Genomic DNA, 102,684 nt, shown 5'->3' with positions numbered 1-102,684 from the left:
CCAGGAATACTTACATTTAACTCGCTACATTCCAACTCTTTTTCTGCTCGTTTAGATGGCAGTTCCATTTGGAATTTACCACAGTATAGCAAATTCTATGCAAAGGTAGAGTACAGACTTCTCACTTCTTCCATAAAACATTTTTAGTGGCTTCTTCCGGATGACTGGAATCCTGTTTCAGCCTTAAGGTTTTCCTGAAACTTAAATTTATGCAAGCATCCAAATACATTTGCAATTCCAGAAATTGGTAGGCACATAATACAGAAAGTAAATAACATTCTCAAGAGGGAGTTGCTTTGTTATTGAGGGGATGAAAAGGAAGGCTGGAGCTAGTAGAACTAGGAAAAAATATTTGATTTCACACAGCTTTTAAGAAGCTCAAAGTACCCATACTGAGATCTTCAAGGTAAAAGTCCCAGTGACCGGACTTACAAGCCTGATAGTTATCACGCCATATTTCATAGGAGTTCTAGTATTTTAAGGAGTACTGGAAAATGCTACTGAAAATTATTTTTATTTCACCTTGAAGTTCAGTTATTCTCTCCCCTCACTGCCTGTGTAGAGGCTTCCAGGAGGCTGGAGAAGCAGACTGCTGGTTTCACTTCCGTCCAGGTCACTTCCATGTTCTGCTGGAGTGCACTTTGAAGCCTGTGTCCTTGTCTTTCTCTATTCTATCTGACAACTTTCCTCCCCCAAGTCTGTTTTTTTGGCAAGCTGCATTTATGGAGGGCCAGTCAAAGACCTCAGGCTCAGACAAAATTCATCTGCTCTGTTGTGCTTACGTGTGCAACAGATGGAAGCAGCAAATGAGTCAAGTAGTAACTTTTGAGCTGCCCAGTTTTCAGAAAATCAAAATTCTTGCCAGATGAACATATCATCATATCCAAGTTATACACTGCCCCTCTGGCATTTTCTAGTCTGAAAAACAATTTCTGGTCCCTTGCATGAACCTCAGCTCTCCACCTTGTTCAAGGAACAGTTCTAGATATGAGACTAATTGAGCCAAGCGACCCTTTCCTGCCTCAGCCACAACACGACCTCTGAAGACTTTACTGCCCTGAACAGTATGTAAACAGCCAAGCTCCAGCCCTGCAGTCCTGCCTAACTTGCCTTTGCTTCCCAAACCTGAACCTTTTTCTTTGCTGCAGGATCCTCACTCATGGAACCCTGAATGCAAAAATCTGATTTGGCAGATAAGGCCATTTCTTATGCAAAAGCTTCACCAAGGTTTCTATTCTGATTTCAGCCTTAAACACTCCTGTCCTGCTCAGCCAGTCCCTATCTCCAGCCTTTAGCTGTAGATGCTTGCTGTTCTATAGCTACTACTTGCCACCCCTCCAGATTAAGTCTCTTGATACGCATTTACATCATTCCCTAAACACATCCTCGTGACCCTTCCCAAATTCAGCCTGATCTCCAGACCTACAACCTCTCCCTACAGATGAGGGACTACCCCCGAGTCGGACTGCTGACACACCTCTGCCTGAGCACAGCTGTACAGCCCATGCTAATCCCAGCCCAAACCTGTTCTTTAAACCCACTGGTATTTGGGCACTGGAGCCCCAGTTACAGTAACCCCTGTGGTGGTTTCACTTCAAGGCCATATGTGAGTTGTGGTCCTCTACCTTACACTACTTCGGTAGGAAATGCATTCGTTTCTTAAAATAATTTTTTCATTATATGTATAAATTAACTACAGAAAGCATTCAGAAGGAATGGATTTAATCCAAAATCACATCTTTAAAACTGTAGTTCTCAATGTTCACTCTTAGTTTACACAATTATTCCACAGAAAGCTTTCCTTTGTTTTTTCCCAAAATTTCAAGTGTGAAATAGAGCTCTTTGTCAAATCTTCCTGCTTTCCTGAGGCATGGGATCACAGAAGGAGAGAGGGTGGATGCTGCCAAGAGATGGGATACCAGGACCACTTCCTCAGCACAGCCTCCCGAGAAGGGGATGTTCCCAACACTATCACTTCTTTGTCATCACATGTCCAAATGCCCTGTGCCCCATACTCCCATGATCCTTGCTCGGATCAGCCCAGTGCTAGCTCACACACTTGGAGACACAGTCATTGCAGAGCCTGAATTCCAGAAGTCTGGCGTCGAGGAGTCCAGGTGATGTGCAAGTACAGTGTGTGAACCCAGGAGATGAGGGCCGGTAAGGCTGAAGTAAAACCACAACTTTTTTCACTCTTGATGCTGTAAACCAAAATCACCTCTCCTCCTTTTCTTCCTCCTCCCCCAGTCCCATAGTTATTTTAGCTGGAGTGCAAGGAGTGCATTTTAAAGCCTGACTAATGGCAGTTTATCTTCCTCCCACAAGGAATACTAGAGCCTGTCGATATGGAAGGACCTGTCCACAAGGCATTATGAGCACCAGGGGTTTGAGTCAGAGCATGGTGTGAGTCTGGAATTGGGCTGCATGCCCAGGTGCTGAAGATGGGTGGAAAGATCAGAAAAGAAGGGAAGAGGACAGAAAAGTGTGGAGGTCAATGAGCAGGCTGTGAAGAGCTAGAGGAGGTATGTGCTGAAAGCAGCTCTGAGTATCTATTGCGATACTTGAGATATCTTCTGTGGTCTGAAATCCTTCCCACCTTCTACACATGGAATAATCTTCAAGTATCATCCAGTCTGAGCTAGTTTGACACAGTCACTGAGTCACAGAATTTACCAGGAAGCCCTTACAGTCCTGATAGGAAAAGCAGGCACTTAGAAATGCTGCAATATTATTTTCAAATTCTGTTATTTGCTTCTAATTTCACAGTGCTCAGGTTGAATTAGCCTGAGGTCTGGATCTCAAAACTATTAACTTTCACTGATTAGATATTGATATGAGCTACTCTTTTCTGAAACACTACCAGTTTTCTATGCCTTTGCATACCTAACTCAAGAGACCTTGAAGCCTGATGTTTTCAAGGCTCTTGGAAAAGCCACAGCTTTTTCAGTGTTTTGACATTGATTCTGTGGCTTTAAAAAGCTTCAGTCTTGAATTTCAAGTACATAACCATTAGTCATTTTGGAAAATCTTAGCTTAAATACTTATTAAAGGGGAACAGTGACAACAACCCATCAAAGGCAGGCTCATACACCCATAATAAAGCACTTTCACAAAGGAGTTGATTTCCAAGGCTGTGGTCCACCCAGCCACTCTGTCCTAATGTCCTTCCTAAACTGAGAGGCAAGACACATAGTCTTTCCCATGTATCTTTGAAGTGCCATGTCAGGAGTTGACCAGGGATGACTTGGGTGCTTTAAGAGGGCAAGAACAACAAAGCCAGGACCTTTCCCTTGGAGCATTTGTTCTGCCTCCACCTTAGGTCATGTTTTCTCTTGTTTCCAGCAGTAAGCTCTGTAAGATGGGGCATGCCTCTTACTTCATGTCTATACAAGTGCCAGGTGCACTGCTAGAAAAAATAATCTGTGTACAGGAGAAGTGCCAGCAAGACTGGCAGCATTCAGGAGGGTGAGGAGTGGGGACTTTCTGCCGCGAGTGGTGAGGAAATGGAGTGAGGTTTCATTCCAAATGAAACATGAGGAGATTGGCTTTACAGACTTCATAGGTCACATCTTCTGTCTTGGTCTTCTGACTGGTGTTATGACCCTTGGTCAGGGTCTCTATGGTGTTATGACTAGTTTGGTCAAGGAGCAGCTCATGAACACAAAACTCAAAACTTGTTCAGATGAGTTTGCTCTCTCTGAAGCGAGTCAAAAAATGGCAGAAAACAGCAAATATTTCCCCTTCTTCTAAACCTGCTGGGTTAAGTACAGCACTCAATATTCATTCAAACTTCTACTTACATGCACGAGAATGTTTCCTAACTCTGGCTCACAGAACTGGTCCTCTCAAGTTCAAATTACAGCACACTTGAAGATCTTGTTAGATCTTATTATCCATAGCACCTTGTGACAACTTACAGCCTCCAAAACACATTTAGAATTATAAAAAAACTATGGAACATGCTTCTCTACAATTATTTTCAGCTTGTATCCATAGAAGTAGAGCTTGGATTGGGAAAAATGTGCTGTTATTTTAAATAATCACCATATAGTGATTACTATAAAGTGCTATGTTTTAACTGGTCTGACACTCATTTCCATAGAAACAGAGAGGATAGCAACCCACTTGTTTGAACTGTCCTGTAGATTCTGTCTGTGTCAGAATGCAGGAATATAAAGCTTTTAAAAATGTGGGAAAAGTCTGGGGTTTTGTTCTTAGATTTTATTAATTTTTTTTGTTTTAATCCTCAAAAGCCAAAAAGAATGTTAGAGAACTCCTTTGGAACTTTATTCTGGGAGAATAGAATGAAAATTACATATATCAGTTCCTAAAAAAATTATAGGGGAGAAAGCAGGAAGAAAAAGCAGTAAGGGATATAGTGGGGAGAAGTGTACATACACACAGACGTGTGCATGTATGTGTGTGTGCATATGTGTGTGTGAAACGGTATTTATGAGATATTTTTCTGACAATTTTTGTTATTGTACAATGGATCTAGTGATTTTTTTCACTAACAGAAAATTTTAGGCCATCTAACTCAACTGTCTATTTTATTTTGCATTCTTTTTCTCCCATTCACTTTCTTTTATTTCACATTGTTTACTTCTTAACTGACAGCACTAATTTTATTGGAATTTCCATACACTAAGCCATCATATGAATTCCAAACTGGTAGTTTGGCTGAAGTTCAGGGAAAAATTAATAATATGGAGAAAAAGAAGTTAAGTGCTCAGATTTTGGCTTTGCCTTTGCAAAGCTTCCATGCAACAACACAATTCCTGCATTTCTGACACTGTGAAATGATTTCTTTTCTCCCCAAGTTCAGAAGAGGGAAACTGTCTGAAGCAGACATGATATCTCTCCTGGATTCTAACTTATGGGCTTTCATGTGATTTTTTTCTTTGGGGAAAAAAAAGAATCTAATTCCTGTTGCTTGTGAGGAAAGGACAAGGCTGAGATTCTGTAATTCTACATGCTGAGCATGTCTGGATTAGTTGTATTGTCTTCCAGCTACTGAGCATTGCCAGCTTTTAGGAGCTGCTTTCCAGGCTGTGGCAAAGAGACACATTCTGCACATCATGGTAAACATTTTCTCCCTTCCTGCCTTTGTGTTTTACACTGCTGTCTCCACGTTTACTATTTAAGCACTACCCATCACAGGGAATAGCAGAGATTTGCAAAAATACTTTTTATACTTTAGGTTTCTTGGGCTTAGGTTAATGTTGAATAGCAAAGTAGCCCCCATTCAGAGGGGGAAAAATATATGTTAAAAAATGTCAGCACCATTCTACTGAAAGCATGTCTTGAATTCCTGTCAGCCAGTGTCCGTAGGCTTTCCTCCTCCATAGGAAGGCTTCCCTAAAAAGCAGATATCTACAAGCAGGAGCACCCAGCTGCCTCTTGTGCTGTCATTCAACCCTCACTGCTTCACCTCCCTGGAGGTTACCTACATTTTGAACTTCTCCCAGTTCAGTCATTCCACTTGGAAACTGCCCTTGCCTTTGGGTTATACCTGCACAGTGCCAAGAGCATACCAAGCTCATTCCTGCACTTTGGGACGGTCTTTTTCTTACAGCACCACCCGGCTAGAAAAAGCTATGTTATCTTACCGTGAAGAGAAGATTCACAAGTTCTCATCTGCAGACCTTCTGATTCAAAGTCTTTCAAGCACAAGTACGGGATACTTCCCAGTTATTTTTGATGCTTTATATATTCTTCTGCATTGATGGTGTACTTGTCACAGACCCATGAACTCAGTCACTCATAACAGAGTGAATTGTCATTATTGACATCTACATTCCAAGGATCAATGAGCAGATCTGAGAGAAGGAGGCAAAACACTTCTTGTTAGAGCTGTAGCAGGTGGCCTGAATATGAGAAATCTCTCCATTGGCTGTATAGGGAGTGGAGGTTTGGCATCCTGAAGCCACAGATGGTCTGACTGCACTCACCTAAAGTTATGGCAGATACGTAGTTATGGCAGGTAGGAAGTTGGGATAGACAGGTAAGTTCACCCTAATCATCCAAACACCTTTCTAGAGGATCCAAGTATGGCCTCCAAATGCTTTCTTTGTAAAAATCTATGCTACTTGTTCCCCAGCACTCATTTCTGCCTTTGGCGGGACTGACCTGAGACAGCAAATGCAGGAAGTGTCAGATTGAATGATCAGGTATGGCAAGGTCAAGGGGGAAAAGTAGGGGAGTAGGGGGAGGCTCCCACAAGTCTCCTTCCAGTTATCCAGCTGGAAGGCAGAGGGTTGAGTTCAGAGGCAAACACTGTCCTTATCTGAAGCAACCAGAAGCAAGGGCTTCACCTGCAGAGCTACTGTTCTCTCTCCCCATCTGTGTTTGCAGTTGCAGATGTTTCAGGGTGATTTTATACTGTTATTTCGGCATCTTTGATCCCATTTATCTGAGCTCAGTAAAAGTTGATGGAATGCCCCTGACCTCAGACAGGTTCATGTGAAACCTGTTTTGCTCTTATCTGCCCAAGACTAAGGAAGCATACTCTAATATATGTGCTACCCAGTTGTTTTTTTGTGTCTGAAGAGGGAGAGGGTCAGGAACAAAAGTGGACTCAGATTCAAACGTGAAGACCAAGTTGGTCAAAGTTCAGTGTAACCTCTGAAAAGGGGTGCCAAAGTTTGGAAATTCAAATCTGGATGCATTCCAACTTCAGTTGGAACAGGAGATGAATAGATCTAACACAATTAGTTTGGTTCCATCGTCTTTCACCTACTCACTCGTGAGGATTTTCTTCCGGAGAAAGATCAGTATGAAGATGCATGGCAGGATGTAAACAGCTGGATATTTATGTTTACCCATTTTATACCCCAGCACAGCCCCAGGAAAAAAAGATGCTTTCATGCCCCATTTTCGGTGTTAGTTCTAAGCTCTCTTTCCTGGGGAGAGCTCTTATAGGAACTGGGAAATGAGTGTCCTGATATATTCCCTTGAGTCTCTCATATCGTAAAAGAAGCACCAAATTATATTTGAAGGTAGTTTAGCAGGTTGCAATGACAATTTGTTTGAACTTTTCACTGGTTCACTTTTCCATATCGCAAAAGATTTCAGGGAACAACTTGAACTCTCTCAAAGTAACTTCAAGATGTTTCCTCACTTTGCAGTGAAAACTTTAAGCTAAGCCTACACACTTCAAACTCAAGGCATGCTGAAGTAGAGTCGTAAAACTGCGGGGCTGCAGTAAGATGGTGTCACACACCATCAGAGTGAGGAAACAGAGAGAGTCCTTTTGCAACATGGAAGAGTCAGTGCTGTTTGCCCACTGAAATCCCTCATCCAGAGATCCTGCCCGGCGTAGCTCCCACCTGGGTTCCCTCAGAGACCCGTGAGCCGAGGTGTAAGGGCAGGAACGGCACAAGGGTCTGGCAGGAGGGGCGACGACGTCTGCAGTAGGGAAAGCAGGGAAGTTGGGCTGCGGGGGACAGGGAGTGATGGGGAGCACCTTGCACCTGTCTGGGGAAAAACACAAGCGGGGAAATGTGGCCACATGAGTCGCGGTGTGTGTGTTAAGTCCGTGACAGTCCTCCAACCCTTGCCAAGCAAGAATGAGGGGGGAGACGGTGAAATCGAGCCTCTTGACCAGGAGGGAGGCGCGAACTGCCCGGAGAGGGGTGGGGAGAGCCGGGGAGGGCGGGCGAGGTGCAGCCGGGTCTGAGTCAGCCCGGCCACACGATGTGCGCCGAGGGCAGTGCCCGGCACGGCGCCGCCAGGAGCCCGCGTTCCTTCCCGTCCCTTCCCCGCCGCCCCCGCGTCCCAACTGCCCGCGCCGGCTGGACCCGCTCCCGCCGCGGCCTCTGGCAGGGCTGCTCCGCCCTCGCTCTCCTTCTCCCCCTTCTCCTCCTCCTCCTTCTTCTCCCGCGCGGGGCAAGGGCAGCCCCGAGGGCGCCCGGCGGCCCGGGGGGGCCGCACCGCCAGCCGGGAGCGGCTGCACCATGTGAAGCGGCGGGGCTGCCCCCCCGCCCCGAGCCGCCCTCTCCCGCACCATGAGGGACGGGGATGCGGGGCAGCACCCACGCCGCGCACAGGTAGAGCCCGGGCGGCTCCTCCGCCTCCTGTCCTGCGTGGTCCTTGTGTGCGGAGCGGAGGTCGCGGCGCTCGCCGACTTCTCAGGTACGGGGCGGGCACCGCGTGACGGGCTCCGGGCTGCGGGGGGCTGCGGCGCTCCGAGGGGCCGGGCGGAGGCGGGCACGCCGCGGGCAGGGTCTGGCGGGGGCTGCCAGCTCCCCGCGATGCCCCGCGGGGACCCGCCACATCCAGGGCAGGGGCCGCGGGCTCCCGGCCGGAGCGCCGCACGGAGCCGCGTATTCCCCGGAGCGCTCCGTGTTCCGTATCCCCTCTGCGGGGCCGTGTCCCGGGCCTGCACCCCGGGGAGCGCAGGTCGGATGAGCCCTGAAGAAGGCAGGGAGGAGGAGAGGTTTAAGGCTTTCCAGAGGGGCCAGGTGGGAAGGGACACGAGAAGCTGAGCTGTCGCTGCGCGGTGGGAACGCTGTGCGTGGATCGGCCAGGGCCTGACCAAAAGTGCGTGGAAGTCCCTGGAAAGGTTCCCACTTTCTCCTGGAGACTTGGAGTCGGGCCCTGAGGGAGCGAACAAGTGCTGCACTTCCCTCTGCTAGGAGGGAAGCCTCGTAGCACCGGTATGAGGGGAGTCCCTTCGCAGGGAGCACAGGCACCAGAAATCACAGACGTGATCCTTGGGAGGGTGCTGCGTCAGTGCAAAGTGAAGTGACTGGAGGAACTGGGAAAACATCCTTGTTTCCATCAAGATGAGGAAGCAATCTCTGTTCTTTGTTTGTGAAAACTGCACTCTTGTACCTTTTCTACTGCTCCAGGGCATCCCACTGCTGTTAGAAAGTTATTTAGAAGAGCTGCTTCTCTCCTTCCTACGTTATCACAGCGAACACAGCATATTCCTTAAGCTTAAGGAACTGCCTCTAGGGCAGAAAGCAAACCTTACCCGTATTGAACAGAGCAGAACTTCCCAAAAGCCAGTTGAGTGCACTGCAACAAAGTTAATATATAATTAATAGCCAAAATGTGTTGTTATGCATTTTAATGTAGTTCGTGCTGATACAGTTCAAAATGCTGGTCATGGCTCTGTAGAAACTATTTTCCCAGCAACAGAAAAATACAGTTTGTAATTTTTAAAATTGCGTTTGGCTCCACAAGCCTGAAAATTTCTAAGCAAGCAGCCATGAAATTTAAAGACCAGAATTACGTACTTGGATAAGCTACATTTCTCATATTAAATTCCTTTCACATTTAAAAGGCTTTTAAATGCTTGCTGTCTCATTCTTTGGTGGTTTTTTTTTGCTTAACTGCTGGTTTGGGATGTTAGTTTTGGAATCACATGGTGGTTCTCCACAATAACATAAAACAAATGTTGAAATTTTCCCTTTCAACTAGCCACTGAGTTAAAAATTATTCCCTTATCTAGGAAAGTTCCTCTCACAAAAGTCTGTTCATTTTTCAAATGATGTTATTTAGATAAGGTTATCCAAGATTAATTTCAGAAGTACAGCTGTCTTCAGTATTCATTGTGCACTGAGCTTTCCAAATAGGTAAAATGATCAGAAAAAAAAAGCTATCTCACCCCAGAGATCAATATTAAACATGACATGCAGACATTTCAGTAAATAAGGCGTAGAAAAGAAAAGCAGATTCCAGAGTTCTTACCAGACTGGGAAGTTCCCAGGCCTGAACAAATTCTGCTCACATTTTACTTTTAACATGGAGATCTAATCCAGAATAACAGAAGAGATCAAAATGTTACTGGAACCTTTAAATAAATGTATCCAGAGCATAGGGAGAAGTTTTTACCTGCTTCAAAAGCAGGTACTGCTTCAAAAGCTGCCAGAGGTGAGACGACACCCTGCAGTGCCATCCCCAGGCTGTTTAATACTGTTGAAGAACTACAAGCTCCGTAACAGCAGCTTTGAGATGAGTTTGTGCAGTTGCTCATTTCCCTTATTTGCTCCCTCCCTCGGCAGGAACAGCAACTCGATTTTCCTAAACTCTGCTGAATATTTGTGGCCACAAACCTGTCCCATTTAAAGGGGCAGTGCCCTGCAGCTGCCAAGTGCAATCAGGCCTCTACCCCTACAGCCCAAACTCTCTTCCTCTCTCCTCCTCTACCCACCATTCTGACAGCTTTCCAGAGTTCCTTCCTAGACTGCTGCCACGTTCCAACACCTGCCCATGTAATCTCTGTTGTTCCCTTAATGCAAGTGTTAAATCGTGCCAGCAGTTCCACCCTGCTCAGAGCCCATTTGTTCATCACCAGACCTTGCTGTTGGCTTGTAACAACCCAAAGATGCACCCTCGTGGGATCTGTTTGATGTTTTGGAAAGGGGAGCCGGGAGCAGTGTATAGTGAAGGGTTATTATTACTTTATTTATAAGTTTGACTTGTATTTGTGGTCTGTATCCTTTCTACTGTCGAGAGCTGCAGGTTCTTGCTCTCATCTGTCCAGCTTTTAACTGTGAGAAAAAAATTTCTTGCTCTATTTTTTTTTTTTTTAGAGAGGCATTTCTTCACTGTGCAATAACAATTTGTGGATTGGTATTTGCTAGGGAAGAAAAATGTTCTGAAATAAAGACACCACCAGCAGTTCAAAATTCAGCTCTGTGAGAACAACTCAATCATGTCTCTTATTGGAAGTAATGTTGATACGATAAAAATCTGCATAATCTATGTTTTTCTAGAAGTTTGGAGAAACAAACAAGAAATTCAAAGGTTGGACTTGATGATCTTGCAGGTCTTTTCCAATCTTAATGATTCTATGAATCTATTAGTTTCATTGGTTACTGAAAGTGGAGGTGTGCTCTGAGGTCTGCAGTCCTCTGTGTAATTAATTTTTCAAAGTGGAATCCAAGTATTCTTGCCCAAATTTAAACTGAAAGCTGAAAGTTTTGGAAGAAGAGAGATTTAATCCACAGTCCTTTCCTTAGATCTTCATGAATATAAGAGTGATCCTACAACTAGAGAATTTTCTTCCCCTCATGCCCATTCTTCAAAAGACACCTTTTAACTAAAATATATCTTTATCTTCTCAGTGATCACTTGCAGCTTTCACGTTTTGGATCAGGTCCCGTTCCAGGGGGCTGCTGTGAATTTTGCTAGTTCTCCAGTCTCTGGGAACTAAAAACCTGAATACTCTGGGCTCCCAGGAGACTGTCAGAAGGGCTGTTTTTCAGGACATCAGGGCTTCATGACAGCCATTTCCTCACAACTCCTCTATGTTCAAGGACTGGTTCTCAAAACAGGTGAAATAAGAGCTGGCAAAATCAGCAAACTTCTTTACAGTATTTCACACTGTAGGTGTTCTGGTGCCATAGAAAGCCCAGCTGCTGAGGGAGAGCTGGCTTGGCTGGGGATGGTGGCATTTTGAGGGTACCTTCCCCACAGCAGGGATCACTGCTCCTCATCTCCTCTCATCCTCTTGCTCTCCATGCTGGCGGAGGGAAAAGGCCTCAGCTCTCCATCCTATCCCCATGGCTCCTCCCACCTCTTCCCTGTCTGTTGACAAAGTGAACTGACCCCTTATCCATCTGGGAACAAACTCCTTCTCTCTGGCAACACTGAGGAACACTCATTCACCCTTTTTTTATGCTTCCTTCTTTTTCTGTTCTCCTTGCTGCTCTGAGCTCAGGCTTGACCGCACATCCTTGGCTCACCCACCAGTCAGTCTTCCTTTCTTTACCTGAGTCCCAGCCAGGTTTTCTGGGCAGCTTCCAAGAAATGTGGCTATAACTGAAGATTAAAAATGAAGTAATTGTGGTTGCATAACTGGGGTGAGGAATGACTTTCTGGATGTGAACAGAAAGCAGCCGCTGCTTAGGGAGAACCTTTTAATCTCTGTTCTCTGGTGTCAACTTTTCTGTCTTTTCTTCCAAAACAGTTCAGACAGAACTGTGCATCACCTTAACTCCATAGACTTGGTCTCCTGACCCAACCATAGAAACAAGTGGATCTAATGAAAAAGCAAACCAGTTCACCCAAGAAATATAATCTGCTCCTGTGACCTTTCTGCATTAAAAGTTTCCATTAAGTTCTGTGGCATTCACCCATCCCAGATTCCCCCAGGTAAACGGAAAGCAAACAAACGCTTTGAGCAAATGCTTTGTTTGTAGTAACGTGGCAGGATCAATCACTACCAACCACAATGATGCAGAGGTTTTTTTGTTGGCCTTGTGTTGGCGAGATAAAAGCCTATATAAATTTCCTTGAGTCAGTTCTTTTGACTCACTGTGGCAATTGCAGCGTGTCCTTCAACCAGGATATTTAAAGAAGTGCTAGCAGGAGTGATGCAATAATGCATCTTCTCTATACTGCCTTGTAAAAGTCAAGTGAAAGTGTTCATTGCTTTATTTAAAGAAAAACATTTAATTTTAGAAATATGTTTCATTTCAGTAATATGCGAGTTAAGCCTCAAAGTCAGGTTTAAAGTTTCTCCAAGTGAAGAGGGCTCTGGTCTGGGATTTGTTCTGTGGAACAAAGAGGCGTGTGTCAGAACTGAGATTTTAGCTTAGATCATGGTGCTGAGACCCAAGGTTTTGTTTCAGGCCTGTCCCTGCAGCTCTTTTTGCCTTTCTGAGGAAGTTTGACTTATGAAACCACATTTTAGATGTGCTAATATTTTTTTGTTAAATCCTCTGATGAGATTTAGTTATCCTTGTTAGAGAAGTAAAAGCTTTGCTCCTGTCAAGTTCTTACAGATTTTGTGAGACCTTTACAGTTACAGTAAGCTAGGTCTTCATATCCCCAAGAAGGGATGCTGCCCCCAAAGCTCTCCCGAAATGAGTTAAGGGGTAGCATGACGCTCTTGCCCCTATAGATGTTGGGGAATTCAGACACGAGACACAAAACTTGAGTCCCTGAGCTCCACCACTCAAGAGACCACCATGTTTGAGTCTGTCAGATTCTCATAGCTTTGGGGCAGGAAGTTTGGGGCAGAACTCTCTCTGTTCGCTCTGGGCAGAGTGCTGGCACCTGACACACCATATGCTATTTTTATTCAAAATAAATAGCAGGGATTAGCTCTCCCCTGCCTTCCTGTTCCATCTGCTGCTGCTATCCTTCCCAGTAAGGCAGAGCTTCCAGTCTCAACTTTATTAGAGAAAGGGGTTACAGACTTGTTCCAAATAAATACTCAGCTTTTGTTGGAAGTGTCCCCAGACAGAGAAGGCACTGTCTGATCAGTCACCACTTACCAGAATTCTGTCATCTGCCAGCCATAATCTACAACTAAAATTGAAATATTTTGATATATTACCCAACACAGAGAAAATAGTGTCTTAAGGGAGCCGAAGAGCAGAAGGAGGCATGGTTGTGCCTTATTTGTCCAACATTGGTGAGTCATTTAATCTGAATTTCTAGGCATTTTAAGAGTTTTGCTTCAAAGGTCTATTGTGTGGCTTCTGGCAACAAATTAAATACCAGTGAGGTTTGGCTCTTAATTTAGAATTAATTTTAAAACATCACTCACTATATAAGACCTAATTGAAAGCCTATGGTCACTGGAAGGATTCCCAAGGATTTCACTGGGCTTTGGATGAGGGTCTCAACCCACAAATATCTGTTCATTTTTCTTCATTGTATTTAATCTTGGATGGGAAGACAAGAATTATTCTTTCAGAATAATTTTGCAGTTTTTTGACTTTTCATTTCTTCAGGCTAGAACTGAGTTGAAGACAAAGAAATGTTGTTGTAAAGAAAATCATCAAGCGCTGAGAGTGAAGTGGGGAGTGTATTTGTGCTTTTCTAGCTTGGACTTACTGTACTATAAACCATCATAGCACTGCAGATGTGAGCTGCCAGATTTCTGATTTTTACTGATTTTTTCAGATTTTCTCAGATTTTCTGATTTTTACTGATTTTTTCAGATTTTCTCAGATTTTCTGATTGTTTTCTGAATGTCAAATATAAGTGGGCTTACAAAAAAAAAAAAAAAAAAAAAGCAGAGTTTGAGTCAAAGTTCTGTTTGCAAAACAAAACCTGTGTTTTGTTTTCTGAGTTGGCAATGAACAGCCCCCTGGCTCTCTTGGGGAACACGAACATGGAGGTTCATGTTCATAAATTTGAGTTTTCAGGGAAATATTTTCCTCTAGTCACCAGGGTTCTCCTACTTGCAGTCTTTGGGAACATTACAAGTGTTTTGTCTTAGGGCATAAAGAGTCTCTCATTCGGTCTCCAGAAACAGTTGCTGCCCACAGAGCCTTTCTCTTGTTACTTCTTGTTAATGGCACTAGAAGAGGCTACTCTGTCTCCAGTTAAACGGGGGATTTTTGGCAAGGGCAGAAAAGAGCCTTAAAGTCACCCGTAACCCATGCCTCTTGTCAGCTTCTTTAGATGGGATGGAGAAAATCTTCCTTTTCTACTGCAGTAGTTCCATATTAGGTCCTGGGACACATGTTTGCCCTTCTAACTTCATGGAACAGCTGAGAGAAGCATAACTGACTGTAGGGTGGTGTTTACTGCAGACCCAAGATTTCAGGGATCAAGAACAACTTGCCTCTTCCTGACACAAGAAGGAAATAAAAACAGAAAGCGAGTGAGCAAACAGTAGTGCATAGGGATCTCTCCAGTTTCCTCAGAAAGCCATTGGGATACAATAAACCGGGCATCACTCCTAGGAGACAACACAAGGGAGTGTGGAAGCATAGATCTGAAGGACAGAGAACGCCCGTGGGAGGATGTGAGGAACAGAGAACAGGCATGTAGGTGTGTGAGTGCAGGATTCATGGGCTTTCCCACTCTGCAAAAATGTAACTCACTTAACTGCAAGTCTGAGCGGAGTAGCACAGGGAGGAAGAGGTTGTGTCCTTCCTGGAGAAACTGTAACCAAAAAGTTACAGGCCTGTTCTTTTATTCATTGGCTTTGTTTTTCTAGGAAGAGTTCACGACTTGGCTTCCTGTGTGTGCTGCTGCTCTCTGAAGAAACCCTGCTTAAACTGGGCGTGAATGAGGTTTTGCGTTGAATTATCTGCTGGTTACCTGGCCTTCTCTCTGGCTTAGGTGGAACCAAACTCTTCCTTAATTTGACCCTCAGATTTAAGACACAGCGATAATTAGATTCAGTAAGACAGTTATGATTCATGTTATGATCCATGAGGGGAAAAAAATGAAGACAACCTCCTCAGGAAAGCATACATGTGGATAAAGCAGTTCATGAAAAACCTGACTGATGTCTCAATCACTGCTTTGATTGCCATACTATCCCAAAAGCATCCTCACTACTAACTGAAGCATTTTCTTTCAGACTTAATCCTTTGTCTCTCAGTAAGGCCAGCGGTAACAAATTGCTGCACTGGCATCAGGCTGATGGCTCTCCAGGATAACCATCCTGTCTCTCCAGCTGCCAATTCACTTGCAGCATTAGTCATTGAGACTGAGTTGAAAGTGGCAGCTCAGGCTTCAATTTCCATGAAACTTGTAGGAACTTTATTTCTTCGAGCCCCACACCCTTCAGGTTTGAAACTGGCCATTAAACTTAAAAGGTGTTGAATTGAATAAGGGAATGCAGATGGACAGAGGTCAGGATCTCATAAGCTTCATCTCCTTTAGAAATGGGCAACTGACAACTCTCAAGGACTGAAAAAGAAGAAGAAAAGCAACAGCTTTGGGTGCTCTGAAACCAAAGAAGGCATTTGGAAATGGAATGGGGTTTTGTGGTCACTATCTTATTAGAGAAACTAGATGATCCTTAGTTTTTCCAAGTAAACAGCTATCCTTGCATAAAAAAGACTTAGATTATACAAAAAAATAGAGTGATTATATGAAAAACATTTTCCTTGCACAGAAAACCAACCTTTTATGCTATCTCTGCAGTACAAGTGAAAGGTTGAAGTCGGTAGGATGGTAGTCACTAGCAAAGAGAGCAAGGGTTGAGAGGAACAGTGGAAAACAGCACGCTGAAAAAAACAAGCCATGGAGGGAAATTAAATCAGATTGGTGACTATGCAAGAAAGCATATATTAAGAAGTTACAGATTTTAATGTGCATCTGCTGGGTAAAACTGTTGTGCTAATTTCTGAACAGCAAAAAGAATAAACAATGATTCTGCCTAAGTGTATTTCTTACTGATCAAAGACATGGAGTGTGGCTAGAATGAGTCAAACAGGATGTTTACAAGGCACTTAGATAAAAAAGAATAAAATGATGAAGCAAGTAACATAGTGTCATGAATTTTAGAAACAGTGTCTTTCCTGGGTAACATTTTGCCCTCCGCAATTACTAGTCCTAAAAACCAGCTGCCACAGACAGAATTTGCAGACAGCCAAGGTGAAGAGGCAGATCCTAGTCCCTGTGGACAGAGTAACTCTGGCACAGCATGATCTGTGGCATAGCTGCCTCTGGAGACCACCAGAGGGTATGGCAGATGGGATGGGGATCGAAACTCAGGAGTTAATTTCTCAATGCTTCCTTCACAAAACAACAGAGAAAATATTGCTGGAGAAGTACTGCAGCTGGATCCCCAACACCAATCAATATCAGAGTTGTGCTTCTAATGGTGTTTGTAGTAGAGTTTATTAACAATTCTGTTATCACTGCATGAAATCTCTTCCTTCAAACTCACCAATCTGGCTTGTGTATTTTTAATGAGTGCTGGCACAATTCTTCACATCACTGTGGGAGCTGATGGAGATTTACCAGATGGACTAGCCTTTTGGGACTCCCACAACAATACGCATGCTATTTGGATTTATTTTGATCTAAAATAGATTGGTATGTCTTTAAAGTGATCCAGCAAATTTCTATGCTAATTAAACCAAATTGAACAATGCACAGGAACTGATGTTACTAAATCTGTGTATGAAGGCCCAATTCTGAGGACCCTCATAGCTTGTGGACTACGCAGCCTCAGCCTCTAAAAATATTGCATTGCAAAGCTGCTCTCTTACCCAAAAGACATTACCTGAGTCAATGCTGAGATTGCTTTTAGTGTGTGCTGGGCATTGGGCTCACAGCCTGAAATGCTCTTCTCCTTGATCCTTCCATCTGGGGACCTCGTGCCAGGGCAGACAAGATGAACTGAACACATACAGAACTTTCCCAGTTCCCAGATTTTCAGAGGTTTTGAGTGAAAAAAAAAATCTTTCTGGATTTCTGTACCTTCAGGTCCACTGCTACCCTTATTGCTGCTATTCAAAGTGATTATGCCAGGAGCAAGTGGTTACATATGAGATGCTATAACCTCTTAAAGAGTTATTTTTCACACAAGAAGTATCTGTTTATTCTCCTATGCCAGTTATTTTTGTCAGTAATTTTTTTTATCGTTTATCAGTCCTCCTTTTCAGTAAAAACTAAGGCTCAAAGCTTTGTTCAGCTGCTCAGCCTCAGTGTTTTGTGTGGTTCTCTGGTGCTATGGTTTTTTTAGCTGAAGTTCTTTGTCAACAGAGTGGATGCTGTGACTAATTTGGCTAATTCTGGAAGAAAGGATTATGCTTGGATTCTGCACTGGTGTTTTGAGTCTCAGTAAAAGATTACAATGAGTGAGTAGTCTGGGTTAGGCAGACAGTTGGGTGGGATGATACCTTCTGGCCTCCAAATCAATGGGATCTTTTTGTTCCTGTGTGCTTTAGGCTTAACTTCTGAGCCAGTCTCTAACGTCTCCTACATGATTCTATATGCAGAGCACCCCATACATTGCTTATGAATGTGTGCCCTAGATAAATGGGAAAGTGCCTAGTGGGGCTTTCACACAGAGGTATAGAGATGTTGTTGAGACACGGCAGTATTGCCAAGGTTTTCCAATTTAGACAATTCTCATGGTAGTTAACTTTTTTGGTATAGTTTCATATTGTTTTAAAGAGTGATATTTATTATTTCTGGAAAAAGAGGAACATTATAGTCCTCCTCATTGCAGAATGACACTTGGAAAAGTGACTGCTGCAGCTGGACACCATCTCCCCTTCCATTACCCAACCCAGAACACAATGAAAGAAAAACAACATTAGGTTTAAAACATTAAGTCATTGAAGGTTTTTATAGGGTCTGGTTATGATTCTCTTTGCTCAGGTAAGAAACCCCGCTAACTCACAAGTCTTCTGATTGCCCAGCCCAAGTGCACACAGAACTGTGACCTCACTCCATCCATGCTGGCTGTGCTCCAGCCATCCCTCTGCCCTGCTCTTCAGGGAAAGGGAATCGCCTTGGTCATCAAGGAGCTAGCGAGGACTTCCCTGACAGGCAGGGGACCAGGACTTGGAGGTCTGCCGTAGTCCAGGAACAGCCTCCAGCTCCCATATTTAGACACTAAAAAAATGTTTTCCCCAAATTCACAACTAACAGATATTGATGAAGTAAACACAAAAGGAAAAGACAGGAAGCTGCCCCAGGAAGAGTCCAACCCTCACGATGCCCTCACTCCTGATCACTATGGCTGTCATTACTTGTAGAGATCACACTGGATTTTCCCCAAACTTTACACTGTTGTTTGGCTGAACTTGCTCCATCTGGGAAAATGTGTTTCTGGACAGAAGTCAGTACACAACAGAGAGATACTCATGGTCTCAAGAAGGTGAAGCTTCTACCAGGGTGACTACAAGGCCATACTACTCAGGAAAGGAGGAGAAGCAGCAGCTGCTGAGAAAACTGCTGAGTGCAGGGCAGGCAGTGCCCCATTATGAGGAGCGGGCCAGCATGAGGACAGGAAAGAACCTGGAGTTCTTCAGAGAAGGATAAGAGGAAATTATGACTTTTGGAGTGGGAATCCTTCCTCAGCATGGGCTGTGAGCTGCAAAGGACTGACTGCTCCACGTGTGTCTGTGTGTGCAGTAATGAAAAATGCAGGTTTACGTGGTCTACCATGTGAGATGAGCAATTTAGATACTACGTCACCACTCCTGTTATCAGAGAACATTAGGTTTCAGCAATTTCCATTACTATTTTTATCCTTTATTGTGTGCAAATACACAAGGATTTTAGTAACAGCAGAGTCATGTTTAAGCTGCTTGGAAGGCTGGAGAGCAAGATGTCTTATTTTCACCAGTCCATTTAATGTCATTTTTACAAGTGAACCATATTGCTCGTACAGAACCAGAGCAAGCTTTTTATAAAAACATTTTTTAAAAGGATTGAATAGTTGCAATTGTTGAAGAAAGGTGCTTAGATGCTGGATTAGGAATTTGCAGGATCAAAGTAGCAGTTAAGATGCCAGGGAACTCATCCAAATCGCAGCATAGCTGATATTCTTTAGGGAATACTGGACTGTTTTGTATACAGCACTCTTGGCCCCACGTAACTTAAAACCTGAAGCTGAAATGATTAAAAACAGTGGGTCCTATCTTTGAGGGTGTTGAGTGCCCACAACTCATATAGGGCTGAATACTCTGACACTGTGGCCCTTTATGCCACGATGGTGATGGCAAGGCATTCAGCAAATGCCACAGGAGGCCCCTCTGCAGCACTGGCCATAGCGAAGTCACTTGGGTGCAACTGGGCATCCGGCCCATTTTTCTGGCAGCACTCAGCATGTCTCAGGAACAGGCTGAGAGAGGAGGGGCTCCGGCAGGGAACTTCAATTATTTGTGATCTCAATTACACAGAAAATGCAGGGGATGGATTTGGTAGTGGGTTTGGTTATTCTTTTTCACCTGTGAGAAGCTGTGGGGATTGCTGCTGGACTGGTCTCCTTGAGATCCAGACTGCAAATGCAAGGCATGAAACTTCTTCCGTCCCAGCTCCAGTGCCAGTGCGCAGACTGAGGTCACTGAGGTGGGGAACTCGCCTACAGCTCTGCTGTGCTGGAAGGTGCATCCGCCTGACTCTCGTCCTCCCCTGGGCTCTGGACATAGGTAACAATGGAGCAGGCTTCTCCTTCCTCCAGACTTAATAACTGATAGGGAACCTGATTTTCGTTATCCAGATGCACAGCTGGAGCTGGAAAAGATGCCAGAGAACTGAAATGTTTGACCCATCCCTGGAAGTGTTCAAGGCCAGACTGGATGGAGCTCTGAGCAACCTGTTCTAGTGGAAGGTGGCAGGCGGGTTGGAACTGGGTGATCTTTAAAGAACTTTCCAACCCAAACCATTCTATGATTCTATGATTTTCCTATCTTTTGCTTGGAGTATTAAAGTTTCTATTTAAAAACCTTTTTGAAAATCGCTTGTCTTTAGGGAAAGTTTATGAAGGGCAGAAGTGTGAAAATTAAATGGCGCATTTTATTTAAAGGGCAAATTTTAATTAATTAAAAGGAGTGAACTCTTTCTCAGTATTTTCTTTGAGAAAATGAATTTTTGTTTTAATGATACAAAAAAGCCCCCGATTCAGCCACAATAAGAAAATGTTCCCACAAGAAAATGTGAGAGGTTTTTTTTCTCCTTTTTACTTAAGAGCGTGTGAAACACAACTGCCCACGAGCCCAAAAGTGCAGCACAACCTTTTAACAAGAGGTATAAGGAGTACCTTAGGCAGATGGAATGCAAGAACCTGGCCCACAAAACCCAGTAATACCCTTCTGACTGCTGTAGACATGCCCTGGGATCATGAGCAGCCACGACTGGCAAGGGCCTGAGCGCACATATTGTCCGTACAACACATCCTGCTGCTGCTGGAGTGCTGGGAGGGCTCGGACTCCCTGCCATGAGACCTCGTGTTTTCCAGCCCGGAGCGCTAAGAGCATGCAAGGGGTGACCCATTCAGAGAACCGGGTGGCTGCGGGCCAGACGTATAACCTTGATTACAATGCCCTTTCCGGAAACTGATTGTGGTTTTCTTATTATCTAACGAGCTTGTCATTTCCTGTGCTAGTTCTAACAGAGCTGAATATTTTCTAGGTTACCTAACGAAGCTCCTGCAGAATCACACCGCCTATGCCTGCGATGGGCAGCACCTGAGCCTGCACTGCCCTCGGCACTCAACCATCAGTGTTCAGTCAGCATTTTATGGGCAGGACCCCCACATGTGCAGTACTTGGGAGCCTGAAACCAGGATGACAGAACCCAGGAACTGCGTGGCACCCACCTCTTTGCAGGTACCACACGTTGTAAAGGTTTCTCAAGGTACAGAATGTTTTTGACAGTTTCCCTGCCGTTTCTGTGCAAGTGTTCTCAACCTTGAATGAGATGACACTGTACCTATGGCAGTTTACCACCAAAAGAGTTACAGCTGGAAGGATTTGTCTGGACAGCAGGGTATTACCATAGGATTGTGAGAACTTTGAAGATTGCCTTCCGTTGTGATGAGCCTTGCTTTGGAAACCCCATTTTTAAAGTTTCCTAAAATAGTCAGCTCCTTTCCATTCAAGGGCTGGTCATAACTGAGTTGACCAGTCTTAATCTATCACACAGGCTCTGCTTGACCCCAGGGGAGGACACAAGCATTGGACAGAGCTGGGTTACAAATCCAGTGAATAAGATGACATCCCTGGTTGGCACTGTTCCATGCCTGTCCTCCCTCACTGAAAAGGCACAGCAACAGCTAAACAGCAAATCCCAAGCATTTCTGCAGATGTCTGCATTTCTGTGACTACCTGATTTGTATCAGCAACACCCTACAGTTTGTTTGCTGGGCCTGCTTCAGTATAGCTTAAAATGATTTATACTTCATCAGTTATTACTTTCTGCTGTAGAGACTATTGTAACAAGGTCTGACTTAAACTGCTGTCAAAGGCTTGTTTCATCATAGTGAAAAATACCCAGTGTTGTTACAAATTCAGTAAATCATTGCAAAAATGAGCAGTCAGTGGAATCTGAATACGTTCTGTCGGCTAAACTGTTGTAAATGCTCTACAGAAGCTCTGATGAAGTTTGCAACATTTGTGTCTGTAGACTACACGTTCCTTCTTGGCATCAGGGAATGTCTGTTTCCACCCTTTCTGAGTTGAAGGGTATTATGAAGTGGTTTGGCAGTAATATCCTCTCTCCAGAAACAGTATTAGGGCAATTTTGTAAGTGTGGCTCGTCCATGATGTACTGCAATTTTTGAGGACATTCCAGACATGACCTATGGGCCATATGAAAGTACATCTCTCCACCAAAACCAGCAGTCCAGATGCATCCTTGATGTTATATGACTGACTGCAGCAAAGTGGCACCAATGATTATTTTGGGCTTGTGAGTGCCTTTGTGAGGCAGTTTTTCCCCCTGAATATAATAAACACAGCATGGGGTAACTCTTGTATAAACCACCATCATCATTCGGGCACTGTGGCTGATCAAAGGCATGAAAGCATTTTGTCAGGGCCATCAGTGTGTGAGATACAAATGCTGTGCATCTCAGGAAGTTCCAGTTCTGTTAAGGAGAAGGGACACATCTTGTAAACTGGTTTCTTAGAAAAGAGTACCAGTGACCTCATCCCTCCTCCCCTTCCCTTTGGAAGTAGATCTGCAGTCTGCACAGGCAGGCAAGATGATGCCCTGTAGCTAGGAGGAAGCATCACAGGCACGTATTACAGAGACCTCCTGTTAGAGGGACCACTGCAAAGCTGGATCTGGCTAGAGACAGTAACTGCCCGGTACTATTTTGAGTATCATTGTTTGCTTTTGTGGCTGCGTGCTTTTGCACAGCAACATGAGAGAAAATGGGACTGCTGTTTACATTCGGCAGCAGAAAACACAAACAGATGCTCAGGAGATGATTCAGCTCAGGTGCAAACAGAAGGTGACTCAGTAGGGGACAGCTATCTCCATTTACTTAAGATGTAACCGTTTCACTGGTCCCTTCCAGAACTATCCCAACTTAGGAGGAGTTATTTGTTTGACTTGCAACTCTGTAAAAGGAGAATGGACTGATAAAATTAAGTCTGCTGTACTTTCCTTCCCTTTTAAACTCTTCAGAGTGCATTTAATGCTCAAAAAGTGTTGGACGCATGTCCTCTTCCTCTGACAATGGGAGCTGTAGGATCACTGCAGTGTGCTGCCAATGTGTGTCATTGCTGCTTGGGAGGGAAGGTTTCCACTGATGACAACAGAGATCCAGCCACTGCCAACTCTCTCAGCCTGGAAATAGGAATGCAGCTTGTGCCATCGCAGTGGTAAATTTGTGATTTGGTCTCTTGGTATGACTAAGACCTCTTCTGATGAGAAACAAGGCAAAAATTCCCACAGATTTTGAGGGACTACCTAAAACTATTAGAATGGTATATTACAGTTACTCCTGTTAAGAGTGGAGTAACTGGAGAAAACACCCTCCTTGTTACAGCCTGCTGTGATTTTAAACATCATGAATCCTGTGCACAACCACACAGACTATCCAAAAACAATGACAGAAAAGCTCTCTCTTAACTGCGTTTTGGAGGTGAACAAGAATTTCCTAAATACACTGCTGCATTTAAACTGGGTGTTTTTAGGTGCTTTGGCTTGTGACTGTGTTAAAAACTGGACACAGACTTGCCCTGGCAATGTCTTAATATTTTCTGCAGCTACAGTTCCAAGAGCACAGCTGGAGTGGGAGCACCAGTGTGAGCAGTAGGAGCACTCAGTCCTTTTGCCAGATTGGGAGAGAGACCAAATGACACTTTGTGTATAGCACTGCTGGCCTGTTTGTTGTCCTCCTCTGTTCCCACTCCCAGGGAAGCTGTACAGTAAGAACCAGGATATATTGCTGGGCCAATAAATTTGGAGTAGATATGGCCTTAGAACAGCATAAAAAAACACCCCCACAAAACAAGGAGGCTGAGGATAGACTTGCAGATCCGTGCTATCCAATCAAACCAGTTCTGAAATTTGCTCGTGGCAAGTCAAGCAAATATCTGGTCATGTGTGTAACTGCAAGCAAGAAGGAAGCGTCCCTTAAGCAGGAGGTCCTACACATGGCTTAAAGCTCGGGTTGTGCTTGTCATCAGTCAGAACTCTTTCAAGTGAAGATTATTACAGGGCATGTTAAGGTACATGTAAGTAGATCAAGAAGAAGTGGTTAAAAAGACATCTTTTAGAGTTGCCATGCTTCTCCTGGTCATTGCACTCCCATAAATGTGCTCAGGAGTGTACAAGTGTCTCAAGCATGTCAGTGAGACAGCTGGGGGCTTAGTATGTCCCCACTTGCTCTGGGCTCTGCACCATCGAGGCTTTGGTGGCACCCAGGGGAATTTGGCCAACCTCCCCAGGGGCAGAGGGAAAAGTGACAAACAACAGCAAATTGGTAACATCCTAACTTGCCATGAGCATGGCTGTGATGAATGTGTTCCCATAAAGTTGGCCATGACTCCAATTCCAGTGGAGCTATGGCCTAGATCCAATGATACAGATGTTTCTTGCACGTTTATAGCCAAAAAGTTGTGGTTTCTCTCCTGTGTAGAACAAAATACAACTAAGTGTTTTCACTGCTGTATAGCTTCATACCTTGTTGTCAAGACTATCCTTTTTGCCCATTGTTCTAGAAAGTACTGGATGAATGCCAAAACCTGAGATCCTGCCAACTCCTTGTCAATAGTCGGGTTTTTGGGCCTGATCTGTGTCCAGGGACCACTAAATTCCTCCTTGTCTCCTTTAAATGCAAACCTAGTAAGTAATCTTTATCAGGCAAATGTGTTTTTTTGCATGTTTGGTTGCTTGTTTTGGTTAAAATGCCACTGCACAAGGCTTTGCATAAATTCATGTGAAATTTTGGGGCTCTTGGATTGATAACAAATTGGTTTTTTCTACTTTACCTTAGCTCTCCATTGTGCAGCTTCAGGGTGCTGGCTGCCAATTTAATGACCAGTGTAGTTTGGCAGGGGCAGGTGTCAGACATCAGACTAGAAAGGAAAATTGTTTTGGAAATTATTTTTAGTGAGATAGCAATGATAATGTCATATTAGAAAGAGCTGAACAGCAAAACCAGATGCTTGGGCTAAGGATCCAAATGATGAAGAAGGTATCCTAGGAAGGAATATGCAAAAATACTTAAGGAGCTGGGCCTAAAGCTTTCAAAGATTCAAAAATACCTCCCGCTTATGGAATAATGGCCAGAAGATACATGTGCTGACTTGGTTAGAGGCTTTTATTGTAGAATCACCTGTGCTCTGTGCAGGTATTCGATGCTGGTATGTGAAGGAACAAATCTTACCTCAAAGAGAATCCACTTTGTAAACATGAGAAAACGGAAGAACGATTAAGACAATCCTCATGAGGTTTCCTTTATTGGTGGTTTTTAATCGTTCTCCTTGTTGCTATGGTATATGAGAACAAGCTCTAGTAGCCTGGGGGCTCAGCTTGTCTGGCAGTGAATCCCCAGAGTGGCTGAAATGGGTCCCAGAGAAAACAGCTGAACGATGATTTATGGGTAAGTTCACCAGCCAACTCAGAAATACCAACCCACGAGCAAAGGAGAAAGCACTAAGGGGGTTTTCTTTGATCAGAGCACTAAGATATACATCAGTGGTAGAACAGGAGTAGGTGGCAAGTGAACTGAAGGGCAATCTCACACTGGAAAGTGGAAGTCAGCAGAAAGATGGAGTGGAGTAGGCAGATGTTACCTTTGGCAAAGCACTGACTCAGAAACTACCAGGGAGATACACAGGGCCAATCGTCAGGGGAAAAAAAGCCTGAAATTGAAAAATTTCATGATCTGTTTTATTATATCAATAGTTTAAGTAATTTTGCATATTGCAATTAGTCCATTATTAATAGTAGGTGGATTTGAATGTCATAGCAGTGTCTGTGTCATTAGAAATCTCTTTTTACTAATCAAAAGCGAATTTGGATTGTTTATGACTTTTGGAAGCTGCTTAATATTTTTTTCCATGGGAGATGAGCTTCTTTGAGTATATAGTATTATCTGTGATTTGAATTTTTAAAAAGCTGGTCAAAAGCGTATTTAACAGCATGTGCTGCCTTCAGGATTGAGAAATAGTCCAATTCCAGGGCAAATTACATGATTTCTTGTGACAGGAAATTTATATTTGTAGGTAAGATACCAATATTGTTAGTCTTGGCAGTGGAAAACATCCTTACTCAGGAAATCACTTCAGGATAACTTCAAATATATTTTGCAGTCTCCTTTCCTTCAAGTGGGCACTTAAGCAATTGCCTAAATCCCTTAGCTTTTCATCTATTTACAATTATTGTTGCCGTATCCCTGCAGAGGTTTATCTTGGGCTCTTCTCCTTTTCTGATACCACTTGGGGTTATACGTACTTCCACAGCCCCTCCAGCACAGCCAGACAGACTCAGAGCTCAGCTTTAGGCTGTCAGTCCTTGGGCAGAGACCCCAGGTTTTCGACCTATTTATTGGTGCACAGTACGGCAGGTGCTTCTGCAGAAGTCACAACCTGCAGCAGGTCAAGTATTTCTCAAAATCACTCTTTTTTAGACTTAAGCTTGTAGCTGTTGATGAGCTCAAATGGAAGAAACGGGACTGTTACCAAGAACATTAACCCATTGTTTTATCTGTTCTGTTTTGGATGAAACAATAATGTTGAGAAGATAGGAGGTTTTTCTCTCTCCAGTTCCCCAAGAACCAGCATCCACCCTCCACTCACAGGGACATCACTTGCTAACAAAAGGTCTCCCTTTTCTTCTGCTCAGCTCAGGAATCTCCTTTTCCTGTTTCCATATTTTTGAGGACAAAAAAAATTGGAGGAGAATAAACTCTTCTCCCTGGCTTTATCTGCCATAAAAAGGTTTGGCAACACAGCTCAACCAGGAAGACTCAAGAAGGTAAAATGTCACGGACAGAGCGGCTCCTTAGGCCAGGAAGAGCCTTGTTGGCCAGGTAGCAGATTTAAAGGGTTTCCCTAGGAGCGATAAGCCATGAAGATGAGCTCAGTGCCTTCCCCACCTCTGCTGAGGGTGCTGCCAGGGTGCCTGTGCCAGCTGAGCAAGGGAGGGGGGGATTTTTCTCAGGGTCCTAATTCACATCACTTTGCCAGCCAAACTTTCAAATGAGCCCCTGCTTGAAGGTGCCACCCAGAGAAACCAACTGACCTTGGTGGAGCCATGCAAATACAGCTGAGAGCACTGTCTGCCTTGGGATGGGAACCCCATCCTGGCCTTTGTCCTCCCATTGTCTGTCCCTCTCCCCCAGTGCTGTCACTGAGCAGTGCCAGCCCTGCCCGTGATCGATGAGTGTGCAGAGGCAGCTGAGACATGCGTAGAATGCAACAGTGTCCTGAGGAGAGACAAAAGGGAAAGATGAAGCTTCTCTTACTGAGCAGGAAAGCAAGCCAGGAAACCAAGGAGGCTGTTCCACTGGGAGAGGAGATTGGCAAAAGTTAGGGTTTTTTATTCTGTTCAACAAGCAGCCACAGGCTCTAGATAGTCACTTGGGAGCAACTCATTTGGGAGAAGCACTCTGCTCTTGACTCTGTGTCTGGCTGTACAGGTGCCACATGTCAATTGCAACAGCATTTGCAGGAAAGATGGTTTCTGTCCTGCTGCTATTTGCTATTAACAGTGCAGCTAAATAAATTGCCTCATGCTATTATTGCTGTTTGCTTCTACTTTAGCTGAATACAAAACCAAATCAGCATGTGAAAACCAGGAACTGAAGCTCCACTGCCAGGAATCCAAGTTCCTTATCATCTACTCAGCCACCTACGGCAGATGGGCACATGAGGAGAGCGTCTGCTCAACAAAGGCGGAGCACACACCCCCCTTTGGTACGTTTGGGCACCGTTGAGGGACCTTCTCCAGGCAGGAGCACAGGGAAGAGGGGACACAGGTGGGGAGAAACTTCAGATGCAAGAGCAATGGTGTTTTGAAAGCATCGGTGGTTGAAATGTGAGAGAGATTATTTCTGAAACTCAAACAAACTGCCCAGTAAGAGGGAGGAACATAGAGTAATAAATGCAGCAAAGTAATAAACTTTCATACAGTTAATCAGTCTGTAGTATGATTAGCATCAAAAACTAGTTCTCTTGTCTGTCTTGAATTTAGGTGACATATACTAAATATTCACTGTTTGCCTCTCTGCTTCCTCCAGCTTCTGACAATGACCAGGTGACACAAGTGTCACGATACTGTGTCTTACTGCTCCTTCTTCTCTGATACCTGTTTCTGCCAGATATTCCCTGCCTTAGCTGCAGACTGTAAGGAGAGGGTCCATGAGGCAGGGCCGTTGCTTTAGATGCTGTTGTATGGCTAGACTCCAAGGCTGTGGTGGCACATCAGAAAGTTAAACATACTTGAGACTTCTCTCTGGCACCAAGTCAGGAATGTCCTACATACATAGTACTACACTGAATAATATGTTCAGTGGTGACATTGAAGGCATGATGGTAACTTGTCATGCCAGGGAGAAGGCCAGCATGAGATGAGTACTACAAAGGGAAGGGCTTGCATGACTGATGCCAGCCCTGTGCAAAGGCTTAACGTTGCTCCTAAGAAACATGCTTTAAGTGTCATCTATGAGAAGCATCTTTCAAAACATCAAGAAGAGATCAATAATTAATCTTAAGAGCCCTTTGTCTGCAAGCCAATGTTTCTATTTAGTTACATAGATACTATTAAAAATTTATTGGCTGAAAATTGCAATCTGTTCTTAGACAAGAATCTATTTAATATTGCTGTGTCTGTGTTTCACATCGGCTCTCTCGGGCCTTCACATAGACTTAGCTGGGCCTATCTGTTCTGCAGAGGAAACATTTTAGCAGGTCTCTGGCAGGCCCCCACACCCCTTACGATGCTGGCATTAACGGGTGACACAAGTCAGGGCACAGATGTCTCAGCTGATCGAGAGAGGCTGCCACCACACTTGTACCTTGCACTTCACTGACCTCTCAAAATTACTCCCTTGCCTCTGATGTCAGCACTCACAGTTCACAGATCAGAATTCTGCAAACATTTCCTACTGGATAAAGTCTCCCACGATAAAGAGAAAGAATTTGCAAATGCAACAAGCTCTGCTGTGGCCCCTGTTTACAAGCACCTATGCAGCAACACCCTGGCTGACACTGGTTTTGTGCTCTATAAAGCAGCCTAAGACACCAGTAATAGGAGAGAGCATAAAACCTGAGACAAATACAAATCAGATCTACAGAAGGTAGATCCTTGTATAGATTTCCTACTACTTAATGGAAGTGCTTGGCCTCTTCCTGCGTGGTACCAGTGACCTTCTGCAGGCAGTAGAATTTCCAAAAGCCCCTGTGTGGTGTGGGAGTTCACATTCAGTTATCACAAAAGACTCAGCACTTAGGAGCCAGATCCAATTGACTCCAGATCTGTCTCAAGCCTGAAACTTATTTGTGTGGTTATTTAAGCACCTACAGATGTGAGTGCACGATTAGATTTCTGCAGTGACTGTGTACCTTTCTCTCCGGGATAACAATGGTAATTTGAATGTAATGACTTAAGACAGCTCTTCCTTCTCGAATCAGAGTCTGTGTACCTATTTATGTTTACAGCAAAAGCTAAATTGGCTCCAAAACACATCCATTGTTGTTTCTGCTCGCATGGGTGCAACTCAGCCTAAAGGCAGCGCTCAAGCCTTTCCAGTTCTTTCACTGCCTCACAGAGAAACTGTGAGGTGATTTTTTTAGCACTACGCAGAAGAGAAGTCATCTGTAGGTCCTAATGACAGGCATAGAAAGTCTCTGGTGAGCTCAAAAGCTTTGCATCTTTCCATACTTGATATGGTCCTGTCAGGTGTACTGGGTATTGAATTGGATGCACCTCGAGATCTTGGCTACCTGCTGATATGTGTGATAGCAATGACAAACAGCAGCTTTGGGTTGGGACAGATGTGTTGTCAAGCACTGCTTTTCTGTGAACCACCTGTCAAATCAGCTGACAGATTTTCAGAGCTTTGCTTCAAAGGGAACCCAGGAAAACATGTCAATTCTTTAGCAAAAAGCTCTTCTCCATATAGGAAATAAAGTATATAAATCCATCTCAGCTCTGGGAGATAGCTGTGTATCCTTGAGCACTTGTAGGATCCTGACCCTCACCTGCACATCTAGCATGAGTACCTACTCATGCAACTGCTTTTCTGAGCCAGTTTAATAGTAAAAATCAGCTTCTGCAGCTGTCCAAATGCCTGGCACTGTTAAGACTGCACAGAACTTCCAGCAAGTAACCTCTCTGCTTTACTAAGACTATCAAAAACTTCACAAGAAAATTCTGGGTGTGGTTTTGTAGCAGATGGTTCTGCCTAGAGGAATCCACTGTGCCAAGCACCAAAGCAGGAAACTATAGCAGTTTGTTCCTGTGTGACTTGTTGCCTTTTCTGACCCATTATCTCTTTTCATATTTGTACTAACATGTGCATGAGGAAATAGAAAATTTATTGGCCAGAAGTTGTTAAAGAATTGTGCCAGAACAGGTTACAATAGAGAGCACCAGGAAGATTCAGGTCAACAAACACCTCTCAAATAATAAATTACTCTTGTTAATACATGAAAATACTTGAAAGAAGTCTTGGTAGTGGGTTGCCCTTAGGTTCAACTTGCAAGCTAGAACACTGCAATATCCTTCCCAGAAATTCCTCTGGATACACATTGCCTGGTCAGCTGCGCATTTCCTCAAGCACCAGGGACCAACACAGCCCTGAATTACACCCCTGCCATGGTTCTCATTGCTGGAAGGTGGGGTTCCTTCCAGTGCAGCCCTTTTATCTGGCCCCACTTTTGGAGGGTTGAGAGGGGACATGGAGAATTCACCAACTCTCATCACAGCTTGCACTGTGCCATGACATACCCTGGGGTTAGGCTTTGTCATAGTCTCCTCTTCCCAGTGGAATTCAGCTAAGAGGAAAGGGTGAGCAAGTCAAGCAAGAGGGATTTTCAACATCCTGTAGCTTCCTTCCAGTCCAACTAGGTGTCATGATTTTTTTAATGTAACAGGATTCTATGATGCTGTGATTCTTTTTTGTTTGTTTGTTTGGGTATTGTAGCCAATGCAAAGGGCCTTACATCTCTTATTCACTGACTGAAAAGCTTTTGGTTTCTGTCTCTTACTAAGAGATGTACTCTCTGCCTGGTGTGAGCCAGTCCCTTGGGAATGTCTCTTGAGATCAGAAGTAACAGCAGTGAAGGCACAAGCAGCTGTAGGCAGATCTGGAAATGTTTCCTCACCGCCTTGGCACTTTGGGCGTGGGAGACAGGAGTCAAATCAATTTTGTGGATGCAAAAGTAAGGATAAAATAGTTCCGTTTTCCTTCCACCACAAAACCCCTTAAGTCAGCTCTCTCTGTGTGCAGACATCAGATATGAAAAGGTCCTTGCCTGTGTCAGCCTGAGAAAACTGAGAAGCTTAGTAGGTGCTTTGGGCCTCAAGAGGTGCCAGTAGGAGCCATTGCACCCCTTGGCCCCAGCAAACATTGTCAAGGAAAAACCCCCTTAAAAGAAGAGGTTTTCAGAGCAGTGGCAGGATGAGGAGCGACTGAAGGGAAAAAAAGACCAGCCACCATTTTTAGAGTCCAAGTAACTTTCTTCTGAGATGAACAGGGAAGATCAGATTTGTCTGGTGGAAGTTGCTTGGAGCACTCTGAGACACACATCACTTCACCCAGTAATGTTTTCTTTACCAGCAGATCAGGAGTTTCTTGGGTCTATTTTTTCATGGCTCAAATTTGTGAAAGGTTTGGAAAAGTACACCTGGCCCCCAAGTCTAAAAGGAGCCAAGGAACTCCTTCCTGCATGTGCACATGCAGGAGCAAGGAGTCCGGTTCCTGCTGCCAGGAAGCGGAGAGCCCCACTTGTCTCTTGCTCTTGGTGTTTGGTGCGATGGATCCCCCACTCTGCACATGCATGTGCAAGGAGGAAAGAGAGACCAAGTTTGGTGGGGGTTTTTTTGGTACAAAAGTGCTGCTGATCACATTGTGTGTTTCTGCTGGAATCAGCAGTTCAAGTGGCCCTTTTCTGATGCATAGGCGGGACCTTGCGTGCCATGCTCTTGCATAAATTACCATATTATTTCAGCAACTTTCTTTAGGATCCTGCAGCCTTAGCTTGCTCCGAACTCCATAGCTTCCCCCTGTCAGTTCTTGTCCCCACAGCTGATATTTGGGCTCCACAAAGCACAAGGCATCCTGATTTGAAGGTGTGAAATCTTTGCTTTCAGCTTAAAACCAAAGCATTTCTTTGCTTTGATTTTAAAAGCGAGCTCCTTATTCTTCTGTGGGTGGACACAGCCCAGGACACATAAAGCGGCATAAGGAGCAGTTGGGGATGAAAGCAGTTGGAAATGTTTGGAGAGGGTGGGACAGGATGCTGTCCCTGGGGCCTGGCACAAGATGCTCCATCACCTGCAGGTCTTGTGTGGCAGGGTGGAAAGAAAGGGAGGGAAAGCTTCTCCTGTCTGAATTGAGAGAAGCTTTACGAAACCAGAAGACAAATTACTTCTCATTAAAGCCTGCATGATTTATGGCATGTCATTTGCATGCCAAAACTTTCCCAAACAAAGCTAATTAGGGAGCTGAAAGAGCCTTTCCTGCAGAAACAAGGCTTTGTACTCCAACTGTTAAATAGCTGCAGTCAGATTGGATAGTTTATTACTGCATTAAGAACCTCGTCTTGACACCCGTGTCCCTGTGCCATCCATAGCAGTGTCTGGTACAAAAGATCCACCGACACTCTTGGTGTGTAACAACCAACTTCAGGAGAAAGGCATGGAGAATGGAGTGTTTTCCCAGCCACACATTGCTGCCTTGTCCACCACCACTGCATGCCACCAGCCTTTTAGCACTCTGAGAATGTGCCTTTCCAGAAGCAGGTTACTGAAAATGTACTGTACCAGTCTAACAAGCCCCAGGGATATCTGTGTAGATCGAACAGCACTTAGCCAGAAAGAAGCCACATTGCATATTTATGTTCATCTCCCCATTAATGGTTTCTCTGGGGCCATTCCATGGAATTCCTTTACTCCAAACACAGCACTGACCTCTCCTCATTCAGTCACTGGAATAAGGTGTTTCAACAGGAGGAGGGGAAGTTATTCAAGTTATTCCCATCATAGCTGCTGGGAAAACTACTGGGAAGGTAGCAAGGATGCATATAAACCAGACAGGATTTTGGATTGAATCACTAAAACCCAAAATCTTTTTAGAACGCAGGAAGTTTTAAATAGATTTTTTTAATGTTGTAAGTCTTTCCAGGTAACGTCTGTCCTGTCCTGCAGAAGAAACCAGCCACAGTTTGCATTCACTCACCTATGACACCAGGCAAGCCTTGGGAGGTTCTCCAAAAACTGGCCTGCCAAGAACCTGCAGGCAGATAATGACTGGTACAGGAGCCAAATCCAACAGGGATAGAGATGATAAGAAGCTATTAAGTCCCACAGAAACATGAGCAAATGCCTACCAAAGCTGTAATGAAACACACACTTGCCATATCACTGAATATGTAGAAAACCATCAGCACAGCATCCTCCTGTTTTTATAAGGCACGAGCCTTATAAAAGAAAATTCTGTAGAAAACATAATTCAGTTTGCTGCTGTGTGCTCCCAATCCATTCATTCATGAGTCACCCGGTAATTCCTCCTGATATTCTCCAGTTGGTTTTGTACTTGCCAAAGTAAGCTATTGGCTGCCTAAAACGCCCATCTAAATATATCTTTACTTATCTGAAATTGCCAGGGAGGGAAACTAAAACTGCCGAGTTACTTAATCAGAACTACCCACTGCTTTAGGTCAGCTCTTCCCTGCCTTCCAGCAGTCTCTTGGGACACACAGGTACAGGGATTTTAGGTCTCTGAAAGGTCAAAGGAAGAGCTGTCTCCTAAAATCCATGTCCAAAGTAACTCACGAGCCCTTTGCCAGACGGATGAGCCCAATATCTCCTGATGACTCTGCCCAGGTATATGACTTACTCAGTGCTTATTCAGGGAGTTAACTCTAAACACCACAAATCTGCCCCGTTTTCACACATTAAATGTCAAGAACTCAGTCTCAAACCTTCTCTTCTTTCCAAACAGATTTGGGGAACCTTTGGAGTGTCTTTGCAAACAATGTTTGTCCTTCCTCTAAAGAGGCACAAATGAGCTTCAGCAGTCGGCAGCTGACTCGGTGCCATCCTTTATTGCAGGAAGAGGCACTGTTTTAATGTCCAGAGAAATGTGTTTCAGACCTCTACAGCGCCCTCGCCTCAGAAGCCTGGAGTGAGACATATCTGTCCTACATAGAAAGCCACAGTGTGTGCAGTGATGCAGAAAGATTCAGAGAAGTATTACTTGATCCAGACTAGTGCGTTCTGCATCCTTTCTATTCAGAAAGCAAAACTACAGGCTGTTTCTTGCTTTGTGGCTTGGAGTTTAGCACATGTGGATACAGAGAACTTAATCACATTTAGAGACGTTCTTTTTTTTTTAAAGCAGAATGTGACTCACACACTTTCCCAGTCAAATAATTTCACCTCCAGTGCAAAACCCATTTTTGGAAGCCACGTTTCCCTGGTTAAATATTGAGCCCATTTTGACCTCTTCACTGTAAATCAAAAGCTGCTTTTTAATACCCTGAACTTCCACGCAGCCTAAGCTGTTGCAGCACATAAAAATTGATCTCACCTGACTTGAACTGCACTTGGGTGTCCGGTCGACTCATCTCAGTAACCCAGGGCTGAGAGACAGACTTGGAAAAAGCATTTCATCTCTCTTGATTTGAGATGGAATAGATAGAGAGCGATTTGGATGTGCTTACTGTTTCCAAGACATCCTGAATGGTACATCGAGACCTTATATTGGGCATCTGTTTGGAGCTCAACAGGACTCTTCCTGCAGCCTTAGTATGAACCTGGAAGGCAACATGGGAGAGTTAACTTGCTGCAAGTTCACATTTTTATTGCAGCTGACTTCCTTGCATTGACAAATCCTAATATTTAACACTGAAATCCTGCTTAGGCAAAGCTATGCCTGAGACGAGATGCAGACTTGTATCTCTAGTCGTGCATCCAGCAGCTCTCATTTCGGCTAACACCAGAGTTGTATATTTATTGTATGTGTTTTTTCTTTCAGACTGTTTCTCTTACACAGCACTGGAAGTGTTATCAAAAAGGTGTTATGGGAAGCAGAGATGCAAAATCATTGTCACTAGCCGGGATTTTGGAAGTCCATGCCTACCTGGAGTGACAAAATACCTTAATGTCAGCTATGCATGTGGTAAGAGCAAATGCACAATCATTTTCAAGCCCTCATTTCTGCTTGCAAAGACACGCATGTCTACATATGGGCACTGAGCCTTCCTAAATACCCACTTCCCTTTAACATAGGAAGTTTGTAACACAGACACACACAATACACGAACAATCCCCTGGGCACAGCGGCACCTAACAAAGACTCTGGACTTAAGGAGTTTTTTGCTACAAAAAATGCAACCGACAATAAAATATCAAGTATGTAGTTCAATATTTTTGAGAAATACTATCCAGATAAGAGTCAGTTCCACAGAATTCACCTGCAACAGAGCTAGGAAAAATAACCTGGCATTGCCTGGCATCAGGGCAGGTAAAACAGTCCAGCATAATTGAAGCACTGTGTACAAGCCCAGTCCTGAAACCTGATTCATGTGAGCACATCTACAGCTTCTCCCTCACAGAGGGGTTTCCTTTCTCATGGAAAGGGAAGTGAAGGTTTATGAAAAGTAAAGATTTGAGGTTATACATCCCTTGCAGGATTGAAACATACTTCAGCTCATTCCTCAGACAAGAGGGAACAGCTTTCCATATTGTTTGCTATAGACTAATATATTTTCATAAGAGGCAAGCAGAATTCCCTAAAATACTTTGTTAGGAGCAGCTCTACAGCTACATACTGCGAAGTCCCTTGGCTGCATCCCTAGTGAGTAGTGGTCAAAGGGCACAGGTTACCCAAGACATGCTTTTGAGAACAGCAGTGTAGGATTGATGGCCAGATCACCTCTACCTGAAGATCAAAGGAAAATGAGCCCTGAGAGATTTTCAGTCTCCCCAAGCATTGGTTGTCAGCTGTGAAAGGCAATACAGTAATTCAGCTTCCTATTACTGGACAGATACAGGAATCTGCCATTGCACCAATACATTAGATTATTGTGCAGCTGCCTTTATGAATGAGTTAATATAATTCTCTCCGATTAGCATGAGCATAACTACAAGTCATTCCTCTTTGCACATCTGTGTATCAGAAAAGCAGTGCGAATTTATTTGCACTGGAGTTATGCATGCTGTTATTTAGGGATGAGGTTTTGCAAAAACACGTGGGTAACAAATAGTGTTCTTTTGTGCTGCTGGCACATTTGGAAGATTTTTTCTTCTGCCAAATCTTACTGGGCTGTGCAATGTGAAGCACTAGCCAATGATTTGCAGATCTGATTATTTTACAGATCATCTAATCAACATGGGAAGAATTTGGAATATTCCAGAATCACAAAGTTTTACATTCTCCTCACTAGAAGATGCCTGCTAGTCTGATGCTTCCCAAGATAATGCAAATAGACCTCCCCCTGTAATGACAGGAACGCAGCAGACCAGAGCACTTCTGTTCTCAGGGCTGTGTCACACTTCAAAGTATTTCTATCATGGTCAGGAACGTGAAAAAACCCCATGCTGCCCCACCCAGCGGTCAGCAGCCGTTTAGGGGTAGTGAGTCTGGCTACATTTTTACATTTGCAGTTCATTCCTGACAGTATAAAAACATGGCAGGAGCCGAGAGGTGCTAGTTTCTTGAAGTCTCAGTGCCCCCAGTGATCTGCTCAGAATCATCTCCTGTCTGTGCAAGGTGGGACCTCCTGGCTCTTGCTGAGCCCGCACTTCAGGATCCTGGAATCCTCTCTCAGGAAACACGGCTCCTGTGGTCCCGCGAGGATCCGCACTACCTGGATGCCAGAGTCCCTTTGTGTGCTGCCTTTGGCAGCCTGCAGGAGGTGACTGACTCCTACTTGCCAAAGCAGTGCTGGCACAAGTTGTAGTACAGATGTGATTATCTTAGTAAGAATTCCTCATGCTGGTAGCAGCTGTTCTGTTCAGCAACCTGATGTAGCCTATCCTAGCTAAGGTCCTTGTGTCTGAAAGGCACCGTAATGAAAATGAGCACTGCAAGGAGCCAGGGGCTCTTTCTGTCCATGCAATTTTGAATTAAGCATTCCCCTACAATAAATATTTGAATGGTACAGGGGAAAAAGAACAAGCAAAGCCCTGGGGAGCTCCCCCTGCAGGGGGAGCAGGAGGGACACCAGCACAGGTGAAGGAGTCCCAGGCCATGCATGCAACAGGAGCTCTGGGTCCTGCATTGGTGCTGGAGACTGAGCATCCTCCCAGGACATGGTTCACAACACAGGCATGTTGTTCAGAATAGCCAGGCCTGCAAATGCAGACCGCAGGCTGGAAACAATCCTGCTCCCTGTCTGCCCCACACACCAAGGAAAGTATTCTGCCAGGGGAAAACAGCTATAAACTACGATGAGGTACAAGACAAAATAGAAATGAGCTTATTTACCCCTGTATCTGTTGGCCTTCCACTGCAAACAGGAGCCAAGAGTCCCAAAAGTATTCCTTCATGAGGAAAGGAAACAGCTCTGACTTTGAGCCCACACAGAAAGAAAAGTTATGCTCACAAAAAAGTGCTATTTTTAGTTGTTTTCCAAATGAAAACTATGCTAAGCTGCAAACCTCTGTTCCCTTTAATTCTCTCAACACTGTTTCTTGGCAAATATTTCTATGTGGGATAGAGGTGAGTGTTATACTTGAAATTTCTTCTTTTTTTTCTCTCACAATCAGTTTGAAAATCAATCAATCTGGCTTCACATAGTACAGGAACAGGTGCCAAGATCTGGCTGTCAGAAGGGCCCATTCATCCAACACAGAATATGTGAACTGTCAGTGTCTGTACAATGCACCTGCTTGTAGTTCTTTTATTTGAAGAAGACTGTAAACACTTATCAAGGGAATAAATTAATGAAATGAGAGAGATGCAGCTCATTTATTCCCATCCTCCCCCCTTTCCTCCTCAGCAACTCAGAGGCTTCGCAAATGACATCATGCAAGACTTTAACGTTTATCTTAGAATTACAGTGAATTATCCTCATCCAAACCCAGTATCTAGATGCAACCTAGCATCTGGCTGTAGCCCAATTTATGCTGAAGTTAGAGGCCAATTTTGTCTCCATCCACTGGTTGGCACACCCTTGAGGGGCTGAAAACAAGGGGCAGGTTGCCAGGCTGTATGGAGTTGCACGGATGTTCCTGGAGCAGGCTGGTGTGTGTAAATCCAGTCACAGGCCCAGAGCTGCCCTGACTTTGCAAGAACCATACAATCATTAAGGTCGGAAAAGGTCTCCAAGATCGAGTCCAACCTTCAATACCACTGTCAGAAGCCCAGTTAATAAACCCAGGGTTAGCAGAGGGATTTGTAATTAACTGGGGAGAAGGTTCTTAAAATTAACAGAACACAATCTGTCTTCTGTCTCTGCAGTTCCAAAATTTATCCTCACGGCTGTCAACCCCCTGGTCCCCGATAACAAGTCTTCCATCAAACAGAATGATGGTATGTACCACCACAGAATCAGGGTTTGGGATGAAGTAGTGGAAACCCTGCTGAAAGAGCTGCTTTTCCTGTTGGAGAGCAGGGGGACAGGCTGGGAGTGGGACGTGAGCACAGTCCTGCAGTCCCAGCAACGCTGCAGGAAGGGTGACCTGCCCAGAGCCAGCACGTTGGGAAGAGCAAAAGTGAAATTGTAGTTGTTTCAGGGTGAAGAATCTTTTACAAGTTCTGCCAACACCTGCTCCTTTGTTAAGGATGAGGCTGATGTGTGTACGCTATCCCCAGTAACAGGAGCACATGGCATGTTTGGGCTGGGAAGGCCATTGGAGAACTGTGAAGTTTCATGAAGTAAAATTATTTCAGAAAACCCAATGGGAATAGGCACAAGGGGTTTCACTTGGCAATAGGCTCCTTTAAATGAACTTGCCATTTTCTAGATGTTTGATATTTTCAATAATTTGTTAATTGTACTTTATTCAACTTAGCAACCATTTTTTGGTCTAGTGTTTTGCAGCTCCTTCAGCACAGCACTGGCCTGCCTGTGTTTTGGGTGGACTCGTTAGCTGGAAAGTTACTGGGTGAATATGAGTTTAGTAGCTTCATTGAATTTACCTTCCCTCCTCGTGTCACAGGTGTCGACCTTGATCCAAGGGAATCAAGACTTCCAAAGAAAGATGGAACTATTGTTAGCTCTAACTACTTGGCTACATTTGCATACATTAGAGGTAGGAAAATGAGGCTGATACTGTTTGGCTCACTAGATCATGGCATTATGGGGAAAAGGGAGGACCAAATCCAAAGGTTACAACTAGTAATCCCACGTTTATGGTAATGATATTCTTACAATATAATCAGAGTCTGGTTGATGGGACAATCCCAGCATAATTGATATTTAGGGAATATTTCCTGCCTTGAAGGATTCAAACTCTCTAAGCAACTGCAGCCAAGATATATTTAAATTAATATTTTCAATTGGGACTGTTGGATGTTCAGTAGTTTTGTACACCTGGCCCTGACCTGTGAGAGCATTGGAAACACCTGTCTTTGGAAATGTTGGGCTGCGTACATACACGGATCGTCAAGAGTAGTAGAAAGAAAGAGAGAGGGGGAAGAAGAGGGGGAGGAAAAGGGGGAGGAAGAGAAAAGCCATCCCAAACTCAGCCGTCTCTGCCGTGAGACAAAGCAGGTTTTGTGACTTAGCAACACTAAGTGCAAAGGAAGAAAAGTGCTACCTACTCAGCCTGGCCTGGAGATGCTGCCAAGGCCCTGCTGAGCCCACAGTCACTCTTCTCATGCCCCCTGTTTGTGAGGGTAAGGCCTGTTTTGGCAGGATGGCTGGAAAAACCAAAAAAGGTGTGCAGAGTTCTGGTAGCTGGTTGACAACAGCAGTGAGCTGCTCGTAAAGGGTTGGGGTCATGTTGTTATTTTATGATGTTATAACCAGGCTGCATTTTTGCCCAGCAGTTTGGAGAGGCAGAGCTGGCAGGGTTGGGCTGTGAGTGTTGGGAGGTTTGGATGCCTTATGGCTATGGAACACTGCGGGAATTGCAGCTGGGGGTTTGTAGCCAGCCTTGGCAGTTTGTAAAGCAATTAAGCCCTGGCTTTCTTGCCTGCAGATCACCCCGAAAGAGCCGCTCTCCTGTTTGTGTCCAGTGTTTGTGTAGGATTATTCTTCACGCTGTGTGCCTTGGTGATCCGCATGTCGTGTGCTAGTGACATCCGGAAATTGCACAGAAAGAGGGATCAGCTGGTGCCAGAGAGTGCCAGAGCCTACGAAAGCAGTGAACAGGAGGAGGAGGAAGAGGAGGGGGAGGATTCCTCCCTTTCAAACACCCAGGGTGAGACAGACGGACTTTACAGACCTTCTTACACAGGTTATAACTCAGCAGAGGCAGCAGAACTGGCCGAAAGGATTGAACGCAGGGAGCAGATCATCCAGGAAATTTGGATGAACAGTGGTTTGGATATGACACCTCCTAGAAATATGAATACATTTTATATTAATGAACAATAAATGGCTTATTTTAGATGACACCCTATCCCCTTAAAAAAAAAAAACCAACAATGTACCTTCTGTGAAGGAACATTTGTATCAGTGAATATAATATTTGTAAAACAAAAAGAAATATATGCAATAAAAAGAGGGTTTCATATCCTTGACTGTCTATAAATCCTTCTGTGAAAAACACTCTACAGTTTTAATTTATGCTACACATTACTTTTCACTGTAATTTGGGATCAACTGCCAAATCCATGTTTAGGAATATCAAAAAAGGTGGAAAATATTTAAGCAGATGTATTCAACCATCAGAACAGACCTGCCTGAGATGTGCTCCGGCTGCTATCTGTGCTGGCAAATCTGTGAAGGACGAGCTCCAAAATGGCTGCTGCTTTCATAAAAATCTCCTGACTTTGCCACATGCTAAGAACACTTAAGGGAAACATTGGGTTCATTTTTCTGATCCTAAAGCAGGTCTAGAGCCAGCACTTGAACACAGGTCACGTTCTCAGGATTTTTTATCAGTTCGCAATCTTCACTTGAAATTTGTTAGACTAGACAGATTTGGTTTCAGTTGGACAGAAAATGAAATCAGTAATGTATCTAAGCTGAAACCACAACAGCCTTCCTGTCTTAAAAACGTCTCCAATATTTTAGCTGCAGCCCACAGGGAATTTACTGAACAAAAGGAGGAAAAATGTCACTTCCTATTGGTAATACTTCATGGGTTCATTGTGCTTCCCCACTGAGATGCTGTGTGTCCAGGTAGAGTGTAGTATGAAACACTTGGAAAGAAAACAGTGACATGACTTGTCATTTCCTACTGATACAAAGTCGAATTAAGCCTGGAAAAACTTTAAAGGGAGGAAGGGAGCTTGCTCAGATGACTAAGGCACAATCCTGTCTGTGCTCAACTGGAAAAATCTCACCACCAATTAGCATCCTATCAGCGGAAGGAAGAGAGGCTAAGGAGATGGACAGAGGGTTGAGGTCATCCAGAGCACTGGGAAACTGCAGGAGAGGCCAGGCAGTCCAGGAGCCTGGCTGCATTCCCTCTGGGACACTGCTCTCCCCTTTCCAGTAGGAAGTCGTCATAACCTGTGCTATGCACGATATTGATTAATAAGTTTTGGTTTGGAGAAGCCCATGCCTTGGTCCTGAGGGTGGAAGAAGGCAAGTTTGCCTTTGGGGAGGGCTCTGGGCCAGAGCTGGCTCCTTCCTCCTGACTCATGGGGCAGGTGCCATCCATTTTCTGGTCAGATACGAAAGGACTGATCAACATCCCAACAATTCCCTCTGCTGACAGACCATACTAGTGAAAAAAACCTGATCCTCTTCTTTTACTGGAGCAGGCTGGGCTCTGACCTGGAGCAGGCTGAGCGCAGGGGCTCCAGGGCCCCCTGCTCTGCTGGGCTACCCAGAACTCTGAGTCCTGGTGAAACTCCCTCCTGGAGAGCCTGAGGCCCACAGGCCAGTTGACACCCAGCTGGCTCTTTTCTGGAAGTTATCTGTCTGACAGTTAATGTTTATAGCCACTAAAATTTGTGCATTTTCTTCCCTCATTTTTATTGGAAAGCCTCGGATGTCAGAAGTTGCCATCCTAACAAAAGCTGGGAGTTATCTTTCCTCCCGACTTCACTTTGCCCAAGGCTAGGTAAAGTCAGTGTGCCCTAGGGGTGACCCACTGAAGAACACCTGGTCCAACCAAGGACAAGACTCCACAACCTTTCTGGGCAACCTGTGCCAGTGCTCAGCCATCCACACAGTGACAAAGTGTTCCCTGATGTTCAGAGGGACCCTCCTGTGTTTCATTTTGTGCCCAATGCCTTTGCTCCTGCCACTGGGCACACAGGTCCTTTCCCTGTTTTGTTCACTTCACCCACACACCCACCCATCTGACAGCCCTCCTTGGGATTCCCAGATGAAACCAGGGTCTACATTCCTGGTGACAAAACAATTGCAGTACAGCAGATCAGCAGAAACCAGTTTGCAAACTCAGAAGTTAGTGCCTTCCTTGGGGCAAAACGTTTCACTTTTCCCAACTCCCATTCCTCTCCTTGTTTTTACAGCCTCGGAGGAAAAAGACCTTTCATATTGAAATAGTGATTTAACAGACCTGATCCCCTCCTGATTTTCCTCCCCGCCTGCCACCACATGCTGTGGGTGGACAGTAAAAAATTCCTGCAGGTGCCAGAGAAGCAGCTGCTTCCCAAGATTTCCCAGCTGCTTCCCATTTCCCAGCCACTGGGAATGTGTTTTGAGGAAAAAGAAGTGCAGTGCTTAATAATGCATACTCGTTTAAATGGATCCTCCAATGTTGGAAAAACCATGTCCAAACCCCAGCTCCACAAGCAAGTCATCAGGGCAGGGGAAACAGCTTTTGCTCCAGACTGGGAGGTCAAGCTTCACTCAGGATCTGTTCCTCTGACTGAACTATTTATAGTCTGAATTTGGGTTGCTATTTTATTCTTTTTGCATACACTTTCCAAGTCTAATTGGGGAAAGCTGTCAATTAGTGGTTCACCTCATTCCAAAATATTCACTGTTCACAGCAGTCTGAAAGTCAGAATGAAAAAAAACATGAGAAAACCTGATAAACAGACATTGAATTATTTGGATGTTTCTGAAACAACACCCTCTGCAGAAAAAGTATCCAGTAGAGAAAACAGAAAATTAATGAGGTATGCACTTACCTGTCCCAAGCCCTGAAAAAGCCAGCAGGTGAAGTGCCATAGCTGGAATCTACTCCCCCTCCAGGCTGAGGGCTGATGTATCCACGGGGAGGGTGCCATGGGGCAGCAGCAGTGATGCTATGGGAAGGACACTCAAGGCTGGCAGTGGGATGGAGTTTCAGCAGTAAAATCCCTGCAATTTCCCAGGAGAGCAACCTAAGGAGAAAACACTGCAAAGGAGAGCTTGCAAGTTGTTTGGACTATTTGGTTTGTGCCCCACACAAGGCTGTGGGCATGACACACATCTGGAAATGCTTATGACCCAGCATCAATAGCTGAACTTGCTGGAAGGAAACATGCAATGCTAGTGTAGCTGTTTGAACTCCCCACTCCTGCCTTGAAAATAGTCTCGAGTTTGTCACCAGGAATGCTGGGTGAGGTTGCAGGAAGCAACAAATAAGTCCTTTTTATTTATCCAGAATCCTGGGCAAGGCAGAGAACAGAGCAATGCAGGAAAGCAAAACCGTGAAAAGGAGAAAAGGAATGAAACCACATGTGGAAACCATTTCCACTCATCAGGATGGTGATAAGGCCACAAAACAAAAGGTTTAGCAATATTCTCCTGTGTGTCTCCTTTGGGAGAGAATGGATTTTCCCTCTGGAAGGGCATGGCTACTATTAAACTTCTAGAAATAAGTGGTTTAAAAGAAAGACAAAACACTTGCAAATTTGCAAACCTATGTGTAGTGTTTCTATCTCATTATCTCCTTGCGTAGTTAAATAACTATAGGCTTTCCTGGGCTCCTGTACTCTTGAATCTTTGTCCAGTGAGTTCATTCAATTTCAGTCACAATAAATGAATCCAGCAGATCAACAAACACTGTTGTGGGAACTCCAAAAAGCATCAATGCTTTGGAAAGTTTGCTCAGCCAAATAAAAATCCAGCACCAATTAGAGCAGAGAACAGCAGTCAAAGGAGTGCAGAATCTCTGTTAAATATTTCCTATGCCTTCTTTTCCCTTGCTTTCAGAGGGGAAATAAGAATATTATAAGCTCCAGGACACTGATTTTCCTCTTAGGAAGTGGTAGAACAAGTGTTTTGTTAGAAAACTTTTTTGCCATGTGAAATAATTCCAAATAAATTTAAAATAAGAAATATTTGAAGTTTTGCAACTCAGAAAAGCTGATTTTTCTTGTAAAAAGCCATATTACTGTAAAGTTGAGATTCAAGAAAAACTACCAGACACAAAACTTCCCTAAAAATAAAAAAATCAGTGATTGAAGTAAAACCACCATTAACAGTTTACTGAATGGCATTACTTATCTTTTCTGCATCCAATCTTCAAGCTGCGAGTTCAGCAAACACTCAACTTTTAACTTGATCTGTGTCTCTTCAACCCTACCAATACGGAAAGTGATGATTTTTTTACTTCCATCTTAGAGATCTGGTCCTATTAAACTTGGGTTTATTTATTCAATCTACCTGCAAATGATGCTTACTTTTGTATACAAATTTCTGTCAACCTCTATATACCAGCAATAAAAACTAAACGCAAATAATGAAAATGAAGTAGTCCACAAGGATGTTACTCGTGTTTATACAAAAACACTTCCTTTAAACAATTATTAAGAGGCTACCTCATTTCAAAACGATGGTTTGGAAACAGCTATGTCGAAATGTGAACAAGCACATAAAAAACCCTTCATTCTCCCTGTATTAGTTGGGGGAAGCTCATCTCCTATAAAATAAATTACCTTCTCCAGAGAACACCATCTAACAGTAAGAATGAGAAGAGAGTATAAAGACCACTGAACAACACCAAACATTCCAGTGCATATTTACTAGACCTATTATCTATGAAATAGATTGACACTTCCATATCCAAATTACAAGATTCTAATAAAATACCAAACTTCAAGAGAATTGGTTCAATTCTTTGCAGAGAGAAGTGCTGCTGCAGTCACAGAGAAATATGAACATTTATTGAACACCTAAGGCCACAGAAGTGAAAATTTCAGCTGCTGTCAGAAGAGTCTACCACACACAAAACAGGTCCTTGCTGCAAACAAGAGCATCAACTGAGCAGCTTAAGAAGGGGTTTGCAGAGCTTCATCTTGGACCCCATTTGATGTCTTTCACACCGTGAAATTGCCTTTTCAGAGCATGGTTGTCTGCCCACTCAGCATTTAGAAACGAGTCGTCGTCGTCCTCCTCCAGTTTCTGTGGCAGAGAGGGGAGGGAGGCGGTGAGGGACACAGCCTGAGCTCTATCGGAGCAGCTCAGCTCTCAGGCTCCAAAAGAACACTTACCTTGAGCTCCTCCTGCTTCCTGTAGTAGTAGAGCATCATCTCTTTTTGCTCCTCATGACTGATCACAGGCTCCCGCCCTGGAGCTCCTTGTCCTTTCTGGAAGGGAAATTGTAAATGTTGCCGATGGCATTTGTGATACAAAGGAGAAGCTGCTACACAGAGACATCAAAAACCTTTCTTCAGACAACTGGATTGTCAAATTTAATAAGGTCCCTCAGGACAGGAAAATAAATGCTGAGAAACTCCTTCTGCATTCATAGAATCCCAGAATAGTTTGGGTTGGAAGGGACCTTGAAGATCTTTTAATTCCAAGCCCCTGCCATGGAGAGGGACGCTTTCCACTAGCCCCGGTTGCTCCAAGCCCTGTCCAACCTGGCCTTGGACACTTCCAGGGATCCAGGGGCAGCCACAGCTGCTCTGGGCAACCTGTGCCAGGGCCTCACTATCCTTACAGGGAAGTAAGGGTTATTTTTTCAAGTGAGGTTTATTTTTTCATCTCTGTATCTGAAGCACGCTGTGAAATCTGAATCATTTTGTGGACATCAGTGGAAGATGCCAACAGGATTGAGTCTATTTTACTTAAGTTTCCACTCTAAAAGACATAATACATCTGTTTTAATGTCACTCTAGACATGTCAGGATATGCCCATATCTTTAGCACCCCTGCTAATACAGACACAGGATGGCTTAGCACTCAGTAAGGCAGGGAAGTAAGGGAGTTACAAACCACTACATATAAAAGGAAATTGCTTATCCAGGCTACTGTACTCCTGGAAGAAATGATGGACCAAGCAGAAAACACCTGCTGTCAGCAACTGCAAACACAGCATCTTGCACGGACATAGTGAATGCTCTCAAGAACGAACAGGGTCTGAGGCAGGTTAGGCAGAGACAAACTCCTATACTGCACCACATTCTTTGAGCAGGTCCTTCAGCTAATTAAACAGACAACATTCCTGGGACCCTAGACTTCAGTGGCTACTGAGATGCCACACCATTTTCCAGTGACCCTGAGAGGAAAGAGAAAGCAATTCTGATCTTCTAAGTGACAAACACATAAATCACCTGACTTACCCCCTTCTCAGGGATGCACTGCAGAACCTGCAGGTGGCAAGACTGGCCATAAAACTTTTCAGTTTGTATTTCATCTATTCTTTAAATACCTCTTTGTACTTGACAAAAACACTATGAAGCAAGAAGTAGCAACCAACTATAGTACATAACTGACAGGCTGAAGAATTACTGAAGAAAAACTCAAGAGTATAATCCATTCAAACCATAAAATAGATATACAGTTTTAAGATGTTCAAGCTGGAACTAATCTAATCCATTTTACACTCCTAGGGATAGTTCTCTCCCACAGAGAACAGATAACCAAGGGTGAGGAACTTGTAGAGAAATCTCCGAGCAATACTCACTTTCTGGATCTTGACAATGATGGTTGTTTTCTCATTTTTGCCTACATAGTCAGAGAGCAACTTTGTTTCTTCCAACTGCTTTCCTGCCCACCACAGCTGTGCTTCCGATTCTTTTATAACTTCGGTTCCAGCCTGTGACAAAATAAATAAGGTGAAGAGTTGGGGAGTGTTGTTTCTTGTTTTTTTTTTTTTTCCAAAACCGGATTTTTTTTTTTTCTGGGGAAAAAAAAAAAATCTTTCTGGAATTCCTTACATGAAGTGTAATTTTACACTCTACTTCTATGTCTTTCTCCTCATACTCATCTATGGCATTTTTATTTATATTCCATTCAATCTTGATCTAATAGAAACACCTTGGGCAACAAATTCTCCATATTGGAGGTGAAAACAACCTTCACTGATAAGAAGAAGAACAGCATAGCCCATGTTTAACCCAGGGACTACATATAAAGGGAATACATCACTGCATACATGAGTTCCTGACAAGTCTTCTTTATCTTCAAACTCCATCCTAATTGGATCATGTGGAGGCAATCCCATTGGATATACAATCATCACAGCCCCTCGGAGCTGCTCCAACGCATCTTTCACCGTCTCCATATTAACACACACATTGGCCTGAACTTGTTTCTGAAATACAGACAAGGATCATTGGCAATACAAACAAACCTGCAGAAAGACTTTGCTTTGTGCCTAGTTCAAAGGTTCAGTGATGGGCTATCTGAGCAGAGCTAACAGGCTGCACAAAGATATTAGGAGTGCAAATTTCCTCATTGGAATACTGACTCGGGAGTACATCTCTCACCTTTGGCGCCTCTGTTTAGCCTGCTTACATGGGATGGGGGAGGAAACAAAAAAAGGAGATCTTCATTAAATTGTGCAGGAGACAACGGCCTGTGGGACACAGGACTCAAACCAGAACACATATGACCACAGATACCAGACAGGAATGCTTTGGCTCCAAGCACTTGTGACTCATGAACATGATTCAAGCTAGCAGAATTAAAGTGAGGGATAGAGAAGGGGCTTAAAACTTGAGAAAAAAGTAAAGCACACATGAGCAGAAGTGTAAAGCTTGGCAAATTGCACAGCTCATGCAGAGACGTGTAAGACCAAGTACTTGAGATCATTGTAAATCCTACTGCAGAGATAAAGAAGAAACATGACACATCTGGAAGAGAAGAAATTAAGTTCTTCCCAACAGATTTAAGAGTTTCTTAAGTACTAGGGTAAGGGAATGTTGCCTCCTTGTGGACATTCTTGATCTGGCTAACTGGCCAGTGCAACCTCAAATACACAGGCACATTTCTTCTCTTTTGTCTTTATCAAGTGGTGAACCAAATAAACCACTTCCCAAACTATCCTTAACTCCATTCACAAATTACTAAATTTGTGTTGCAAAGTCCTACAAAAGCTGATACACAACACAGAGCACCTACAGATCTGGTAATGTGAATTTGAATACCTGAGAGCACCATGCCGTCAGGGCAAACCTTGTGCTTGTCTTTGAACGTACACACTCAGCAGGACTGAGCATGAGTCCAAGTGCTTGTCAAACCAAGGCCTAATCCCTGCCCCGTCCCTGGAAGTGTTCAAGGCCAGGCTGGATTGAGCTCTGAGCAACCTGGTCTAGTGGAAGGCATCCCTAACCATGGCAATGGGGTGGGACTGAATGACCTTTCAAGCCCCTTCCAAACCAAGTCATCTGTGATTCTGTGATAATCTAAGAGATTAGAACACATTTTTCAATTAATTGCACATAAAAGTCAAAAGACTTCATGAACTCCAAGAACAGCACAGAATGTAGTTAATTTTTCACCAGAAAGCATGACAAGCATTCACCCAAAGAACACATCGATAGCAAATTGCGTGGATGCGTTCTTTGGGTGAATGTGCTTTAATCATTCCACACGGGCTCGGCTGCCAGCATTCCCTTGGAGTTGAATATCTGATTCCTTAACCTGTTGAACCACTCACCAAAAGCCTCGAAGAAAATCATTAACCAAAATGTCAGATTTTATTATGCTATTCACTTCATGGCATTTCACAACAACTGTCAGTCCTTGCACTGGAAAGTCTGGTTTCATTTAAGATGCCCAGCTCCACAGCACTTTTTAGGAAAGCCCCACACACCACTTGAGGAAACTTACCTTAGAGATTAATGCCTTGGCTTCCTCTACTGTCTTCTTTATAACTTGCTGCATTTTTTCATTTGGAGCTAAAAGTAAGATACATATTTCATAGTCTACACTTACTGCCAAGAAACCAAGCACACAACCTGTCCAGACCCCAGTGTGAGCAAATGAAACAGTACGAAATCGTAAAGCAGGAGAAACACCACTAAGCTACAGCCTATTTGCCAGTTGGATAGTTCATTCCTGTACTTCTTACTAACTTAAGAAACAAGCAGTATTTTTCACAGGACAAACAAACTCACTTTTCCCCAAAGACATGTGACTGGTATTTGCCCCTGGACCCCTGGAAGTGTCCAAGGCCAGGTTAGACAGGCCTTGGAGCAGTGTGGTCTAGTGGGAAGTGTCCTTGCCCATGGCAGCGGACTGGAACAGGATGAGCTTTACGGTCCTTTCCAACCCAAACCATCCTGTGATTCCATGGTTCTATGACCTGGAACTTCATTTGGGACAAAGGTACTAAGTAGAAAGCAACAAACATAATCCCATACCCTCCAAAACATAAACCAAGGCTCCTTCCTTGCTGGCCTGTTGTGGGCTGTACTAGCGGACGTGCTTTAAGTGGGCATAACAGCTTGCAGTTGTGTTTTGTTCTAATTAAAATCTCAATCTAATAGCACAGACAGTTTTGCAAATTCACTGTACATTTCATATCACAGTTACCTGTTTTAGTTGATATAACAAGCCTGTCCTCAAAAACAAAAATACTGCTAAAGCATACTCATTCCCAGCTTATGTCCCACTTAAGTGCATCATTTGACAGTACTTGGTTTGGCTTACATATACACACTGTTCAATACTCCAACTTTGTCAATATCATAAGGCTGTCCTCCCACTTACAAACACATGTTCAGTGAATCTGAGTCCCAGGCAACGAGAAGAAAGAAATATTAGAAAAACAACTTGTTAATGTATCTTGGAGTCCCCGGAGAAAACCAGTTCTGAAGTGTACATTTACAAATCGGGAGAGTAAACTAAACTGGAACAGTCAAACTTGCTCCTGGTGATTGTTTATGTGCTGAAGAGAGATACTGCTCTTTAGGCTTGTAAATCAGCATTACCCCAGGTTGTAACCCAAGACAGAATTCCTGTGTGTTTAACCATTAGTTTGGCTATCCCATTCCAGAATTAGGGATTTGTTGCTCCCTGTTATATTACGGATTAGCTGTGTCTGAAGGGAGAGAAGCAAGCATTTACATTTGACTTACCAAATCCATTTCTTCGCCCCATTTCATCCTTCCTGAAGACGCTTCCACCGCTTGGGACACACTTCTCTGCCCACTCATCCTTTAACTTCAGCTCTTCGATCTGCTCCTCTGCCAGTCCTTGCATATTGTATGGCAAGGAAATTCCATGCTCTGCTAGCTCCTCCATCTCTTTAGAGTGTTTAGAGAACAAGATTAAAAGTCTCTGTTACTATAGTCCATTTCCAAAAGGCTTTCACATGATGTACATGCAGGTAAACTGTGCCCCTAGCTTTCAGTTTTTCAACAAGTAAAGTACAGGGAATAAATAATGAGGGCTATAAACACATATATAGATACGGATGCTGTAATCATGTTGAAATTTATACATTTCACATACCCGTAAAACAACGTAACAAATGACACTTGCAGGGACGCAAACCTGCATGGTACTTTCTGGCCATAAACCTTTTCTTTTTGGTATTTCCCTAGTCAGATTTTTTAAATTTCAGAGCAGCCTCAGTATGGCCTCAGAGACCCCACAAACACTGTGGCTGGTGCACAGCAGGTGTGGGTCAACTGCAGCCCCAGGTCAGGCTCACCTGACAGGAATCTCTGCTCTGACAGCCCTACGGTGGGGCAGGAAAGGTTTTTCAAAGCTGCCTCAGAAGTGAACTCAGCGCTAATTCAGACACATCACAGACTCCATTGCATGTCAGGGGATGCATGTGGTGGCCAATATAACCTCACACACCTGTTGGGGGACTGCTGGTCATAAGGGAGCACTTCACAGTGCCCTGAAGGAGGACTTTGGACAGGCGTCTGGAGTGACAGGACAAGGGGGAACGGCTTCAAACTGACAGAGGGCAGGGTTAGATCGGATATCAGGAAGAAATTCTTCCCTGTGAGGGTGGGGAGGCCCTGGCACAGGTTGCCCAGAAAAGCTGTGGCTGCCCCTGGAACCCTGGAAGCGTCCAAGTTCAAGTTGGATGGGGCCTGGAGCAACCTAGGATAGTGGAAGACGTCCCTGCCCACGGCAGGGGGTGGGACTGCATGAGCTTTCAGGTCCCTCCCAGTCCAAACCATTCCGCGATTCCTTGACTTAAGCAGCCGCTGCCGGCACACACAGCGAGACTTTTCAGCGCTGTGCAGTGCCCTCACTAAAATACCAAAGGAGGGAATTCACACGCGGTGGCACTGTGCGATCACGGCCCCATTAAGTGCGGAGGCGGCGCGTTCCCGCTGCCCGGGCGGCGCCTGAGGGCCGTTCCCGCCCCGCGCGGGCCCCCAGCGGTACCTGAGCACAGGCGCTGCACCTTCAGCCGCCCGTTGTGGATGCGGGCGGCGAGCGGCGCCAGCTCGGCCAGGCGGGCGCTGCCCGGCGTCTCCAGAAGAAACTGGCTCTCGCCGCCGCGCTTCACATGCAGCCGCACCATGGCCGGGGCGGGGCGGCCCCTCAGCAACGGAGCCGAGTCCCTGGATACCGGAGGCAGGGAGGGAGCGCGGGGACCGGCCGCGCCCGGCGCTTCGGGACGCCCTGAGAGCGCGGTGGGGCCGCTGCCGCCCCCGCCGGCAGCACCAGGATCCTTCGGGATCCGCCGGGACACTCCGGAGACGCCGCCACCGCAACGGCGCCTCCGCCGGTCCCGCGGCCGCTTCCGCTTCCGGCCACCCCGTGAGGGCACGGGAGCCGCTTGAAGGGCTCGCGCGCCCCGCCCGGTGTTGGAAACACTAGAACGTCTCAATAATTGCAGTTAAGGAGTTTAATTGCCTCTTAAATTAATTATTTTAATTAATCGTCACCTATACGTATATAAATTATAAATAGTGGACTATTCTTAAATTGCTCTCAGCCAGCATTTAGAAAAATTGTCGTAAGCTATTTTTGTGGGAACAGCTTGGGAAAAGTACTGAAACATTCAGTTTCGAGAAACTAACTGATATGCTCCCATGAACAAAGCCCGGGAGAGAAAGAGGGAGTGGTGAGGTTGGACATCTAGAAAGCAGAATTTATGGATCACAAGGACACTGCAGAAACTACCAGATAAAGACTCAGCATTAGAAATTCCCTACTAAAGGGAAATACAGAAAAAGACTAAAAATATGGACTAATTAGCATAAGAAGTGAGAAATCAATAACCATTAAAGGACAGATTACTAATGAATGAAAGATAATTATGTAATTTAGAGCCAATAAACATTAACGTCTTTGTTTACTAAAACCTATCAGTAAGTGCAAAAGTTCTGTATCAGGGTCTGTGTGGAGGCTGGAATTTTGGCAGCCACCATCCCCTGGCCAAGAGTAAAGTAATGCCTGACTCGCTGACACTAAAAAGACGGTCTTAGAGGGCTTTATTTATCCTGAACATTTTAGAGGATTTGGTAACACAGGGGCACAGAGAGAGAGGAACCACTGGGATCATAAGGGCAGGAATATTTCACGCATACCTGGGTGTCCCAGGGGAAACAGCCATGGACAGGTGAGTGGGACCGGGACAGGGAACACCGGGAACAGAGTCCAGGGACATGTGGGGAGTGGGTCCCACCTCCATCCTCTGTGTTTTCACAGCGTTTACTGTTGCTCATTGCCCCCGTCAACACACAGCAGCGCCTTACTACAGCTCATATATATATATATATATGTATATTTATACAGGTGCTGGAATTCTGGAGCATTCCCCGTGGTCCCCACAGTCCTGTGAAGTGCAGAGGTGCCGCACACCAGGTACAGTTCAGACAGATAGTTTTTAATCACTGCAATTAAATATTTGACAACATATTGATCACGTGACTCCCACTAGCAAAAGTTCCCCCCCAAATTTGGTTTGCTAATGTAAGAATATACCAAAACATCAACCACACAGATGTTTGCAGCAACAGCATAAAACAAGGTAACTCACACACTGAAGCACAAGTAGTACCACTGCTGTTCCAAATGTACAACTTGAATGACCTGAACGGAAAAAAGCGCAATAGAAAACTCACTGTCACTCCTCTAGGCGGCTGCAGCTCATGGCTGACCGGGGGCTGTCCGAAGGAATAGTGGATTATTTCATGGATCATACTGTGAGAGCATTTGAGGATGTAAAAAGCGTGCTGCCCTGGGGTGTTTCACTACTCTAAATACAATCCAAGCGTGTTGTTTCACCCCCTGGCTGGCACGCTACATAGGCTGCAACTGGTAAATACTGCTTTGTATCTCAGAAGCCAAGGGGATTTTTTTTCCAGAGGTTGAGGAAAAGCTTGCTGTATCAGCTGTTTCCAATTTGTGGAAAAAAAAAAAAGAAGTATAGTTAAAATAGTAATGAATAAATGGATGATATGGAACAATTATTCTGAATTAGTGCTAGTGAGTGTATGTCACAATAGGATTTAATAACTGAAATGTACTGACGCAGGAGAGTAATTTAATATATTAATATGCCAAGTTTTGTTTCTATTCTGAAAGTAAACTATTTTTGTTGTGCCTCAAATTCAAATATAAGCTTCACAAATATCCATAGCCTCTGTTATAAATTAAACAGCTTCTAAACAATACTTGTCAACATTCAAATCTCAATAAACTTTGGCAGCTCTTTGGTAAATACTTATAAATATCAACTAACAAAACAGTCAAAAGGGAGGCGGGAGGCTACCAGTAGGGAGCCTCTTCTTGCGAAATTCCACAAAGGGGAACAGAAATGAAAGAGCTCCCTAAGCAAAATCTATGTCCAGGATTGATAGATTTTAGTGAGACAGTAGCTCACCCATCTCTTTTTGTCTATTCAAATACTATTACATCGGGATTTTAATAAACTTCAGACAATTTTTTGTGCTCCACCATATATACACATTCAAAATTTATACACAAGCAGAAGTGGCTGTTTATGAGCAGAGTTAAGTTTCAGTGCATTTAACAATTAATTATTGCACACAGAATAATCTCAAATGCCCAATTATTCTACTGGATAAATGTAGCAACAAATATTACCTCATGTATCTCTGACCATCTATCTTTCTGTAAAATCATGAGTTGGTGACACCTTGGGTGCCAGGGAGGGGAAGGGATCTGCGGGGGACCTGTTGCTGGTTGCTCTGGATGGTACAGGGGGTGCAGGTGGTTTTCTTGCTGGCATTGTACAGAAGCAATCAGTAGAACTTTTATTCCAGTCACCATCAAAGTTAAAGTCCGAACCAAGGAAAGTCTTCTGTTCAGTTCCCAGCAAACTTGGGCATCCAGCTGATTTCCCGGAGCCGAGTCGCTTAAAATCCGGAACACTCGCAGATGGCTTTAGCTTCACGTTGAAGTTCTCATCCTCGTCAAATGTCACCCACCCTTTGGGCTGTATGTTTTCTACCTTGAGAGATTTACTTCGCAAGCAAATTGTGTTTTCAGTTGCATCTACAGGAAATACAGGCTTGCTTGTGTTACAGCTGGGGGGGGGCAGAGAAGGGAATGGGTGGGAAGCAGCAGGTCCTACCAGTACCTGTGAGGTTATCCCAGACTCCCGCGTTTCTGTCCTAAAGGGGTTCCCAGCGTTAGGAGTTCTTTCAGTGAATGGATTTGAGCAGTTCAGCCCAGTAATAAAGGGATTTGGAGAGCTGTGCTGATGCTCCTGGGATGAGTGAAAGGTTGGAATAGGAGGCATTGCTGGCATGCAATTTACAGTTTTCGAATTATCAGCACTTCTTTGTGTTGCTGAAGGCAACTGTATCAACTCCTTCTGGTTTAAGGTTGGAGCAGGTGATGTTCGGACAGACGTCTGCATCTTGGACACGAGCAGCTGTAATGACAGGTCTTCAAAAGGGTCACTGTTGAGCTGGGGTTCAGGGTTAGTGATGCATGTCCCGTTGGGATTCAGCTGCAAAGGAAACAACGTGCTCAGGAATCACAGCTGGTTCTGGGTTATTCCTATCTCCCCCATTCTCACTCGTCAGCTGAAACTTAAACCCAATTTTGCTTTAACTAGAACAGAAACAACAGCCTGACCCCCCTGCCTAACAAAAAGCCTCTAAGTTGTTAAACACCACTTCCTCCCCTCAGCAGCTGATGCAGCTGGAACCTGCTTCCTGCAGGTCACAATCCTAGCAAAAAACACTAAGTCAAAGTTGGGTAAGAAAATGTTCAGGAAATGCTACTGTACAGTAAACAAGGGATAGCCCAGCACAACCATGAAATGAAAAGCTCCAGGTTACATTGTTTGGGAATTTATCATACTGATGTTACAAGCAGCATTAAAGCACCACAATGAAAGGAAACATTAGTGTTATTAGAATATGCAGTCAGACATTTCTATGTAGACAGGCATCCGTAGGCATCTCCAGTACTTCTTGGCATGGAAAGGGACAATCACTGGTTTCACATTTAAAATAACAAGTTACCCTTGGAGAAGATAATTTTCTCCACAGAATTTCTCAGCTTTTAAAACCAAAATATTCCTGTTTTTATACATTGCTTCAAACAACAATGCAACTTTTTTACCTCGTATGAACTGTCCAAAAAGGTGGAGTACCTACTTTGTTCAGTATGCACACCGACAGAACAGAGTTTGGAACTTCCCCTTATCAAATGAATTAAGCTGAAGTTAAAACAGCTTCTAAGAATTCAAATGTTACAAGAAGATTTTATGATTTCAACAGATAAACTTAATATACCCAAACAGTTGAACTAGCCGTCTATAGTTGAGGCCTTTTGCAAAATAATATTAAAACAAAGGCATTGAGTAACTTTAAGGGAAAATGTGAAAAATTGAACTGTAGAAGGAATAGAAATCAAATGCAGCCTGGCACCAGCTGGTTAAACTCTGTGGCCATTTAAAAGCACAAGATCCCAAAGAAACTATGAATCCAAATTGCTCCTTATTCTAAGTAAAAATTTGTTCTGAGTAATTCTGGAACCAAATGCTTTTAAAATTGTAACAGTTTATTTTACTTTGGGTCATAGTAAGTTCTCTGCTCCCTGAGAAATGTGAAATATGGGGTTTAGTTTGAAAAATATTTTGACAGTGCAATAGCATCAGGATTTATTTGCTTTAGAGAGGACATTTATTGCCAACGCTGATCTTTTTTTCCCCAAACAGACCGAGACCAGGAGGTTCAGCACTGAGTAAGCAACATAGGTGAGGGTCCAATTGTTTCACGAAAGATGATGATGCAAAATAGCTTCTCTGGCACTAATAAATGCAGTCTCATTTTTAAACCCATTATGAAAGGAAAAAGCAAACTATGGTATGACAGTCAATCCATGAATGCAGACAGGTGGTTTTTAACAGGGATGGGACTGCAGATGTATGAAAACATCATTCATACATCTTTTCTGCTTGAATAGATGGAGACCACATACAAGATTGGTAAATAGTCAGATACCTGTTACCCTGACGGTTGCTCCTGCTTGTGAAAGAGAAACAGACATCAAAGGAAAGAAAGTTAGGAAGAAAATCCAAGAAACAAAGCAACCTCATGTTAAAAATGCTTTCAGAAGTTTTCACAAAGCCATGTTTTGAGCTATGAATACAAACCACAAGTATTTACTACACACACTACACTAAATTTTCAATTTCTGTTGCATTCTACCGTAAGCTTGGCCATTAAGGGTCATAAAGAAAACCAACTCAAGTCCATTCTAATGATATTTCCATACAGACATTCATTGTGCAGCTGATTGTGCTACTTTTTGGAGATGAATTAAAAGGATCTGAGCAGGCATGGTCTCATTCTAGTAATCTATTAACATGAAAAGGCCCATAGCTCTCATTCTGGGAACTGTGTTGGTATAATCCCTCATCTATAGTAACAGTTTTGCAAGCCGAAAAAGCCATAATGCTTCTCATTCTATGAAAAACTAGAATCTGCTTTCTTTACAATAAAGACAATCTATTTACAGTAACTAATTCTCTTTTTCAATGTATGGATGCAAACAGAGTCTTCAATATTCACACTGTACAAGCAATTATTTTTATAAGGAGAGATTTAGGTTCTTCAGTATCACAATCAAGATTTGCACAGAAGGATGGGCTTGGAATACACTACCTCTCAAAAGACCTTGTATTTCTTTAAAGACCTTTCCTCAGAAAACTGCATTTTTTTGTCTAAGTTGCCAAAATGAAAAGCAGTTTACAGGCAAAGAAAGAGGTTCAGGAGAAAGAAAGGAAAAGCATTTAAAGATTTTTTTCAATTTGAATTCAAAAATCAGCTCACTGAGGACTGAATTTGGCTGCTTCCCTGTGGTACAAAATAGGCATTAACTGCTGTAGCAAAAAATGGCTACAGACGTGGGCATAAGGAAAAACCCGAGCAGCACTGAAAACCTGCATCTGCATTTTTAAGCAGTAGTAAGAAACAATGGCTTTTCCTAGAAAAAAACTGGTGGTTTTTTATTTTAACAGTCTAAATGGTCCCAGAGAACACAATGTTAATGTTGTTGTATGAATTTTTCACATTATTTGGATAGGTTTCTATATTTTAACTGACACTGGGGAATGGGGAGAATTCTATTTCGCTTAAGTATTTATTAATATATTGATTTAATTTATTCATTTATTTATCATACAGTGATAAATAATGAATGATCACCAACATAAAGCACCACATCATGCAGTAACTATTTAAAACCTGTGCTAGCTACTTACTATACAGCTTGTCATGCACATATCATTATAAAATTTAATTTTTTAGATTGAGTGTTTTTCCATTCAAAGTTGCCAAATGACAACGTAACTTTACGAATGAGCTGTCCATAAGTTGTAAGCCCATCATAAGAAATCCTTAATTCAATGTTTAGTATTTAAGATGTTATTCATGGACAATACATAAGCAATTAGTACTCTCCTAGGGCCCCACGACCATTGAATCCCATCTTTGGACCCTTATTTTTGTTTCTGTGTTTGCTTTAGGGGTTCCTCACAAGTCTGCAGCATCCAGTACAAGCTGTGTTAATTTACATAGTGAAAGAATGTATCTATGAGGGTTTTTTTTTTTTTTTACTTACTTGCTGCTGGGAAGGAGCAGGTTCAGAAGGCAAACTGTGAGATGAGCGGCTACGGGGCGGCGGCTGGGGGGGCTCCAGACTTTGTGGGGCACTTGCCTGAGACGGATGCGGTGCCACAGGGATCAGGGGCTCCTGCATCCTGAGCACGGGAGCGCTGGGCTGAGCAGGTCCAGCAGCCTGAGGCTTTAGTGGTTCAGGAAGCAATGGTGAGCCTGGAAGTACATTTCCAGTGATTTTCAGGGTAACTAATTGTAACAAATCTGAATTATGGCAGGGTGGAGAAGCACCAGAGCGAAGTGCAGAGGAAGGGGCTGTGACAACAGCAGGTGTTCATGGCAATGGGACTAGAAGCCATCAAAAACTCAGCAGATCTCCATTAAAAATTGTTACTAAAGCTTAAGCTGGCAGAGGGCAGAGTTAGATGGGATATAAGGAAGAAATTCTTCCCTGTGAGGGTGGGGCGGCCCTGGCACAGGTTGCCCAGCGAAGCTGTGGCTGCTCCTGGAACCCTGGAAGTGTCAAAGGCCAGGATGGATGGGGCTTGCTGCAAGCTGGGATAGTGGAAAGTGTCCCTGCCCACAGGCAGGAGCTTGGAATTAAATTATCTTCAAGGTCCCTTCCAACACAAACCATGCTGTGATTTTACACAAAACAGAGAACCAGAAGCCACATCACTCCTAAATGTACTTCAGTTGTATCGAAAAGTATTTTGGAAGTCACTTTTATAAAATGTATATTTATGTATTTATAAAGATAAAGGGTTTTTTTAAACTGTAAGTTTAGGAAGCTGCTTTGAGAGTCAGACATAAAAGCTATTCCAAATCTTACGAGTACAGAACAACCAGTGCATAGACAGTCTGGTCATCAACAGCCACAATGGCACACACCGGCATGCTCAGACCAAAACCATCTTTGCAGAGTTTCTCTGCCACCATGAAATCTGTGGGTCAAGATCTCATGTGATCTTGAGATCAGCATCTAGAAAGGGTCTGCAATACTTCTGGATGCTTAACACAAACTGTGAAATGTTATTACACTCAAGAATCTCAATTTCTAGTGAAAAGTGGAGACATCTGTTGAAAACAAAGCATTCAAACCACGGACCGTAGCTCTTGACTGAATAGTGACATTTATATTTAACTTCCAAAGGAAACTTACCCCTTGGTGGTTCGACTGGTTTGGTCTGAGTTTCAGGTGCTGGCCTTGCCCCCGAGGGACGGACATGGCTTTGTGGGGCGCTGATAACTCCAGCTCGAGGAGGAACAGTCTGACAGGAAAGTTGGTTAAAAAAAAAAAGTATTTTAGTTCTACTTTGGATCTGTAGTCATCTACTGCTAAATGATACTGCTAAATTTTCACAGGATTCTGTGAAAAATAAATTCTTTGATAACAGCTACTGAACCGATTTTTTTATGCACAGGCAAAAACAAAGAATGTATTTTCAAAACATGATGATGGTTCAATTCAAAGCAAAGGATTTTTACAACCATTTTCAACTTCATAGAAATACTTACCTGTGCAACGATGTTAGAAACAGTTACTATTTTGCTAGTATTAATAAGATCATTTACCTAAGTCTGTGAATTGTTGTAAGCAACAAAACCAACAAGAACAACTACTTTATTTGGAGGTCTCCTGTTTCTCAACAAGCACTATTAATGAAACACACATTCTGCCTCATCTGAAGGCTGAAGTCTCCCTGAAGTTGATGGAAGAAAAGTTAATATGTTCAGAACGTAAATTTAAAAGTCTACATCAGTACTTAAAGAGACACAGGAAGCTATTCCAGATTACAGCTGAAGAAGAGTAAATTACACACACCACACTGAAAGCTGAATAAAAGGCCCTGGGATAAAAATGCCAGAGTTCAAGGGCAAAAAGACTGTAAGATGAGATAGTTTGTAAGATTTGTTCCCTGTAAAATGCTGTGTACCAGAAGACATTCTAGGAATGGTTTTCAGAGCAAATCCTATTGCGCAAATTAATTAGAAACAAGCAAAGAAACGTTACCACTATAAAAAAGGTGTGATTTGTGATCTTAGTTTTACTAGATACGTGTCCCTGACTTTGTATATCGTTCGATTCCTTGTGCTTGGCTGAGTCCATTCACCAACGTTCCAAACTCTTTCAGCCACCTGATCTCAGAAATTCCTGTCTGGTCTGAGATTGCCAAGATGTGTTTTGTTATTTCTTTGAGTACTCTGATGGTAGGCAGGAAGATGATTGGATTATACACCAAAATGTATTAAAAAAATCAAACAGGAACAGGAAAGAAAGGAAGTGTCAATCAGCCCTCAGGATCCCTCAGTGGGAAGCAGCACCCACTGCAGCTACTGTCCCTGGTCCTGAAATTCTTGAAATGAAACCCAGAAATTACCTGAGACAAAGGAAAGAAACATTCCTAGAATCCACAAGTGGTTAGAGTTGGGAGGGACCTTAAAACCCATCCAGTTCCTGCCACAGGCAGGGACACCTTCCACTAGCCCAGGCTGCTCCAAGCCCCGTCTGACCTGGCCTTGGACAGTTCCAGGGATCCAGGGGCAGCCACAGCTTCTCTGGGCAACCTGTGCCAGGGCCTGCCCACCCTCCCAGGGAACAATTCCTTCCCAGTATCCCATCCAGCCCTGCCCTCTGTCAGTTTGAAACCATTCCCCCTTGTCCTGGCACTCCAGATCCTTGGAAACAGTTCCTCTTTCTCCATCTCTCTTGTAGCTCCCTTCAAGTCCTGGAATGTTAGATAGGAAATCCAAACAAGGGTTGAGCTAAGGCATCTTAGACGTTTTTTCAGGCCTTCTATTATGTTTGGGGTTTTTGGAGCCTTTTTTGGTTTGTTTCGTACTTTGTTTTCATAATATGGACAAAAAAATGTTGCTCTTATGCCAGTTCCAAGACACTGGTGAAGACTCTTCTGTACATCCGATTTTCTTCTGATTTAAAAATGGCAAATCCTGTGCTAGCTCCAGATTATGAGGAGAAAAAAAATGGAAAAAAAGGGAAGCACACATGATAAATGAATACATTCTTTCCTATATATATCCACCAGTTCTTATTCATCCAAATTTTAGAAGTGGCCATTTTACACTTCTGGGAAAATAAAAAAAGAGCCAAGATCACGAATTGTTCACTGTGAGAATCAATCTCTTTAAGACAAATCAATCAGTAAAATTTATTTCAATGGAGACTTTCAACAGTAGTTTCCAGCAGTTCCAATACTGCAATACGCTGCAAAGTCAAAAAATTATCACCAAACAATCCCATTTCTCCGTAATTCTTTAAGAAGACCTGTACCTATTAAAACACTTTCCTCTTCCCTCTCACAAGGCTCCTACTTGCTACTGTTAAGAAAAATTAGGCAGATACCTTCCACCTCTTGATTCCCTGCATGGAGTGAAGCATTTGAATGCCCATAAATTCCTTCATTCCCTTCCTTCAGTTCAGTTCCACAAATAAAGGAATGAAATGCAGAACTAATATATGTTGAAACAGTTGAATGTTTCATTTTTACATGAAGACCGTTATGAGAATTAATCTTTAACACACGGTACAAAATTCCCTAACACACCAAGTAATCATAAGATGTCAAGCACTTATGTAATCCATCTGGCCTGTAAGCAATTACTATCACAAATTACGTTCCAGCACAGAAGAGAATGCATTTTATCACACCAATCAGTAAGAATGTACAATACAAAGAGTAACTTTGCAGTTATTTGAAAGGAGATGTCAAATGTGTATCTGGGAGCCTATTATGTGATTGCAGAGTGCAAAACAATCAAGTTACATCCAGCATGTGGATATACATGCGCTGCTTTTTTACCCCTGTAGACAGGAATAGCTGAGACAATTAACTCATAGAAGCTGTAAACTGACCAGCCAATTTAGCAGATTTCTAATGTCTGTTATGACTTACAGACAACTTGATGTAATAAAGAGCAGACACTTAGCAGGAAAATTACTTGAAAGCAATACTTACCGGTCTGGTTGTACTCGCTGAATGTGGAGGCTGATTACGAGCTGTAACAGATAGTAGAGATTACTGGCTTAGCACTTATTTCAAAATCAACTTCTGTCTGTATCATAATTAGTACAAAGCATGTATCTATTACCTAAGTTATCTTTTCTTTGTGTTCCAGGGCTTTTTTGTGCTTTGAAGCATGGAAAAAAAAGTAGATTATCTGTGTTAGATAAGCCACAAATGGGTATTAGATGGCGATGTCACATTACTACTACTGAGAATGGAAGCAAGGAGATACCAGTCATTTTTTCAGAAGTTATTACATACCCACCAGCTGTCACTAACACACTCTTATCCCATGGCACACATGAAGTCATCTGACCCTTTTTATTACAAATTATTCAAATCACATCCTATTTGTTGCAAGCTAAAGACACCCACTTGGTACAGGTACCCTGTGCTCTCAGTTATGTTGAAAGTTGTTTTGTTTTGTGGTGTATTCTGTAGATGTTCTACCAGCAGTGGTTAAAACAAAGGGAACTGATGTAACACTTCCTGACCCCACTCTCTGCATTTATGGGATAAATCTGTTAGAGCACCAGCTTCACCCATGGCCATGCTGATGACAACCTCAGATGCAATATTCAAATTGGGAAGTGCAAGAGATGAAAAAATTACCTTTAGCTCAGACAAATGCACAATTTCTAACAGGCAGAGAGGTTCGGGATTCTGGCTTGTGCCTCTGCTGCTTATTTCCCAGGAAGGCAAAGTCACCATGTCAGTGACAGTACGTTGAAGGAACTCTGTGGTGCATCACACCGTTTATCAAATTGGCTCCCAACTATTAGACTGCCCTGGAATCAGTCAGAATGGGCTTCTGGGTACTGTTCTCAGTGATGCAGCTCTGGTGCCAGTTTACCCTCCTTGGAGCAGGAAGCTGGAGTGGATAACCACCAAAGGTGCCTTCCAACCTCAAATATTCTATGCATAGAGTGATTTTGCCAATTTAGAAAAATGAACCAGCAATGCGGCCAAAATTAATTGCAGCATAGAGGAGGAAACCCTGCCAGTGACTCTACTAGGACTTGTATTGCTATTTGCTGTGAAGGATGCATTCCTGAAGGATGAGGAAGAAACCCAAGCCTGTGACTCTGCTGGCATGGCTAAAGCACGACCCATCCAGCAGCAGCCCCATGTACTCCAACCAGAATGGTGCAAGAGAAATGCTCCTCATAACTGTGTTACACACGGCTGGCTATCAGAATCAAAATACCTACATCGTGCTCTTTAGAAAGAGGCAACATATTAAATTACAAACCAAATGGTTTAAATGGAAGTTTCTCTCCCCAGAATATGTAGTTCTTTATGAAAAGTCAGGCTCCCTAGATTCCTGATTTAGTTACAGGTATAAGAGTCACTCTGATGACCAGTCAGCTACAGCTTCCTCTGAGAGTTAGCCTTAAAAGCCTTCTGGATTAGGGCACTCTAAGTTTTCACTTAGTTTTTCATACATGCCTTCTGTAACAATTCCCACCATCATTGAAAACCAGGAAGCAACTTGGCTGTGTGAAAGCTACGCTAAATAAAAGAAGAAAGAGCCTACATGACAAAGACCTTCATGGAACCACCTTTAGTATCAAAAGGGTAATAATATTGCTCAAGTGTTAAATTAGAAATCCATTTATAGAATACAAAAATCGTTATGTTACCTTCTACTTCTCTCCTAGCTACCCCAGGACTGGGAGGAGCTCCAAGACCTTTTCAGAGAAAGAAGAGAAGCTGTACATTGCATAAGAAAAGCAGTAGATTGAGAAAGAAAAACCAGAAAGAACACTGCCACAAGACAGCTTTACACACTTTAACTCTGGTCTAGATAGATTACAGTCACCTGTAGGAAATAACTGCAGCAGCATGGGGAACCAGACCGGTGGGAATTACAAATCAGCAAGTACAATCGGGTTTAGTAACATCTATTATTTTAATTTTACATTGCAGCCGAAAGAGAATTTAATTTCTTCAAAATGTTCACTCTCCACAAACCTTTAGCTATCCAGTGTGATCTGACATGCCCGTCTTGAACCTCTCATAAAGCAGAGCACAGATCTGTACTCAAACACGAGGGAATAAATGAGCACGGCACTTACACCCTGCAACATTAAGCCTGATCCCTGTCATTCAGAACACTGAGTAGTCTGTTTCTGCCACGGTACATCTGAATAAGCAATCTGATGGAAGCAATGATTCCCACTTTGTAGAATGTATTGTATCCTGCAGAACTGTATCACTAAATTGCCTCCACGCAGCACTGTGCACCTGGGACAGCTGTATCAATTGGTTTAACAGTTCAGATTGAGAGAAAGATGATTTTCAAATATGCATAACCATGATGAATTATTTTATTTATGCAATATCATCAAGCATATACTGGGTTCCTAAAACTATATGGCAAAAACATGGCAGGACACAGACATGAGAGCAATACTGAAGGCATCCCTTAGCTATGACACAGCCTCCTGCTTTCTCACCATGTGCCCATGTGTGGGATCTGCCCAGGAGCTGTGATCTGTGAGTTTCTGTCACAGAGTGGGCAGAGTGAAGGCTGCACATGAGGTTGAAATGGGACTGTCTCCAGGGATGTCAGAGCTCTGCTTTGGCTGATCATCTGTTTCAAAGATGCTCAATCCTAGCATGTGTTATCTCTTCTGGCTGAGATCCAGGCTCTGCCAATTCCCATCCCAAGTTTCTGACCATGAACGTCTCTCTGAGAGGAGCAGCAGTGAAGCTGCACAGGGGCAGGGCACTGCCCAAGAACATTCCACTGCTCTTGTTTTATGCAGGATGATGACTAAAGCCAGCTCCTTTCAGCAGAAGGGAGACACAGGTACACAGGTTCATACGTTGGGGCACCAGATGGAGAGCAAGATCTCTGGGCATGATGATTTGGCAAGTTTAAAAATATTCACTACATGGGAGAGAAATGACACAGAGGGTAAATACCTGAGATTTTACTCACTCATAATACTCTTCAACAGTAATAAAGCAAAATTATCATACTGCAATAATGCTATCACAATGGGTAGCAGAGGAATATTTTAATCTTACAATGAAAAATAGTTTAAACCAATGATAAATACCTTTACCACAACAATCAGGAAAACTCTGACTACTAGTATTAAAGGAAAAAAATCCACAAATGTTACTGTCCCAGTTTATTAACTCCAACTGAAAATTAGCAGCCTTTATAGTTTTTAATGTTATCTGAAAATTTAATCTGTAATGTATTAAAAATATCTTGTGTAAACAGAACGCAACATTTTAATTTTTAACTAAAAACAACTGGAGCTTATAGAACCCTCAGTAAAAGTTTTTTTTACCAGCATACAAAAGGTCTACACTTTGTAAAGCCCTGCAACAAGTGCAGAGCCTTGTTCACCTGAATTCTGAGCTGCTCCTGATACAAAATATGAGCAAATTAAAACACTTAGACGCCCAAATCCTCCTCTCATCTTCAAAGCCATTAGGAAAAGTGCCATAGGCATTGAAGGGACTGAAGCACTTGGGGGAAAAAAGGTCAAAAGACGTGAGGGGGAAAAGTAATATTTAAAAGGCAGAACATTTTAAAGACATGATCCATGTCCCTTTGCATGTGCTACGGAAGTCTAAACCCGAAGTCTGATCCACTTACACACTGTACAGGGATATTTTCACAGAGCTTTAGGAGCCCTCCTCCTTGGGAAGAGAAACAGATGACTTTTCCCCACTAAAGTAACCCATAAGGACATTTATTTTGGTTCCAGCCCTGTGCTACGTTGCTCAGAGCCGAGCTCAGATACCCCTGAGAAGCAAAGTATTCATACTTAGACATGCACACCATGAGTGGAAAATGGAGAGCAGAAAAAAAGTGAAGAGCTTTAGGTTGGAATAATACATGAAAAAATACACTCCAGTCTCAAATGATTGCATAAAAAGCAAGTTTTATGCAAGTTACAACTCTATGGAAAGCTATGTTGGGAAAGAAGATAAAAGAAGATGACTAGTCTTTGCACAATTGAGACAAACTAGGCAAACAGGATTGTCAGTGCACAGAAGACTACATAGGACTGAAGAACACTGAATTAAATCTCAACTATACTGAGTGTCGTCTATCAACTGCTTTCTAAAGCTTCTGCATTTTAACTCATTTGAAATATCACACTTTTGGCATGAAAACCTCTTTGTCTCACCAGTATCTAAGAGTCAGGTGCATTTTTGCCTGACACCAAAGTTAGCTGATAATTACAGACTATGTAAAATTAAAATAGTTTATGTATTTTCTGAGATTGCTCAAAACTTTTGAAGCATTTTGTCAAAAAACCCTCTTTCCTACCAACTGAGGGGCAGTGCCTGGAAGTACTTCAGTGCCACCAACAATTCTCACCCTCTCTTACGTATTGGTGAGCTGAATTAAGTCCAAGCAGGACAGCAAAACGTATGACAGAGAAGGACAAAGACTACTTTGAAGAAGCACTTTAGAAAAGATACCTAAATGTATTCACCCAGGACGAAGCAATAAAAACCTGGAACAACTTTCACCTCTGACTTTAAAACACCAACTTCTGGAGAAATACTATTTCACTGAAAAGTCAAACGTAGCTCAGAGGAGGAAGAAAGAAATGATATTGACATTCATGAATTATCCAATTCTGTAACTTGGAGAATTGCCCATTTTTATACCTTTGGAAATCATCACGTTAAGTATTGTCACAACAGATCCCCACAGCAGTTTTGCTATGCAGTCATATTCAAAAACAATTAAAAGCATTACCTCCAAATTCTTTTCTAGCAGGTGCAGGACTCCTACCGCCTGACAGTATTTAAGAAATGAATGCAGCAATAATGAAAAATATCAATATAGTAGGAGGGAAGAAAAAGAATGAGAAAGTTAAAAATCACAAGGGTCAATTTGTTATTAACTAAGCTGTTCAAATGCTTCTGAATATCCCGTTTCTCTTAGTGCTCAATTGTTCACATCGTCAGATGATACAAATGAAGACTACATTAAAAACTTGGACATGATAAAATGCATATAGACTGATGCCAAAATTAAAGGAACACCAATGAATCAATGAATGCACAAGTTCATTCCTATTTTAGTTCAAATTAGATGCTATAAAAAGTGAAAATGTTGAGTAAAATCTGCTGTAAAACTTCACATTTTTAAAACTGAAAATAAGTTTTTATAAACTTATCCAACTAACAATATTTAAATGGTAAATATGCCATTATTTCTCATACTGTTATTGCTTTTAAATGTACCAATTAAACATTTCAGTTAAAAAACAGTGAGCCCCAAGTGTAATATGCAGTTTGGGTTTGCACTTTACAAGTTCATCACACAGACTTGAAAACAAATACTCCTGAGTACCTGAAAAGGTCCCCACATTACCTGAGGGTGGAGGTGGCCGTTGTGGAGGAGCAGGACGTGCAGGAGGAGCGACGGGGCGAGGAGGCGGAGGACGCTTTGGCTCCAGGCTCTGGGGAGGCTCCTTCTGCTGGGCACCAGTCTGGAATTCAGCTGAAGGATATGACAGACAACAACACAAAAATTAATCTCTTGGACATTCTAATCCCAGCAAAGCTTTTCTAATAGCAAGTTCTTCTCACAGAGAGGACAGGAAGTCCCTAGCCTTGGAAACAACAATCCAGAAGTTTTTGAGAGAGGGAAAACGAGGAATGAACCAATGATGAAAAGAAGCAGATTTCCTAAACCAAAGTTTTCGTCTCGTGTGTTTTAATAAATTTATGCTTTTCATGAAATCCTGAACAATCTTACCAATTGCAGCATCTCAAATTTTGATTCTGACCCCTATCTGTGAACTACGTTCTCTGGAAAAAAGTGCTACAAATGGAATTCTCAAGGCATTTGGGCAGTTAAAATAAACTCAATTAGAAGCTATTCCAAACACCATCATTGTGTTCACAGGTTCACTTCATCATTTAAAAAAAGGGCTGTGTTTAAACAGAAGTTTTCTTATTGTGGTCCCAATTTACAAATGTGCTGATCACAGTTTATATCTTGGAGCTGACAAGATCAAGGGTTGCAAGGGTCTGTATTCTGGGAGTATGACTGGAGCGAACCAGGATTCTACAGACACTTTGCAACAGAACCTGTGTGTGGCAGTTCCAGAGGCAGTGGAGCCATGCAATACACACCATGTGTGGAAACAGGTGGTCCAGGAGTTTTTCCTGGGGCTCGGCTGGGTCTCACCGGGAGCGTGGGTCCGTCCGACAGCGTTGGGGACTGGCAGGGGCTGGAACGCGGGGAAGAGCTCGGTGAGGTTCCAAGCCCTGTACTTGACGCTGGCTGTAGGTGCTGAGGAAGGATTTCTTCCACTTCAGCACTGTAGTCATCGATGTCTCCTGAAGAACATGCCCCAGAAAAGAAAAGTACGTAAAAACTGATTCTGGGCATGGGATTTCATGCAAAAAAAGCCCCAGAGTTCCAAGGAATTAGCTCAGCAACCAAAGTATGATTCTTGCATCCCAAAATTATACGTGAAGAATGCATATGTATTCAAACCAGCTGAAAATACTTCAAATGCATAATATATATGATAGATATATAGTAAACGTAATTATAACAGTGTGGCAACTGTGAAATTGATTAATCTAAGAAACAATCAGCTTTACAGGTTATTTCCTTGGTTTGCAATATGGAAAGCTTCACTTGTTCTCCAGAAGGTTGGGCAGGGGATTGCAAGATATCTGCTATTTCTGATAAATTCTGCTTGCAAAAGGTGGAATGGTGTTGAAAAAAAGGCTCAACGTGGATGTGCTTTTGAAGAATAAGCTGTCAATTAAGAATATATTTAAATGTAGATGAGAGTGAAGCAGATTGTCAAGATACTGTTGGAAATAATGTGATTTCTAATCTGTTTTAGACGGGCATAAACTTGTTAGGTATTTATATACGCATTAAATTAACCACATTATTTAGGACTGTAAGCATTTCAAAATAAGGAGTGCTTTATCTCAACAAACCTTCCATATCATAGTCTGCAGTAACCTCAGCATCTTCACAAAGTAAAGTGGAGCTGGTTGATGAAGGCAGCCCAATATTAATCTTCTCTAGATTCATTTCATCTTCCAAACTTCTGATCCAATCTGGATTTTTCAAGTTGATGTTTATAATCCTTCCTTGTAGCTGAATTGCCAAAAAAGGTATGCACAAAATAGAAGTTTTTAAGAGCAGGAATATTAAGGCTCAGCATTTTAGATTTAAAATGAAAAAAAAAAAAAAAAATCCTGAAAATACCACAAATAAGGTTATCAGAATTCCTGCAACTAAACAAAAATCATTCTGCTTTTCACTTCATTTTGGTAAGTAACTACATTTATGTAATTTAAACTGTTCATTACCACCATTTAATATTTGTTTTTGTAGAAAAACTAACAACTCATCTCCTACGGTTCTCTTTTTCAATTCATCAGGAAGCTTCCGGTTTCTTTACTCTGACAGAAACACTTTTCTTCATAATGAAAAACAGACTTGCTCATAAACAACATGAATAAAGTCATTTTTAGAGGATGGCACAGAGCAGGTCTTCATTCTGCAAACTGACATTCTACCCTGAGCCCCCTTCCTTTCTGAGCCTGCCAGTGACACCTCAGCAGATCCAAGGATCCATGTGTAAACATCAGGCGTTCCAAGTCTAACAGCCACAGACGAGTAAAAATTTGAACGTCAGAAGTTAAATTTTCACAAAGATGAAATCCTGGCCCCATAGAAGTCCATGCGAGCTGAAATTCTGACATTTTTCAGAGTTTGCAGTAGAGAAGTGCTACGTTTTTAATAACTGCAGGCTACGAATATGTTAAACTGGTTCATTCTAGAAAATAAACTCTGCTTTTTAAATAATAAAAAGCACCCCAAACCCCTCATTTGATGAAGATGCCCCTCAGTAGGACATCTTGACTTGTCTAACAGTACTCCTCCTAAAAATAAATTGAATTTGATACTTCTTTTATGTGGCTTTTGAAACTCAACATACTGGTATGAGGCTATTAAAAAACAAAAACAAAAAATACCAAACAAACAAACAAAAAAAAGATGCAACAGTCTAGTATGGAACAGAACAAACAAAAAATCCAATCCACACAAGAAGACTTAAAAACCCTGGATTTTCTCTTGCTATACAAAGGTTCAGTCATGTTTACATTACCTCGATGCCATTCAAATTCATAACACTCAAAGCAGAGCTTCCTTCCAAAAATGTTACCCACATCTTGTCTTCCACAAACCTGCAAAATTAATTGGAAACAATAACCAGCAAAATACCACAAAACTTAATAGTGCAACTGCCAGGTTAGTGAAAATGCAACATCCTCATTTTCAGTTCATTTGAAACTACTAACCTAATTCTAGAATACAAAATTTATATGAAATTCTCAAAAATAAGAGTACCTGGGAGAATCATGTCTGAAAACGGAGAGACATACAGGTACGTAAAATGAATTCTAGAGACATTTAAGTTCAAATACAAATGTTAAAAATGAAACAGATCATCTAAGGAAGTAACTGTATTCAGGAAATTGGTGGGAACAATGAAGATGCATTTTGGACTTGCTCCAGCAGTTCCAAGTCCAGATAGGACAAGGCGGGGGGAAGCGCTTCCTACTGCCAGAGGGTAAGATGGGATACCGGGAAGAAATGCTTTCCTGTGAGGGTGGGGACGCCCTGGCACAGGCTGCCCAGAGAAGCTGTGGCTGCCCCATTCCTGGAAGTGTCCGAGGCCAGGTCGCAGCAACCTGGTCTAGTGGAAGGTGTCCCCATGGCAGCAAGTGTGACTGGATGATCCCTTTCAACCCAAAACATGCCATGATTTTCTAAGTAGAGATTAAAAGTAAGAAGTTTTTTTTTAACCTTATAAGTATAACTTCACCATAGCTTGCAAATTTTTGAAGAAGATCATCAATCAAGTTATCATCAAAATAGTTTTCTTCTGCTGAAGAACTTCTGATGGAGACCATCACAGTACCATCAGGTGGTCCTTGCATTGCAATCACCTCCTTATATACTTTTTGTCTCTCTTCTGCTTCAATTTCAAATATGTCGATGTCAATCAGTGCAACCACAGGCCTTGGAAAAAACAGACAAGAAAATCCTGTCAGCAGAGTATCTGAGCAACAAAATACACAGCACGAAGATTAAATCTTAGGAAGTTATGTGTAAAATTAAACTGGAACCTGTGATCAGATGTTTTCAGCTCTGCTCTTCCGTAGTGCAACAAAGTGCCAGGATTCCACGTATAAGGGACATTACTGTCACTGTGAAAACTTGCATTCAGGAGATCCAGGTCTTCAGCTACAATCAGCAGTGAAAACAAAAGAGGAAAAATACAGCGATTGAAAGGATGTGCTACTTGTAAAAAGTAAAAACATAGGAAGTAAATCCAAATTGAGTGCCTCCTACAGAACCCCCCTCCCCACCCCAAGTTTCTTTTGCACTCCTCAAATGACAGTAATTGGGATCTGATTCATGGCCCTTTGTTCAGCCTCACTGCATTTACTGAAGGTCTGTTAACAAGTGTTCTGTCTCCTAATGAGCCAGGGACAGGAGCTCAGCATCACTGGCACTGTTAACATCACTAAATAGATCCTCTAAGTCACTTAAAGAGCATTTTAAACAACGGAAGGAAACCCTCAAACCTGATCTGTCAAACGGCCATTTTCTTCTCCTCCAAAGGATCCGATCTGTCCACGCTGGTGTGCGACACTTTTCACTGGTGTCATAGTCATCAGAGAACAGATCATATTTGTATGTAGGGGCAAAATTGATTTTCCCTTCCAGAAATCCCCTAAAAATCTGTAAGCAACAGAAGACAGAAACAGATGGGAAACAGCTTGAAACGAATCAGAATTCTCTATTCTAACACTGAGAACCTGTATAAACACCTCAAAACAAAACAAAAAAACCTGTTATTTGTTAATATGGATTCTTCTCCACATTTTATCTACCTTAAAACATTTGACACTATGACTAAATAGTGACCCAGACAATCACCAATGAACAGAAGTATGCCAGCAGTTACATCTTTAAGCCCAGGCCCACAAGCAACCTACTGTTCCTTCAATGTCATTACCAACTGGAGGTCACCCAGAACACCCATGCTTTAACATGGCATTTTAATCTGGTGCTTAGATGTTCCTGTGTCAGCAAAAGTTGGGGATTAAGGTTTATATTTTATCTATCTGAACATGTCAAATGTTCTCGCAAATTCACAGACTCACACCCTGGTTTGGGTTGGAAGGGGCCCTAAAGATCATCCAGTTCCAAGCCCTTGCCATGGGGTCACTAAAGCAGGTTGCTCAGGGTGCCACATAACCTGGCCTTGAACACTTCCAGGGAGAAGTTGACACAAGATGCCCCCTCAAGTAAGTAGGAGGTTAAAAAAAAAAAAAAAAAAAAAAGGAAAAAAATTGAGTCCTTAATACATTCAATGTATTCAAAGTGAGCTTCTCACTCATTAAGTGTTTAAACTGGACACAAGATAAAACCCTTCAGCTAACTCAGCCAGCTCCATTCTTGAGTTCAACCTTGTATGACCAGCTTTCCTTCACTTCAGAGAGCTGTAAAATAGAAATCTAACTTGGATCTTACAGTCGAATCTGCATCAAGTCACAGGCTAACCTGCTTTTCTTGTCAGAAATACAATTTGAAATCCAGTGAATTTAAAAGCCAACATCAGAAGATCAATGTCAGAATGCTAGAAGTTCCACAACTTCTGAGACAATTAATTTGTTTGCCTTCAGTAATTATTTTTTAGCCTACTTTTACAGAGCAAGTTGCTATATAAACACCTTCCCTGAGCAGCAGGTATAGGGGTGAACCTGCCACAGCTGTGGAGCTCCCCCAGGGAGCTGCTTTTACCCAGCCAGCAGCTTCTGAATCATGGAATATCACCCCAACAGTGCAATGCTATTCCTGCTCCCCAGGCAGGAGTCCTTTTCATATTCTGGTAGCTTCCATAGATTTCTCCAGCTTTGTAACTGCTGGAGGTGTCTCCAAAACCTTTACACCTCTTGTTTTGATCCACTAACAGACAATCAATGCCATCTGCCCATGTGAACGTACATCTTGCTTTCTCTAGGAAACAGCTGCTACAAAAAAAAAACAAAAAAACAAACAAACAACAAAAAAAAACAAACGAAAGAGAATAAAAATATCCAGTGTTTTGCCTCCTGTTCTGGTGCACAAGATACCAGCACAAATGGAAGGGAACTCTAAACCAGCAAAAGGACTGCTTGTGATCAAAGCGTTGGCGAGCAGAATGAACCAACAATAGAGGACTGTCGCTCATTTTACCATCTCCAGCCTTCGCACACAGAGCTGCAAAGAGAGACCAAGAAACCCTACAAATCTAAAAGCTGTAGCTTTCTTCAGACTTTGTTACTGTGTTTTCTTTGCAAGTAAGAAGGCTGCCATTTGGACTATTCCCAACAGTAACAGCATTAGACGTATCACAATTGAACTAAAGAGTAACACTGCCAAACATGACAAATATTCTTTTAAAATAGTTGCATCTGATAAAAAGAAAAATATGGTAATTAGAAAACTCCATGCTGAGGATAGAGATTTACAGGAGCATCACAGAATTACTAAAACCAGTAAGAAAAATGAAGTATTGTCAAGCATGGTGACATTTGAACATACCTGTCCAGAGTTTTTTTGATTGATAAGCTGGTCTCCTGCTATGAGGGGATCCCAGTTCTGTTGTCGTATTAGGTCCTTCACCTCCTCATTGGGCAAATCTATTCGATAATTGAAGTCCCCACACCAAAAAATATAGTCATGGGAAAAGAGCATCCTTCCCTGTACAACAGCAGCACACACTGGAGTTAAAAACAACCGAGTGACAAATTTACTACTTCCAGGTTCAGAAATTCAGTTTTTAGCTGTGAAGCATGTATAATTCCAGGGTTTAGAGTGAGAACTTTTACGTCCCCCTTTGTTTTGATTTTTTCACTGCCCATAAGCAAAACCAAGCAGATACACTGGCAGCTTGAAATAGCAGCATTTAGGAAACAGTTGGATACGGTACTTGCTAGGAAAACTGAAACACGACAGTGGGGACAAATTTAGGAAATAAAAAAACCCCTGTAAAATAAGATGTAAGACTCCTGCACAGTGCCACAGAAATTAACGACAGTTTGATGACAAAATTTAAAACAGCTTTAAGTCTCAAGGAAGCATTTTGTTGCACTGATAAAATTTTCACCTTGGTGTTTATGAGAACACGGCATAGAATCACTCCTGTGTACTGAAAACAGTGCTGTTTCCCAGCGACATTTTTCTCATAGGTGATTGTCTCCTGGGCCTACAAAAGTTCTACTGCATGTCAAGGATCTGCAAAGTCTCTTTCCTATGCGAAGTCCTTGATTCCAAATGCAAGTCAACTCATGTTCCATCATCTCCATCATTACACTGGAAAGGTCTATTCTTTCTGCAGTCTTCTATTTTGCTAAATAAACATTGTGGGAACTCAGTTATCTCTGAGATCTCTAACCCAAGGAAATCTGATTTCCACAGGAATCTGGGGAAGGGGGAAAATGCAAATGGAGCTTTGGGATGACACTTCTGGAGCTCCAAGCACTTCACTTCTCATTTATTATGGAATTTGAACACTGTGCTTACCATTGGAAAACCAAGCTTGCGAGATATTTCTACAAAGTCTTCATTTCTCTCCTTGACTTGGGATTGCCCTGCAGCAAAATGACTACACACAAAGCAAAGGCTGGAGGTATGGAACAGCATCCGAATGGCCACTGCACCTTTGTTCCCAGTGGCTCCTCCCATGCCAGTCTTGACAGTATCAACAGCAACATCCCTGAAATAGTGAAACAACTATTAAACATTCCAGTAACCTGGCATAGACGGCTCCGAGTGTGACACTGGGCTGGGAGGGACACATTGTTCTTCCAGCCACAGGGCTAGTTTTAATGAGTTCCAACAGCCACTGAGCAGTAACAGGATAAAACCTCAGCTTTTCAAGCTCCCTGGGCCACCAAGGAGGCATTTAAAAACTAAGATAAAAGAACTTAAACAACTGCTTCACCAGAAGGTGGAAGAGCTCTTTCAGAGCCCCACATGGCTCTGAGGGCATTTGGGTGTTATCCTGCAACAGAAAGCAAGCTGACGGTGCCCCAAGCTGGAGCCAGCTGTGGTCAGCTATCACTGACCTGATAAAGGGAGCATGCTGGGGCCTGATGAACACGAAGAGGCAGACGCCCACCAGCTGCTCTGAAGCCAGCAGCACGTACTTGTAATCTCTGGAGATGGTCTTCTGCAGCTCAGCAGCCCAGAGCTTCTGATTGGTGGTGCTGGCAGTGAGATTAAAAACACCACGTTCGAAATAAACAAAACTGAGCAGGTTTCTAGCTGGTGATTGAGCTGACTAAACTACATTCAAGAACCTCAAGTAAACCTTGAGGAAGTAAACCAAAGCCAAGTTGCAAATGGTGCTCAAATCCCTCCCCAGCAGACACACAGGTTCTAGACTGTCATGACATAATTGTTTCCCATTCAGCCTCTACAAATGCTGCCTCACTTTTCCCAACACCACAGACAACTTTAGGAGCCATGGCTATCTTTCCTGTATTTATCAGCCTAGACTAGAGGAGCAAAACCTAAGAATTGTTTTAGGGAGTTACTTCCTAGCCTAGAGCTCAATCGATAAAACAGGTGTCCACAGTCTCAAATCAAGAAGAAACATCCTTAGAGACCTGACAGACTATGGTTTTCAGAGCCAGCACTGGACAGAAATGAAAAATATCAGGCCTGGAAACAGCATTAACTACACGTATGGTGAAAACAGGGGATGACAGGCTAACACTTGGTACCCAAAAGACAAAAATCCGCACAAAGGCTACAGCATTATAGGCTTCAGGTGCTCTTCCCAATGAGTTAAACCTTCCCTAACACCAGGAAATAATGCAAAACAGGCAGAGAAAACAATGGACAAAGGGAATATGGTGCTAGGACTACACACACATTTATCATTGGTATCACCCACCACTGAGAAAAATGTATTTCCATGACCCAGTCTGGTAGGAGTGAAAAATCCCAACTCCACAATAACATATCCATGCAATATATGGAATGGCAGTGAAAACTAACAGTGTGGAAAGAAGCCTTCCTTTAAACAGATCACAATCTGATAGAGAACAGCATACCAACAACACGTGCTTTTGAGAAGATTTTCACGGGATTTGTTGTTCCCAGCAATACAAAACACAGGAACTGCAGAACACTGCGAGCACTGGAGAAACCAAAATTTCAAATAACATGTGACTTAAAAAAGGTGATTATCAGCCAAACTAGTACTGTGTGGATTGGATCACCCACCTGGCATTCACAATGTTTCCTGCATTTAACTCCACCATTTCTTCAAATCCAATGGCAAATATGTCCACAGGTTTGCTTTTGCGATCTCGAGGTAAATATGGAAAGAGTTAATTCTTGTTTCTAATTAACTTAAGAATGAAGACCTCACATACATATTCATTTTAAGAAAGAAATCCCTTATTTGGAAAAAAATTCCTCCCTGTGAGGGTGGGGATGACCTAGGCTGCCCGGAAAACCTGCAGCTGTCCCATCCCTGGAAGTGTCCAAGACCAGGTTGGATGGGGCTCAGAGCAACTTGGGCTAGCGGAAGGTGTCCTTGCCCGTGGCAGGGGTTGAGACTGGATTGTTGAGGTCCCTTCCTACACAATTCTACAATTCTGTGATATCTGTTTCAATGTTTGTGATCTACTTAGAAAAATCACAGTTTTCAGGAAAAACTCATGACAGAACACAAATCCTACCTTGGAATTCATGGATCCCAGCCAACTTTGGTGCATCCAGAAGCCAGTCAGTGAGGGTTTGATTTCTGAAGGCAATACTTCGAAACTGCTTCCCCCCATTGACATTCCATGTCCCAACACAGACTCGGATTTTTTTCGGTTTTGCATACTTGTAGAAGTTCTCACACATGCTCTTCAGTACTTTTACAGATGCTGCAAAAACATTTGAAAAGACATTATTTTCATAGCGAATGATTCTTCAGAAAACTCGGCAGTGAGATCTTTCCAAAGTGCACAAAGTTAAACTGTGAAAGCACATGGAATGCAGCTTTCCCAGGGGAAAATACCCTTAGAGACACATTACTTGTGTGGGTAAGACACTGACTGAAAACCAGCAGCGATTTGTTCAAAATTATATAGAGAAAAATAATACACGAAGGAAACAATTTCCACATTTTATAAATATCTGTTGTTCTTTCACCTCATCTGTGACTCTCTAAGGAAACCATAATTTTTCATACATACCAACAAGGGTATCTACCTCATTTTCACAGATTAAATTTATGAAATCCAATCTCTGTTACAGAGCCAACTTGCAGATATATTCATTTTTGGAAGTGTAAAAGTGGCTGATACACTACAAGTAACAAAATAGAGAAGGTACATTATTTCATCATATCACAGTATGCCTATTTAAACCACAAATCTCAATTATTTTTAGGTCAGCTGAATTCCTAAAGAGCGGCTTTAGTGAGGACAGTAGGCTGGGATTCAAAATAATTAAACTCACTTCTCTGTCCCATCAGCCTTTACCTGTGCCTTGTTTTTATCTGCCAGATGGAGAGAGAGGAACAACCCATCTGTACAGGACATTGTGAGAAACACAGAAAGAAAAAAGCTGGTTCAACGGTCAGGTACTTTACCTAAGCGATATTAATTTACCTATTTTGAATGTTCTCATGGTTATCAGACTCCAAAAGAACAACATAAACAATATTAGATGGAATTCTTCCCTTCACTTGTCGCTGCCTAGAAAAATACTCAGTTGCTGGAAACAGTATTTTCATTTAAATCCCCAAAATAAGATGTTTAGTGAGCTGCTGTTGTCTTTTCAGTTATTCTTTCTAAGTTTATCATCTTGGCTACCTGGTTAAAACAAAAATCAGGTATTCTCTCTCCCTACTGGGTTTGACAAAAACTGGAAGCAAGAGAGGAAAATATATTGTGTTTGTTGGCTGTGAACTCTTTCCCTGCTGAACAAATCATACACCCATAAACGGGCCAATCACACAAAAAAGACAGTGAACTGGTTGGCGTCTCCTTGGGGTGCTCCAAGCAGATCATACTTGGGATCATGCTTTCCTCATGAAAATACAGGGAAATGCAGTCTAGAAGACAGTAAGGAGCCAACAGGATACTTGAGCCCTCCAGGCAAGAGCCAAATACCACATGGGCTTCTGACCCACACCCCAGGTGACTCCAGCCAGGAACTCAAGCACATGCCCAAAAGGCCACAGAGTGTCAAGGACAGGAGCTACCTCAGCACCCGGCCACTGAAGGGAAAACAATCCCAGAAGTGCTGTCACCACAACACATCCAAGAACCCAAATCATCCGAAGGGCTGGCTGAACCCCAGGAACCCAAACTGGTGTCGTAGGCAGCTGTGCAGGCCTGCAGAGATGAGCCTTTGCAGCACTCTAAGCAAGTTGAATAGCAGAGTTTGGTGGTTTCTCATCTCTGGTTCCTTTTTTCTCTTTTGAAAATTTAGTAGATTTCAGCTTCCTTTTAGTTACTCCAAATCATTCAGTTGCTATACAGAAGCTTTTAAGAAAAGCTGCAAAACTCAATTATTGCCTATTTAACTCCTGATGTTGTTATGAGACCCTAATGTGAAAAGCCTTACCGAGTTAGACTCTAACTTTAGAACTGAACAGACAACAAGCTTATTACAAACAAAAAATTGATATCTTTAAACTAGCAGTCTTCCTAAATTGTAGAATGACTCCTTTTATAAATTAGAGTAATTAAAAATAAAAATTTCTACTGCTTTCCAAAATATTGAGTGAACCAAGTGCTTTTCAGGGCTCCTGAGACCATGATTTTTCTACATATTTCTAGTTATTTATCTCTTCAGCTAAGTTGTGCCTCACTCTCCAACATCAGAAATCCAATCAGTTACATCTTCTGTTATTTTGCAGCAAAAATACTTCGGCTGCTGTTCTTACTAGGCAAGCAGAAATTTGGAAATCAGTTCTACAAAGGAATCGTTAATTTAAAATTCTGTTTGGGATATTCCATGCAACTGAACTTGATGGAACTGTTTTACTGCTACATCCAAATTCCTGTAGGAATATTTCAATATATGCAATTTGTACCCAGGTGAAACCCTGAAATGCTAAAAACCAGTTGATTTATAACTCTTACAAAAATAGGTATTCTAATAAATAATAAAAATATAAGAATAACAATAATAATTTATAAATGAATAAAAATAGTTGACTCCTCTTTCGGAGTTGGAAGGTAATACCATCAGTGAGAGTGTGACCAGTCATTCCAAGAAACACTTGGTTACACTGACTAAATGCCAGTGAATCACTCAATTTCAGACATACATTACTTGTGACTCAGGTTTCATTCTTTAGATACTCCCTAAGAGTTAAGTAGGTAGAGTAAAACACATATAGAAAAAGCAAAATTGGCACATGTAAAGGCCATTTAAATTTGCTCAGCATGCAATAAAATGTGAATAGAAGAGATTAGAAATATTTTATTTTAAATAATGTGTTCTGGGAACAAGAACACGAGGTGCTGCACAGCTGACTAGTTTCCTGCACAAATACATGCATGTGGAGCCTTCTAGCAGCAATTAAGATGAAGTAATGAATTGTACTGAAGAATTTGACCTCTCATCCTAAACAAAGCAAAAAATACAGAAGCTTCCAAATAAAAAGGCAAATTCCTTTACAGCCAGAGCATTTGCAAAAATAAACCCCTGCAAATTGGTTACCTCTTGCACCCAAGTTCAACTGCAACATTTTTCAGCTCCTCGATTCTCACTTTTCTTGGATTAAAGGATGTTAGGACACAGGAATGTCAGACCCAAACACCACCAGGAAAATGTGAGCCCACAGCCAAATATTACACAGACACAAGAAAAGCCAGAGGACAACGATCGCTGGTCAGGTATTTACAGCTTATTTTACTGTACTATACTATACCTGATTGTAATGATTGCTCTGAAACTACGGATGCAGTAGGAGGAAAACAAGAAAAAATTAGTCAAATAAGTCATTGCTTTTCAGGATTTTCCAGCAATGTGTGAGAAAACATGCTGTTAATACACAGTTTATTACACATAACCATTTGCATCAGTTAAAGCACACGTTTTATGCTGCAAAATCTACAAAGTTTCACAACAGGATTAGCAAATTCTCTTTTCCTTCTTTATTAATAAGGGATTCACACATGTTGAAGTACCCCACTAGTTAACTTGCCACCTAGCAGAGAATGCAGGGACATCTCAGGGAAGAGGGATTAATGCTCCTCAGCTGTCAGGAGCTGCGAACGCGGAAAGGGCAGCTTACATTCGCAGGAAAAGTGAGAAGAAATGAAAACAAATTTTAACTAATTTTGAGGTAAGGTCAATTTAGCAGGTTTCAGATATAAGAAAAGTTACAATAACATGAAACCTTGTGCTAAACAAATGGGACAAAACCACTCAGGATTCCACATCGGATGAAGGTGTGGACCCTCGAGATGAAGACTACAACTTGGCAATGATTTTCTTCTAGAGACAGAGATTTTCGCTGACGCTTTGACATACTCTTCCTCATTCTAGGTTGAGATGGGTCGGGGGGAAGGAAAAAAAAATGAAAAGGAAAATTTAAGAATGTTATTAATCCCTAAAAATTGCAGTAACCCAGAACATTATTACTCGGGATCTTGGAAACAAGACTCAAATTTAAGTTCCTTTTTTGCCCAAATACGAGCTCCTGTATTTTTTATGTCTCAGGAGAGGACTGAATGCAGCCCTACAACTGAGCCACTGTTTTCTTGTCCACCAGACCTGCAGAAGATGGGATTGACTGCAGTCCGGGGGACCACAGAGGCTACATCTCTTTGGGGATGCAGGATTCTGGTTCAGTACCCTCTTCTCATGAGGGGAACCACCTTCCTGGTACCAAACCCTCAAGACTCATGTGGTTGCTCTGCGCAAGCAGAGTTTCTTATCAAAATATCTCTGGTTTTGATGCAGAACTTCACCCACAAATCATACACAGGTAAAGAAATTTCTGCAGCACATTAGTTTGCCACTATTAGTAAAGCAGAAGTAACTTTCGTCTTCTAGTAAGCCAAAAGAACATAAAATAGCATTTATACTTTCCAACAGTGCTTTGAAAACAAACTCTATACAGCTTTTTTACAGCAAATAGTTATCAGAGATTAAAATCCTGAAAGACACATACCGCGTAAACTGCTGGTGGTTAAGAGAGCCCGTGCTTTATCTGCTAAATCACTATTTAGGGTATTTCCCAATAACAAAACATCAATGGCCTCCTGCTTGGAGCTATCAAAAAAGTTATTTTGGATCGTTCTGGTCACAGAACGAGCACCATCCTTCAGCTTTCCAGCCTGTTAGAGAGGAACACGTATAAAATATTTTATGTCGGACACTGCTCATAATACATTGGCAATATTCAGTAGCATATATGTAAACTGTGTTAATGATTTTAAGGGCTAAGGCAATTTTCTTCTTTAAGTGTTAAATGAAATTGTCTGAGCCTACTGTGCTACATGTGCTTTCCCCCCACCCCCAAATGCTAAACACAGTAATACCTACAAGGCGTATCTTACAAGCAGATCTAAATAAAACTAAATAAAATAAAACGCTGCAGGGAGGGGGAATTTTTTTTTTCCTAAACCCATGGTCTTTAAAAATTAATTTGATACAGTGCCATGTTTAGACCACAACAGGGATTTTTGGGCTTTTCCCCAAATAGTGAGAGATGAGCAAGTGCTCGAGTCCAAATGCCATGATACATGAAGGTATATGTTTATGCACATAGGAATTCAGAAGTCACATTCTGGAATAACCATGTTAAAAAAACCAGAGAGAGCTTCAACTTAAGACCCCTGAACTTGTTGAAATAACATGCAAAGTCTCATGCAGTATCCCAGAAGGAACACAGACACTAATCCATGGCTACAGACACACCCGGACACCGTCTCTGCACACTCTGGCCTGATTAATTCGCATGGCAGAGGAACAGTGTCCACAGCTGGGCTAAACAAGAGTCTCCAGAAAAATGTGCTGCTGCTGCTGCTGCAGATGTACCCGAAGGTCACACAGACCTAAAGGATAATGTAACTAACATGTAATGCAGTCTCATACTCAATTCCAAACCTCACAGTGTTGACGTGGGCACACAAAACCACCATTCTGATTACACATGCTGTTGCATGTACTTTGCCTGTGAGGTGTCTGTAAACACACACTACTGCAGGTACATGAAATACAGACTGTGATCCATCAGGGATGCTGCATGGGACTGTGTCATTATAAAAAAATACTCCCAAGTTTACAGCTTGCATTGTCCATGAAAGCCTATTAAAGGCATGTGAAAAGAAGGTAAAAGCTTAATAAAACTACCCTAGGATTTAGTTCTATGAATTGTGCTAGACAAGACAGAAGCTACTCTTTTGGCAAGGCTAAGTGGAAGTAAATTGACACCATGACTTTTGGCAGACAATGGGGATGAGGTGCAGAGAGCACTCTACTGCAACAGGATTTTGATAGGATGTGCTCCCTTCCTGGCAGACAATGTACAACTGATGATCCAAAACCACACTCACCATTCACATATCAGGCAATTAATTGAAAGGAACCCAGAGAAAGCAAAAAAAAGAGCAAGTAAGGAGTTAGATGTAACGAGCATTGTAATACTTTAAAAAGAACTGGTTTTCAGTATAGAAATGTATATTAACACGTTTAGGGTTAAAATAATTTTCTCCTATGTGAAATTTCTGCAATTTTACTTCTAAGTACCCTTGGGCTTTGAAGAATCAAACTGACAAGTAAGAAATGGAACAATTTCAAGCATCAAACTTTTCATCTGAGAAACGAGAATGCAACTTAAAAACTGCATTTTAAAGTATATACTGAGAGTACTCAAAAACATACTGCGTCATGTGCATTGAAACAAGAGCGAGTATTGCATGGCTTTGCAAGCATTAAAGATCCTCTCTGAATAGACAGGACTTGTGTCAGAGATGCTGGGTATGATTTATGAGATGTGATACTAATTAGAGCTGTCCCGGGGCAGGGATCCAGCATTATTCTAAAGACAGCAGAGTAAATGTACTGTCGTGGTTTAAGAGTCTGGAACCAGGACATCTACTCTATGTTTTAAACATTAAAAATGGAAATGTAAATACATTAAATGCATTTTTTAAAGTAAAAAAAAAAACAAAAAACAAATAGCCAAATGAACTAGATGAAATAGAAAACTATTAATTTAGGAAAAGGAATTAAGAAGGTGGAATGGCAAAGTCAAGACAAGGGGAGACACTCCATAAAATACTTACTGCTGTTTTCCTGGCAGTCTGGGTGACATTTTTGTGAGAAAATAAAACTAAACATCTTGAACCAAATTCCACTCTATAGTAAAATACAAGCAATTCCCAAATGAAGAAGTCTTGTATGCATCAGTCAAGGGGCAAAATAAGCAACAAGTTTATCTGAGCTCTTTTCTTCTCATGTGTTTTGCTGTGATACCTCCTACATGAGCAGAGAAGGACCCTGGCACAGTGTGAATGAACAAATGATGGAAAATCCAGAACAGTTGGCTATGGGTACATCGGCTATAACATGGAATGAAAAGCAGCACATTCTTCAGCAGAAAGAACAATGTGAAAAGATGTTTTTGAAGGAACTAAAGGCAAAAATTGCTACGGTTCAACATTTGTTTGTCTTGACAGGTATCACTTGGCAAGGGACAGGATTAAGGAAACAAAAAAGCAACATTTTGAGGAAAAAAACCCAAAAGACAGCATTAGAACATGGGAACAACCCAGGCATCAACCAAGACAAAACAAGCTGAAGAGAAACATTACACTGTCGTGGAACACAGAACTGTTGTCACAGCATTAGAAAGCAGGGTAGAAATGTAATTTGTGGTGTTTTCAGTAACTGCAGAACTAAAAAGAAAAAGCTGGACAAACATTCAAACAAAACCCATCAGCTACAACTTGTTTAGCATTAACACTATTAAACACTAAAAACACAAACAACATCATATCAAACACACTTGAAAAGGAGATACAGTGAATGAAATAACAGCAGAGGCACAGAGAGAAACGTGAAAAGAATCAAAAGAAACTAAAGCCAATTTGACTATACACTTTTCCAAACTATGTTCTAAAGAAATTGAAGATTTGCGCCTTATCCTTTACACAGAATGGTGTTATCTGCGAGGCAGGAGCGCGCCTAGGAAGGGATGTACAGGAACGTGACCTGCTTATCAACAGAACCAACCATTTGAAGCTAATTTTTTCGGTTGGTTGCCTTTTGTTTGGGATTGTTTTAGGATTACAAAGAACATATTTTTTAAAGAGAATCTCGCCATTGCTATATTAATGGCAGAATTTATTAAAACCCATAGTGAACACTGCTAAAACATTTGAAAAGATGTAGTTTACCTTGGCCTTTCCTTCAAGGGCTCCGGTTCCAGCATAAATTTTACTGACAGAATCACCATTCACAGACCACATGGATCGGAAAACCTCCTGAAAGCGAGTAACTAACTGAGGCTTCTCAGCTAATCCTAATACCTCCAGCTGTTTTGTTAGCATCTGCAACAGGTGAAGACAACATTAGCAAAAAAAAAAAACCAAAACTTTAAATATATTTGTTAAAAGGCACATCCTATTTTTCAGCATTATGCATAAAACTCCACAAATCTGGGGTTTATATGCATCATTCCGAGCAAACTGTCACCATATCACACTTTAAAGGCTGCATCATACATGTAATTAGCACCAACACTTCATTTTCTTTTGAAGATAGGTAGTAAAAATGGAAAATAATTATCTAGCAGATTTGTACACATTTTCATCTTAAAGTTCACCAAACTAAACACAGAAGCTATTTTCAAGAGCTTTCAAAAATCCTTAAAACCTTAGGGTGTCTGACAGCAAAAAGGAGGAGCCTAAAATAACAGACACACAAAAGCAAAATTCTGAAGGTTGGACAGGAATCAACGAAAGATACAAAAGGAAACTTGCAAGACAAAATTAGGAAGAAATAAGCAAGAAGTTTTAGAAATTGGGTGCTTGCTCTTATTTCAGGGCGTCATCCAGAGTTCAGTCCTGTTATTTTAAGTATCTAACTGTACTAAATCAAGTAAGAATTCATATATCTCATTTAATAGAATTTTAAAATTAAGTAAGCAGTTCTTCAGGATTAACCATTTCCCTTCTTATTAATTAGTTCTATGCTTTTGGCTCTCATACTTCAGCTGAAATCATAATTTAATTCTCATTGCTGAAAAATCTGACACAATGAGTTTAAAAAAACATTATCCAGTTCTTAGAAGGGTAAGAAAGGAAAAAACAGACCTTCAAAGCTAAGTTTGACATGTAAGTACTCTACACATCAAGAGTGTAGAAAGATTTATTCTTATTCCATAGAAAACTTGTGTTAATGCAGCAGCCAAGCACTACATATTCCAGAATCAGATATGTCTGTTCTACAACCAATGCCTTGTACAATTCTCGCAGAAATTCCTCTTAAGAAGAGCGTTTTAAATAACTAAAAATCAGAAAACAAAAAAATCATGACTTTGCTAGGTTTGACCTTACAGCACCCATACTTGTTCACTTTCAAACATGCTGAAGGTCTTCTCTCAGAACTCAGAGCATCTCACACTACAAATCCACCCACGAAAAGTTCATTCACCTTTCCTAGGGAAGGTGACACTACTTTTACAGCCTAAGTACCCCAGAAGCAGCAGCTGGATGTGAGTTTCCTACCTCCAAGCCAAAGAAGGCCTGCACACTGTTTGTTCTATCCAGACAGTCCAAGCAGTTGGTCCTGACGGTGCCGCTCTGGGATCTGTGCCAAGGACAACGGGAGAGGGAAAACAAGTGAAACAACTCATCTAACACACATCTCCTCAACAGAGGCAGGGACAGGGAGATCTGAACCAGAGCAGTAAATCAGGGCATTGTCAGTGCGACATTCCTGCCCCACAAGGATATTTATAAACGTGTCAGCAACAGAGGGTGATCTTCAAGTGCTCACTGAACACAGCTCAGGCATTTTCTGCAAATAACATTAGTCTTTCTGCTTCAGTTTCTCCCAATCCTCCTTGCTTGGTTAGTTAAAGTGTTATGCAGGATTAAGTTTTCTTTTCAAACAATTCAACTAACACACTTTCAAAGAACCTCAGAAGTAACTCTTAAGTTACAACAAAAATGGAAAAAAAATTACTGAGACAGTTCTCAAATTTGTTTAACAAAAAGTAACAAGAATTTGTGATATAACTAAAGCCAATTCCAACTCCTCATTACTTGCTCATAAAAATTAAAAACAAGCCTCTCTCCTTGAGCTCAAGTGATGTTTGAGGCCCATAGGCACTCAGAACTGCTCCACTTCCTTTGGGAGAAGCCCAGTTAACTCCTGCTAGAAACCTCTCAAAAGGATCATGTTAATCAGCATCCATGTACTGCTTGCTCAGCTAGGAGTACAAAATTCCAGTGACTCTCCCAAGGACACACACTTACCCCTTACTTTTGTCATTCCCCCTGCCCACTTCGTGCGCCAAGGTCAGTATGGTTTCAGCACCTTTACCTGGAGAACTAACCACAAGCTGCAGCAAGTTCTGAAGAACTTTCTTCAAGACTTTTTTCCTTTGGCATTACTATCTCTGCATTTGATTTGAAATACAAAGCAAAAAGCCTGACATTTCCCAAATGAGACGGTCCATGAACTCACAAGCATTTTTACTGTACCTTTCACTAACACAAATCTCTGAGCTGTCACAAGCCACAATTTTTTGTTTTGCTTTCAGCCTGTTGCATTTTGATTTACGATGGCATTATTTGAATCACCCAATAAAAAAAACACATGCCACTTTCAGAGCTGTTTGGAGCTCATCCCCTCATCATTCAGCAACTCTTTCTCAGGGAGAACCTCATGCAGCACTTGGCTCCGCACGAGTTAAAAGGAGGAAGGGTGTGGAAGGGAGAAGAGAAGGAATGTTGCCTATTTCTTGCCCTGCTTCTCTTTTCCTGTCGAGATAAGCACAGCCTTTGCTCCAGGAATCAGGAACAAGTACAGAGCAGAGCAGGAAACATGCATCTCAATCCTGCCTTGAGAGAAAGCAATCTCTCAAGCAGGGGATCCAGGTGCAGTCAAAAACACTGCCCTGAACACGAACATTCACAACACACAGAAAATGGTATGTTCCATCACTGAGGGAAATACTCAGCATGTTATACAGGAAGATAGAAAAATAGTCATTAATCCCATGTGGCTGCCCGCCAGAAAAAGGACAATCGACCATTTTCACAAAATTGTGAGGTCAAAGGCCTGAAATGAATTCTTGCCCCTTGAATGTCTCACAGAGATCTTCCTTGAAAATTTTTAGAGCATACACAGAATGAAACAAGATCTTACCAGAGTAAAATAAGTGACTCATATTTCAGCTGTTAAGCATCATCCAGGATACACTAAAACCACAATAACAGAAGCAACATTCTTTCTCTTATCTTCTTGCTGAGGGGTGAAACACATCCCAGCACCACAGTTTAATCTGAGGAAATGTACGGAAGTTATACACACAAACCTTTTCACTTCCTTTCCATCAAAATAAAAAAATCCACACTCTAAGAATTTCTGGACTTGAGGTTTAAGCACACTGTGTAGTTTTTCTGCCTTTCCACCTTTAACCATCTGATGATAGTCAAAGTTCACCATTTTGATATCAGCTGAATGTTCAGATGCTTTCAAATGGCTCTGGCATTGTAAACAGAAAAAAAAAGTATAAATATACCAGTACCTTAACATACAGAAGTAGGAGCTAAACAAGAGACTACAAATATTTTTAAAGTTGTTTTATTTGCTTTCTATTAGGTAAAATGAAACCATTTTTACCACCATTGAAACAAATCACTCAGAACTGATTAACATTCCATGTGTATTTTTGTTTCCCTTGTCACAAAGTCAGGTTTTCCCCTTACTACCCCAGGGGTCACCAAGGCAGCCCACAGCCTCTTCTGCTGTCAAATGCTTTCACCTGCACAAGGTCATTTCAGTGAAACCCCTTTTCACCAACAGTCACTGACATGCCTGTCAGCAATGGGGGTTAAGTAAACACTTTAACAACTACTACTGATAAAAAACCCACCCAAATTATTTAGGTTGCTGTGGAGAGTGGCTTGAGCAAAACTTGCCCTAATATTTCCTGAAAAACCCTTAAGTGCTCAGACAGTGCTGGCAAAGCCCTGGGTATCGATGCACATCTGGGAACCCTCCTGTATCCTACCAGGAGGGCTGGATACAGGAAATATCCCAGTGAATGCCCCCAGCTATTCAATCACTACAACAGAGAGGGAAAAGGGAGAAGGAAAATAACAGATGGCTACTGCCATGTTCTCTGGCTTCAGACAGAGCTCCTCAGATGGTTGGTATTTATGAACTGCAAGGTTCAGGCAGAGAAAGCATAACAAGAGCGTTCCGACGTTGTCTTTTAAACTAACCAGTGGGATTTAATGAAAGCAGCCACTTATAGTTAACATCTTCTGAACAAACATTTCCTGCTAATCACACAGCAGCTTTGTTTAAGGTGATAGATTGTGTTTTTAAAAGAATATTAAGGGATTTACCCATTTATTCCAAAAGAAATAGCCTTAAAAGAAATATCACAGCATTAAGTATCATAAAGTATCATGTATTTATTCATCAATTTTATAGGGTAAAGAAGACTTACGTTCTCAGTAAGACACTAGTAAGGATGAAATATGAAAATAACTTAAAATCCCTCAACACTGTCTATGTTGCTGTTAATAGTTTTTCAGTACAGTAACCAATCTGAACGGAATCAAAGAGGAATCATGTAGAGAGCTTTTAACAATTCATTTCACATCATGTATCTTAAGCAGTGCTGTTATGATAAATCCAATCTTAGCTCCCAGAGCACAGCATACCTGGGATTTGGTTTCCAAACGCTATGTAAAAGCTTCCTTGCAAACAAGCAAATTCCAAGGATATGCACAGCGAAAGAACTGTCACACTCACCTGGAAAGCTTTGCTGAGCATGTGCTCCCCTTCTTTTGCCCCAAGTAAATTTACAATAATTTGCTTGCCATATAAATTTTTAAGGGTTTGGAAATGCCTGTTAACAGAAGAAAAATTCCACAGTCATCTTCTGGCACGCAGAAAATGAACAGCAACACCTGCAACACTGAGTGAGATGTTGCAAAGTATTCAATATCAATTTTATTCACACTTTCCAACGAAGCATTCAAAGGCATAAGCAATCCCCAGGCAGTTCCCAGCTTTGCTGAATCCCACTTTTGTACAGACAAAGCCTCCCATTTGGAATAACATATCCCATCTCTGTGATGCAGCAGAACTTATCAGAGGTTTGCAGTGCATTAACAAAAGCTTTAGACATTTTTCACCTGTCAAAAGCTGGTGCGTTCGCCTCGAAACCCCTTGACATCCTGACACGATGGGATCCCACCTACGACACCGAGATTACATTAAATTGTAATTTTGAGTAAAAGGCATGTAAACGTTTCAGCAGTGCTACTGCAAGATACTGGTATGTCTAAAGAACCTAGAGTAAGGCACAAACTTTTTTTTAACCCTTCCTGTAAAAAATGAATCATGGTAGTAGCTGCTGAACCAGTCCCTCTTTCAAGAAAATTGTGATGAAAATCTACTAGAGTAGGTCTTGATCCTTATTGACTTCTTGAAAAGACTTCTTCTCAAGAACAACTCAGAAGAAAACAGTCTCTTTGGACGCCCTTAGATAACCCATTTAAAAGAGGAAAAAGTCAGAACTTCAAAGAGAAGACATGGAAAAAAGAATGGACATTCTTTTTGCAAAGCAACTTTTGGATTTGAGAAGAGCAGGCTTGGTGAGTCACAATAGCACCAACGTGCTCCCAAAGGATCACCTCACCCTCACAGGCAACTGTGAAGAAGAGCCCAAAGGCTAGTAGATGATGTTTAAAAGGACACGAATAAGAATTATCTGTATAATTAAATCTATCTCCTGCTTACCTGCAGCCCTGGCTGTTCCCAGAATAATGGAACAGATCCTCGAATCTGTATGAAAGATGACACAGAGTCATCTAAATATATCACCTGTTAAGGGAAGTAAAGCATAGTGTTAGTAATTATCACAGTGTAAGATTTTAGACCTCTTAGCCTTAACTAAATGTGGAGCAAATAAAATATTTATGTATTACACATTCCACACTACCAGCTAAAATACTGCGTTTCCGAGACTTCTCTTTATCCTCTCTGAACAATTCCTACAAAAAGTTCCGTCGCTCTCACGCTCCCTTGCAGAATCACAATTCACAATGTGTAAGGAAATACAGCTTTTATTATTTGGGCTTGAGTAATTTCTGCACTAGGAGTAAGATAAATAACTTGGTAAGACTTCTCTGCAGGAACAGTTAAAATAAACACCAATGCACAGAAAATCACCATGCAGCCTACTCAGAACACTTGCACAGATTTCCTGCATCAGAAACCAACATAGCACCATCCATGAAGTATCCAGGAAAGGACACCTGAAGTGGAATAACACGCCACAGCCGTTCAGTGACATTGGCACGCCAGGAAACTCGGGCAGAGAAAGCGTAACAAGAGCGTTCTGACTAAACTCCTTAAACTGGAGGTGTAGAAGCAGAGCCCTTCCTGGACAAAGCCCTCCTTCAGTCACCTGGGTTCTCGAAGGAGTCAGTGAGTCAGCCAGAGAAACCTAGGAGCATGAACACAGCTGCAGGACCAACCCCTCGGGAATAGGTTATCATGGAAAGTGAGCCAAGGAAAGCCAGCAAAGAAAGATTTAGCAGGTTCTCCCATTTCTGTATAATGAGGGCAGAGCTATGAAATCCAAGGCAGCAGAATTACAGCGGCTTTACAAGCTGCCATTCAGAGGAGCTGTGCTAAGTGGAATGCTTTTATCTTTCCCGAGCCACCGGACACCAGTGTTTTGGTATTTGCCAAAAAATCCCTTTTGCCCATTTCTTTTACTTTAGATTAGCTCAGGCCAGAAGTGGCACATGCGGCCATGCGGCTCAAGGGGCTCAGGGGAAGCACAGCTACCCACAGGAGTTCAGCACCTTCTTAAGCTACTGCAACTCAGACCCAGGCATGCCCTGACCATAAGCCACACTAAAAACCAAGATGATCAAGTTACGTAACCTACTTAGCTTCCTAATTTAGCACCAAAGAAACTATTCCAATATCTGCTGGTGGCAGGCTTGACTTGAAATTTGTCGATTTAGAGCAAAAATCTAACCACACGTGGGCTTATACTGGCTCGTCAGCCAAGCCATGGGCACTGGAGCATAACATACCTGCTCTGTTTCAACGAAATTGGCAACGTGACCATCATCATTTGTTCCCCGGACATTAAATCTGGTGCCAGCCCGTTCACAGCTTAGTCGTGAAATGAGACAAGCCTTTGCCTGCTTGTGAGCTGCATAAATTGTCCTGATCTCCACTCCTCCACACATGAGACGTAACAACCAGTCATCACAATTCACACCATAGTGCTTCAGATGTAAATGCAGTGACTGGTTCCTATCAGGGAGAAAACAACCATCAAATAAGTGGAAGGAATTACAATCCAGCTCAAACTGTTAAGCCAACTACTAACTCCTTACAATTTACATCTACTAGCACAAGTAAGAACAGGAAAATAGGCATGCGATAGTTTTGTGATGTAACTTTCATTTAAATGTCCCCAAAAGAGCAAAGTTTACAAGAGACCTGAGCTTACTTTCTACCTTCATCATTTTGTCTTATACTTGATCAGATTCCTCCACCTGACCGAAATAGCGGCAGAGACTAGAGAAGCATTGGCTCATATGCCAGAGCTGGCTTGGTGTATTTTGGCCAGAAGAGAGGGAAGCATGTAGCTTTTCACCTGTTCTAACAGCGTAAAGCCAAGCCTTCAGCACCCTTCTGAGGTTCTTGGACACACAGAGTGTTTTTAACAGATGTTGAAGGGACCAGAATTTCTGACATGACAGTGTGCGTTACTGGCATTATTTAAGCTGCTGATTGGCAGAAACAGCAGGATTCCTTCTACCAAAAACTCTTTATGTGAAAACTTACACTTTATTCAAAAATATCCAGTAAAAGAATAGTGAGTGCAGCAGCCAAGCAAAGTGCACTTTGTAGCACAGCCTACCTGCCGTCTCAATAAAATCAGCAATTTTCTGAGTAACAAAACTTTTGAAGTGCTTTCATAAGTTGAAAACCCCCTTGGAACCTACCTATAAACACCACACCATTTTAGAACCCAGAATGTACAAAACAGTAATTTTTTTTCTTTGAAGCTTCATTACCACACCCATTTAAAAAACTGACACAACTGATGAAGAACTAAGAGGCACCAAAACTGAAACACAACACGACAGCAGATGTTCAGATGAAAATACAATATAAGCAGTAAAAAAATCTGTCTGTGTCTTCCGAATAAGAAACTCAAAGCAGTCACAGAAACATCCTGTCATTAGTACCATACTTCTGCCCTTAAGAGTTCAAGAAATGCTATTCTATCTCCTCAAGATTTGTGGGAGAAAGGTGTACGTGTAAGAGCTGGGAAAGACAAGGATAAAAACTTGCCAGGCATTACTTTGTGGAAGGATTCATTACTCTACATAATGCTTGCTGAACCAATTCTGAACTCACCAAAAGAACCTGTTGTCAGTACTGTGCTCCTGCATGCTGCGGTGAGCACTGAGACTCAGGTCTAAGCTGACACCAGTTGCAGACCACGCAAAATAAAAGTTCCCGGAGTTGAGCACTTTGCGCACTTCTGAAATACGATCCTCATCTGTTGGGTCAACTCGCAAGGACACAAACTCGGTGGAAGTAACTCGGAAAACTTCAGAGTCCTGAATCTTTCCCACAGACATGCATCCTGTTACCAGAACCAGATAATGTAACAGCGTGTCTCCTGCAAAACAAGGAAAGGCACAGGTAAGAGAATGGATCTTAGCATAGTAGGATGTTGATTCATTTATGTGCTAAAGGCATGCAAGCCCACCTCAGTTTGCCTGAAAAAAGTACAAAAAGAACCAACACCTAGAACACATTCCCAAGTTCAACAGAAGAAAAGGAGAAACTACACTGCAAAGAACAGGGATTGCAAAACCGAAAGTTATTTTTGTCCACTACCTCATTTCTGGGAGGGCTCCAAACTTGTAAGTTACTCTACAAAGAAAAAACCAAAACAACAAACCAAATAGAAAAAAATGAGCCCAGTTCCTGTTGCAAAGATCCAGTTTTACAGGAGCAGCACAGTATTCTTCCCCAAATGAAAAAGTCAAGTTCTACATATTTGACTCACCAAGGTTTAATCTTAACACCCCCAAGAGGCCATACGCATCCATGACTTTGGAGTACGTATTCTTGATTGTGTCTTTTTCTGCAGAAGCTGTGGAGAGAAAACCACAGTAAGATTTGCTGATGTAAAAGCCCTGATACTATGGCACCAAGAACGAGCCACTTCAAACTGAAAACCTGAGGGATTACGAAAGCAGTGTTTACGTGACGCTTCTGGAAAAAAAATCAAAATGTATGAGCATATGGCACTTTATAATGGGAAATGAGAATTTGATTCTATGACACAGTATGATCACGCTATGTCTTTAAGCAAGAAAAAAAGGACCTGCAAAAGCTCCAAGTGGTATTAAAGAAGTACACTGGCATTTTTAACAACATCATCTCTTATAAAAAGCATCTACAACACAGACAAATAAGACGCCTGAGAATGCTCTCCTACAATTAAAATTAGTGCTAAATGTTGCTTTTTTCCTGAAAAGATTACCCTTTTTCTCCAAGAATAAAACCATGATGTGGCAGTATTATCTCTAAAAACATCATCACGAGTGCATTTTAACTATCTTAGATACATTCCAAGCAAATCCAAACTCTTTCAGGTCCACAAAAACTGGTATTTAAAAGCCATGTCATAGATGAATTAGGAAGACACAATTTTCACAGACGGTTTTGGAAAAAAAACCCAAAACAACTCTGTCATATTTTAGAAGAAATTGAAGTGTATCTGCCATTGCTCCCCCGCGAGTAAAGTGTACATTTCAGCCCTTTCATCAGCACTAGAACAGCCCAGCCCGCAAGCTTGGCTGCAGAGCAGCAGGATCCCACCCATCCTGAGCTTCTTCTCGTGACCGAGACTGCACCAGAAGGGCAAGACCAACAATTTCAGCTTTGCCACTGGATCTACAGGGATCAAGATGCTGTGGGTACCTAGAATCAGCACCACTTCCCTTTGACACTAAAAACCGCAGAATATGACATGAAGAAGAGTAAATCAAAATGCCTGTTGCCCTGGAATTCTGCTGTGCTCTCTCTCTCTCTCACACTAGCTATGCCATTTAGAATAAAACCTGTATTTTCTTTAGAATAAAAAAAGCACTCTTTTACTTAGAATTCTCTTCCTAACAAGTATTCCCTAATCTCAGTATAGCTCTGCCTGTGCACAAGCCCACCCCTTCTGTTCCGCCAGCTCTTTTACTGAAGTGGATCAGACAATTTAATATAGATCAAACAATTATTTAACCACAGCTTGATAACCCCATTCAATGTTTCAGTAAGTGGATTTTTAAAAAGTTTCTTTACCTTATTGCACTGATACCTATTGCACTAATATTCCTGTAATACAGATGTAATAAAAAAAGTTATAGCAGCAGGAGGATTTATTTCCAAAGTCCTCACTCAGGGTAAGTGTTAAGAACCTGCAGCCAATCTAAAAACATGTCGTCAGCATCACCAAACTGTGTTTTTCTAAACCAGAAAACCACTGGGCTGGAAAGAACTTCTTAACTTCAGACCATGGTTCTTCCAATCTGTTTTTAGAAAGGGTTTAAAGATGCCAATGTACTCTTCTAAACTCAGCTTTCCATAACCAGAAAGCTGCCGTGATCTTCCTCCATATTTGAAACTATTACGGAAAGATAAGGTTTTGTTTCAAACTTCTTGCAGGATTTTTCTTAAAGGTGCCTGCTGAGATTTAATGACATGTCAGAACAATGCCTTTTCTGTCTTCTATGGATTTATTCTCTTTTCCATTGCAGAGAATGCTGAATATCCTCATTAAGCCCTACTAAGTAAATGCCCAAAGTAAATGAAGTAACATGGGCTTTGCAAATTCGGACCAACAAGAAAGGCCAACAAAGGCTAATAAAGCAGCAAAGGGTTGCAAAAGCAACCAACCAAATAAAAATAGAGAAACCTACCGTGACTAATGAATTCTTATTTTCTTAAAGTGCCCAAGAACCAACCAAAAGCATTTTTTGCCATGTTTTCAGTTACATTGGACTTAATTCAGTGTGAACTCCAAGCTTTTCCACAGCAACCATCTAAGTGTTTCTATCTTACACTGCCTGCTCTTTTCCCACCTCGATTTGTTTTTTAAGGCCAAGATTCACAGGGGAAAATGGCAAATATGGCATCCTTTCCTCCATCCTGCCCTGGTCCTTGCTCACCAACTCCAGGCTTTTGCTTTCGGGGCAGTGTACAAGAAGGAACTTTCCGTGGTTGGAAGTGTTACAACACCGAGAACAAGCACTAGAAACTTCTGAAAACCAAGATGAAATCAGGAAGACATAGCTACACCACACTCCTTTCCATTCTCTTCCCAAGGGGCTCTATGCAGTCTCCTCAACAGGCCAAGGTCTGCTCTCCAGAAGCTCAAGGCACCAGTCCTACTGACCCCTATCCTTAGTCCTACAAAAATGGAAAAATGTTATGCTTTCATGATGACTATCAAGCAATATTAAGAAACCTAAACCAAACTAACAAAAAACTCCACAAAACCACAACACCTATGAAGTGATTTTCAAATCAATTTGTAATGTACCTCTGAAAAAAGCCAGAAAGCCCCATTTGCAGTATCAAGAGAAAAACAACAAAATTTCAAGTCAGTATTTATTAAGGATTAACAGATAACAGCATTTAAAAATGTAATCTGTAATAAGCACACCTTATCAATCACAGAGTCATTTAAGAAAGGTGACCGATTCAATTATTTTGAAGGCAACATGTCAACCCTCCCAGTGTGACCCAAATGGAACCCCATCAACAATCCTGTTTGCAGGACAATCTGGTTCAACATGTATCCTGCTTCATTCCAGATCCAGAAATCAGTTTCCCAGTTTTAACAATTAAAAGGCTCAGATCACATTAAAAGTCACCATGCAGGCTTTCTATGGTTGGGTTCTCTTCTTGGTGGGCTCCCAGGGTGCCGTGAGACAACACATTTCAAGTTAGTGGCTACAGTTTCCAGGTAGAATATGGGACTCTGAGCTGGGAACAAAACCCCAATCCTGAAATTATGTGCATTTCCTTCAGACCCAAGACTTCTCACTTACATCAGGTGAGAAAAAGTCCACACTACTGTCACTTGAAAAGATGTAGAACCTGAAAAATCTGAAAAAAAAATCTGAAAAATTTATTAACACAATCTGGTTTTGAGGCTTTCAAGGATTTTGACAAATTAGGACAGTGAAATTTTTGGTATTTAAATTAAAGCTAACACCTAAATATTACCACAGAGGTGACATCAAAATCAGAATGGAGTCGCCACCTCTCATTTATTAAATTAACCAACCAAAGAACTGTTTAATTAGTTTTGATACCTCTTTTATTGACACACCCCTCACGCTGGCTCAGATCAGGATGCTGGGGATGAGGGGACACTGCCAGATTGCTTTTCAAGGCCTGGTGAGATCACCTTGGTCTAAATTCATGGAATAACTTTCTTACTAAGAAGTGGTCTGAGTAGCACTGCTAACCATGGCAGTGAATAACTACCAGGGTGCCTGCTGCACACAGGTTAATACAGCTCTTACTTCAGCTCCAGAGAGGCCAGGTGGGCACTGTGCCTCCTCCTGCTCACACCCACTCTCTCCTCAGCTTTCCTCTGACACCGAAGTCCAAGGATGTGCGTGATGCTCCTGCTCGGTGTGCTCACGGCTCAGTGTTTTCCCAGACAGAATGTTCTCCACGGCAGCCGACAGGAGTAAAGACAGCTTCCCACTCGTTTTGGGATGACTCACCAGCAGGAAGAGGGAGAGAGAACACACTCCTGCCCAGTAAGGGAAATCTTTCCAGGTAAGACATCTCAGAGAGTCCTATTTCAAAGAATAAATATACTGCCTATTTCATATGGAATATAAGAAGAATAGATCTATGACATCCTCCCTCTAAATTCTAAACAAATCAGCAGTGAAGCTGCTGACATTTAAACCCAGGTGCTCTCACCAGGCTTTGAAAAGGATCCCCTCAGACTCCAGCTACCAGGGCCGTGCTGACCAAAGTGGTGTTGAATGTACAAAAGAAAGCAAAGTGTTGCTAAGGTGTTTTGGTCACAGCAATATTAGTCAATCCACACAGAACACTTCCAGCAGAAGCATGGCCTGGGCTGCTTCCACGTTCAGACTGAACAGCTACACAACCACCACCTCTGAACTATCACTTCAACCCTTTTCCCTGCTTCCCTCCAACTTGGCTGACTGGAACAGCACATGGCACGCACACCGAAAATCACCCACCATCTGAGCTGTGCAGCATTTCCTACCGAGGCTGAGCTAAATCCTCTGAATCATCTTGCAGTGCCTCACCGAGGGCACAGGGGAGGAAGGTTAATGCAGTTGTCCTTCCCTCAGCAAAATGACAGATGTGCTTCCTTTAAGATGACGTTTAAAGGATCAGTAAGCTTTCGTTCCTTTCTGTTAGCCCACCTCAAAGCCAAATTTCTGTACGTGGATATTCCAGGAGGTGCAGTTCACTAAGGCTCTCGGAACTGAGCCACATGAATCAGTTTTAATGCTAAAGTGTATTTCACTAGGCTGTGCATACATTATACATTCTACATACAGGTAAGAACTACGATCAGGTATAAACACCTTATTTAATCTCCAGTATTTATTAAAATATTTGGAAAACTGTCTAACAGTTTTGAGGTCAGTATTGTCAATTTTTGTAGTCTAAAAAGCGGTAGCACCATCATCAAAACTCAGAAGTTTTTGACAGTTTAAAGTGCCGCTGTTCTGGATTTAAATTGATATGTACTTGATCTAACCATTTTTCTATCCATCCACACAGATTTTACAAACATGGGAAATCTTTCCCAAGGGACAGTATTTCATTAACTTTGTCTGTTATCTGTACCAATACCTGGAAGTTTATACAGCGACAGACTGGAATCTTCCGGCTGGATTCTGTGACATGACTAGCGAGACAGAGAAGTAGCAATTCCCAGATCTTCCCTGGGCACTAATAATTGTACTCCTTTAAATACGCATTGAAAAGAACAGATACCAGATGGGAACAGCAGGCAGAAAAAGAGAAGGAAAAAACCTGACCTAGGGAACTTCTGGGCATTTTCTGCTGTCAGTTTAAGATTGTGATCTTACAACCATTAAGAAAAGTATCAGAACCTAAAGAATTTAGGGAATCCAATGGAAAAAAAGGAATTAAAGAAAAATGCCACTGCTGAATATTCATTGGAAAACTATGCCCATGTACCAGACAGAGAAAAAGTAAGCAGTATCCTGATAAAGCTTACTGAAAACAATACTCAGTGACTACTTCCACCTGAGTATGAACATTTGCTATGGTGTAACCTTCCAATTAGAATTCCAGGGACAGTGCTTTGCAGATTAATAACCAGCTATCACTAAGTACAGAACCCGGGGGAGAGAGGCTTTCAAACTTCCTTCAGGTCTGGCTTCCTCTGCTTGGTAACAACAAGGCAGAGAAGGCGGCAAGAACTTTAACATGGGTTTTATGTTAAGGGAAGGACGTTTGTCCAGGTGCCTACAGTGTATTCCAGCACAAGAAGTGACTTACTGCCCCTTCTGAGCATAACCTTCAGGAACAAGTAATTTTTCATCTGTTGGCCTTTAAGTAGCTTATGCAAGTTCTGTAATTACTAAACACAGGCTAAAACAACCTTTTCCACAAATCTTCAAAATATTTTATGGCTTGCACTAAACCTGTTCACTACCTTTATGACTGGACACTTATTCCCAAACGACACTACAGTGCCTTACATGGATACTGCTACCAAAGTCAATGAGATTACTTAAATACGTAGTAAGAAGAAACTGTGCCAGAAAAAAAAAGAGAATTTCAAAAATAGGAGAAGAGCACCCACTGTTCACCTGGACCAACATACAGCTGCAGCAACCGCATCAGTGCCAGGCTTCTAACAGGTGCTGGCTAAAGAGAAAACTACTTTCATGGTATGAAAACTTTCTATAAAAGAGCCAAAATCAAGCTCAGAAACGCTGTGCAACAAGGTGCTTTGACTTGGTAAAGAACACAAACATATTTAATCATTTTATGTATTTTAAAAGCCTATGTACAGGCCTTATGGTTCTCCTCTGCACTTCTCATTTTAGTGTCCTCCAACAAAGAAAAAATGGAGGGCCAAGAATTTAAGGGAAATATCTCACGCATTTCTCACTTAGAACATGTAAAAATAACTCTGCAGTGCAAGACACCTTGCTCCAAATATTACTCATTTTATTACGAGAAAAATCAATAGAGAGTTTTGAGCTAGGTTAAAAAACACAGGGACAAAATAAAGCTAAAATCAAAAAGCCATCAAAAAATCATACACAATGACATAAAACCAAAATATAACATTTAAGAATATAGAATTTATTATTATGAAACGCAACACAGAGTATTAGCTTGTAAATGAATTACCATGTATTCAAAATGCGGTTGATGAGAAACAAAGAAATAAGATGTTGTTGGAAGCCATTATAAGAAAATTTAGTGGACATGAAAATATACATGCATAATAAAATGCAATTAAATGTGTAAAATTCTCTCTCAACTGATGAAGATAAGAAAATGTCTCTTTTCCTTTTCTCATTTAAATCAGAAGCCTCTCCATTAGCAAACAGGAAAAGAGACCTGCTGCTTCTTTACATTCCACAAATAAATGGCTCACACAGAGTCAATCTGCCACCTTTCTAACACCGTAGTTATCAAAACAGATCGACTTACAGAGGACAGCCACAGCTCCAGACTCAAACATGAGACATTCTTCTCTGTTTCTGGTTTCCACGATCACACTGAAGGGAAGTGGATCCAGCTTGTGATAGACACGGTATCCTTTACTGAAAGCCATTTTGCCTCGATCGCAGGCAGCCCTGCCCAACACAAGATGATGTTAGTGAAACTTCCCCGTACTTCCAGACACCTCCCGCGAAGCGGGTTTGACTCTCATCCTTTCCTAGGGATTTTGCGTGTTCAACAAAAACAAACAACAAAAACCTCCACTCCCTCTTTCTACCGCATGAGACGTTTAGCTACGTTCCAAAACAAGTACAGGGATTAGCTAAAGACGACATAACAGTGTTTCAAAACCAGAACTACACAGAGAAACACCTTTCAAAATATGGATTTATTTAAAAGCTTCTTGGAGACAACTAGAATTTTGCAGAATCCCACACTGGTTTGTGTTGGAAGGGACCTTAAAGTTCATCCAGTTCCACCCCCTGCCCATGGGCAGGGCCACATTCCAATATCCCGGGTTGCTCCAAGACCCATCCAACCTGGCCTTGGACACTTCCAGGGATCCGGGGGCAGCCACAGCTTCTCTGGGCACCCTGTGCCAGGGCCTCACCGCCTTCCCAGGGAACATACCTAAATCTAATCCTACTCTCTTTTAGTTTAAAGCAATTTCTTTCCCAATACTTAATAAATATGATTCCTTCTTAGGGAAATAGAAAAAGAAAAGGAGGTTTTCCAGCTACCAGCAATACGGAAGAGAAGCAACCACCTTCATGGTAAACTAATGCCAAAAGCAGAGGGGCAGCCTTCCATTTTTTTAAGACCTATTTTACTAATTCTGACCTTGTACAAAAGGTCAGTATATTTTTAACACTGAAGCCGTCAAGATCGTTCAAAAATGTCAACCTATTTTCGGCTTTTTTTTGCCTTTTTTTTTTTTTTCTTTTTTAAACGAAAGCAGGGTTTGGTTTGGATTTAAACCCTGCCCTGCGGCGGCTGAAACATCGCAGTGTCGTACTGGTGACGCTGCCCATCAGCCACACACGAGCGAGATCTTAATAAAAACCCACAAAACTCGCACACTGCAACAAACCATAAACAAATGCGAGAGCACCCCAATTTTCCGTGCTAAGGCTTGGGAAAACGCAGCGAAGGAGGATTGCTCCGGAGCGCCTGCAGCGGGGCTTTCTGCCCTCCCTTCCCGGCAGCTCCCTGACCTCCAGAGCGGACACGCACTTGCCGCTCCGGCCTCTCCCCGACCGCTCCGCGCCCGGGCGGGCTCAGGGCACGGCCAAGCCGCGGGGCTCCCACCGCCGGGCCGGCACTGCCCACACAGCGCAGCGGGACACGCCTGGCAGCGCCCGCTCCATCGCCCCTGGCACCCGAGCCCGTAGGAGCTCCCCCCGACCCCCGCCCCACCACAGCCCCCACTCACCGTCCGTCCGCCCGCCCGCCCGCCCCGCCCGGTGCCGCGGAGCCGGCGGGATCCGCTTCCTCCCGGCCCCGCGTCCTTCCGCACTGCGCCGCCCGCCCCGGAAGGGAGGGGACGGGGGTGGGCACTGGGGCCGCCGTGGGACGGAGCTATGGTTTAAACAAACCGAGCCGTGCGTTGAGCGCAGCCAATCGTAAGCCCAGCTGCGGGATTATTACGAGGAGCAAAACGTAAGGGACAGGCTCAGGAGCAGCCGTGCAGACTGAGCCGCCACTGAGTCACCGCGCTGGGCAAAGAGCTGCGGTACTCACAGCGCCTCGGGTCGCGTGGGAGCCGGCCAGAGCCGGCGTCTTCCCGACAGCAGTCGTGGAATAGAACCGTGGAATATCCCGAGTTAGAAGGGACCCATAACGATCATCAGTCCAGCCCCTGGCCCTGCACAGACACCCCAACAATCCCACCCTATGCATCCCTGAGAGCGCTGTCCAAACGCTCCTGGAGCTCTGGCAGCCTCGGGGCCGTGCCCATTCCCTGGGGAGCCTGGCCAGTGCCCAGCACCCTCTGCGGGAAGAGCGTTCTTGTGATATCCAGCCTAACCCACCCCTGACACAGCTCCAGCCGTTCCCTCGGGTCCTGTCACAGAAAGCAGACATCAGAGCTGCGCCTCGGGAGGAAGCTGCAGACCCCTAAAGAGTTCCCAGCTCAATCTCTTCTGCAGCTGAAGAAGTCCCGTACCCTCAGCCGCTCGTATGGCTCAACATGGTCTTAGTGAAGAGCGCGGAGTTTTCCACTGCAGAGGCAGACTCCACAGCTGCCCAAGCCAAGGGGATTTTCCCCCTTCCTGGCGCAGCTGCCGCTGGCACAGCGGGAACAGGGCCGCCGGAGAAAAGTCACCCGCGCCTTCCGCGCCACGGGGAGCGCTTGGGCGGACACGGGGGCGGGCAGGGGCGGAACCGCAGCCGCCGGTGCAGCGCCTATCGCGGGGCCCCGCCCCTGCGGGTACCGCCTGCAGCTTCCGCTGCATCATCCCCACAGCCCCTGCACTCCTCGCGCCCCGCTGAGATGCCTCGGATTGCCCCGGGGGGTCCTGTGCTGGAGC

The 102,684-nt window shown here is 42.6% G+C and overlaps 3 protein-coding genes across 12 annotated transcripts; 1 reads left to right on the top strand and 2 right to left on the bottom strand.

The window, feature by feature from the left end:
* The first annotated feature begins 7,775 nt into the window (after positions 1 to 7,775).
* On the top strand, positions 7,776 to 40,371 carry EVA1C (eva-1 homolog C). Its single transcript, XM_082277623.1, has 8 exons — positions 7,776 to 8,133; positions 20,800 to 20,996; positions 24,342 to 24,465; positions 27,390 to 27,542; positions 34,829 to 34,972; positions 38,258 to 38,329; positions 38,959 to 39,051; positions 39,943 to 40,371. The coding sequence occupies exons 1-8, from the start codon at positions 8,007 to 8,009 to the stop codon at positions 40,338 to 40,340; spliced, it is 1,308 nt and encodes a 435-aa protein (XP_082133749.1). The 5' UTR covers positions 7,776 to 8,006; the 3' UTR covers positions 40,341 to 40,371.
* Positions 40,372 to 44,958: 4,587 nt separating this feature from the next.
* Positions 44,959 to 52,716, bottom strand: LOC309571396 (cilia- and flagella-associated protein 298-like). 2 transcript variants are annotated; one of them, XM_082278835.1, is made up of 7 exons: positions 51,399 to 52,716; positions 50,126 to 50,293; positions 48,876 to 48,943; positions 47,197 to 47,355; positions 46,726 to 46,857; positions 45,308 to 45,403; positions 44,959 to 45,218 (listed from the first exon to the last, which is right to left on the bottom strand). In XM_082278835.1, exons 1-7 carry the CDS (start codon positions 51,535 to 51,537, stop codon positions 45,108 to 45,110), a joined length of 873 nt encoding a protein of 290 aa, XP_082134961.1. In that variant the 5' UTR covers positions 51,538 to 52,716; the 3' UTR covers positions 44,959 to 45,107. The 2 variants fall into 2 exon arrangements, with proteins under 2 accessions (XP_082134961.1, XP_082134962.1); XM_082278836.1 differs by lacking the exon at positions 47,197 to 47,355.
* Positions 52,717 to 52,827: 111 nt separating this feature from the next.
* On the bottom strand, positions 52,828 to 102,409 carry SYNJ1 (synaptojanin 1). 9 transcript variants are annotated; one of them, XM_082278829.1, is made up of 31 exons: positions 102,187 to 102,409; positions 100,145 to 100,290; positions 93,450 to 93,536; positions 92,789 to 93,056; positions 91,447 to 91,672; positions 90,137 to 90,220; positions 89,530 to 89,591; positions 89,144 to 89,240; positions 87,693 to 87,862; positions 85,876 to 85,957; positions 84,544 to 84,696; positions 81,312 to 81,477; positions 76,867 to 77,058; positions 76,406 to 76,490; positions 75,241 to 75,381; positions 74,696 to 74,888; positions 73,715 to 73,873; positions 71,710 to 71,866; positions 71,248 to 71,365; positions 70,925 to 71,140; positions 70,224 to 70,302; positions 69,043 to 69,205; positions 68,215 to 68,421; positions 67,448 to 67,576; positions 66,827 to 66,865; positions 63,732 to 63,779; positions 62,041 to 62,081; positions 59,226 to 59,334; positions 58,068 to 58,279; positions 54,072 to 54,942; positions 52,828 to 53,356 (listed from the first exon to the last, which is right to left on the bottom strand). In XM_082278829.1, the coding sequence occupies exons 2-30, from the start codon at positions 100,266 to 100,268 to the stop codon at positions 54,091 to 54,093; spliced, it is 4,659 nt and encodes a 1,552-aa protein (XP_082134955.1). In that variant the 5' UTR covers positions 100,269 to 100,290; positions 102,187 to 102,409; the 3' UTR covers positions 52,828 to 53,356; positions 54,072 to 54,090. The 9 variants fall into 9 exon arrangements, with proteins under 9 accessions (XP_082134955.1, XP_082134952.1, XP_082134956.1 ...); XM_082278826.1 differs by having other exon boundaries at positions 52,828 to 54,942; XM_082278830.1 differs by lacking the exon at positions 63,732 to 63,779 and adding an exon at positions 62,174 to 62,212 and having other exon boundaries at positions 52,828 to 54,942.
* Positions 102,410 to 102,684: the final 275 nt, after the last annotated feature.

The sequence above is a fragment of the Coloeus monedula genome (genome assembly GCF_965178545.1).
Source record: "Coloeus monedula genome assembly, chromosome: 3".
NCBI lineage: Eukaryota > Metazoa > Chordata > Aves > Passeriformes > Corvidae > Coloeus > Coloeus monedula.
This window is presented reverse-complemented; position numbering and strand designations above follow the sequence as displayed.

Bases quoted from the DNA above. Each gene is read 5' to 3' on its own strand.
- EVA1C (XM_082277623.1), top strand. From the start codon at position 8,007: ATGAGGGACGGGGATGCGGGGCAGCACCCACGCCGCGCACAGGTAGAG. The intron at 8,134-20,799 runs GTACGGGGCGGG...AATATTTTCTAG, and splicing joins GGCGCTCGCCGACTTCTCAG to GTTACCTAACGAAGCTCCTG. The intron at 27,543-34,828 runs GTACGTTTGGGC...TTTTTCTTTCAG, and splicing joins GGAGCACACACCCCCCTTTG to ACTGTTTCTCTTACACAGCA.
- LOC309571396 (XM_082278835.1), bottom strand. From the start codon at position 51,537: ATGGTGCGGCTGCATGTGAAGCGCGGCGGCGAGAGCCAGTTTCTTCTG. The intron at 47,356-48,875 runs GTAAGTTTCCTC...TCTGTATTTCAG, and splicing joins CCAAGGCATTAATCTCTAAG to AAACAAGTTCAGGCCAATGT. The intron at 45,219-45,307 runs GTAAGTGTTCTT...TCTCTGCCACAG, and splicing joins GGAAGCAGGAGGAGCTCAAG to AAACTGGAGGAGGACGACGA.
- SYNJ1 (XM_082278826.1), bottom strand. From the start codon at position 100,268: ATGGCTTTCAGTAAAGGATACCGTGTCTATCACAAGCTGGATCCACTT. The intron at 76,491-76,866 runs GTAGGATTTGTG...ATTTACCTCGAG, and splicing joins TGGGATCCATGAATTCCAAG to ATCGCAAAAGCAAACCTGTG. The intron at 71,867-73,714 runs GTATGTTCAAAT...TGTTGCTTACAG, and splicing joins ATCAAAAAAACTCTGGACAG to ATTTTTAGGGGATTTCTGGA.